Source organism: Drosophila simulans, chromosome 2R, assembly GCF_016746395.2.
Source record: "Drosophila simulans strain w501 chromosome 2R, Prin_Dsim_3.1, whole genome shotgun sequence".
In the NCBI taxonomy this organism is placed as follows: Eukaryota; Metazoa; Arthropoda; class Insecta; order Diptera; family Drosophilidae; genus Drosophila; species Drosophila simulans.
Window position 1 is genome coordinate 9,133,982 of NC_052521.2, and position 113,633 is coordinate 9,247,614.

The 113,633-nt window shown below is 44.7% G+C and overlaps 18 protein-coding genes and 1 non-coding gene across 23 annotated transcripts; 11 read left to right on the plus strand and 8 right to left on the minus strand.

Moving 5' to 3' along the window:
* The first annotated feature begins 2,222 nt into the window (after window positions 1-2,222).
* LOC6734042 (guanine nucleotide-binding protein subunit beta-like protein 1) lies at window positions 2,223-3,971 on the plus strand. The gene is made up of 3 exons (XM_002081042.4): window positions 2,223-2,467; window positions 2,783-3,296; window positions 3,358-3,971. Exons 1-3 carry the CDS (start codon window positions 2,330-2,332, stop codon window positions 3,675-3,677), a joined length of 972 nt encoding a protein of 323 aa, XP_002081078.1. The 5' UTR covers window positions 2,223-2,329; the 3' UTR covers window positions 3,678-3,971.
* Window positions 3,972-4,066: 95 nt separating this feature from the next.
* Window positions 4,067-16,399, minus strand: LOC6734043 (sine oculis-binding protein homolog). Of its 3 annotated transcripts, none has more exons than XM_002081043.4 (4): window positions 15,959-16,399; window positions 14,566-14,708; window positions 6,874-7,327; window positions 4,067-6,012 (listed from the first exon to the last, which is right to left on the minus strand). In XM_002081043.4, the coding sequence occupies exons 1-4, from the start codon at window positions 16,038-16,040 to the stop codon at window positions 4,253-4,255; spliced, it is 2,439 nt and encodes an 812-aa protein (XP_002081079.1). In that variant the 5' UTR covers window positions 16,041-16,399; the 3' UTR covers window positions 4,067-4,252. The 3 variants fall into 3 exon arrangements, with proteins under 3 accessions (XP_002081079.1, XP_039147481.1, XP_044778365.1); XM_039291547.2 differs by lacking the exon at window positions 15,959-16,399 and adding an exon at window positions 15,415-15,931; XM_044922430.1 differs by lacking the exon at window positions 15,959-16,399 and adding an exon at window positions 14,896-15,330.
* A 1,849-nt stretch (window positions 16,400-18,248) lies between these two features.
* On the plus strand, window positions 18,249-18,863 carry LOC6734044 (LYR motif-containing protein 2). The gene is made up of 2 exons (XM_002081044.3): window positions 18,249-18,447; window positions 18,547-18,863. Exons 1-2 carry the CDS (start codon window positions 18,409-18,411, stop codon window positions 18,778-18,780), a joined length of 273 nt encoding a protein of 90 aa, XP_002081080.1. The 5' UTR covers window positions 18,249-18,408; the 3' UTR covers window positions 18,781-18,863.
* Window positions 18,798-20,907, minus strand: LOC6734045 (membrane-bound transcription factor site-2 protease). The gene is made up of 3 exons (XM_016182281.3): window positions 20,572-20,907; window positions 20,084-20,521; window positions 18,798-20,016 (listed from the first exon to the last, which is right to left on the minus strand). The coding sequence occupies exons 1-3, from the start codon at window positions 20,644-20,646 to the stop codon at window positions 19,003-19,005; spliced, it is 1,527 nt and encodes a 508-aa protein (XP_016027054.1). The 5' UTR covers window positions 20,647-20,907; the 3' UTR covers window positions 18,798-19,002.
* Window positions 20,908-21,087: 180 nt separating this feature from the next.
* On the plus strand, window positions 21,088-21,719 carry LOC6734046. The gene is made up of 2 exons (XM_002081046.4): window positions 21,088-21,358; window positions 21,417-21,719. The coding sequence occupies exons 1-2, from the start codon at window positions 21,143-21,145 to the stop codon at window positions 21,606-21,608; spliced, it is 408 nt and encodes a 135-aa protein (XP_002081082.2). The 5' UTR covers window positions 21,088-21,142; the 3' UTR covers window positions 21,609-21,719.
* Window positions 21,720-22,076: 357 nt separating this feature from the next.
* On the plus strand, window positions 22,077-29,169 carry LOC6734048 (monocarboxylate transporter 12). The gene is made up of 6 exons (XM_039291563.2): window positions 22,077-22,860; window positions 25,668-26,634; window positions 26,731-27,183; window positions 27,243-27,848; window positions 27,998-28,124; window positions 28,186-29,169. The coding sequence occupies exons 1-6, from the start codon at window positions 22,828-22,830 to the stop codon at window positions 28,565-28,567; spliced, it is 2,568 nt and encodes an 855-aa protein (XP_039147497.1). The 5' UTR covers window positions 22,077-22,827; the 3' UTR covers window positions 28,568-29,169.
* A 252-nt stretch (window positions 29,170-29,421) lies between these two features.
* On the plus strand, window positions 29,422-37,853 carry LOC6734049 (nucleoprotein TPR). Its single transcript, XM_016167851.3, has 5 exons — window positions 29,422-29,763; window positions 30,229-36,361; window positions 36,416-36,744; window positions 36,803-36,936; window positions 37,089-37,853. Exons 1-5 carry the CDS (start codon window positions 29,613-29,615, stop codon window positions 37,374-37,376), a joined length of 7,035 nt encoding a protein of 2,344 aa, XP_016027056.2. The 5' UTR covers window positions 29,422-29,612; the 3' UTR covers window positions 37,377-37,853.
* A 115-nt stretch (window positions 37,854-37,968) lies between these two features.
* LOC27206985 lies at window positions 37,969-38,825 on the plus strand. Its single transcript, XM_016182750.3, has 4 exons — window positions 37,969-38,225; window positions 38,276-38,361; window positions 38,416-38,548; window positions 38,605-38,825. The coding sequence occupies exons 1-4, from the start codon at window positions 38,117-38,119 to the stop codon at window positions 38,664-38,666; spliced, it is 390 nt and encodes a 129-aa protein (XP_016027057.1). The 5' UTR covers window positions 37,969-38,116; the 3' UTR covers window positions 38,667-38,825.
* Window positions 38,826-39,232: 407 nt separating this feature from the next.
* On the minus strand, window positions 39,233-40,488 carry LOC6734050 (leucine-rich repeat extensin-like protein 5). Its single transcript, XM_002081050.4, has one exon. It carries the CDS (start codon window positions 39,898-39,900, stop codon window positions 39,304-39,306), a length of 597 nt encoding a protein of 198 aa, XP_002081086.1. The 5' UTR covers window positions 39,901-40,488; the 3' UTR covers window positions 39,233-39,303.
* A 77-nt stretch (window positions 40,489-40,565) lies between these two features.
* On the plus strand, window positions 40,566-41,806 carry LOC27207963. 2 transcript variants are annotated; one of them, XM_016183587.3, is made up of 5 exons: window positions 40,566-40,767; window positions 40,848-40,999; window positions 41,064-41,146; window positions 41,211-41,349; window positions 41,411-41,803. In XM_016183587.3, the coding sequence occupies exons 2-5, from the start codon at window positions 40,897-40,899 to the stop codon at window positions 41,488-41,490; spliced, it is 405 nt and encodes a 134-aa protein (XP_016027058.1). In that variant the 5' UTR covers window positions 40,566-40,767; window positions 40,848-40,896; the 3' UTR covers window positions 41,491-41,803. The 2 variants fall into 2 exon arrangements, 1 of the variants encoding a protein (XP_016027058.1); XR_001600640.3 differs by lacking the exon at window positions 40,566-40,767 and having other exon boundaries at window positions 40,813-40,999; window positions 41,249-41,349; window positions 41,411-41,806.
* A 78-nt stretch (window positions 41,807-41,884) lies between these two features.
* LOC6734051 (caspase-6) lies at window positions 41,885-43,161 on the minus strand. Its single transcript, XM_002081051.4, has 5 exons — window positions 43,046-43,161; window positions 42,939-42,980; window positions 42,672-42,879; window positions 42,216-42,621; window positions 41,885-42,139 (listed from the first exon to the last, which is right to left on the minus strand). Exons 1-5 carry the CDS (start codon window positions 43,076-43,078, stop codon window positions 42,070-42,072), a joined length of 759 nt encoding a protein of 252 aa, XP_002081087.1. The 5' UTR covers window positions 43,079-43,161; the 3' UTR covers window positions 41,885-42,069.
* An 892-nt stretch (window positions 43,162-44,053) lies between these two features.
* LOC6734053 (midasin) lies at window positions 44,054-61,764 on the minus strand. Its single transcript, XM_016182280.3, has 13 exons — window positions 61,461-61,764; window positions 61,183-61,403; window positions 60,162-61,125; window positions 59,940-60,103; window positions 54,704-59,882; window positions 54,480-54,639; window positions 52,612-54,428; window positions 46,160-52,546; window positions 45,972-46,098; window positions 45,441-45,912; window positions 45,278-45,383; window positions 44,536-45,219; window positions 44,054-44,479 (listed from the first exon to the last, which is right to left on the minus strand). Exons 1-13 carry the CDS (start codon window positions 61,575-61,577, stop codon window positions 44,303-44,305), a joined length of 16,575 nt encoding a protein of 5,524 aa, XP_016027061.1. The 5' UTR covers window positions 61,578-61,764; the 3' UTR covers window positions 44,054-44,302.
* On the plus strand, window positions 51,925-63,845 carry LOC6734054 (protein cutoff). 2 transcript variants are annotated; one of them, XM_044922581.1, is made up of 5 exons: window positions 51,925-52,052; window positions 62,306-62,810; window positions 62,874-63,006; window positions 63,076-63,289; window positions 63,391-63,845. In XM_044922581.1, exons 2-5 carry the CDS (start codon window positions 62,333-62,335, stop codon window positions 63,664-63,666), a joined length of 1,101 nt encoding a protein of 366 aa, XP_044778516.1. In that variant the 5' UTR covers window positions 51,925-52,052; window positions 62,306-62,332; the 3' UTR covers window positions 63,667-63,845. The 2 variants fall into 2 exon arrangements, with proteins under 2 accessions (XP_044778516.1, XP_002081090.2); XM_002081054.4 differs by lacking the exon at window positions 51,925-52,052 and having other exon boundaries at window positions 62,189-62,810.
* LOC6734055 (protein disulfide-isomerase A3) lies at window positions 63,716-67,067 on the minus strand. The gene is made up of 4 exons (XM_002081055.4): window positions 66,754-67,067; window positions 65,061-65,501; window positions 64,726-64,839; window positions 63,716-64,661 (listed from the first exon to the last, which is right to left on the minus strand). Exons 1-4 carry the CDS (start codon window positions 66,900-66,902, stop codon window positions 63,896-63,898), a joined length of 1,470 nt encoding a protein of 489 aa, XP_002081091.1. The 5' UTR covers window positions 66,903-67,067; the 3' UTR covers window positions 63,716-63,895.
* Window positions 67,068-68,419: 1,352 nt separating this feature from the next.
* LOC27206161 (elongation factor 1-alpha 1) lies at window positions 68,420-71,930 on the plus strand. The gene is made up of 2 exons (XM_016167852.3): window positions 68,420-68,570; window positions 69,939-71,930. The coding sequence occupies exon 2, from the start codon at window positions 69,959-69,961 to the stop codon at window positions 71,348-71,350; it is 1,392 nt and encodes a 463-aa protein (XP_016027062.1). The 5' UTR covers window positions 68,420-68,570; window positions 69,939-69,958; the 3' UTR covers window positions 71,351-71,930.
* Window positions 69,503-69,577, plus strand: LOC120284519. Its single transcript, XR_005543797.1, has one exon. It is a non-coding gene; the product is annotated as a small nucleolar RNA snR61/Z1/Z11 (small nucleolar RNA).
* Window positions 71,794-80,180, minus strand: LOC6734060. The gene is made up of 9 exons (XM_016182278.3): window positions 79,830-80,180; window positions 79,410-79,656; window positions 78,902-79,123; window positions 78,641-78,833; window positions 75,215-75,358; window positions 74,964-75,055; window positions 73,545-74,901; window positions 73,035-73,253; window positions 71,794-72,968 (listed from the first exon to the last, which is right to left on the minus strand). The coding sequence occupies exons 1-9, from the start codon at window positions 80,020-80,022 to the stop codon at window positions 72,558-72,560; spliced, it is 3,078 nt and encodes a 1,025-aa protein (XP_016027063.1). The 5' UTR covers window positions 80,023-80,180; the 3' UTR covers window positions 71,794-72,557.
* On the plus strand, window positions 75,784-77,693 carry LOC6734061 (zinc transporter ZIP11). Its single transcript, XM_002081060.4, has one exon. It carries the CDS (start codon window positions 76,259-76,261, stop codon window positions 77,282-77,284), a length of 1,026 nt encoding a protein of 341 aa, XP_002081096.1. The 5' UTR covers window positions 75,784-76,258; the 3' UTR covers window positions 77,285-77,693.
* Window positions 80,181-80,516: 336 nt separating the features above from the next.
* LOC6734062 lies at window positions 80,517-88,994 on the minus strand. The gene is made up of 6 exons (XM_016182277.3): window positions 88,592-88,994; window positions 82,526-82,664; window positions 82,303-82,460; window positions 81,593-82,244; window positions 81,102-81,474; window positions 80,517-81,040 (listed from the first exon to the last, which is right to left on the minus strand). Exons 2-6 carry the CDS (start codon window positions 82,631-82,633, stop codon window positions 81,036-81,038), a joined length of 1,296 nt encoding a protein of 431 aa, XP_016027065.1. The 5' UTR covers window positions 82,634-82,664; window positions 88,592-88,994; the 3' UTR covers window positions 80,517-81,035.
* Window positions 88,995-113,633: the final 24,639 nt, after the last annotated feature.

Sequence of the window (113,633 nt, forward strand, 5' to 3'; positions counted from 1 at the left end):
AAATCAAAATACCAGCACCTAGACCTCGCTTCCTTTTTCCCCATCGAGTGATTCATGGACATGGCAAAGTAATGCGAAGTAAAAACTCAACACGAGCAGCAGTTGGATGCAGATCGCAGATCCGGGGAAATCGAGCAGGAGGAGTAGAACAAATCGCGCGGTCTCCATTTCGAGTAGATGAAGCTCCATTAAGGTAGCACATAAATAAGTCGGGTAGTCATCCAAGTGTCGTCCTCTGTGGCCGGGGCCATTTAATTTCCGACTAATAATGACAACCATATAAAGTTATTGGTGGCAGGGGCCGGAGCAGACATTGTTTGTCGCGTGATAACTTCATTTCCATGGCCCGCCTCGCAAATACGCGGAATACTCGCGCAGCGGGGGACATGGTTACCGATACCCTCTGGGATACTCTCGGTTACTCTGGGATGATCACGTATGGCGTATCCTTTTCCGAGAGTGGCGGCCTACACCAGAGACCGACTCTGTCAGCATATATCAGCCTAAGCCTGATTAACTATCGGCCAAACGGACGCGTATGTGTGCCAAAACACTTGGTATACGAGTATTCTATCCCGAAATGGAATTCCTTAGAAACCTGTAGCTCAGAGAATCGGGGACTTTGGGCCATCGCAGCCCCAATGTGGCCGAGATGCCCCGAATGCGATAGCGAAAATTTATGACTTCATTAAGGTAACAAGCCAATATGTTTTCAACTTCGAACTGGGTTGGGTTGCGTTGGGTTGGTTTGGCTTATTGGAAACGTTTAAGGAGTTTTATGAGCTCGTTGTTCCCGTTGCCGTTGTTATAGCTATTGTTGTTGTAGTCGTTGACCCATTTCAAATGGATTACCCAACATGCATAAATAGTTTAAACGCCTCACTTCCACCGATTCGTGCCTTCGGTTCTGTGGCGAAAAGATTTATGGACTTGTCGTTCAGCAGCTACCTCTGCCCCCCAGCTCCTCCCTGATCCTGTGGGAGACAAAAAGAATTAACCGAGTCGAAAGCAAATGAGCTGGAATGGTCATACGGGCCTGAACCCTTTTTATGATTGCTTCGGCAGTTAAATGAACTTATAGCCGCATTTTCAACTGTTCACCAGACGAGTGCATGGCGGCCAAAAGGGTTGGCTTTTTTGGGAGGATAGGGGACAACGTGTTAACTTGTTGCATCCAAATCGAATTACGGAGTGCGTCTGGTTGTCTAGTCAACTGCGGAAAGGTGCAATCTAAATACGGAAAGTGAGTACGTGTGAAAAATATCGAGAAATTGCGACTTTGTTAGATAAGCGGTTATCTTGGCAAACAGAAATTATGTTTGGCTTAAAAATAGTCTAAAATTTACTCATTCGTATTTGTTAAAATATAATGAAGTTTAAATAGAATATAATAGATTTTTTGATCTATGTATATATTCACTACCAAGCAATTAAAATAAATCCTTGACAATCCTTGCATTTGAATATTTAGCCTCACAAAATATCTAAGCAGGCTTTAGGTATTAAGAAACATGCTTTTCAAATTCATATCTTGGGCCGCAACCGTAACTGAAAAATTTCAAATAAATTCTTGCACTCAATTAAAATATAGCGCATTTTTTTGGGACCGTAAATCATGGTGAGCCATGAGCCTGCGGCACAACAGGAGTCTCCGAATTATTGGCCGCTTGCGCTGGTGTTGGCTCGCTAAAACCACTTAAAACTGTCAACTTAGCATTGATTAACGAGCTTATGGCATGTTTATTTTGCGATCTTTGTTGCGGACAGACGGACGGTCGTCCGACCGGCAGAACAGAACAGAATGGACTTCAAATACACATGTGTATATATTTTTGGGCCCGTTTTCTTCGCTCGCAATCTGGCCAAGTGCGCGCAATCTGGCTGACAAGTCTTTTACGATTCGGGCCTTAGCGTCTAGGCCACATGAGAGGCGAGAGACCGCTGACAAAGTCCATTAAAGCCGCGTAAGCCTGCGGTGCACGTTATGTTTTTTAATAGTCCGCGCATTAAGCGACTTAATGATTTTTCGCTGTAAAATTTTAAGCTTGTTTTCTCCGCAGAGGCTACTGCTACTCAATGAAAAAGTAAGATATTCGGCATGCGTTTTGCGTTGCTGATGGCGAAAAAGACGATTGAATTTGTTTAGTGGCGCGCTCAGAGCGCCCTCTTGCGCACTTTTCAGACAACTAGTGGAGAGTACGGCAGCGCGCTCGATAACAAGTCGATAACAGTGCTGATATATTTTTAAATATTCCCACAGCGGCCACACTACCACGATACCAAACAAAAACAAACGCAAATTAGTTAATTAATTTTAGCAGATCTAAATATGGCTGTGCTACCACCAGATCCTGTATTCAGCCTGCGCTCCCCCGACATGGGAGCCGTCAACTCTCTGTGTTTCCAGGAGAGCGACCGATTGCTGGCGGGAACCATCAAAGGCAGTGTTTTCCTCTGGGATTTGCAAGTGAGAATCTTTATCACGTTATCTATGTTAATTCACAAGCCAACTTGGCATTAAATATTATGCTATAAATGTGGCTTGCAAGCTAAGATATTAAGCGAAAGTATAATATTCTTCGCGTTAAATATAAATATATATATGTATATATAGCCACAACAATAGTCCGATCTTTGATCAAACTTTCTTGCAATATTTATAGCAGTATCTCGCTGTTAGGTGCCAAGTTTTAAACACCAGATGTGAATAATGTATTCTCCCTTTTTGTACTTAATACCAACATTGTTAATATATCCTATTAACCTACAACTTGTTTCTTAGACCAACCGCTCCGCTCTGCACTTTGAGGTGGGATCCGATCCCATAACCAGCCTGCACCACACCCCGGATCGTCTGGTGACCCAGGAGAAGGGCGGCACCATCACCATGTTCTCCATTGGCGGCAGCAGCTACGTCAAGGAACGCAGTATTCCGGGCAACCACCTAGGCTTTTGCCGATCTGCCTTGCACACGAACACCAGCAAGACAAACGAGCAGCTGCTCTTCTATCCCTGCGAGGAATCATCCATCGGAGTGCTTCACGTTACGGATGCAGCGGCCCCCACGCAAATACTGGTCCCAGATGATCCCCAGCTACCCAAACTGGGCAGCGTCACCTGCTTCAAGCCCTTCGAGTGCGCCTCGCAACTGTTCCTGCTTGCTGGCTACGAATCGGGACACTTTCTCACCTGGGACATCAGCTCGAGTGTTATTTTGGATGTGCTGGAATTGGCCCAAGATGCCACGTCTGTGGACTACGACCCGGTTACGAATCGTGGCATTGTGGGTGGTCCAAGTAAGTCTGAGCTTATGTCCAAATAAATTTGACGCGACATAACAGTTCTGTTCTTCTACAGCCGACCAGCTGATTAGTTTCAGTTATCAGCGCTCATCGATGCAATTGCAGCGCGGCTCGGTGCTGTGCATCAAGAATCCTGGGGTGAATGGCGTTCGCATTCGCCCTGATCAGAAGGTGTTCGCCAGTGCCGGCTGGGACGGTCGCATTCGGATCTTCTCGTGGAAAAGCCTGCGACCGCTGGCCGTGCTTACGCAGCACAAGAATGGCGGAGTAATGGACTTGGCCTTCTCAAACCAACAGGTGGCCATGTGGCGGGCTCCCATCATGGCAGCGGCTGGCATGGACGGCCAGATATCGTTGTGGGACCTATACAACTGAACTATGACTTAGTCTTAAGTGTTACAGTGTCTGTTCCAGATTTCCTTGACTGCAACGGCTTAGCGATCCTCTTGAAATAGCTTTACTTTTTAAGTATTTTTTAATAACCTTTGGATACCTGCTTCCGTTGAGTTAATTTTTTTTAATTTGTTCAGGATATTTTTGAAGCCAATTGAAGGGCTTGGCAACATATCTACATGCCCGCAGCTATTCTTTTGTTACTAAGGTAAACTTTTACCACCCTTGAAACAGAATATTTTTTGAAGTGTATCTTATTAAAGTTTATAAAAAATATGTATAACGAATATTTGCCATCTAGGATACTTTCCGTAGCTTATGTGCCTTGGTCAGGACTACATCCACTTAATAATTAAACACATTTTATCTAATAAGTTATATTTTAGTTTATTAAGAATCAAATCTGAGTACCGCATGCACTTTGTGCCTTTCGCTGCATTTCTCGTCTCCTCTGGACTCCATTTCCGTTTCCGCTTACACAAACACACTGACACACTCACACATACATAGATAAATACATTCTACTACTTTTAAGGGGTAAATCCTAAGGTCTATGTCTACTTTTTAGCTTTAGCACTGCCACTGTTGCTGTGGCTGCCGCTCATATTGCACTCTGCTTCCGGATCCGCATCCGCCTCCTTGTTGCTGCTGCCGTTGCTCTGTTCGCCATCGTTGGCCACTTCCGGTTCCTTAAGACCCATTTTCTGGAAATCGCAGTCGATGATCCTCTTGCGCTTGCGCAGCGGTCGACTACACTCAGCCGCCGCCTCTTTGGTTTGAATGAGTGTCCGTTTGGTCTGCAGCCGTGTGATCTTCAGCTTGGGCAGCTTCTGGTTGTCCGCCTCGGGCTCGGATTGCGTAGAATCCCTGACGATGCAGTGCGTCTGTTGCGGCGAAGGCGATGATTCCTGTGAAATTGATGGCGAAGCCGCGTTGGTGTCCCCATCTGGATTTGTCTTTGGTATGGATTCCTTTTCATCCTCTTCCTGATCGTTGTCCAGCTCCTGGTGAGACTCACTTTGTTGCTCCACATCTGGTTTCTCCTCCTCCAGCTCACTTCTGCTTTTGCTGCAGTCCAGCGGCTGCGGTTGATCCTGTTCTTCTGCGTTTTCCGCCCTGCTTGGAGCAGCCCGCTGCTCATCGAAACACTTCCTCTCCTCGGGAGATAAGTGTGCCTTGTAGAAATCTATCACTGGCAGAGGAACGGGTATGGGTATGGGCAGGGGAATGATGATGGGATAGGGCACCATCACGGTCACCGGCGGCACGGCCCCCAACAGGGACCCTAGCTCAGGCATTTGAGGCGGAAGCGGTGGCCCGAAGTGCGGACCAAATCCACGGGGCATCATGCCATGCGGAGGTGGATGCATAAAGTGATGCGGAGGCGGCGGTGGGCGCCCCGCAAACGGGTGTCCCATGGGCACACCATTCGAGGGCGTGGCGAAGTAGCTGGCCGGGATGGCTGTCGGTCCCCTCGGCGGGACTTGTGTTGGTGGCACCTGAGGAGCCTGCTGCTGTTGTGGCGCCTCCTGCATGCTGGGCATGGGCGAGAGCGGAGGCAGTGGTACGCTGGATCCACCAAAGTCAGCAGTTAACGTGGGAGGTGCCTGATGTTGCTGCGGTGCCTGTTGCTGCTGGTGGTGCTGCTGCTGTTTCTGCAGCAAACTGGCCACAGTTTCCGAGCCCGAGGAAGAGGAGATACCTCGGCGCTTGCGGCGACCCAACTTTCCAGCCAAATGGCGCTGGACAGGCGGTGGCGGAGGAGGAGGAACTCCGGGTCCGGGACCCGGACACTTCTGGGCCAGCAACTTCGAGACGGGTGCCACTGAGATCAAAGGTTTGCTGGGATGATGACTAGGCGGCGAGTCCGGACAGCGACTGACAGCCGGAGCAGGCGGCGGACCCGGAGACACCGAGAGCGTGGAGGCGGGCGAGGCCGAGCGACTCCTGCAGTTGCGAAGCCACAGATCCGGCGTTATCAGCCCAGCCTCGCTGCCCGCATCCATGGCCTGATCCCGCAGGTGCGGATGCATGTCCAGGTGCGCCTGGGTTTCGTGGCAGAAGATCTGCATCTTGTACTGGTTGAGGCACTTCTCCGAGCAGAACTGTAGCTGGGAGGCGCCGTCCTGAAAGTCCACGTAGCTAACCGCGTGGCGCACATGCTTGCACCAGTCGCAGGTCTTGGCCTTCTTGAAGGATGCCCTCCGGCTCTGGGCGAAGCAGGATTCGGAGCAGTAGCGCGGTCCGTCGCAGCTGGTCAGGTAGTCCGGCGCATTCTCCGCAATCGGTCGATGGCACCAGCAGCAATTGCTGAAGTCTGTTGAAGGTACAAACATAAATACCTTTATAAGTCTAAAGAACTTAAAGAAAAGTATAAGGAAATCTCCTTAGATATTATTAAAAATTCTTATTTATTTCGAAATATTTTCTTTATTCGAAAATTCCTAGGGCTAGCTGGAACAAGTAATGAATCGAATCAAACAGACCACATTTGGGAGGCAAAAATGTTCTATTAAAAAGGAAATCGATTCCTGCCGAACTGCAAATTTGATTTCCGCAAGCATCCGTACAAACTGAGCTCCAAGTATCCTATTCCTAATATGGCCCGCTTCTTCCTGCTCGGCGCTAGCCAAAAATGTGTAAACCATATTTGGGTCTTAATGAATCTGTTATTCGATAACGCAGCATCGGCAAACTCCGGACTGAGTTGATGAAAAGTTAGCACAGTTTCGAGCCTGTCTGAGCTCCAAATGCAGGCGGGGATTGGGAGGGACTGCAACGGTCCGGGGCACAGCAGCCGAAGTTATCGAGTTCCCTTCAAACACAAAAAAAACAAAACGCACAGGCGGACGGATGATGAGTGCGTCGTGGCTAAGGGAGCGTCCTTGGGTCGGTTACGAAATTTGTGATTTTGACTTTTGCTGTCAATTTTTGGCTATGCCCGGTTGGAACTATTCATTGGGGATACCCTGTGAGCTGTGCCATCAACTTTGTTCACTTGGAGCATTGTTTAAAGATACTGTAAGGTCTCACATAAAAAGAAGAAATTGGTATCCTAATGTATTTATTCTAGTTTTTGCAATCTTTAAGCTGCTACTTCCCCAATCTCTTCATGAAAATATTTCTACATTAACAATTTATATTTTATCCTAGTAACTTCTTTGGCATACATACGCACCTATTTTCTCATCCGTGTGCGCCGCTCCCGCTGGCTTGCCGATGGAGTGCGGACTCTTGGAGTCCTCCTCCCGTGAGCTTCGCGTGTCGTGGTCCGATGGCGTGGTGGTGGTGCTGCTGCAGTTCATCAACCCGCTCTTCCGGCCACTCCCACCGCCTACGCTGCCGACTCCTCCGTTGTTCTTGTTGCTGCTGCCGTTGTTGTTGTTGTTGTTGTGGTAGGCCGCTGCCAAGGAACTGCGACTGCTGCTGCGCAGCAGACTGGCCCGCTTCCGCTCCAGATTCGGATGCGGCTCCAACTGGTGAAGCTGGTGGCTCTGCTGATTGGCCACCGCTGCCGCGGCGGCACTTTGCAGCAGGCGCGACGTTTTGGCGCTCAGGTCGAGACGATCCACGTCCACACCCTCGAATCCATACCAGCCGAGCAGCTCGTTCATGGTGTTGTGCGCGAATTCCTGGAAGGGACGGACAGAAAGAGAAAGATGAGTGGTGGCACACTGGGAATTGCTGACATCGATTCCCTGTATCCCACTTACATGGCCTTTGGGTAACCCGATATGCAGGCAGATCGCATCAGTAGTTCACTCCAAAAAGTTTCGGAATATATTCTTATTTAATTAAATGCTTCTCTGCACCATATTCATATGATAAAATTTAAAATAATTTAATTTTTGTTGTAGTGCATTGCCATTAAAGAGCAGCTGCAACCTAATTCAAAGAGTCAGGCAGGTGAAACTTTGAGGCCGACTACTGGACCTTAAATGCTTGAGGGGTAGAGTGATCAGGAGTGCAATCCACTCCGAGCGAAGGCAACTTTCACTAATTATTGATTGCCTTTGCCCGTTGACCTCTGAACCCAATGTCCAATTATGCGAGTTCTTATCTAACCGTATCAAAGCGCCTCCCCCGAGGCTGGAAAGTTGCAGTGTAATCGATAACCCTGGGGGAATCACCCACGCATCAAACACCTCACACACACACACTCCGGATTCTCCACAAACATATCAGTGCACAAACGGGTGGCAGAGAGCTTCATTACGGCCAGAGGGCCGGACTAGTTGGCTTTTTTGGTTGGCCAGAGTGGGTGGCATTTGCATACTTGCCTCGGAATGGGAGGGGGCATGGTCATGCACACCCCCCTTCCGCCCCTCTGTTTTGATTATCCCTGCTTCGATATTGATATCCAATACCTTCGGACATTCTCTGTCGTTTTACAGTGCCTCCTGCCTCATTGCTTTAAATTTAAGCCGAAAATGCAGGGGCTCACTCTAAAGTCGAAGATGCAGAAAGCATTTGCGGCTTTTGAAGCTGTTCCTTTTTTTTTGGACTGACTCCTGCATTCCCATTTCCATTCGAATCCCATGTGTGTATCATTCTGTGCTGCACATAAAAATTTCACACAAGGCTGTGAGAGGTGCACAAACTGGGGATCGGGTTACATTGAAATTCTCATATTCGACGTGGTTTTCACTGAGCAAAGTCCTTTTGCTCCAGGGTCTCTACAAATATCTGGTTAAAAGCTTAAGTCAAAAGAGAATAGGATTAAGATTCCGAATTTTCAGTCTTATTTCATTGAATCTTGGCTTTTGTTAAAAATTACTATTTTTGTTCTTGAAAGTAATCACCTAACTGCATTGCTCTGTAACCCTTTGGTTTAAATTTTCTGTTAGCTGCTTCTGCGGAATGCCGAATTGCTCATACGCCATGTGGCCGCAAGTGGTGTCCAATGCCGAGTTTCTGGGGAAAATTGGTCCGCGCAAAAGAGCCACAACCACAATTGGCCAATGCTGGCCAGATGATTCATCGCCACCATTGCATCTATCACAAGCTCCAGACAAACTGGATATCCCCGGCGTCATGCGATACTCTTCAAATTAAGCGTTGCTGCCAACTTGCTGACAAATGCAAGTCGTCTAATAAGTTGCCGTCTCCCTCTAGCCCACACTGGCCATCTCTTTCGCGGCGCGCAACACCTTTTCCATTCGCACTCCATGAACGGCGCTCACACGCTCGCTTGGTTATTTTTCCAGCAATTCGCGTATCGGTGACAATCGCATTCGCATTCGCATTCAGGTTTTACGCTGTCTGTCGCTGCGAAAAGCGAAAAGAGTATCAAGAATTCGCACGATAAAATCTCCGGAGCCGGCTGCCCGAGCCGAGCATATCAATTACACGCCTCAGGTGCGACCTCGTCCAGGTGGGATGGAATGGCATGGGGTGGTGGACAGGAGGGGGGTGTGGTGAGGTGAGGGGGGCTATGGCGACGCACGCTCGGCTCAAGTTCAGCATCTTGCAGTAAGCGTAACCGGAGGAACGGAGATACATTCGACTCCATCTCCGCTACCTCCGTCTCGCTCATTGTCGCATGCGCCGTCTCTTTCGGCAGCTCGGTTTTTAGTATCATTTGTCTGTTAATTTATGTTCGGTTTTTAATTTCTGATTTGTGCGTTCGTTCAGTTTTTCAGCTCTTTGCTGCCTGACAGTGGCTCAACGGGTTCGAGGGGGTGGGGTGGGCGGTAAAGAGGGGACATGCACTGGCAAAAATTTGGAACCACTAAGCAGAACTTTATAAATTCTAAACAAATTATATGCATTATGCATAACCTTTATGATGCAGCAACTTTTTTATAACTTTAGTGGTAGCTTATATTTTAGCTTATTTTTGGTTTCTCCTAATTAACACACTTTTTTGTTCAGTGTCCTTTCCGTCAGCGACATTAAAACTCTCGCCCATGCTTGAAACTCTACACCGAAATGCGAATAAAAATCAATTAATTAAAAACTGAAATTTTATGCCGCCTGTTGTTCTTGATGGAGTTGGGATCTGATTCGCTCTGCCCGCCCAGAAATACTTGTGTAATTCGTGTATTAAGAAAGATACAAGCACACACGTCTACCTTTACATTTCCAATCGAATTTCCTTTGCCCCCAAAACCAATCCCATGCCCAATCCCGCCCAGCAATCAGATCTGCTCGGATTTTTGGCTCGCTTTTCATTTGAATTTTTTCGTAATTATTGCCCAAGAATCCAGTGGATACATTTGCAACACTCGTTCTGTTTCTGACTCTTCAAGTTTGTTGTGTTCTCCTTCATTTTGCAAAATCTCAACTTACAAAAACATATCATATTTTCGTTTTTATTATGAATCGTAATGAACCGGCTTTACGGGTGAGAAGCGGGAACTGGGAACTCCAATCCGATAGTCAAGTTCTTTGTCTGGCATTGAGTGCACTGGGAAAAATAGTGTCTTAGATTTCATACGAAATATAAAACTGAGTAACTGAGCAAACATGGTAAGATCTTGCAAAAGATCTTAGTTAAGCTTCTGGTATTTAAATGGTTGATGAGTATCTCCACCTTTACCTGATTAAGAATACTCCCAACTATCGGGCTAAATGGATTTCGGTTTCCTGACCTACATCCATGCCCATCCGATGTCGTCCAAGGGGCTTATCCCGCTGCAGTGGAGCCGCCTGTTATGCGAGTGGCTCGCATTAAAACACGTCTTGGGTTACCGGCGAGGAAACCTAATAGAATAATGTAAAGTACCCGGCGCGGCAATGCTCGCAGTGCCAGAGCAACGAGACCCAGACTGACTGGCTCACTGGCTCACTGGGGGATGGGGAGCTAGAGGGATGGTGGGTTGGTGGGCTAGTGGGCCAGGCGGAGCGGGTGGAGCGGTAGTGGCAACCCAATACGCTTATAATAACTCACCCTGAACCTAGTAAACTGAACTGAGACTAAGGCGAACTAAAACCAAGCTGCAGTAGAACTGCTGTCCGGACCGAATCCGTATCCGAATCCGAATCCAATCCCAGGCCCCTCGAACACCACCCCCCGAAAAAGTATATGTACCAGCCGGCACGTAAGTGTATATATGGTCGGCCAGTGGAAATAACACCCAATGGCAACAAATTCTAGAATTACGCTAGTTTTCTCAGACACACGTTTGTACATGTGCTTGGGTTTTGGGTTTTGGGTTTGGGTTTGGAATTGGGATTGGGTGTTTGCGAGGCGAGCACAAAGTCGCTCGGTTTTGAGTTTGCTGTAATCGAATATCGATAGCTCAGGATTGAATGACGCGCGTCCTTCTTTTGAATTCTTACATGACATACTTGGCCTTTGCCAAGTTGTTTGTTGCTATTGCTCTGCGAATTTGAAGTTCCCACCGCCCTGCCCCTACCCTTTGGCATCGAAATATTCCATTTCATTTTAATGTACACCAGATATGGGTGGCTCGCTGCTCAGACGGAGATATATACTCGTATATATGTACATATGTATATATGATATGATATATGGGAACTCAAGGCACCGAATACGAAATCGGAAACCAAAGGGCTTGGTATTAATGTGTGTGGTAGGTCACATAGAGCACTCTTGTAAAAAATATATATATCTAGATATCACTTGCCTGGCTGAGTTTCCATTTGCATTCAAAATGTCAATGAATCAATCAACAAAAAACAATGCAACTGACACTATTTGTGGCTTTATGGCAATTAGATAAATCATCGGAAAATCAGGAAAGTGGACAGCTTTTGCTGCTCAACTTGGGGGCGTGTTGTAAAAGTTTCATCAATGGCGATTAAATTTCATTTGGCCGAATAAGAATATATTAAATGGTTAGAAAACTTGATAGCTGCTCCTGGCGAGCAACGATCCCTTCACCTGCTGCAACTCGGACCACCACCTGCCACCTGGCAGTGTCAAGGGCTTTGAGCCACCCACTCATCCACCCACCCAACCATCCACCCATCCACATGGCCTCTTGGCCACTCGGGTTCGCTTTCGTAATGCTGGGCCATCAGCAGTGGCTCGAATTAATTTAACGCTATTTTAATTCGAGCTGCTGCTGCTGCTGCTGATGCTGCGTGGCGGTGGAAGGGAGTGGATGTTGCATGTGGCAGGAAGGCAGGCGGCACAGCAGCACAGGGTGCCTCACGTTACCAGTGCACTACAGTGTGAACCCCCGAAACGCCCATCTACTGGCACCTTTGAGCTCTGGTTCCTGGTGTTTTGTGTAGAATTTATCATATTCTATTTTGTTTGTAACTCAATCTGCGTCGCTGTTATTAAAGTTCTGCTGCTGCGGCAACATTTGAGCCCAGTTGCCACCGTCGCCCCAAGCCGCCTCCACTCCGCCCGTGCTCCTGAGTGGCCGCCTGTCATTGTGTCATCGTCATAGTCATCTGGATCCGATCCACAGCCCCACACACCCGGTTGTGTGAGTGTAACCCAATCCCTGCTGCCGGAACCCTGGGTTATGTGCATAGAATGTTGCTTGGAGTCTGCCAACACTTAACTCGGAGGCGATTTGTAGGTGATGAATACTGTGTGTGCAACAGAGGCGAGGCGATAATGCATCTAATCACAAATTATGGAACCGAATTTATCACTTAATGCGGAAGCTAATGCGGTATGAAAAACCCATTAAAGGTTTCCTAAAGAAAATGTTTAAATGTCACTCCAGCATTTGCTATTTAAGAAGTCAATTGTATATTTAAAAAAATATTTGCCCAAGACACCCACTTTGTTTACCATATTTGCCGCACATTCCGCCTACAAAGAGTTATTGATTTCAGCCATCAATGGCCACCTTCACCACTTTGTCACTCTTCCTACTTCGCAGGATAATGCCTAGTGTGTGACAAAGACATCCTTTTCTGCAGATAGCTACATACATACACATATTCCTATGTACGTATATAGTGCCCAGCTTCGGCTTTGGCCTGACATCGGTCGCAAAGCGGAAACCTTGAAGGATATCGCCTTACCATTGTCCTATCAAGTTGCACCCATGAAGCGCGCTCATATTCCTCCCATCCCCTCCCCACCGCCCTTATCCTGTATCCCCTCGCCCATCATCTCAACCGATATATTGTTGTTGCTTAATTACGCTGTGTGCTTTTGCCTTTGGGCCATTAAATATAAAAATTTGTCCTGGCTGCTGTCTTTGCAGCAAATGCAGCTTGTAATTATGGCCAGGAGCTGGCGGAGAGGCCAAAATACCGAAAGCGATACCCAAACTGGGTGAGGTAAGCGAAAATAAAAGGTATGAATTACAATATTTTTAATTGATATTTTCAGTTAGCAAAGTGTGGTTGCACACTCAAAGCAGATTGGGCGACATTGAGAGCCCGATTGAAGGCGAAATTCAGCCGAACACGAAAGAGATGATTATGGTGGCTCCTATCATGGAACTAAATTACAAAAATATCAAAAAATGTATCTTATATGAGTATATCGGATTTTAAGGCATATTTGCATATCTGTAGTAAGTTTAGTAAGACTACTATCTTTAGATTCATACTATCTTTTAATTGATTGTGTCAGCATGCAGCTAAAGCCTAAGCTTTGCAATTCCATTATGAATATCATTATACAGGCATGAGTAGCCACATAGATATCCGTGCAAATATCGCACATTTACCTAGAAAAACAGTCGCCAAGCTCGGTTGGCAGTTCCCAGCGGATACCCAGTTCCCAAGCCCCTCAGCAGCCCATTCATTATAATAATTTTGGCTCGGCTTTGTTTTTGTTTTTGTGCTTGTTGTTGGTTATACCCCCCTCCCCTCATGACCGACAATAAGTATCATTGCGCCCAACTGCAAGTCGGGGGGTATGATTTCCATTCGCCGATCGGGTTACACGTGCTGCAAAAATGTTGCTCTGCGACTCTCTGTCCCTGTCTGTGGCATTAAATTAATTTCGCTCATTTGCCGGATGGAGCAGAAGCGTAAGGGACTGCGGACAGAGGGGAGCGGATGGATTCCGAATCGGAATCGGAGCCGCTCACTCGTTAAAATGATTATAAAAACTTATCAATATAAAATTACCGCCAACTCCCGCTCGACTTACGAGCTCGTCCCGTAATCGCGTAATCACAATGGCAATCGGAATCCGAATCCGAGTCTCCTCAGCTGCAGCGACCGCCAGCAACTCCTCTTTCAAATTCCGGACGCGGATTCAGATACAAAGTTGCATGGAATTTAATGCAGCACTTTTCAGCGGGGCGGGGGCGGGGGCGTGGCGTTGCATTATCATTGCTCTTGCATAAACATTTCCAAATAGCCCAACAATCAAGTGAGACGAACTGAACTGCACTGAACTGAAAGCCGAAACGATTTTTGGTTCTCTGGCCGAGGGATTTGGAGTCCGATTCTTTGATTTTAGCGCTTAGTTGGAAGTGCTCTTTGGCTGGATTCGCTGGATTCGAGCTTGTAAGTGGAAACTATGTGCAACATGCAGTTCACCAAATATTTCTGCGTTCGCTGAGGATGAAATGGAAATATCTGTTCTGCGGCAAAGGTAGTTACGTATATCATGAACACACATTTTTATAGATATTTCCATGGCAACTAAATTATCCACTGGATACGAGATCCACTTCAAAGCTACTCTAACGCAAGATATAGACGCGCAACTGGCGAGTGGGTGTTATTCACCTTTCCCCCAGCCAAACACTCGAAAACAAACAAATAATAATCATTCTGCGTATATGAAGATCGCAGCTATAGAAATATAGAAATGTTTTGCCAAGAGCAAAGAAGAACGTTCTTATTTTTAAATCCAACGCAAACTTTGTCAGCATCCTTGTTATTGAATACGCGGCGAAATAATGCGCAGACAGGGGCAATTAATTAGACGGCAAGAAAGTATCTCAAAGTGTTCATTCATACATCCACTCACCTTTATCTCATCGCTGGGCAGTTCTTTTTTGATCTGAACGGGAATGGCACTCGAGGATCCCACGTTGGCATCCCGAGAAGTGGACGATGGCGACGTCTTGGCGGACATTTCAACTGGATGCGGTATATAACTTTCGGGTGAAACTGGAACACAAGAGATACCAGGGGTCAGAGTGGAGTCACCGAGATACTTTTTAGGTTGCTTTTCAGGGGGGGATGTACATATGTATTATTAGGGTGCCGAGTCATTGATCTTGCCACTGTAAACAAATGAACTTTGGCTCCATCAATCAATGGATCCAACTGCTCGGCCCCCAAAACAATTAATTACAGCGGTTCATAGTTCTTTTTCGGATATTTCCTTGTGCCCTCCGCTTTGCAGGCCGATTCGCATCCATTGGATACGCATGCGGCAGAATCGGACTGCGATATATTTATACACCTCGCTCTGCATGTGTGTTTATCGTGTGTGTGTGTGTGTGTGAGTATCTGTGAGCGAGCGTGTTCGCTTGGCGCGCACTTTGGTGTCTTGTAATTCAATACCCCGTTCGGAACGAAACGTTACCACCTATCGCATGACACAAGACTACAAATTCAAATACAAAATATAAAGGCAGCACAACAAGAACACTGCGGATATATGCATAGTGTGGCCTGTATTTGTTGTTCTTTCGGAAGAAATCGGACAGAAAAGACGAAAATGTAGTTACACAGAAAGAAATATATCGCTATATTGATGTGGTTTCAAGCGGCGGGATTTCCAAGCACATTTCTATTACGAGCTTGCATAGCTTTAAATTAGTTTAAGAATGTAAACAGAAATATATTTCATTTGCTGCTATGAACCTACATAGAAGGAAACTATTCCGAATCCGAAGGGAATATTTTGTGTATCTAAAGTTGAGCAATGGGTATTTCCGGAAATGTTCTAAACATTCTCGCTTTAGCTATAGATCTGAATTCAATCCTTCATCGAGTCCCTTATAGATCATTAAATGTATCTCCATTGTTCATCTTAAATGCGTTCGTGCCTCGTTCTGCCAGATATATCTACCCGATCTCATTATTTTTGATTGCCCATTAAAAACATTTCACTCTGGCTGTTCTTTTGCCTTGGATTCATTTCGTTCTTCCTTTTTTTTCGTACTCTTATTTTTCTGATGGCTTTGTTTTGCTTTCGAAAGCTTTTCGAAAACGAAATGCAAGTCAAGTAAAAGCGTATATCTCGTATTTTTTAAGCATTATCATTTCTCGAGGTTTTTTGTGTATTGCTTCACTTGAGGTACAACATTTTTCAATGCAGCGTGTGGAAGAAACAAATATATATTCCAAAAATAGCCAGATATTTTCAACATTATATTTTTGGCGTGTGTGCTTTTTCAGCTCTCACTCACAATTGGCCTTTCTGCTTTCGCACGCTCTTTTCAGTTTTCTTGCGATGGATTTTCCGAAGCAACGAACGTCAAGGAAACTCATGCACCGTGCTCATTTTCATTCCTCATTCTTCAGTTTTCACTTTCACACATGCACGGATCGAGAATTCGTTTCGAATCAACCGTTTAATCCGAACAAACCGAATAAACCGATTCGCGTTCACAAACTTTTTTTCGAAGCGGTACCGCGCACATCCATCCACGTCCACACGCGTTCGCGTTTCATGAACATTTGAGCCAGCCGTCCGGTGGCATGTGGATTTTACTTGCTTTTGCTGCTTCTCTGCTGCTTTTGCTGCTTCTCTGCTGCTGAGTCGCTGCCTCGCTGGCTCGGTGTTGTTGCCTTCGTTCCTTCGTCATCGTTGTGGCGCAGCTGTGGGTCTGATGTGATGACGTAGGGCCCACCCCCCATGAGACCAAAACATCAGCCGCACAGGGAAAAATAATATACTCTCAATTACTTCCTAGATCCATGGGTTATTTCTATAGAATCTATAGAATATTTATTTATCAAGCATTTTTTTAATATGATTTGGTTATTTAAGAAAGGGTTTATTAAGCAGAGAGAATAACCAAAAAAAAGCCAAATTCATATTTATCTTGAATTCAATTATCAATATACTTATCTATGTATTAAATTCATGATTTCCTTAACCCGATTTTTCCTTCACTAAAAAATTTTCCATAACTTACGCGTATTTTCTCGCAGTGCAATGACTCAAGAGAGCGGCGCAGACGCTGGCATCTCTGGCAGATGAAAACGAAAACGAAATTGCACTCGGCTGCAGCGCGAGATTCTTTTGCATAATTTGCTATATGTAGGCGCATTGGGCAGTTAAAAATAAATCTCACCGCTTCACCTGCCTTCGTTTTGTTCTGCCTCGGATATTTATGTTATGTTCAATTTTTGTTTAATTTGCACAAAATACTTGTGCGCCGGCGGAGACAAACGCACTTGGTCAGAGATCAGAGAAACGGCTGTGGGAAATTAATGGGGAGCATCTTAAGTAATGCGAGGAGAAAATGCATTTTGACAGCCAGAAAGGTCGAAAATGGCGTGCCGAGGATAAATTAAATCGATATTGATCATCCGATTGGCTGAATTCTATGCCAAAATTAAACTTAAAACATGAAATACGTATAGTTTAATTTGTAGGATAATTCCACCTAATTTAAAGTATAAACTGTAACCCTTAGGATTCTGTTTAAACTTTAAGATACAATGTAAGATTTAAAAACAGTTTTAACCAACTATAATACAAATACAAATAAAATAAATTTTTATTCTCTTTTTTAATTCTGGACTCATAAATATTCTCCGTGTAAAAACAGACGGGTTGACTCTACTTCTATCACTTAAATGTATATTAGATATAATATCTAACCTGGTTGATTCACTTTCTTCATAGGGCCCAACTGCTGGCCAGCAGAGTTAATGGTAACTGTACGTGACCATGGCACTGGGCCTGGAAAACAGTTGGCAATTCTATCAAGAAACCCGGTACTTGGGGGAGAACTTACCACTAGCCGACGCCAAGTACCAACTATCAGGAGATAGTGCCAATCCCTTGGCGAGTATGGTACCTGATGGCAAATAGACGGAATGGTAGAAGAAACAATTGAATCGTTTAAGTAGAACATCACAATCAGAGAAGAAACAGAGGCGGAGCAGCTGGCGTGCCAATCAAACAATGTGCTCATGTAGATAAATGTGGCATTTAATGCCGAGAATTTAATTTGAATTGAACACGAGCCAGATAAATTTAGTGTTGGATGTCACTTCGTTCGTTCCCACGCCGCATCAATGCGCAAAAACATAAGTTTGTTAAGACATTACAACAATTTAGTTTATTTCTGCGACTGACTCATTAGTGGCGGTTGATGAAATGAGATTTGCTGCATAAATTGCATAAATTGCTGTTGACTTTCGCTACAGACGGTTTCCGTTTGCCCTATAATAATTGATCACCTTAAAAACAGGTGTATTGTACTACAAACAACAATAATTTCACGTAGGAAAACCAATTAAACTAGTTGAAAGTTAGTGAATTATCTTAATGAAAGGTAAAGTAATTTTTAAGAATATACAAATTAAGTTCAGACATTATAAATAAAACTCAGATTATAAATAAATAAATTGTTAATAAAATTTAATGTTATTTTTGTTAAATTTGCATTCACCAATTTTAAATTTTAGCGCATATAATCCTATCGAAATATCGATTGTTCAGTGCAAGCATTATATTAATCGGTCCTTCTCTACCATTCCAACATCTGACTATCATCAGCTGTTTTTGTTATGATTTTTTCTTGACTAATTACAAATAATTTTTAAGATGACAGAATAACTTGAAAACTTAATGAATAACTAATAACTAGAAAATATTAAGCAAAAAAACAATTAAGCAGAAATGTCCAAGTTACCGAAAGCATCACTTAGTTTGAAGCAGGTAAGTAGATTTCAAAGCGCTTTGGATACATTTTTATGGTTTTCGAAAAATATTAATTAATCAATTTAACAACAATTTAATGAATTGAATACATTGTAGTTTATGCTGCGTCAGGAAGTACTGAAGCTATACCGGGAAATATTTCGAACGATTCGTCAGGTTCCGGACAAAAACAGCCAGCTGGAGCTAAAATCCTGGGCACGGCACGACTTTCAGACGAATCGCCATCAAAGTGACGAAGTGGCCATCAAGATGCTCCTTCAGCACGGCAGACGCAGCCTTACAGAACTAAGGACCAGCCTTCAACTGAGCGGGGTGAGCGAGGGCAAATAGGATCAGTCTTGAACATCTTAGCTTAATTTGATTTTATTTTTGAGCTCGACAACCGTACGAAAATAAATACAAGTTAAGACTAAGGACTATGACAAAAAGCTATCGAATCTTTGAGGTGCTACAATTCGCTGTGTTTTTGTGTGTTTCGTGAAGGTGAATTAGCAGTCTAGCGTCTTTGCAGGGAGTTGAACTCCCAGGATCATCTCAGTTTTCCATCAGTTCTTAAAGCAGGGGTCGCAGAAAACTCAGCCAGGCCACCTTAAGCAGGGCCAGTGCAAAAAGGAGGGAACCCACACTGGTGATTATCAACGAGATGATATCCCTCTTGGCATGCTGATCCACTCTGCCCACCAAGAAGCTGTGTATCACGGTGCTGGTGATGTGGGCGCCATCGAAACCAAAGCAGGGAATGGCATTGATCAGCGCCAATCCTATGCTGAAGACCACGTTGTACTTGAGGAGCAGCAGCCAGGCATCCGGCCAGGCCGCCTTTAATAAGCTATATCTCGGCACAAAGGCGGATACCTCTACAGTTCGAGTGACATCCCATGGATGGCCCACATAGATCACCGGCGGCAGCTTCTCTCCGCGAAAATTCTGTCGCTTGAACGTCATTATGGCAGTGATATTTCGTATAAGCGGTCGCAGGCAGAATCCCTCGTTGCAGACTCCGGACGAGCAGTGCTCGGTCACCTCCTCCAAAGTGCGGCGCACATTGAGACATACATGCTGCGGCAGCTCCACCGGCACATCTCCATTTGCGTCCTCCACCACCTCGAAGCAACTCACGTTCGGATTCAGTTCATCACAGCACTGTAACTGGCCATCAATGCTATGATGTGAGATGGCGCTGCTTTCGTCGTTAAGCTGCACGAAATCCGCACTCACACAGTAGCCCGGCTTGAGCTTCAGAGAGTTTTGTAGGCATGTCACCCAACTCTCCTCGCTGTTGACTGGGCAGCCGTTTACTTGGGTTATTTGATTGTCCACCTGCAAGCCGCGCTCTCCCCTCAGCGGGGATTTCCTTGTTAGTTCGGTGACCACTACGTGTTGGTTGTAGGCGTACAATGGTGACATGGTGATTCCCACCGTTGAGATTAAGAGATAGCACACGCCGGCGAACACAAAATTATGCCAGATTCCAGCGCACAGAACACGTAGCTTGCGGAACCAACGAAGACTGTTTAAGTGGTCGTGGGAGAGTTCCGTGTATGCCAACGGCAGGCAGAAGATGAACTGAAATATTAATATATACCTAATTAGTAAGCATATTAAGTTGTAAAGTAAGCTATATCATTCTGACCTTTATTCCAAACCCGGTGACAGGCACATCCTCCATCACAGCGGCCAGGGCGTGTCCCATCTCGTGCACTACCAGGCAAAGCACAAGGGTTGTGATGTAGTATCCGATCTCCTCCAACGGCAAGTTAACGCCAGGCAGTAAAATTTCCAGCTGCACGGGGACTCCAACAGGCGAGGATACAGATGAAGAGCTGTCTTGTTCACCACTGCTGAAGATAGTGGCAATGAGCAGGATGAGACCGATCGGGAGCAGCGAAAAAGTGACTAGCACTCCCACATTGAAGCTGGTGATCATTACTCTCCGGGTGCAGCTGTTACCGGCAGATCCCCAGCGGAGGAGGCTCCTGTTAAAGGCACTCGTGTGCCAGTGGAGGCTCATGAAATTTATACTCAGTCCGGTGTTCTTGAGGAAGGCATCGTACGGGTAGTGCATGCAACTCTAAGGGATTACTTTAGTATCTGGACGTAGTTTGGCTGAATATACTACACCTTGAAGAAGCGGTCGAAAAAGTAAAGAACGCCATAAAGCGATGCCAGCACTATGAAGAACACCAAGGGATCCATGGCTGGTGAGGTCTCAAGATGTCATTGGTTGGTTGGGATTAGGATGGTGATGCGGATTCTACGGTAGGGAGTCCTCCGGTTGTTGGACGCCACTTGCGGATGCTAGTAGTCCCTTCCGGCCGGGAATCCTTCCCGAAATCGTACTCCTTCGGTCCCGACTCCTTATACTAGCAATGCTGTGTAGTCCGGACCAGAAATCTGCATTAATCACGTCTGGGAATCTTGTGCGCAAATTAACCTGCGTAAAAAATCGAAATACTAAAAGCTAATCGCAATCGATTGCAGAACTTATCGGTGGCCGCTGGATTTATCAATAATACCGATAAGCAAGCTTATGTGGGCGCGAAAGTCTTGAACATTTTTAACTATTCAATGTCAAACAAAGAAAACTGTTCCAAAAACAAAAATACAAATTTTTAATAAAAAAGTGATATATAAAGTACTGAATAAAAATTCAAATTACATAGTGTTAATTGACATAAAATACATCAAACACATGAGCGAACAGGAGTTCTCATATAAGAGACTTTTGCCGACTTGCAGGGTGATCGTCTCCATTATGGCCTGCGTATCCTGTATATCGGGCGTGGCTGCCGGCTACCTTTTTATGACCAGCTTGTCAGGCGTCTCTGAGGCGGTAAAGATTGTGTGGACCACCGGATCGGCTCTCTATGCATTATCCTCGCTCCTGTTGATTATTGCAGTTTGGAAGGTAAACCGCATGCCCAATCAGTTGAGGAAATATTCTTAAGAATCCTTTAATTTCGCAGTTCATTAAATGGCTGGCCTATCCATACATGTGCATGCTGCTCATGGCCATTGCCGTCTACACGATGATCCTGCAGTGGTTACTCAAGAACCTACCGGCTGCCGTTTTCTCATCCGTGGCCATCAGCTTTATATTCCTTGGAGTGGCGTTGAACATGACCAAAAACCTGGAAGAACTACGCACATCTCTATAAAGCAATGCAAAGTTTACACGTTTGGTTTTCCATTTATATTAAAAATTTGCCGTGCCGTAATCGCTTGACACATATGTATATACAAAAAAATTAAAAAGCAACGAATACCTACTTGGATTAATATAGGAAAATAATAGGTATATGCATTGAAAAATGTATATAAAGACTTTGTTAAACTAATATTGAGCCTCCTAGAAAATAAAATTTGTGTGTCTTTAATTCGTAAATCAATTCGTAATTCATTCATCAGCTGTTTTCAGAAATAAAAGTAGGTGGTTCTGGCAACAGGCGGCCAAAAGAGCCTAGCAAAACAAAACGGATGAAAAGCAATGGAAATGAAGAGAGGACCTCTTACTCTTGTTTTCCCTTTTTCCAAACCGAAACTCACCACCACCAAGTTCACCTTAACTGAGTTGGGTTTTTAATGGACCTCCAGAGGACATGAGTCTCATCAGTTTAGTCGTGAGCTTGAGCAGCAGCAGAACAGTCGCATCCGCCGAAAAGGGCAACAAGCGAAGAGTCCTCACGAAAAATAAAAAGGCTTTTGCAAAGGGTTTTCCCACTCAGAGAAAGTGTTCAACAGCTTAAGGCAAAGTTAGGGCGTATTTTCAACCGACTTAGCTCACTGAAAGGATCCAATTCGTTCGCGAGATTGAGTAAGCTGAGAACAAAGGACTTCAGCTGGAATCTCGCCCCATATCGATTTGTTCCAAAAACTGCATATTCGCCAGCAAGTGAGTGAGAGAGTGCGCTTGTGCTGAAAACGGATACGGAAGGGGGCGACAAGGAAGCGGAAGCGGAAACAGCTGCTGCATAAACAAGAGTAACAGGGGATACTGTGTGTCACATCAACGCATCATGACGCCAGAGCAGCAAGGATATTGCCCCTAGGAAAACCCATACAAGTTCCTCAAGGAAGCCCTCAAGGAAAAGCGAACGCAAATCACAATCGATTCGGAGGACAAACCATCAAGACGAACCCGCAAAGGATTCAGTGCCAAAGGAGCCGTTCCGGCAGAAGCAGCAGAAGCAGGAGAGTATCCAATTTGGGCCAACCGGTGAAGGCCCGCGAACGTCAGCTCTTCAGGACTTTAAGGACCCAAAGCAGAGGCAACCCAATGCATTTGGGTGCACAACAACAACGCCCCAAGCAACAACAACAACAGCGCGAGCAACAAGAGAAACATCAAAGGCGTTTCACGTTCAGTAAAGGACGGCAATGTCGTCCCTACAGCGTGACTGGCATTTACAGGTGAGTAGTACTACACAGCATCCCTTTATCCTTACTTCGGGAAGGTCAGGAACCATCCCCCTTGATTCCTCCTCGCTGCCTTTTCTGGGGAGTGGGCCAATGGCAATCGTATTGAGGTAGCTGGGGTTTGGGTTTCCCTGGTGAGCATGCGCACTGGGCCAGAGTGTGTTTTACGAGTACGTAAACATTGCAAGCGACACGAGAATGGGTCAACGTCACAAGTTGCATCCATCTTAGTCGATTTAGAAGAACGGGGACAAGAAAATAAACAATGCATGCCCCCGACTGCTGATGGAATGCAGTTTGGAGGGATTACATTCACACATCCTGACCTGCAAGACCAAAAACCCAAAGTCAAAGTTCAGTCGTGGCATGGTGTTGACCTCTCATGACACCTATTAAATCGCATAGTTGTGTTCCTTTCTGCAAATGAAAATTAACTTTTTATTATGCATAATTATTTACAACCGTTGATTTTGTAAACATGTAAGATGAGTTTTGTGCCAAATCTTTAATATTTAAGTACGTGTTTACACTAGCATATGGAAGTACAGCTAAAGCATCATACTTAAGCATCAATGTCCTGCTGATTGGGTGAACTAATTGGCCTAGGCCTGTGCAACCTAATAGCGGTTATTACAGAGGGTTAGCAATTACTGCTGGCTCAACAAGTTGTGCGTCAAGTCATCCCCACTAGATTCCCTCCCCGACTAGATTCCACCCTCGACCAGCCGACTTGAGGCCACCCCTTTCACCTTGACCGCTTATCGTTCAGGCCCACACACGAGCGCCAACTAACTTGGCCCGGGGGAAGGTTCTTCCGTTTCATTAAGCGCTGGCAAAGGCCTTGAAATGTTGGGAAATTGAAAACAACCAGCGATTGCAGAGCTGCCCCAGCGAAAGCTTCCTGACAGCTTAAGCCGGATTCCAGCTGACAGCAGAGGGTGGTCTTGGGGGTCTTGGCGTCCAGGATATCGTATACCATCGCATGCCACGGCGACTTGGGCCTTTGACATTCGACAAGGTCACTGGCTCTAGGATGCTGTGACTCATGCTCTTGAGGGGGAGTTGCCAAATGCCAAGAGTTGGCCAACGCTCATTAGTCGTGTCAGATGTGTGACTCCATATTGCACTCGTTCAAGAATATTGCATGTCTTCTATTTGGCTTATTTCTACCATCAATATGGTTGGCAGTTCATAAGCGGCATGAAAGTCGACAAATGCCATGCCACGTAAACAAAAGACAAAATTATTAAATTTACTTTCAAAGTTAGAATTATATTTAATATGTAATTGCCTATCCAATTATAATAATTTGCTTGGCTTTATTAAGCATAAGTGATGTTATTTGTTATATATACCATGCAATATTTATTCGTTATAATAATTATTGATTATTTGCTCATTAGAACTGACATACTTAGAAAGGTTACTTAAGTAAAAGCAAATAAAAAGGTTGAATAGAGCGCTTCACCTGTTATATTGCGCATAGGTTTAACCAGCGATGGGCACCAATCCTTCTTTCTAATGGGCACACGCGTCGCATACTTGATATTTGATGCCTTGCAGTGTATCATATTACGTATACGTACGTCATTGGAAATACCAAGAAATAGGTGGGAGCGGGCCAACTAAGTGCGAAATAAGAAGCTATTAGGAAATGAGTTATTACGAACTGTTGGTTATAACAATAAGATTGCTTAAAGGATTCAGGCGTTTAAAACTAGTAAGGAAATCGTTCCTTAATATGATTTACAAATATTAACATACATTTTTAAATGTATATATTTATATGTATAGTTGAGCTGTTGGCATAGCTGCAAACCCAATAATACCTTAGATCAACTTACCGAATTTCGTTTTTGACTGCTTTCCAATTGTGTCCTTTCTACGAGGGCTTGGCAAAGATTGGCGTCTTATCAGCACGGGTATTTCCTGGCATTAGCCTTCGGTTCGAACATTGCATCGTCCTTGGATTGGAGCAAACACCCACCACTCCTGCTTTGGGGCCAATCGAACCCCCCATCAATTTCCGGCAACAAAGACAGAAACTAAAAAAAAAGGACTGAAAGGCAACCGCATGCCAGACCAGCCCCACCTCGCTCTTGACCCTGAGTCGACGGAAAATGGAGGTTTCGTGGGAGGAAGTGGCAGCGGATCCCGCAGACAAATGGAAAATTCCCAGACGTCATGCCAGCCCGCAAGGCACAGCATGCACCTGCAGCCTGGCATCGATTTAACAAAGTACATATAACAAGAAAATCCGCTCGGTCCGCGGGTAATTACATAGCCCAGCGGAGCGGGAATCGGGGAAGAACTGGATGTTAACTCAATTAAACAAAACGTATTGCATACATTAGGGCGCTGCAGCGATGTCGTCTATAAGGCGGCAGATCGCGTGCGCTCCTCGCATTTCGTTTAGCAATGCAAATTGGGCTAAGTTGTTGCTTCCTTGACCCGCCTCCAGTCGATTTGTCAACAGCGCCGGATTTCTGACGGGTTAACCCATTTTTGAATGCTACGGCGGAGGCGGAATTTCGGATGCACGCCAATTTGGGACATTAACTTTTGATGTTGAGTGCCTGATAAGTAGTTTCGCAATTAAATTGGCCCATTAGCTTGGGTTGCATACTTTGTTAACTTGTTATTTAATTGTTATTTAAAAAAAACATCCCACTAGGAAACTCCATATCTTATACATATGTACTTAACTTAATAGATTAATATTAAATATTGCACTGTATAACCAAAATGCTTAACATATTTAATGTTTTATGATACAAAAATACTATTTATGTTTTTCGCAGGGTTCCCGGGGATCGGTTTACTGCGCGAGTGAACCGGACCCAACTGGTGGAGTCCAGTACGAGTCGGGAGGGCGCCTTCTCCACACGAAGACGGCTGAGGGCTCCGGCGGAGGGGCGGGCGTGGACGGGTCCGGTGGCGGAGTCGGCCTCGAATGCGGCTCCCTGTTCTCGGTGGTATCAGCGCCGCCGGCTCCACTGCCCGACATCGTTGTGCCCACCGAGCTGGATGGCAAGCACATGGAGTCCGCCGCCTTCCGCTCCGGATGCTGTTCACCCAACGCCTCGCCCATGCGACGACCCGCCACCCTCAGCCTGGACACGCAATGCTGCCCGAGGACCCTGCACGCCAGCCTGCTGGAGCATCAGATCTCCGAGCTGGAGGAGGATGACAATGAGAACCTGCTGACCGTGTCCAGCATCACGGCGCGACCGTTGATTGCCAAATCGCATGAGCTTCGCAGCAGTCGGAAGTCGGGTTCGAGTTCCGGATCGGGCTTGAATACGGCCCGGAGCAGGTGCGTCCGCCGGGCCAAGGAGCGTGAGCGAGATCGCGTGACCGTCGCCAGGCGTAGCAAGCAAGTGGTCAAGGATCGGGACTCCTCAACGACCACAACGGAGAGCGGTGGTCCGAATGTGGAGCCACCGGACGGCGGTTACGGTTGGTTCATCGTCTTCGGGGCCTTCTCCGTGCAATTCTGGGTGGCCGGACTGGTCAAGTCGTACGGCGTGCTGTATGTGGAGATTATGGAGACATTTCCGAGCTCTACGGCCACCGTGGCCTCCTGGATTCCAGCTATCCTGTCGGCTCTCTGTTTGGTCCTGGCCCCGCTGTCGAGTGCTCTTTGCCAGCGATTCTCCTGCCGAACGGTGGTCTTCGTCGGCGGCATTTTCTGCGCCATGGGCATGATACTGAGCTACTTTGCTACCAGTCTGCTGCACCTCCTCCTAACATTTGGCGTTCTCACAGGTGCATAATGTATAATCACTTTAAATTAACCCTTATCACATTAGTAATTATATTTATATTCATGATGTTAATATTTAACTATTTCTTCACGCTCAGGTATTGGTGGTGGCCTCTCGACTACTCCGGGCATAGTGATAGTGTCCCAATACTTTGACAAGCACCGTGCATTGGCCAATGGAATCTGCGTTTCGGGCACTGCCGCCGGCAGCTTCATCCTACCCGTGCTGATAAAGCACCTCGCAGAGAACTGTGGCTTCCACGGCACCATTCTGATCCTGGGCGGCTGCATGCTTCATGTGTGCGTTTCGGCAACTCTTTACCGCCCAATCAGTGCTTACACGGATCAGGACTCGGGCCAGGGACAGGAGGAGACGGCAAAGCCCCTGAACGAAGACATCAATCCGAGCACCACGGGCATTCTGACCACATCCACCTACCTAGACACCTGCGATGTGGGTGCGGGCCACGAGCTGAGCGACAAGTTTATCGAGCATCTGTTCCTGGAGGAGTCCAAGAACCACCTGAACTACTATGCCAGCAAGCAGCCAGGTGGGAGTATTATTTCATCGAGGAAAATTTCAAATAATAAGGCCCATTTGGTTACTTAGCCCAGGACAAGTCAGCGCAGGAGAGCGACGATGAGGTAAAGGATATTATTGGCGAGACCACTTTCATCAAGCCCATGAAGAAGGTGCGCAGTTCTGGATTGCTGCACTCCGTCGAAGATCTGAGCACGGACTCCACTTGGGTCTATCGCAAGCACTCCGGCACTGACTCCAATCGCGGAAGTCGTCGTCGGCGCAATGTCTTTGCCAACGACGAGGTGATCTCCAAGATCCAAGCCCACTTGGAGAAGCCTCTTTCGCCGCCGAGTGTGGTCAGTCGCGGACTCAGCAAGAGCATGGAGATACCCACTCCGGTTAGCAACCTCAGTGATCTCAAGCAGCAGCCGGTGGAGCAGGCGGAGCTCGGCATTCTAGACTCCCAGCTGGTGGAGTCCATTATCGATGGCGACTGCCACCTTGCCGCCGATGAGGATGATGACGACGACGAAGAGCAGGGACCACGCACTTGCTGCGAGCGCATCGAGATGTACCTGGACATCAGTCTGCTGCAGGACCCGAGCTTTATCCTGATGTGCCTATCCGTCACCTTGATGTCCGTCGGCTGTCCCTACATGTTGTACTATCTGCCCGCCCACGTTATTTCAATAGGTATACTATTTAAAATGTGCAAAGTATATTATTTAGGCGTACGATTTTAAATATTATATTTTCAAAAAAATAGTAATTTTTAATTTATTAATAATTTTTTCTATTATATGAGTATACATAATTACATCTTCAACTTTGTTCATCTTTAGGATACAATAAAAGTGAGGCGGGATACCTGGTGGCCATCAGCGCGGTCCTGGATTTGATTGGGCGCCTTGGACTCGGCTGGCTGTGCGACCTGCAGCTATTCGATCGCAAGAAGACCTACACCTTGTGGTAGGTACCAGCTATGGTTTATTTTTCGATCCAAACTAATGACATTTCCCTATATCGACAGCATTTTGGGCGCCGGATGTGCCGTGCTCACAATTCCCTTCGCCAAGACTCTGGTCTTAGTAGGTCTATCGGCCGCTGTCTATGGACTGTGCCTGGGTAGCTGGTATGTCCTTATGCCGGTCCTCCTTGCGGACGTCTTTGGCACGGACAGGATCAGTTCGAGCTACGGGCTGGTGAGGATGTTCCAGAGCATCGGGGCCATATCGGTGCCGCCGCTGGCAGGACTGATGCGAGATCTTTCCGGGGACTACGAGATATGCTTCTACTGCATGGGATCCTGCATGGTACTCGGGACCACTCCGCTGATCGTGTGGTCCATCCTGGAGGCCCGCAACCATCGCTTGTTTGTTCAGCGCGAGGAGGAGGAGTGCGAGGAGGCCTAGAAATGATTCGGATTCGTTGGTTGCCCCATATGTTAATAGTGTTTTAGTAGCGATCAAATACTAGTTGAGTTCCTGAGTTTCAGAGTTCAAATGCCTCACCGATATTGCTGATTCTACCAGTTACTATTACTACTATCCGTACGTTCTCATCCGCATCTTCGTATCTTAACCAATCCATGCCCACCCGCACCCAATCGCTTGTTATCCTTCCGTTGAGCAACAGCAAAAGGATGTGTGAGATGTGAGATGATGATATTCAAACGAAAAACCAAACAACCTAAACAACCAACAACTGAGCACCAAATGTTGCGCAAAAAGAACTGAGTTTAAAAGACATGAACTACAAATACCCGTATATAACTTTATAATATGATAACTACGATCAATGCCCGACTAGATGGTTATATAGGCCGACTATAGTTGTAGGTTCGCACATCCATATCGGAACGGACTTAACGTTGTGCAGGAAAAATCAAGTGGCTTTAGACAGAAGGGAGGCTTGAATGGAAACCATCACATTACATTACCCTAGAATTAAAATAGTTGTTGTGAGACATTTACCCATAAAGACAATTACCAAATAAACACAAAATCAAAAGGTATAACGCGTTTTATGGAATTAAAGGGAATGATATCGCTTGTTGTGGCTTTTGCATTTGTTTATGTTATATACAGTCGTATCATTTTTTTTATTCGCAATAAATTTTTCAACAATGGTTTGAAGATATATTTTTAAAGAATAAATATTTTGATTTCCCCAAAGAAAAACATGTTGTTTTATTAGGCTGTGAATAGGCTGTTATAACGCTGTTGAAATAGTGAGAATAATATAGTCGAACGCTGTTGAAACAGTGAGAATAATATAGTAGAATCGATAGTATATCGAGTAATATCGATTTTGTTCCATCACCACTGCATTGACAGTCAATTTTTCGCGTCCCAAAAGCGACTGAATGCAAATTTCGAAAAAAATTAAGCAGACATCGTAAACTTCGCACCGCTCATCATAAATTTCACCACTGCTTGACAAGGATCAACTGCGAACATGGATCTCAGCGGTCCACAAGCTCTGAACAACATACTTCAGCCCGACGAGTTAAAACTCGTGCCGGAAGACATCCAGCAGAAATTGTCGGCGTACATTAACAATTTCTCAGATGAGTACTGCAAGAACCGTGCGGCCGCCAATCGGTTGGGTATGTTTTTAAATTTGTATATATACTATTGTGCGCCATATTTCACATATAACTTTTATTTGCATGCGGTATGCTTGTACCTACATATGGGGCTCCAACTGTTCGGCGTTTGCCGGCTCAGATTCCGCTTCTTGTAATAAGCAAGCGCTATTGTATAGTTTCTAGCGTGCTAAACACTCTTGCGCCATTTATATATTTGTGTATAGAAATTTAAATATAAAATTCCGGTTTGTTGCTCTTAAAAATAATGTCTGCTTGCAGCAACATTATTTTCCTTATTAATTTTCACCTACCGCCGGTGTGGTAACACTTGCCGGACATTTTCCCACCAAAACAGTTAATCCAAGTTTGAAATCTCCAGGGAATTTCTGTGTTCCGTCTGCAGTCATATTCATTTTAACCCAAATACTTTGTGGTTACTTAAATCCAGTTAAGATGATTTTTCATATTTGTCCCTTTTCACAGCCGAAGCCGAGCAGAAAAAGGAAGAGCTGGAGAACAAAATGGAGGACTATCTAGTAAAATTTACCAGCTTTGAGTTAAATGTAAACGAGCTGCGCACTCATCTAGATCAGATGTCTTCGGAACGAGCTAACCTAATGGATACGATCACCAAAGGCGAGCAAACAATATCACAGTTGCGCAAGGAGAAGTCCTCGATAGTTGAGGAACGCGATTCACTGATGAAGGTAATCGAGCGCCAACAGGCGGAGCTGGAACGATTGAAGCAGGATCTGCACACCTACCAGCAGCAGCTAAGCAGCGCGATTGCCGCCAAGTGCGAAGCCATTGCTCGCGTGGACGAAATTCAAAGCAAGGAAGTGGCTCTGGAGCTCAAAGAGAACCGCATGGAAAGCGAACGCGATATGCTGCACAAGGAGATTTTGTTAATCAGCGGAGATCTCAACAAAACCAACGCCGAGTTGCAGAACATCCGACGGGAGCACACACTAAACACCATGCAGCTAGAGTCTCGCCTTAATGAAAAGACCGAATCCCTAAAGCTAATGCAGGAACAGTACGAACAGGCCGTCAAGACCATCGAGGAACTGACCCGCAAGGTTGAAACCCAAAACGACACCGCCTTCAAGCAGAACCAGGCAACGGAAGAGTATGTGGGGAAGCTTAAAAACGAACTTGATGCCAAGGAAAAGCTGTTTGAAATCTTTAAGAGCACCGAATCCGATCATCTGGTCCAGCGTGAGGAACTCCTGCAGGGCATCTCCGAACTTAAACGTTTGTTAGAGGAGGCCGAGGAGCAGTGCGCCCAGTTGGAAGAGCAAAAGGAAACCATGCAGCAAAAGCACAGCGCTGAGTTGGAGGAGCAAAATAAGAGGATTAAGGATATGGAACGGGAGCTAGCAAGTGCAAACGATTTGATAAAAGAGGTCCGGGAAAATAATTTAGAAAGCGCCATATGCCAGTTGGCCCCCAGTGCGGCTGTGGCTAGTCGCATTATGCGCTCCGATCTATCGTTTACCGAACTTTACTCCATGTACGCCAAAAACAGCGAAGAACTGGAGATACGAAATCGCGAAATTCAGCAGTTGAAGTTGCAGCTCAAGTCGATCATTGCTGAGGTCTCAGAGAGTGCCCCGCTTATGGAAAAACAGAAATCCGATTACCAAAAAATGAAGGAGACTAACAGTGAGCTCTTGCGCGAGCATGATGAATTATTAGAAAATAAGTTATACCTTGAGCGGGAATTGGAAAGGGCTTTATCTACCCTTAATCACAACCAAAATGAAAATAAGAAACTAAAACAGACGCACACCGATCTCAGCCGACAGGTGTGCATGTTGCTGGACGAATTGAACTGCATAAGGGCTGGAGTGAAACATGTACGTAACCAACCAACTCGTCAGGCAACCACCAGCGAAAGTGTGATCAACGATAACTTGGTAACCTTTAGTTCTATTGAAGAGTTGGTGGAAAGAAATACATACCTCCTGAATATGTCCCGGGACCTCACACAACTGTTGGAGGCTAGCGAAAAGAACCAAGATAAGGTCATGTTGGAGCAGTCTAAGAATCACATAAAAAAGCTCGAAGTGCGTTTTGCCGAATTGGAGGATTTATTGACGCAAAAGAACAATACGGTTACTACATTGCTATCTAAGTGCGACCGCTACAAGAAGTTATATTTCGCGGCTCAGAAGAAGCTGGGTCAAAATACTGTGGATATGGACGACTCCAATCTGGAGCCTAACGACTCTGTACTTGATACTTCAGAGCAGCCGGCAGCCAATTCTGAGGAGAACAGGAAACTGGAAATGAGGGTGCGACATCTGGAGCAACAGTTGGAAGGGGAGGTCAAGAAGTACGCCTCACTGAAAGAGAACTACGACTATTACACTAGCGAAAAGCGTAAAAACGATGCACTGGCCCAAGAACAGTTCGATTCTATGCGTAATGAGGTGCGGGAGCTAACCAGCAGTAACTGCAAGCTGATGAACACCACTGAGTTCCAGAAAGAGCAAATCGAACTGCTTCACAAACATATAGCCACCTACAAGCAGCAGGTGTCTACATTGGAAGAGCGTACCAAGAACTATGAAAAGACCATTATTAAACACGAGCAAACCGTACATTTGCTCAAGGACGAAGTGATGACCGCACACCGCAAGCACGCAGCAGCCGATGCAGAGGCTCAAAGCCTTCGCCAAGAGAATCGCATTCTAAGGGACACATCTTCTCGACTGCAGATCGAAAAGGAGACTTATCACCGCGAGCAGCAGAGCCAATCACTGCTTCTAAACAGTTTGGAATTTATAAAGACCAACCTTGAGCGATCTGAGATGGAGGGCCGTCAGCGTTTAGAGCAGCGTTTAGATGACACTGTACGGGAACTGGCTGCTCAGCGTCGTCACTTCAAGGAGGAGGAGGAGAAGTTCCGTGAATCAATTAACGAGTTTAAGCGGCAGGCGGAGACGGCCATCAAGTTGAAAGATGAAGAGAGGCAGCAGGCAGATAAGTGGCAAGCGGAGCTTATCAACGTCCGCGAAGAACTTGCTCAGAAGGTCAACAAGGTCAATGAATTAAGCAAAAAACTTCAGGAAGTTCTGACGCCCACTCTTAATGACAACCCCATCACTGCAGCCAATAAACGAGCCCGAGAGTTCGAACTTAAGCTGGACCAGGCCACGGTGGAGATTGAGTCACTCACTAAAGAGTTGGCAAAGACTCGTGAGCATGGCGAGCAGTTCTATAAGATGTCTCAAAGCGCCGAAAATGAGATCAAGCGTCTGCACGAGCTTCACGGCGAGTTGGTGGCCAAGCAGGAGGAGGAAATCAAGAAGCTTCGCAGTTCAGAGGCTGAACTGAAGACCCGTATAAGCGATTTGGAAGCGGAGGCCATGTTGTCCAATGTCACCGAGCAGAGCAAGACTGTCGACCAGTCGGGTCAATTAAAGTCAGCCCAGGACGATCTAAAGAGCTTGCTAGAGAAGCTTACGGAAGCTAATTGCACCATTCGGACGCTGCGTTCCGAAAACACGAGCCTGGTTGAATCTCTTAATGCTGTGGAGGTGAAGTATGCTAACGGAATGATACAGCATTCTGCAGATATTCAGGAGCTAACCCGTTACAAGGCCGAATTCTTCAAAGCCAACGACGAACTCAACCAATTAAAGTCAGGTCGGGAATCATTGCAAGCCGCATACGATGAACTTCTGCGTTCGAATGTCGAGGCCCAAAAGCTGCTGGACAAGGAGAGGGAGGAGTCAGAGAAGAGAGTGGCTGATTTGCATGCATTGAACTCCAACTTACATGATCAAATCGAAGCGCTGGCCTCGAAACTGGCTGTTCTGGCCAGTCAAAGCCAAAACCCGAACTCTTCCTTGAATGAGTCTGCAATGGATGCAGATCAGAGCCTAAATGCTTCTGGACTAACCGCTGCCGAGGAAGGAAGGAACAACGAACAGCTACTAAAGATCATAAAGTTTTTGCGCAAGGAGAAGGATCTGTACGCTGCCAAGCTGGACATTCTCAAGGCGGAAAATGCTCGTCTGATTTCAGAACACGCCATTCAACAAAAGAAGGTTGACGAACTAAATGGCTATCTGAACCAAGAGCGCGCAAAGAGCCAGACAGACGTGGTGTCGGCCAACAAACACGAGGAGGTGCTACGCAAGATTGAAACTCTGAATGCCATCACCGATAGCAACCGCATTTTGCGAGAGGAGCGTAACACTTTAACTGTTCGCGTCGCCGAACTCACTGATCGTATTAGCACCGTGGAAAAGGAACTGTTCCCGCTGCAGTGCAGCAACAAGGAACTGACATCGAAGATCGAGGAGATTAATGTGGAGAACACCTCGCTCCGCACCGAGGCAATCAAGTGGCGGCAGCGTGCTAATGCGCTGGTCGAGAAGAGCAATCGCAACCCAGAGGAGTTCAAGCGTCTGCAGGCTGAGCGCGAGCACCTGGCCAAGTTGCTGACTGCCGAGAAAGAGCTAAACAAGAAACAATCGGATGAGCTGACTGTGCTAAAGCAGCGCATGAATACAGAGATCCCAATGCTGAACAAACAAATGCAACTTCTAGACGAGGCGCGCAAGAAGCAAGTGGACGAATTCACCAATCTCAAGCAAAACAACACACGCCAGACGCAGGATATCATGGAATTGAAGAACCGACTACTGCAAAAGGAGGAAGAGCTGTTGAAGGCCAACGAGGAGTTGGAGACGAAGGACAAGACCATTGCAGATAAGGAAACCAAGGAGATACAGCTTCGTAAACTGGCCAAGCGCTACAAGGACTTCTATATAGGCCTTCAAGCTCAAGGTGGTGGAACCGAATCGTCAGCGGAACTGGAGAAGGTTCGCAGCGAGTTAGAGGAAGTTAATAATCAACTACGGGCGCTTAAGGATGAGCACGAAAAGGTTACCAAAGAATGTGATGAGGTCAAAAAGCGCACAGAACCAGAAACGGAAACCAGTGCCATACGACAGGAATACAAGGCCAAGTTGGACAAACTTGTAGTAGACCTTACAGTGGCTCGTACTGATTTGGTCAATCAAGAGACAACTTTTGCTGGCACCAAATCCTCATACGACGAGACAATTGCCCGTTTAGAGAAGGAGCTGCAAGAGAACATAGCCGCCAATAAGGACATCAACCTGCGCCTCACCCGCGAGAACGAATCGCTGCACATGAGAATTAACCAGCTAACCCGTCAGCTAGGATCTCAGCAGTCAACCAAGCCCTCGACCAGCTCGGTTGCCGAGAAGGGCAATATCTCGGAGAGCTCTCCACGAACTGCTAACGTGAAACCAATGTCTGGTTCGGCAACGGTGCAACAATCGGCCACCGTAACTCCCTGGCGTGGTGGGGAGACTCCTTTGGCCAGCATACGTCCTATTTCGGTGCAAAACAGCCGCACGGCCGCGATTCTACCTACGAGCCAACAGCCCCCGGCAGGATCCAGTACGTCCACCTCCTCTTCATCATCGTCTTCATCCACTTCCACAACATCCGCCGCTAGCGGCGGCAGCTCCGCGGTAGCCCAAACCGCTTTGGTGCCACCACAGCAACAGGTTCACACCACTGGAAGTGCCGCCCTGGAATCGATGGCATCCTCCTCACCCACTTCCTCACATACCGATTATATGCCGTCCACTAGCTCTGCATCCGTGGCCGTCGCTGCTATTCCGCCGATGGGCGCCTCATCTGCTGCCGAAAGTTCCCAGGAGGCGGAAAGTATCCAGCACCCGCAGCAGAACGATTCGCAGTTGTTTGTAGGCGGAGCCCAACAGCAAGTTGTGGCGCTGGTGTCGCCGCGTGTTGAAGGGTCATCTTCATCATCCAGTTCCACGTCTGTCCCGACTGCCACTGCTCCCAGTGTCCAGGATGGCGGAAGTCAGAGCCAACAGCCCAGCACTTCTGGCAGCAGCAGCAGCTCCTCCACAGTGGTGAGTAGCCACAGCAGACACACCCCGTCCAGCAGCAATGTGACGACCACCCAGGCTGGATGCTCCTCACAAGCCATTAAGCGTCCTCGTGACATTGAGGGTGACTCCTCCACCACCACTGAGGAGGGTGTCCCCGAGAAAATGTCAAAAATGACTAAGAGACTTCGCGGTCCCATGCACAGCGGAGAGCTATCGGCCGGCCACATTGGTGATTCCGGAATGGATGTCGATCAAATGCCAACCTCCTCTCAGCGCGATCAGGAGGATGACATTCAAGTTGACTCAGACGACGAGGAGGACGTTCTGGCCGATGCCGACGATGGTCCCATTGACGGAGGCGAGGCCGAACAGGAGGGCTACGAAGACTCATACGAGCAGGACAACGAGATGGATGACAACGAAGGTGGTGACGATGACAATGATATAGCTGTGGATGCCCAGGACAACAACGAGGTGGACATTGAAGTGCCGGAGCAGCACATGCAAGCTCAGGAAGAGAGTCAATCGCTGGACAACCAGGCAATTGCAACTGCATCCGCTTCCACTCAGGAGAACAACCAGAGTCAGGCCATCACCAGTGGCAGTGGAGAGTCATCGAACCCGGTGACTCTACCTCAGGCTGAGGCCTCCAACTGGAAGCAGGCAGCTGCCTCAACGTCCACAGCAGCCGCCCGACGCAACGAAAGGTAGGTTAACGATTATTCTACGATGAGCTTCACTAATTGAATTTAATCAAACAGCTCTGTGGAGATTGTAAGTTCCCCTCAAGTCTCGAATTTTTGTGAGCAACCTGCCCGCTTGGAGTCTGCTGAAGTCGATGGCACTGCCGAGGTGGCCGGCGGCGCGCCTCATGAAAGCGCCGGCCCCAGCGATGCGGGAGCTGCCTCGGCCAGTTCCCCGCAAAAACAGAGCGAAGCAGGGGAGAGCAGCGGAAGCGACGCCCTTAAAGCTGCCGACGAGGGTGATCATGCTGACGGAGCAGAAAACGCCAGCGAAGCTGATGAGGCATTCGCCGAGGAGACAATGGCTACTGGCCAAGGAGAAGACTCTCAGCCGCTAGGAAACGATAGTAAGTTACAATAAATAGTGTACATGGAACGGAAAACTAAGCAATTAATTTTATCCAGATCCAAATGTGGGCACTAGCCAATCGGAGGTGTCCCAAAACCAATCCAATCTTGGCGAGGGAAACCCCACCGAGGACAGCGAGGGAGCCGACGGCGTCTCCTCCGAGGGTGAGAAGCAGGCGGTGGGTGTTGAGGTAAGTAGTACTTGCCTTGGTGGCAAGATAGCTGTGTAGAAAAGCAGGTCGGTCCCGGTGAGACCCTGCATGGAAATACGTAACGTCGGGTGTAACCCAGACCAATCTGCACCAACTGAATCCTAAATTGATTGCTCTCCATTTCTTTTTAGGAGGAGGGTCGCGAGGCGGAGGCCACTTCGCCGTCGGAGAACACTAGATTTCGCACGCTGCGTAGTGCGGTGCCCACCCGACGAGGACATCGCGCCATGAGGGGTGGCAGTCCTAACAGCCAGAACCGGCCGCAGCGAATTGTCTGGCAGCGGGACACGTCGCCGGGAAACATTCAGCAAAACCAGATGTCAGCCAATAATAATCGCTTTGCGCAACGGGCCCGCAACCGGCGTCCCATTCGTCGTCCGTCTCCAAACAACTTCAACAACGGAGGACGATTCCCTTAGGGCGAGGAGGTCGGCGGACCCGCAGACGAAAGTCCGCTATAGGCTGACTATAAAATCATTGCGTTTACTCGGCTAGAAATAAGTCTCCTCGCATTTAAAAACACCTAGTCTAAGTTGAGCCACAAATACACACATATTACTAAACATTCTCCAGCTTGCAAGTCCTGAGTTTCTGCAGTTGACAAGACACAAAAAAAAATAGACTTTGTAATAAATATTTGTGTAATTTGGCCAATATTTGATGCACCTTTCTGGGCAAGGATTTCAAACTGGTTTTACCCCAGCACTACAAAGGGGTTTACTTCCTGAATAAATTGGCTCATTCTAGTAATGTTATAACGCATAAAGATGTAGTTTACCCGCTTTAAACCATATTTCATAGTCTTTAAAGTAATTTAAAGAAGTTCCAATGATTTTTCTGATATTCAAATGAATGTAAAACATAATTATTTATATTACAGTATTGAAACTACTCAATTAATTTAGTTTGATAATGGGGGTTCGATTAAAATCGCACTAGTTCTAATATGAAATATAGACCAACGATTGCACTGCGCTTTGGTGGCATTGACCTTAATTGGTCTAAGCTACGCAAGCCGATTAATTATGCAGTGAGCAGTGGAACATGAAACGTGATCCGAATTGAAGACTCCAACATAATTACCGGCTGTTGTAAGTCAGTTGGCCAGGCGGCTCATATCCGAAATTGCCTTAGAAACCCCAAAAGAAAAAAAACGAAAATGATCTACTCGGACAATTGCTGTTGCTGTGTGGACCTGAAGTGCGGATGCATCCTGATAGCCATCGTTGAGGTGCTAATCCGTGGACTGGATCGCTTCTTTGTTGATCGTGAGTGGTCCTGACCATAGGAATCGCTAAGATATAACTGGTTTTCATAGGTGACAGCCTGCTGGGACTTTTTTCCCTTGTGGTGAGCGGTATCTACGTTATCTGCTGCATCTTCCTACTGCTTGGAGCAGTTCTGGTAGGGATCCATAATATTTTGCTTGGCGGACGATATAAAGCTGTCTAATTTCAGGGCCTGAGATATTTTCTGTTGCCTTACCTCTCAGTTTCCTGCCTCCGGTTCTTCATTTTAGTTGCCGAGGGCGTGTTTGTGGCCACAGAAGGTATCATGAATGAATATCTAGTCTTCGATATTCTTCAATCCCGTAAGTTGCACTCATTATTTTGGCCCAATGTTCAACTTGGCCCAAACCTTTTCCAGTTCTAGGCTTGTACTTTTGGCTGGTGGTCTACTCCTATTATGATCGCTTAAAGGACGCATGAGCTTGTAAATTTTACAGTATTTTGTTAACCTTTTTTGGCAAACATATTTTATATTTGGAAATTATCTAACCATAATATCTTCAATTTCCGTCCAATTTTCACTGGATCTTAATTTCCTTTCTTTTTATGCCTCATCTTGCAATAATAATAAATATTTTTAAACGCTATACATACATTTTTTACAATTTTTAAATCATGTAAGCGAAATCCATGTTGAAATCCATTGTTAAATGCGCTTTTGCAATCTTGACCTAAGTAACCAAATAAACAAATTGAAATTTGAATAATGTATTCGACGTTAATAACGAGTAATGCATAAATTGAGCAATATAAATTATTGCTTTCCCAATTATCGGTACCCAATAACTTGCGTAGTAACCTCATTTGCATTCAATGCGTGCTCCTGGTAAATAAAACAAATATCGAGTGCCATTGTTAAGATGCACTGATTGATGATCGCATCTCAAGATTTCAGGATCCGCAACGAATGACAATAACACTTCAAGGTAGTAATATGAAATAATATCCCAAGGACTTTAAGATCCGGCTGATTTCGCATTCTCTAAACTCTCTTTAATGGCAGCGATCATAAATAATATTTACATTCATGGGCTGTGGACCTAGACGACACTACAAACTAGAACTGCTCGACGGTGCGGGGGGCAGGTGGTGCTCCGTACTCCTCGGATGGGGCGGACGGCGGTGGGCCGTACTGGGTGGCCGGCTTGGGCTGCTGCTGCTTGTACTTGATGAAGTAAACCTCCGGCTTGCTGGGCTCTGTGGGCTCTGGAGCGGGCAGGATGACGGGCTGCTGCTCTTCGGGCTTCTTGACCAGAACATACACAAGTGTCTTGTGCTCATCCTGGACCGGGGGAGGAAGCACCTGGCGCACAGGAGTCGGAGGGTTGGGCGCCTTGATGAATATGATCTTGTAGTGCTTCTTGGGAACGGCCGTCTGGATGGGCGACGAGGCCGGATAGAACTCTGGCTCCTCTGGCGGCACGTGCACGTACACGTTCTTGGTCACGAGGGCCTCCGAGGCGGCTGGTGGTCCGTAGAAGGCGGCTGGGGGTCCGTAAACGGGAAGAGGCTGTGCTGCCGGGGCCGGAGGACCGTATTCCTTTTGGGGAGCTGGCGGTGGCGGCGGTCCGTAACGCGATCTAGGTGGTTCCGGACGCGCCACACATATGGCCAGACTGGCGGCCAAGAGAAGGAGGATACACTGCGTCTGCATGCTGATGTCGATGGTTCGGCTGCGAATGAAGCTACTGCTGCAGGTCAATCGAGTGTTTTATATGAATCCGCCACCTCAGCAATGCGTAGCTCCCCCGCCCTTGCATAATATTTCCGATGGCTTCCCAATCGCGTTACGCGCAGCTCTTCAATCCCCGCCAGCAATCCGCGATGCATACAAATTAGCTGGCGCACTGTGCCCATTTCGATTTCGTTTTCGATGCCCAGTGTGGACATGGATTCCGTATCCGATTCAGATTCGTATCCGAAATTCGGCTGAAGAAAACGAAACTAAAAACTGCACAGGCAAACCAGATGGAAGGGAGGGGCCCGTCGTCGTCACGTTCTGTTTTTGGGTCTTCCCGGCCCCTTTTCGGCCAATATTTGCCAAAAGCATTCGCCTTAATGGTCGATTGCGATGTTCACTTGTAATTTATTATGTAACTCGCACGTTGCATTGGTGGGCCAGGGACGGTCATTGGGTTCCATGATCTACACTAAGGTATTTATGTGGCGCCAACTTCATAAAGAGGTTACTAACCTGCGAACAAGAAGCAACCAAATGGGAAATAATGAAAATTGGATTTATTTCTTACATGTAGAATCAAGAAGTATTCTTTTAGTAAATTCTACAGATTACCTACTAATTTTAAAGGTGACAGTTCCAAGTGATATCCGAGTAGCATAAGCACACAATGTCAATATATACGGTCTTTTAGCTTAAAATCCCCCAAATCGAAATGAAAGTCATAATGCACTGAAACCAAGGCGACTAGAATATTCGCAATTCGCTCACAATATGTTCCGTTGATACATATTCAATAGATTGCAGATAAGATTTAATAGATTGGCAAACGCAATAAGAACTGTATGTTCCCATTATTTACGTTTTTTTTTTTTAATTTAGCGGTACTATTTGCAAAATAAACTGTGGTTCTTTGACAATAGCTCCGCTTTTCTAATCAGTTTATGGAGTTGTCTAGATAAAAATTGTAAAATGGTGAAAACATGCTGTTTCTGCATTAAATTGCGCAAAGCCTGCATCATCATAGCCATCGTGGACCTCATCATTAACTTAGTGGTGCTCAACTTGGCGGGTCGTAAGTTTGGGGCTGACAGGTCCATTTAAAAGATCACCCTGGTAATGCATCCACCTTCACCCAGAGGAGTTCATCGCACACATTGAGCAGGCGGTGGCCATCTGCCATTGCATCGGCTGCACATTCCTGCTGGGCGGAGCTCTAATCGTAAGTCCAGCCACTGGGTGGCACCCACTGCAGCCGATCCCATCTCGAAACTAAACCACTATAGAGATCAACTGTTCTCCTGATGTTCTTCCTGATCACTAGCCTGACCAACTGCATGATCCTGCTCGTGTACTGCATCTACATGCTGATTAAGGAGGAGCGGTACCGGGAGATAATTGTCCCAGGATCTGCAATATATATATGTAAGTTCTTATTTTTGTGAGTTACTGAGTGAGTTACATCCTCCAAGAACATCCTTTTCAGGCTTTGGTATCTACTTCTGGATTGTCGTCTACTCGTATTATGTCGAAGTCAGAGATCCCGAAGACGTCCTGGAAGTTTAAAACCTTACGCAGAAAGAACATAATTGCCTTCTGGTCTGGATTGTTTTATCCGTTTTCCTAGGTGCTTATGATCTCAATAGTATTTAAGTTAATTGTAAAACTCATTCATGTTTTATTGGTGAGCTCAAATGAAATTGAGATTATCCCTAGCAAATCGGATTCCAAATTACATGTACATATTATAAAAAAATCGATTCTACAGTTACTTTTAGAATCAAACAGTTTCGTGTGACATGTGAGAGGTCTGCACACTCTTCAGGTGCGCTTCGTCACTAAGTTGACTGCCGTCCACAGATATATTTTGTATATTGGTAAATCAAATTTGATAAATAGCTAAGCGAGTTATAACGCTTACCCACTTATTTGCCCACTTCCTTGAACACTTAACATTATCTCGGGGTTCCGCTTCGATTGTTTTATTTCAAGATAAGATATCAACACAGTAAATTCCAGTTTGACAAAGTGTAAGTAAATATATAGATCATATATATATCATGCAGTTGATTCTGTCGTCTTACTTACACTGACCAGAAAGTAACTTGAATATATTTTAAGAAAAACTATAACTCATTGAGCGTTTTAAACATAATTTCCAAAATAAAAGGGTTCATCAAAGTTGTGCGACTCCTCAGAAGGAACTTGTTTCGAACTGAAAAACAGAGAAAAAGGAAGTACAACATATAGTTACATTCTGTTGCCAAACAGCTTATCCTAGTAAAACTTACCCTGTCTTAGTTGACCTTCTCTCGACCTCAGCCTTTACATGCTTGAAGATCGATTGAAAGTCCCTGGTAAGGCCATATTGATCCATTACCTCGCACAAGGTTTGTATGAAAACCGAACCATGATTTTCATTGCGATAGCTCAAATAGCCCTCGGAGCAGCTGTAACACTTAATATAGGGTTCGTTGTTCATTTTTTTCGCATCAGCTCTCAACGGACCCTTGCAGGCTTGAACAATTAAAATCTTTGGCTTGCCAGATAAAGTTGGATTTCTAAAGAGTGGAAAAAGGACGTCATCGTCCAAGTGGTATTCCCTGTGGTCGCACGCCAAGATTTTCTCTTTTCGGTCGCCATGGCTCAAGATAATGAGGACAAGTCCAGCGTCCTGGGTGAATCGTTTTGCAGACCCTTAAAGAAATTCGTTACTATGATAAATACCGTTTGCTCGTATTTCTTACACTCCTTAACTTTGTTTTTAACGTCCGGCAACGCTGGGTTAGAAATTACTTCAACCCGACAATTCAGGCTTTCGAATGTTTTGCGAAGAGCATTAACATCATTTGAGCTACCCTTTCGGTTCAATTGAGGATCCTGAGGGAACTGCTCATGATTCAGAATGTAAACGGCTGGCGGCTTAGGTTTTCCATTTAAATCAAGGCCTTGACCCTAAGAAAAATTCAATTTTTAGCTTGAATCTTTAATGATTTTTTTTAATTTATACTTACTGGTGCACCGTTGACCCTGTTGCTGTCATATAGTCTGTCAATCTGTAGCAGTGGATTTTGCATAAAGCCTATTAGGTTTCCTAAAATAAATATACAACAATACGTACTTTTTGATGTTCTGTTCTTTCGGGGAGATACATGTTTATTGTTCGGCGATATAACGTTAACTGAGTAATGCACAATAGCCAGTGCAATATTTGCTGTCTTATCAGTCACTATCTGGTCAGCTTTATAGCCAACATCCGGATTTGTTCATCGACAAAAACAATTACAAATTAAATTTCTATGGTTATTTCCCGATTAAAACTTCCGTTACTGACCTTTAAACTTTTTTACCCGTCACTCGTAGAGTAGACGGCAAGAAGATGTCAAATTTCTATCTCGGCTAATAAGAGTGGGTTGCTAGGAGGGCGGGTTTCAAAAAGGCTATCGGGTTTTGTACTTGGTTTCGCCTCGCCGGCAGGCTATCTTGCCGTCTTTTGTCCCATTGACTCTTTTGGGTCTCCACCGCTGATTCACTCTGTTCACTCATACAAACCTTGTGCGAGGCAATGGATCCATATGGTCTTACCACGGACTTTCAGTCGATCTTTAAGCATGTAAAGGCTGAGGTCGAACGAAGGTCAACTAAGGGTAAGTTTTACTAGGATAAGCAGTGTGGCAACAGAATGTAACTATATGTTGTACTTCCTGCTTTTCTCTGTTTTTCAGTTCGAAACAAGTTCCTTCTGAGGAGTCGCACAACTTCGATGAACCCTTTTATTTTGGAAATTATGTTTAAAACGCTTAATGAGCTATATATTAAAGTATTTCTTTAAAATATACCCAAGTTACTTTCTGGTCAGCGTTATGTAAAACGACCGATTCAATTGCATACTGCATTGTCAAACTGGAATTTACTGTTTATCTGATAGTCGGGGAACTCGACTGTACCACTCTCTCCTGTCTAATTTAAATTTATTAATTAAAATAATTAAAAACCTATCATTTACCCATTCTTCAGGTGTAACACTTACTATCGGATTATATACTCGTAGTTTGCTATCCGAAACTTTTTTTACAGCTCTTCACAACAATTATTGGAAATCAAGGCCCAGTTCGATAACGATATGTAATCAACGTTGAATCGTCTAATGTTTATATAATCTAACATTATTCTGTTTACAAAAGTTTAATTGTAAAAAATAAGAAAAGTAACAATTTCAAGTAAATTATAAGGGCATCAGTGAACACTCCGTCACATTTTCAGTTTGTACAAATTAATATTTACGTGTGCAATATAACTAAGTGGGCTAAATATTCAAGCCTATATTAATATTAATAAGTAAAAGTAACTTCTTTTTATCTTCAAGAGTCAATGCAGATTACTCGCTGTTAACCAACTCGAACCATTGTCTCATGGCTTCGCTGAGCACCAGGGGCAGCTGGTTAAGGTCCCGGACTATCACATAGTAGGGAAAAGGAAAGCTGTCCAGGTAGGAATTAATGTTCACAGATCCATCTGCGTTCACCGCCACATGTTGTATGTCCAGAATTGAGTTCTAAAGGTAGCCAAGGATTAGTTAAACTCATTGAATGTTCTTTGAAAACCCATTACCTTATTGTCTGGATTATCGATAATGATGTATACCAGGAAGATGCGCTGCAGCCGCGCCAACTTAATGGCGTTCTTTACGTTCTGTGCACCCTCGCTGAATATATTACGTCCATCGCTGAGAATGAGCAAAAGGTTTTCAAACAGACCATTGTCGCCCCCCATGCCGCTCTCTTCTGCATTTGCCGTGCGTATAAAATTTAGCAGTCCGGCGATCTTAGTCTTGTCCTGAGCGAAGTTCAGAGCATTTACCAAGCGGGGGCCGTCAAACTGCTCCGTGTGATTTAGTATGATCTGCGGCGCCTCTCCAAAGGATACAATGCTAAGGCGACCACTCTCTAGAAGGGTTAGCGCCTGCGACACAAGCGAGATTGCCTCCAGAGTCAGCGTCTTGGAGTTATTGTGGTGCATCGACTTGGAGTCATCAATGGCAATGGTGATCTTATAGTCACGCTGCGCAGGCTTGGTTCGTCGCAACCAGATCTTGTCCTTGCGGAACTGCGAGGCAATGTATGGTATAATTTTCTTCATATTAATACGTCTTCCAGTGCGGTAGTCGCCCTTTAATCGTGTGCACTTCGTGGGCTCCAAGATAAGACGCAGCTGTTCGCAAAGCTCGCGGGCATTCTGCGTCATTCTATTAGAGATGCCCTGCCATGTTTCGTAATCCTCGTGCTCCGGCTGCGCCTGTAAGTAACAAATAAGTAACAGGTACGGGCAATTTATTATGAAAAGTGCAACTTACTCCTCTGAATGTGGTCAACTGCTTTTGATACTGTTGCCTAAGCTCAATCTGTTCGGCTGAGCTCAGATCCTCCGCGTGCGAGCTCTTATCCAGAAGGATTTCGGAACTGTTGAATAAGAAAACTATTATAAAAAAAGCGGTGAACAATGATTATATTACTCACTTGCTATGCGCCGTAGTTTCCGAGCTACGAGGAACCGTCATAGTCGGCACCACCTCCCCTTCTATCTCCATTCCTTCAGGGGTCTCCAACTGTTCCTTAGACTTTTCTGTTTTAGAGGGTTTGTCGGACTTTTGCTCCGTCTTCTCGGCACCCAGTTGCTCGAGTTGAGCATCATCTTCCGGATCAACGGCTGGCTCTTCGGATTCCATTAACTCGTCAACATTTTCCGTCTCTATTTCCTCTTCGTTTGGTGGCTCATCTTCCTGATGCTGGATCTTCTTTGATTGTTCTTCGGTAGCATTGTCCAGTGTCGTTTTGTCGCTGTTTTTCGGCTCTTTTACATGCTGGTACTCCTCAGCCTCCGTCTGGTCCATGGGTTCCGGTTTCTCCTGGTCGGCATCGTCGGACTCCTTTGAGTCCTTCAGTTGATCAATTGTCTTTAGCTGTTTCAATTTGTTCTGCTCCGCCTCACCTGCAAATGTTTATTGAAAGTTAGAGAATAGGCTTTAATATTTGAAAGGTCTGTTTTACCTAGGGATCGCTCCTCATTGGTTCTTCCCTGCTTCCTCTTCTCCTGAGTTTGCCTTTCGTTTTTACGATCCTCCTGTGACACAGTTTCCTGAGTTTCCGCAACGCCCTGATGGCCGCCATCGTCGGCCTGTCATATTGGGTTAATTAATATTACATAAATGTAAAATACAAGGATAACTAAATCTTACGTCGTTTTCGGCCTGGCCGATTCCATCCTTCTCTTCACCAGTCTCTTGTTCATCAAGCTTCTGATCTTGCTTAATGTCCGGGTCCTGTGGCTGCTGCACCTGATCAGCCGAACTGCTCTGATCAGTCTCCGGCATGGACTGAACATTTTCCTCCTTGCTGGCTTTGTCTTTAGACTGTGAGTGCTCCTCTGGTTTCTCCTCGCGCTTCTCCTCCTCCTCCTTGGCATCCTCAGGACTATCTTCGGGCTTTGAATCATCTTCGTCCTCTAGCTCACCGCGTTTCTGTGTTTCTGCCTCATCTTTTTCATCTTCTGGTGTTGCCTCTTCGCCTTCGCCCTGATCTTCTTCAGCTGGTTTTGTTTCCGTACCCGTCTCATCCTCTTCAGAGTCACTGCCGTCGCTTTGCGGATCGCCTTCCTCGTTTGCATCAGGCTCGTCATCTCCGTCTGCTTCGGGTTCCTCAGCAGGTTGCATGTTTTCTTTCATGGCATCAATGTCAAAGGGATTTTCGTCTGTGGGCTGCTCCTCCTGGTCATCGTGTCCCTCGTCGACATTATTCATATCCCCCAAATCCATTTCCTCTGGTTCTGGCGGCTCTTCCAGCTCATTGTGCATTGTATTCGTTTGCTCCTCATCCATTTCGGGATCCTTCATATCGTCAATGTCCTTGGCCTGCTCCTTGCGTTTGTCCTCTCCGCTGGGTTCATTGGTGGCATCTAAGCCGTCCTTTTCGTGCTCATCTTTGCCATCTTCTTTCGCCGCATCGTTCTTTGTATCCAAATCGTTGTGCGCATCTTTTTCATCCTTGCTGCCCTTGCCCTGATCCTCCTCGTTCATATCAGGTTCTTGTTCCTCCTCCGGCTTTTCTTCCTCGTCATCGCCCCAAATTTGGTCGTCCAACTTTTCGGCACCTTCCTCCGTTTCGCCCATCTCCTTGTTTAGATCCTCCTCTTCTTCGGACTCACCGCTGTCATCCTCCTCGGGTTTCTCCACATCCTGCATCTTGGCATCAAAATCGTCACTCATCTCAATGCCTTTCTCTTCCTTCCAGTCTGGCTCCTGTTTATCACCCTCGTCTTTCCGATCCTCTGGGCGCTTTGCGTCATCAAGTTGATCCTCGGATTCAATCTTGTCGGAGGCGTCGTTCTCACCGGTTCCATCCTCTAGGCCGAAGCCCTCACCGTTCTTGGATTCCTGCTTCGACTGTCCCTCCTCATCTTGCATGAGATCCGGTGGCACACAGAAGCCCTTACTACCGATCTCCACGAAAACGGTCAGCACTATGGACAGCATCTTGGCGGAAACCTTATGGGTGGCGAGTTGTTGGAGAAGCAAATAATCCGCGAGTAATTGGTACTGCTCCAAAACAGGCAAAAGACCTATCGCTCGTCTTACGCACAGTAGCTTATCCTGGCCTTCGAAATGGGAGTGCTTCAGTACCAGGAGTACGTTGGACAGCTTGCCGAGCACACGTGGCAGGCTTAGCTGTTGCCAATCCGAAGTCAGTTCCCCAGTGAGGCACTTCTTGAGATGCTGTTCCTGCAGCGCCTCCTTGGACTCTTCATCCTGTTCTTTTGCGTCTCCATTTGGATTAACTTCATCAGTCTTAACGTGATGCTTATAAATCTTTTGCATGGACATTAGCACACTGTGGGCTATGTTGGCCAACTCTGTGTCCGCGTTGGCCAAATCTATGGCCTCTGGAGCTATTTCAGTGTGGTTCTTCAATCGCACGCTATCCAAAAGCTCAACAATTGGTTGCGCTAATGGCAAATAATCGTTTGGTCCGGTTCTGAGTAGTTCTAAGGTCTTCTTTATATTCTCTAGGATTTCCGCGTAGCTCTTCTGGTAAGTCTCACACTTTTCGCTAGATAGATACTCCAGATTTGCGTTGTTCAGCTCAATTAGCAATTCTTGGCTGCTGCTTAGGATCTGTGTACATAGACTCTGGAGTTCATTTTGGGCTAAGGTCATTTTCCGTACCAGCAAGCGGTTTTCGGATTCTTCATTGAATGAGCTTGGAGCACAACTTAACAGCAGTTTCCACTGCTTCAGGACGTAGTGAATCTGGCGAAGATTTTGCTTTATTTCCATAGCTATATCTGCACTCTTTACGAAATTGAGAGTCGACGGATTTATATCGGCCTGTGGAATAATTTCTGCCAACTTACGCAAGCTGTCCAGTGAATTCCTCAGCTCATGAAGCTCTTTGGTGGATCCAGACAGCTGCTCCCGCTGCTGTTGCACCAATAGGAACAAGTCCACAGCAAAGCCCTTGATGCGTTCGATATTGGGAGGGCCGAGTTCCGACAACGGAGTCAGCATAATGTTTTGCAGGAGCTTTAACTTGAACACACTCTTCATATAGTACAAGTCCAGGTGCTCATCCAGCTGCTGGGCAGTGGGGTGGAGTCGCGGCAACATGGATCGAATGGAATAGGGGGGAAGTTGGAAGTCCTCAAACTCGTTGCGCAAAGAAAGCTCCAGAAGGCCAGTCTTATAGTTGGCACCCAGTCGATGGAGCATCTTGAAGAGATCCGTGAGAGCCTTGCGTTTTTGCTGAAGGATCTGCTTGGCCTCCTGCTTCTGTTGAGTTCTCTCCTTCGAACGATCAACGTTCAGGGAACGTAAATGCTCACATCGCTCTAACTGATTGGCCAGCAAGTCATCCAGCTCCGTGATCAGCTCGCCGTAGGGAACCTGTCCCAACGTTTCCTTGACTACATGTCTTGCAGTTCGGAAGTGCTTGTCCAAGCGTTGGAGCAGTGTGTTATCCGACAGGAACTCCTCCTGGATGGCAAACTTCTCCAGTAGCTTCTCACTGGCCACGAATTGTTGTCGCTCGGTGTGCAGATACTTTATTTTATTGTAATTTCTTAACCCCTTGCCCTTGTCGGTGCCAAAGGTGTAGTCTTTGGCAGTGGAATCCTTTGGTTGAAATACCTCACTAATCTTCTCCTGAATCGAGAGTCGGTATTCCTTTAGGAACTTGTTCAGGTTGCGGTGTACACTGGCCACACTGTTGCGCATGCTAAAGTAGCTTAAGTCCTTGCTATAGCTCTGTATCTTCACAAACTCCTTTAGCTTCTTTTCGATGGGCGAACGACGTAATTTCGCAGAGTCTGCTATCTCGCCAGCAAACTGGGAGAAATAAAGCTGGAGATTATGTAATGCTGCAATTAGGGGAGGCAGTCCATTAATTTTTCCGGCCCTCTCGACATTGTGCAAGTACAATTCAAATCCTTGAAGAAGCTGCAGCCGAATATGGAAATCACCGTAGCAGGAGGCCTCCACAAACTGTCTTAAGATGCGCACCACCTGTGCAAGTTCCAAACGCTGGGACTCTCCCAAATCCTGAGCATCCAACAAATGATCCTGTGCAAAGCGTTGCTCGGCAAGTTTAATGTCGGTATACGAATGATCTAGTTGCTTCTGGTGTATGAATTGTTGCAGCAGGTTGTAGATGAAGAACCAGTACCGATAGGCTTGTAACTCCACTTGAGCGGCCGTTTGTCCTAGGCAATTGCGCCAGTGCTGCAGCTCCAATCTAGTCCAGCGTTGGACAAACTCGGCCACCTCGATTTCCTCCGACACCAGATTGTTGTTCCTGTGGGCCACTTCATTCCAGAGTGCCAACTTCTGTCTTAGCAGCTGGAAGCCCGTATTGAAACGAACCACAGGCGCATGAGCCGGCAGTCGACGGATGCGAGAGATGACCAGCTTGATGTCCGCAAGACCTGCGTGCTCAGGATACTGTTCCAGTTGTTCCAGCACACGCTTCTCTATCCGCTCCATGACATCCAGGCAACTTTGAATTTCACTAATATTTGAGTCTTTGTAAAAGTCGTAAGGGGAACTGGATACTCCTTCCTCCAGTTCGATATCCTTCAGCTGTTTCTGCTGCAGAGCCAGTCCAAAAGCCAATCCATTGCAGGCCCTTTCGGCTAGACTCGATCCTAGGGCTGTCTTGTAGTGACCATGTAGGTTTGCAAACACCTGGAAGCGTGCTTGATAAGGCGCGAGCAAATGGAGTTCTAATTCCTTCGATGACTTGGGTTGCTCTTTATAGTAAACCTGAGTATGGCGAGTCATCACGTCTATAAAATTGCGTGCCAGGAACGCATAATCCTCCTCAACTACAATCTGAGATTGTTTGTCCTTCACACTGGCCTTTTTGTCTAGTTTCAGGACTTGCTCTAAAGTTGGTTGAGACACGAACTCGGCAAAGTCCTCGTCCAGGTTCGTAGGGAAGTTGTGCTCGATTTCTTGCATCTCAATAAGCTCTTCACTGTCCACTCCTCCCTTGGTCTTGGTCACATACAAACTTTCTGCTTCCGCTTTCAGTTGACAGCGACGGTGCTCCTCCTGCTGCCAGGTCTGGTTGCAAATGCTTAACGCATCATCGTATGCCGCAAAGGTAGTTTCGTCTATTACTCTTCCCAGCGCGATGTAATTGCTCAGCTCGCTCAACTTGGCTTTCAGCAAACGGAAGTACTCATATTCACTATGGGGAAGCTCGGCCAATAAGCCGTAAAGCCTGCTATTCCTAATTACCAGCGGATGCTGGGATGGGAATTGAACAATATCACCGATTGTTTGCTGCATCTGCTCTGCCTGCGAAACGCTGCCAGCCTGCTGCACTCTGGTGAAGATCACTTTAAGGGACTCCAATCCAAAACGCAGCTGGTTCACAGAGCACTTGATGGGCTCCACAAAGTCTTGGTAGTATGCTGAGTACCTGGAAAGGGTGTGGTGAACGAATCTCTGAGCATTTGCTAGCCACAGGTCCAGTTTTCCCAGCACCTCAATGCTGCTCTTCAGTTGGGCACTTGTGGCGACATGAAGTCCTTGGAAGTTTTCCCATTCCGAGTGAATAAGCTGGAACAGCTTATAAAGCGACTCACAATCGCCATTCGAGTGCAGGAATTGAGTAATATCCTGGACCAGAGACGCATATAGGCACTTTTCCGGACGCAAGGCCAACTTTTGCGAAAGCTGTTGTTGCCGCTGGAGAGCAGTCCTTAATCTTACCTCCAGTTCACTGTAAATTTCCTCGCCAAAGTGACGATATTTCATCGCGATTTTCATGAAATCATAGGCGGTTGTCAAAGTGCTTAGGCAATCGATATCCTCCGCTACGTATTCGTTTTTAAGGCGATTCTTTTCCACAGGATCGATCAACGGGGTGTTCGTGAGCAAGCACAACTCAATGGCTCCCACCAGGGCATTCGTTAGCGAAACTTCAAAATCTCTTGTTATAGAGGCATTATTGTTTTCTTCTTTCTCCAATTTTTCAATAATTTTCTCGAGTTCTTTGGTACAGCTTTCAAAGCCTTGGTTAGCTTTCTGTTCCTGCTCACTTAAATTCCTCACATATTCCAGCTCTTTTAGTAAATGCCTTGCATTTTCCTTGACCTGCAAGAGATTATTGACTTCTCCACTATATCTGGAAGTCAATAGCTGAGAATTCTCCCAGATCAGGTGTCGTGTTTGCTGCAAAGCGGATCGCCATTCTAGCAGCTCGCTTAGGGGAACCGATCGCAGCTGGCCATTGGGTTGACATATCAGCGATAAAATTACGCCTGATAAAGCAGGGCCTTGATAACAAAATCGGCTTGATATATCCGTGCTACCGTCTTCTGAAGGACCTTGAACACAATCCAGACGGGTGGACAGATTTTCCAATTGGTAGCATTGAACGGAATTTCGATACTGCCTTTGATAAGAACGCAGTCCTTTGTAGCCACCACCAATCTTTTCCAGCAGCACTGCGAACTCCCCCTGATCCTGCAGCTCATTTACTTCCTTCTTGAGTGCAATCCAAGCATTAGTGATTTCGGTATGGTTAGCACTCTCAAGCGTCTTCAGGCAATGCCAAAGATTACTGTTTAAGGTAAGCAACTGATCTGCATACAGGGGGTTCACCTGCTCATCGAAGTCGTCGCGAAGAGTTCCAGTCAAGAGGCGTTCCATGAATAGTTCTCTCAATGCAGCAATTAATAGTTTCGGCGTATTATTTGGTATCCCATCTGGATGTATATAAGATCCACTTTCTTCAGTTTCCGCTTCCAAAAGTGTCTTGATGCTGTTTAAGTCTAATTCCAAGTCCATTTCATTCTCTGCACTGATTTCTTGAGCTTCCTTTAACGTTGTTTGCAGTTTTAGCAGGTGCGACTGTAGTGTCTCATTCCGCAGGGAACCACTTATTTCAAAAGACTTGGGTTGAAAACCATTTGTGTGCTTACGCAGAAAAGATCGCCACTTGTTCGCGTCATCTGTTTGAAGAAGAAGCCATCTTTTGAGCCAGGAGGACAACTCCAAGTTGCCATAGCTGGGCACCACTGACAATAATTTTTCCAATTCATCTAATTCTGTATGGCGTTGGATCTATGTTTAAGAGAAATATTAAATCATTAGAGCGATATGTAAATTGTCTGTAAAATGTAACTTACCTGTTGATCCTGGTAATACGGCTGGAACTGGGTGAACTGCTTGGAATAAATCTTGCAAGTTACGTTTAGAGGTCGTCTCGTCTCCTCGATGTATTTCTTGATTTTTAGAGTACGGTCTTGAATGGCAAGCATCCGTGCACAGCCGCTTTTGGCTGTCAATTCAATCAAAGGAACAAGGAGGTGCTTTTCAAGCCACTGGAAATGGAGAACCAATTTATGCATCAGCGGCACATGTAGCTCATTGCTGTACAGAAGCTTTTGCTGTGCAGTGGCCAAAATTCGATTGAACCAATGGAAGCGTGTAACTAAGTGTGCATACTGAGGAAGATCCAAATCAGCCGTCTCTAGATCCTCCAGCAAACTAGTATGAAGAACTTCGAGGAAGCTCGAGAAATTGGCTAGAAAATGATTGGCGTATTTTTCAGTCACTTGTTGCTTACAGAGGGCCTGTGAATACTGCAGTGCATTCATTTGCTGCACTGCAGTAACTGAACTGACGGGTATGATATCGACCACAAGGCGCGTCAAAAGCAAGGCACTCAGATTTAAAGGATTTAGTTCAGAATTCGATTCAGCTATTGAGTAATCACGAAGTCTCGGAATGAGTTTTCGATTCCAAGGTAGATTCACCAAAGTTCCTGTATCGGAGTTACTCCTTTTCTGCAAGCAATTGTAAAGACTCTGCGAAAGTTCTTGGAAAGCATTGTCTTTCGATAGCCAAGGTTGAAGGTAGAGATGTCTTAATTCCAAGTCTCCGAAGGCCGACGACTCGTAGAGCATATAAAGGAAATGACGAATGAGCTTCTGGGGATTTCGCTGGTCCAATTTAAGTTTATCCATCTCTTGGAAGAGAGAAGACAACCGCTTTTGGGAAATTCTTTGTTCTGAATACCCATCAAGCAACACCTTTAACGCCACAGCCTGACGTTTAATCAATGTCAACGAGTTGAGGTTTCCAGAATTAAGTATTACATCGCTAAGGAAATCCTCCTGGATAGCAGCACCTTCCTCAAATACTTCCGTTTGGGCCAGCACCACTTCACGTAGTTTATTTTGGTAATAAGACAACCCATATCCCATTAGGTCCGTGTTGGCTGAGTATACATAAACCTCCATGGCGGCCACATAAATAGCACGCTTAAGTTCATATCCAATTCTCCTGTAGGCAGCGCTTAAAAAGGCAAACTGTGTCAGGTGCGATATGGAGTAGTTATTGAACTCAGTCAGCTGACTTAATCCCTTATGCACTCTTAGTATACAATCTATGGCCTCCATTTCACGCACACCCTGCTCATGAACAAAGGCACGCAAATCATCTACAGAATAGGTGTCCCTAGATAGAGATAGCTCCACACATCGGTTTCGCATGGCTCGAGATAGCTCGCCATTCTTTGGATCCACGGTAAGGAAAGCACGGAAATTGGTTGATTTGTAAACCACCTCGGCACTGTCCTGTGCACTTATTCCTTTCTCAGCGATTAGTAAGCTTCCATTTGGCTCGAATACAGGATTTAGGCGATCCAGAACGGCCGAGGAGCAGAGATTAACATGCTCCAGCAAGATGTATTGGCCGCATTTCAGTGAGGTAACAATCTGAGAGTCCACCCATTCGAATGATCCTCCCGTGTTGAGGGAATCTGCCGTTTTTATGTACGCTTGAAGCAGCAAAAGCTGGGACTTGATTTCTGCCAACTGCTGAAGTGCTCTTACTTGGCAGTTCTGTGGCGTGGCCTCCAAAACCTCTATGATCTTACCTAGAGATCCCAGACGCTCTCTGAACAGTTTTAGCTCGTCTAACACACTGTGTTGATGGGGCTCTGAAAACATATGCTGTAGAAGGTTTTTAATATTTTAAAATTTACATTTACCTGTTGTTACTTTGGCAACCTTGTTGTACATGCTCCATTTGTTCCACAACTGTTCCACAAACTCCGACTGTGTCTGCAGGACAAATGCCCGTTGAACACAAGAAAAAACTAGAGTCTCAACTTTCTTGTAAATTATTTCTAGATGTCTATTTAAGTCGATCTAGTATGGGAAAAAAAAAGGGTAAGCTCCATGGAAATGTTACCAACTTATGGTAAAAACTTACCTGCTGGAAACTACCAGTTACGGAGTCGTCAATGATATCCGTATTACATAGGCGATTGGACAGCACGCATAGCGCGTCTATCAACTTGGTCTTGCCACTGTCCGTCGATCCGCACAGCAGTAGAGGCTTCTCCATGTGAACAGCCTCGACGATTTGCTTAAGCTGCTGCCTCTGACTGTCCAGCAGCAATGGTGCCTGCTCCTGTCGATTTACCAAGTCCAGAACATCCGCTTGCTTGCGGCTCAAAACCACATCGTTAAGATATACTTTATCTGCTGTCCAATAAAGAGCGACATCGTTTGAAATCTGATTTAGGTGTTCAGCATCGCATAGGAAAACGGTTGAAAAGACATTTCGAATGTACGATTTATCTTGATCGCAGCGCATCCTTTGGTAATAGACCAACTGCATCCTTTCGTAAAGGGTGAGCAGGAAATCCTTGAAAGCGGCTTGAAATGATGAAGGTGAAGATCCCAAAATGTATCCAGTTTGCGGGTTGTGGAGCAGATCACACCAGCGGAGAATATCTCGCAGATTGAACTCGTAGGGACCGCCCTTGTAGCCAAACTCCATGGATGCCACCCCCCGATCGAGTTGTTCAGAAAAGCGCACCAAACGAGCACCCAAATCAAATGAATCCGATTTGGATGAACCTTCCATTCCTGAGTATATCTCAAAAAGATTGCCTTCAGCTTTCTGATCTAACAGTTCCAAAAAATATGCATTCAACTGATCAAAGTACTTTCCGTACTTCTCAGTTACCACATGTAGCAGATCCTCAGTGGAGAGCTTGCGCAGATAAACTTTGGTAAAACGATTAAGGAAGGATTGGGGTAATCCCTTACGGCCGCCGCCTTGCTTTAAAGGATTCTGGCAGGCAAAAATGCGAGTCGAGCCAGCTAAATGGAAACTCTTGTTTAGCTCCGGAATGTAGACTTCTCCGCGATGATCCAGCACCGCATTAAGACCCTCCAGCACAGATTGAGGAGCTAAATTCAGTTCGTCCAGCAAAATCCATGTGTTCTTTGCCTTAAGGGCAGCCAAAAGCGGTCCATCGCGCCACACAAAGCTGCCTATTTGACGCTCCGTAGCTGCTGTATTTGATTCTAGCAAGTTATCCTCAGCAGGTAGGTCGGTTCCAAACAAATCAGCCAAGTCCGTGTGCTCGCACAGATTAATGCGCACAATTTGGTACCCAATGGCAGATCCTATGCTCTCCACAATGGATGTTTTGCCCACACCAGGTGGTCCTTCCAAGAGCACTGGCTTTTGAAGGGAAAGCGCGGATAACAGACGGAATAAGTTCTGCTTGGTAGTGGGCGCATCGAATAAGAAATCCTCTTTGGCCGACGTCAAGCGCTCCTGATTAACGTCTATGAAAAATGGTCGAATGCCAAACCGACATTCATTCAGCTCGACTTCGGTTCCTCGCTTCTCGCTGAGTTCCTCCAGGGTAAACTTTTCTTGCAGAATAAGACTCGCTTGTTTGATGGCCTGTTTAACTATATTGGATTTTAGCAGCTCCACCTGTTCCTGGGATTCATGGGGAAGCATTTCCAAGGCATCTAGGAAAATTGTTTCCAAGCCGAATATTGCCTGCTCTGCAAAACTAAGCTTTGCATTGCTAACCATGTAATTAGCCCAGGCCAAGATGTCACGTACTGAAAACTTGAACTTGTCGTTGGTATCGCGGATGTGGAGCACGACATCCACCAGGTACTCAGCAACTTTGTGGGTGTTGATCGCTTGGGTTTCTAGCTCATTTTGCCGTCGCATGCAGTTGTAGGCAATCTCAATGAGGTCCTCCTTGTTGTCTGAGGGCAAGCACCAGACCTCAGTGAATCGATTTCTTAAGGCAGGCGATAACTCCTTTTTACCGAAGTCCCCGCCGGGATTCATGGTGGCAAGGAACTGAAAGCCGGACTTGGCCTGCACCACAAAGTCGGGACTTGCATCCAACTCGGAAATGCCACCCTTCTCAGCCAGCAATACGGTACGTTCTGGTTCTAGTATGCAGTTCAGCCGCTCCAAAACGGAATCCTCAGCAAGTGATATCTCATCGGCCATAAAATACGAGCCCTCTTGCATAGCGTAAATCAATGGGCCATCGGCCCACTCGAAGAGTTGTGTTGATTCCTTTCCTCGACAAGGACGCAATCCTCCCAGAAAATCTGCTCCTTCCGTATGCATGTGGCAGTTGAGAATGCGCAGCTGGACATCAGCGATGCTAGCAAGAAGTTGGCACACGGTGGTCTTGCCACAGCCCGTTGGGCCAACCAATAAAACAGGCTCGTCGAACTCCAAGGCCTTGGCAGTGACCACGGCCATGCGTGTCATATTCCGAGTCCAAACGATGTCGTCGCGCAGCTTAAAGTTTCTTATGGCGTCAAGAATTTTTCTACTTACCATAGAGGAGTTTTCCCTCTCGGTTTGAATATCAAACAGCGTCTGGAGATCAAGCTTTTTGCGGAAGTTGGCGAAAAGAGTCTTCTCTATCAGCTCGTGTTCCTCCTGTGAACGGACTTTTGAGGATAGTACCAGGTAGCCTTCCTCAACGAGATGCTGGTTCCAGTCGTATCTGTTGTCATCGTGCAGAGACTTATCCGCATGGGTGTATCGATTGCCCCACCGGAAAAGATCGCGCAGGGTGAAGACCTGCTTGGAGGTATTTTTGCGATGTTGCTGCAATTGGGTCATGCATTGGACCATCTTGCGGGCATATGTCGGTGGAATAAAGCAACGCTTTTCGAGAATGGTTTCCAACTCTCCGCGTGGTATGTCAGCGAAGTGAAGCTCTATAAAACGATTTTTGAAGGCACGAGACAGCGTTTTCCTTCCTCCATAAAGACCTGGAGGATTCTGTGTGGCAAACAACATAAAGTTGGGATGAGCTTTCACCAAAGTCTGCGTCTCTGCAATATACAGCTCCCTGTTGTCATCCAACACTCGATTTAGGGCCTCCAAAATATCTGTAGACGCAAGATTGAGTTCGTCCAGTATAATCCAGAAGCCATGGCGCATGGCTTGCACCAGTACTCCCTCCCTGAATGTCAGCTTTCCATCCAAATCTGCTGCGTACGTTCCAATATACTCCTGAAGATCCGTGTGCTCGTGGTTGTTAATGCGCAGACATCGATTTCCGCTCCTTCTAGCCACGTAGTCAATCAAACTGGTTTTACCCGCACTGGTGGGTCCCTGAAGCAGAATCGGTAGTTTTCCAATCGAGATGATTCGAGCCAGATCCTTCAGATTCTTCTTTACACTCTCCGTAAGAATATAGTGGGTACACGGCTGAGGCTCCAGATTGCCCGGCTGGATCCAGTATCCCTCGAAGTCCAGATAATTCTCTCCCAATTGTGGCAACTGCTTACTTAATATAGCTTTGACATTCGAAAGGAGCGCATTCTGGATGAGAAGAAGCACCACGTGGTGCGAGTCCGGATCCAATTGGGTGAGAAAACTCAAACAGAAACTCTCGTACAAGTTTCGCTCGATAGAGCCGCACAGATTTCTGGCGCAGATACGCAAACTACGACACAGTGTACGCAGGGAATACACCGGCCGATTCCCAAGACCATCGTTTAGCTGCAGCTCGGAAAGTTTCCGCAGAGACTTGTATAGCTGAACGATGCTGTGTACGGACTTCCTCTGGATGCCTGTGTTTGCCAAATAATCGCTCACCAACAAACTCAAATCTGCATCCGTTGTAAGTTCATCTACAAAGAATTCCGTGAAGCGATTACGTATGCCCACAGGCAAATCCTTCTTGCCAATGTCCGTATTGGGATTCATACACGCAAAGATGCGGAAATCTGGATGCCGTTTTACTGGAGTGAAATCACCACGTTCCAAGAGAACCACTGAACCCTCCGGTTCTAGGATGGTTGAGAGACATTCTAACGTCTCGGCTGAGGCCAAATTAATTTCATCCAACAAAACCCAGTCTCCGTTGCTGATGCAGTTTACCAAAGAGCCGGGTATAAAGGCGAAGGAGATGTTGATGCTCTTATCCAGTTGCATTTGAAGCTTCTGTAACTTTTCTCTCAGCGTCTGCCAGCGGGGAAGCAACTTATTCGCCTTCAGTTCCGGATTCTTGGCCACCTGCAGGCAAATATTGATCATGGTGCGAATGATCACAGCATGACGACCACTGTTGTAGTGTGTGGCGAACAAGCGCAGAAACTGCAAGTTCTTCTCTTGATTGAAGGTGTCGCACAAAAGGTACTCGAATTCATTTCGCAGTGGTGCCAGTACGTAGTTGAGTTCCACGGGCTTAAAGCCGCCTACCAAATCCGACACATCTGATTGGTTGTTCATATTGACCACCACCAATTTATGCTCCGTCCGCTCGGCAAGGTATTGTACTGAAGATGTCTTGCCCACTCCGGTTTCGCCCACCAAAAGAACTGGCTCAGAATGGGTGACGCACACAGCAATCCGTTCCAAGATGCAGCTGGCGAGCCGAGTGAACGAAAAGGTGGTTCTCTTGTTGCTGACTTTACCAATTGCTCTTCTTGTTTGTTGTGATAACTTTTGGCGCTTCAGGTCATGCTCCGAAATATCTTCATTCTCACTATTATTTAAATCCGATTTGGCCAAAAGGCTCGCTCTTCCAATTTTTATGTGCTCCAGTCCAAATTCCACATCTGGCTTGTATTCGTTTGCAAAATGTTCGCAACGAGAACGGATGATCCCCAGTTTGGCTCCTATGCTCGTGATCAAGGTAACCTTTTCTTTGCTCTGCGGTAGATAAGAACAAAATACGTCTACTGCGTTTTGGAAAACGAAATAGGCACATTCCGAGCTAGTCACTGAAAACTGTGGGTTGGAGCGGTGGCACAGCTTTACCAAATCACGGGTCGACACCAATCTGCCAGAATTGGGGCTCGAGGTAAGAGGCACTTGCTCGAAGGGAAGGGCCACATATTGCTCTGTGTTGTCTGCCTTGTCGCCCGATTCCTGCTGCCTCAAGTTATCCGCGGATGTGTGATTACCACTGGAGAAGGTGAGGAATACATCCACAATCCTATTGGCCACTGTCGACAGTTTGGGATAGTTGATACTGACCATTTTGCATAGCTCATTCCGGGACAGAGGAAGTATATTGATGGTATATAGATATTTGTCCAAAAGTGAATAAAGCGATTTTTGGCTTGAGTTGCTGGCTGATTTGTTCGTACTAAGAGATAAAAGTAGTTATTAAACACATTCATATAAACGTTTTTAATTTTCTTACCGCACTGTGACAAACAACTGAAACCCGGGCTCTATTTTCACGGAATCACGAAATCCGGGAACACTAAGGCATTGACGCTCTAAAAGGCTACTAAGAATGGTGTAGGTGTCTTGCGTTGCAGCATCCAAATCCTCCAGCAACAACCAATAACCATGCATAACGGCCTACAATTATAAATATGTGGTAAAAAAAATACTTATAAAAATTGACTTATTAACTAACCTGTGTCAAAACACCTGGCAACCAAACAAACTCTCCAGGCACATCAGTGCAGCGATATTGGCCTAGTAGCATCTTGCTATCGGTCTGATCTCCAAGCTGAATACGTAAAAATCCACTCTTTTTGGTAGTCTCGCCCAGGTCCAGTAATTCTTCCAGAGGCAACTCCTCCAGCTTGCGCTTGCTTCCTGTTGTCTTTGCCTTCTTTTTCGGTGTCAATAATTGTTCCTCCTCTTCAGCTTTCTTTAAAGCCTTCTCCCTACTTTCAATCTCATTTGGCTTGGGACAAATGCGTCCAGTTTTACGGGCCAGGTACTCAATAAGCGTGGTTTTGCCACAACCCACGGGTCCAGAGAGACAGATGGGCTTGGCAGCTGCTACTCCTAGGGCAATGCTCCGCAAATTAACCACAGTTGAATCCACCTTTACAATGCGATCGTAGCATCCATCGGTGCTTGCATAGAACTCTAGGTTCTCCTTATTAAATGTGGGCAGTAAAACACCCTCGATATTTGTCACGGATTGATTGATTCCCTGCAAATGCAGGTTCAGTAGTTGGTCGGAAGCATCTGGTGTATAGCTGCAGAGGTTGTTTCTGGCTGTGTTCCATGCCTGCTCCCTTTCCTGATCGAACTCCAGACGTGTTTTAGTCGATATTTTCTCGTTCAAAGAATTTAGCTGAGGGGCACTCATGTTGGTCAGCATAGCCACGATGTAGTTGCAATAAAGCTGTGTCTTCGGGCTGGATGAATTGTGTGTATATGTTGCTATAAAGCTGGACCAGTCCCACAGCTCGCGGAAATAGGGCGTATCACTTTTCAGCAATTGAAAGCAGCATTTGATGAGCTCCAAATCTTCTAGATTATCAGCGTGATTGCCATTTTTAGACTTTTTACTAGGCAGACTGCCATTACTCTGTTGTTTCTCAAAAGGAGCTGGCTTGTCGTGAAAGTAGCTTTTGGCAAATCTGAAAGATACGTGTTTAAATGTTTATGGTAAGAAATGTTTAATCATAAAAACCTACCTTTGCGCATCGAGCGAGAAATTCATGAGCTTGGACAGCGCCACGCACTCCAGCTGATACGTATGAAATCTTTGGCTAGCGGAGTCCCATCGGAGCGCCATGGAGAGCAGCAGAAGAAGCTGCTCCTCAAAACTAGCGGCAATCGGCACCGTGTAAGCAGGCAGAGGCAGTTGCTCACTGAGCGACCGGAATAGTCGCTCCACATCCTGAGGCACGTATTTCTAAAGCATGAACAAGAAATAAGCCTTATACTCTGCAATACATCAAAGCTAACTCACCTGCTTCTTGATAAACTTCTGTAAACTTTGTGAAAACACGTTGTCTTCAGATTCGTTCGCAGTAAGTTCCAGCAACCGCTGGGCGCCTAGCCGCAGCTTGCTGACGTTCACCTCCATTTCAACAGGATCCACTCAACTGATTTTTAAGGGCTATTTCTATTATATTTAACCTTTTCCAGCTCAAATTGCAGCACTATGTCCCGGAATGAATGGCAAAACACACGCGAATTTAAAACACGTGCAACAAACACAACCAGTGGTACCACCCTGTTCGTTGTCGACCATATGATCGGAACATAGTGGCAGGGCTCCCTGTTTGTTTACCTTTTTGCCGGCACGCCACTGTAGTCTGGCAACGCTAAATGGGTGTTTTGCTTGGTGCTTGTTGTTGTGGCTTATGTTTACATTTAAGCGACAGTGTTCACTCAATAGAGCGAACCGAAGGATACTGTTAACAGAATATTATTATCAAACATTTTAAAAATATCAGTGGATTTAAATCAAGTCAAGATTTTTATTTATTTTTATCTATTATTATTTTATACACATATATATTTATTTTTATTTATTTTAGTTAAATATATTTATTGGACTTATAGTTAGGGACCAATTTGATTTCTTTAAGAATAGTCGGAAATTTTTTTATTGTATCATCTAAGAATATTAAATCTTTTGTTTTTGATAATTCATGGAATATAAATGGAGACTCATTTGGCGTTGCCATATGCCCAAGGCAACTGTTCGTTTTCCTAGCGCGAGCCAAAGTTTAACATCCGTCTTTACCAGAAAATCTTACCAGAATCGTTTTTAAGATGAATTCTAATTATAAAATATTGAACATCCAGGCTCACTCCTGGGTGGATAAGCCCAAGATGGTATTTCCAACTATTACCAAGCCCGTTTCGATTGGCTGTTTCGTCTGGTCGCCAAACGGGCAATTTAAACCGAATTCTCAAAAAGTGCCCTGTCTAGTGGTACCGCCAACCATCAAATTTCCCATTTCTCTACGGTACGAAGATTCAACGCCGAAGCTGGAAAAGAAGCCCAAAATTTTTCTGGACAATATGCTCCAGTTTATAGAATCTTCGTCGCACATGTACGTTATGGCAGGAAACAACCGGCAGGCACGGCTAAATGCCAATATAGTGTGCACCAGCGAAGTTCTGGAGCTGATGATGTGTGCTCCCTACGAAAAGAAGACTGGATGGTCTCTGGGTGTTACCCGGTATCGCAACACAATGTACATCTGCCGCATTGATGTCGAACGACCCGACCCCTTTACTGAAGACAATCTGAAGAGGGTCATGCACGAATTATGGCTTAGGAAGCTTCGAACCCATTGTGTATTTGGTACGCAGTCTCATGAAACATCCATCAACCTTCAAATTGCTAACGTATTTTGTATTCTTTTAGAGAACGGCATTGAGATGCACCATCAATCTTCTGAAGAACATTTACGCTTTCATGGTGTCTTTTCCTTTAATTTGAATGGTGTCCGAGTGATATTTGATTCGCCAGTACTAGCCGAGAATCCAAGCACAACATTGTAAGTCTTTGCCAAAGCTTCCCAGGCTTACAAGCTGCATTGCTAAACCATTCAGTTTCCGATTTTAAGGAATGGGTCTGCTCCAAGCTGGGTGGACCTGCAGATACGCCCTATGTGCATGAGTCGACTGGATTGGTCAGTGCACAATCGCACAGAGGCCCTTAAGTGGTGGGTCAAGTGTTTTCTGCTGGGAATCGACAGCCTCTATATAGCCCACCGCGATGAAAACGCCCATGTGCACAACATCGAAAAGACTTTGGTGGGGGATTTATGGAAGTCTTGCGTTAGTATACTTAAATGAAGCATTTTATGCAAGTTTATTGCTCAGTTTTGTAACATCCGAGCAACATTTCCTGTTCTAGTAACTCAATTTTTCATTTACAGGAAAAAGATTGGTCGACCACAGTGTGCGCCAACTTCATGGTTCACCTACTCACTTGTATTTCCCAAGTTATGGCGCCGATCGACTGTCCCAGCACCGTATACCTATTTCAGTTCGACGCGCGCCAAGGAACAGTATCATACGAGAGCTTACGCGGGCGCAGTCAGTACACGTTCGTTTCGGACTGGTTCCGGATGATGCTGGACGATCATACGACCGATATGTGGATGACACCGAATTTGGAAACCATGTCTTCCACAGTTTACCAAAAACAATGAGCAATTACAAAGATATGTGAATACCTTAATAACAGAACGACAAAAGTGGTTAACTAATTAAATGAAGATTTAAGTTTATTGCGACATAATCATCAAATTGTGTTCGTACGCGTTTCATCACTATCAAATAATTTAATACATTTTTTCGCTCAAGTATTGTGGAGAATGCATTCGATTTTACAAAAATATGGAAATGCTAGTTGGCGGCCAGTTCAACCCGGCGTGCAGCTTAGAGCTCGGTCTTCTTGGGCTTGCCGCTGCGGTCGAAGCCCTTCAGTTCTGTGGTCGCCTCCTTGGCGATGTACTTAAGGAAGTCATCTACCTCGCGACCTCCGTTGTAGCTGACTGGCTTGTTCTTGGCGTCCTTGGGCAGCCAGAAGAGGGTGGGGAAGCCGCGCACGTTGAACTCCGGCGGCACGTCGTTGGCGGTGGCGTCCATCTTGACGATGGCCACATCTTCGTCCTGCAGCTTCTCGGCCAGCTCCTCGTAGATGGGAGTCAGCTTCTTGCAGTGGCCGCACCATGGGGCGTAGAACTCAATCAGCGTGTCTTTGCCGTTGTTGATAACCAGATCGTCGAAGTTCTTGGCGACGGCCACCTTGACGGGAGCGTCGTTCGACTCGGGAATAGGCTCACTCTTAATGTACGGCTCCAGCTCATTCGCCAGCAGCTTCTCGACAAAGTCCTGCAGATTCTCCACTGAGAACTCGTCCTTTAGGGCGTATTTGAGATTCTTTTCGTCGCGAGCCAATACCACTGGCTTGTCACCAACGAAATCGTAGCCATACTCGTTCAACTCGTGCTGGAAGTCATCCTTGGAGGCGATCGCAAAGTTGATTTGACCGACAAACTCCTTGGCCACCTTGAGCACACGGTTGCGCCAGTAGTTCGTTCCCTTGGGGTTCTTCTGGTAGTCCACGCTGTAGTAGGCAGTGATCAAGGGGTTCTGGAAGTCCTTGACCGAATCCTGAGTGCGGTGTCCCACAAGACCATGGCTGGAGTAGAGAGCAATAATAGAGCACATGCACCAGAAGGTAACAACATTTCCAAACTACTTACTAGTTCTCCTTGACAAAGGTAGACAGATCGGACTCGGAGCTACCCTCGAACTTAATAGAAGATGACTCGAACTTGTTGCTCAAATGGGGCGCACGAATAAGCACAATCTTGTCGCTGGAAGGGATTGAAAAGCATCACAGATATTTTAATTAAATTTTAACATAAAAACCTTGGAGCAAGTTAAATGAACAATGAAGTAGATGAACCTTTCATTACATTTAAACAAATATGAAAATCCCAATTAGGCTCTAGTTTATTAACACTTATAAAATATAAAAAACGAAAAAACACATAATAGACGGATGTATGAGTCTTGATTAGAGCCTCCCACTTACGTTTCGCCCTGCTTTTCGAGGACTTCCTTTTCGCTGGAATGTCCAAAGCGGTACTTCTCGCGGTTCTTATCGGCGAACTTCAGGAAAATCTTGGCCAGCTTGGAGTCGCTGTCGCTGAAGTAGCCGAACAGCGTGGTGTCCTTGGTGTCCAGGAACTTCTTCAGCTCGGCAACGGTGCGCACGGTCTTTGAGGCGGGTCCCACTTGGGCGCGCATGTACTTGGCAATGCCGCTGGCTTCGCGTGGTCCATTGTAGTCCTGCGACACCTCATCCTGACGGAAGATCTTCAGCGTTGGGTAGCCGCTGACGGAGTACTTGCTGCACGTTTCCTTTCCAGCTTCCGTACAGTCAACCTTGGCCAGTTTGATTGGCGGGTCATCGTCTTTCACGATCTCCGCCGCCTTGGCGTACTCGGGCTTCAATCGCTTGCAGTGGCCGCACCTTAAACAGGAAAAAACACTCTGTTAGGACACGTCACTTAAACATTATGTTGTTAAAAATACTATCTAATTCATCATTTGTTATCAAGGCAACGGGAAGACAAGTTCCCAAAAAAAACTAGCTTGTAATTAAAGTTAGGCTGCTGGAATTATCAACTGCCTTATCACACAAGTACAAGTGCCCATTAGGAGTACAGAGAGAAAAACGACTTGGTACTTATATTAAAAAGCAGAGAATAGTCTTTATAGTCTGTTCTTTAGCAGTGCAGATAATAATTCATTTTTGATAAAGATAAGTGGTGCCCTAAGTTAATTATGTTATAATGAAAAGAGCGGTTTTATTGCAGTATACAACTTTTTCAACTTCCTCCCTATGTATTTAGGCTTGAATGCTGATAAGGTTCGTCATGAGGGCATCAAGTTTCCATGCCAAGTAGTTCAACAGCTCTTTGGGGATTTCGAATGCCGGCCGGCAAAAAAAAAAGCTAATAATTTACCTAGTTCATTGTCCCAAGTGTGAGTTTATAGTTTACCCCTGATAATGGGCAAACAAATGGCTCAAAAGAGAGTAAATAGGCACAGTAAATATGTGTTATGTACTGAGCAAAAATATATTAAAAGGTTATTGTGTTCAGTGTGTGGATTACGATAGAAGTTTAAAATGTGTCCACTAAAATTAGAAATTTATGGCACAATCAGCATAATTTTCTGAGTAGGCAGGCAATTATAAAATTGAAGTTTTAATGGGAAATTACATTTGTATGCGAACTGTGAGTGTTTCAGACTATGATAACCAGTTTCAAGAAAAATCTGACCCTTAGAATTACACATTCCTGGGATTATGGGTATAATGCATAGGCATAAGAAACTCTAATAAAAGATACGCAATGTACACTGGGCCCTATGCCTGCTCACTATCATTAGCCAGTGGACAAGTGGAGCAGCAATTGCACGGAGATTGTACCAACTTGGCACTTTGGCACCCCGCGCTCTAAAATGGCCGACGGCACCAATACTGGCATGTCATCATTGCCCCTCTCTTTGCGTCTCGTTTCGTTCCGCCACTCGTTCCTTCTTTATTTGCCGGCAAAGCAAAGCAAACGCTGACGTGTACTTTGCGCTTGCGATGGCCGGAAAATCGGGCAGCGGGAATCGAATTAAGTTGCGGACGCAACAAGCGGATTAGACGCGAATCGCACACGCAATGCATTTGGCGTAGGATGGCGCCCGGCCACGCCCACTCACTAACTCACCAGGGGGCATAGAACATGACCAGCGTCGTCTCGTGTTGTTTCAGGGTGGTGGCGAAGTCGTCGTCCCCCAGTTCCAGGACATCCTGCTCCGCTCCGGACGAGATGGCGATGAAGCCCAGTAGGAGCACTCCAGCGAGGCGCCACATCATTATTGGAGTTCACTTGAAGCGATATTGGTGAATAATTCAAGTTCAACTAGGCCGTCGACCGCCTACTTCTACAACAAAAAACTGAGTACCGGACCGGTTCGGTATTTTTCAACGATTGAATTCGCTTTGTGCCTCTTTCGCCACGTCGCTTCTTATTCTGTTTCGTCGGAGTGTGGCCAGGTGTGGCTAGGCCGAAAATGCCTGAAGTCGGAAAAAGCTCTCAGTTGTGAGCTTTCCTGATATAAACAATAAATAAAGATAGTTCATCATTTATTTATGACTAATGACTATATGTGTGGATTTTAAATGCTTTAGTTATACTTCTTACCAGTCACACAGAAAAGGTGTGATCTATATTTAAATTAATTTAAATGATAGCGATTTATGATAAAATATTGTCAAATTATCATTTCATAAAAGATGGTAATTGTATTTATTGATAACTGATTTCGCAAGCATAATAATAATCATATTATTAATTACTAATTAATTTATTTCACAAAATTAGGAAAACACTTAAAAGCTTTTAATTGGGTCCTATATAAGGGGCATGTTGACTACTTATATTCTATTCACAATGAAAAAAATTTATTGAGTACAAGTGAAAAGTGAGTGAAAAAATAGTCTAACAAAATATATTAAGCAGTAAGTTACAAATTCAATTAAATATATCGATTCTGATGAATTCCAAAACAAAAAATTTTTAAGCGTGAAATCTTAAGTTTTAAATTTTATACAATATTGTATAAATTGATACAATACCAAATAATTTATGTTTAGTTGAAGCAACCGACCGAAGCTTAAACCTTTTTTTCATAAATTTAAATGATCTCAAGTTTTTAATATTATCTTAACTTGTCCGGTAGCTAAATAAAGCAAATGCGATAAGCCGTATGAATATAACAATTTTACATCAAATCTTAAGTTTTAAATTTTATACAATATTATATAAATAAAATAAATTGATACAATACCAAATTATTTATATTTAGTTGTAGCAACGGACGCCAAAAAAACGTATAAATAAATGATACGTATTACAAGCTTAAACCTTTTATTTCATCAATTTGAACGATCTCAAGGTTATATTAATATTTTAACTTGTCCGGTAGCTAAAAAAATCAAATGTGATTAGCCGTATGAAAATAACATTTGTACCTCAATTAGGGTTCACATACAAATTAAAGTGGCAGGTTTTAGTCTAAGACATTCGTTCATAATGCGGACTACTTATGCAATTGTTCTTGTTTTTACAAATTAAGAATATTACTTATAGAAATTATAGACATCGATTTGTAGAATATATTTTTGGAATCACTGATTCATTGGTTGCAATTCAATTGAGAATCTTTTTATTTAATTTCTTATACAAAAACAATGCTGAGCAAACAATGTTTTTTTACATCCCTCAATCGTTGGGTTATTGTATTATGTCACTTTCATCACTGTTTAGTTTCCTTAAATTTCGATAAAGTGAAGTGCTTCTTTCAGGCGTAGTGGAAACACCGTAGTGGGAACAGTGTTTCTGCTCGTTTGACAGTTGAGCAGCTTCGGTCACACCAATTGTCAAACGAGGCTTCCTGTGCTGAGCTCAACCGAACGCTCGTTCACTTTGTTCGAATCCGTCGCCGCTTAGACTTCGTGATTTCTCATTCAGCTTATTCGAGAGTAAGTTTTACCTGTGAGGCTATAATTAAGTGATTTCTGCAACGGGACTGCAGCCAAAAAACAATTTATAAACAAATATGCAGCTGAGACGCCGAATTTGTGCATATTTCCAGTGTTTTTCCTTTGTGTGTGTGATAAACCCGAAGATAACCTCTAACTGCGGTTTTCCAAAGTGAAAGGTGGCCATAGAAGCAAACACGTGGCAAGTCTGCAAAGTCGAAAAACTGGCGTGAACGCTTTTAGCAAGTATTTTCGCATTTGCTAAATTATTTTCCGGCTTTTTCGGCCGCATTTTCGCCCTGCAATATGGTGCAAGTAGTGTGTAATTACTTTGCCACGCCCACGCGGACACAGAGGTCATCCACCAGATGTGCTCATTAGCCCGAGAAGAAAAACGTGCTTTCTCCCTTGCCTTTGTCATGGCCTATAGATATTCCTTGTTCTATCTTTTTGCGGCATGGAATTTTAAAATGGCGACCCAGTGGCGTGAGTCAAGTGGGCGTAAAAAATTCACCTGGCAACAAGCGAAAAAATGTGCTTTTTCGGGTTTCCAGCCCATTAGCATATCTGGTGAAATGGCACTCGCATCAGCTATTTCGCCATTTCCAACCACCTCCATAATTGGTTTTGGTAAAATGGCTGCCGCTGCACTACGTTCTTGATTAATTCGTTGTGTGCCCCTCTCTTTTCCATTTCTTTCCAATTACCAATTGTGCCACCGCGGCGAGATCGCTTGCATTTGTACAAGTCACACACGCACACTAATGCACATCCGCCATTTTGGTCTCTCTCTCTCTTCCTCTCTTACTTTTCCTCCGGCCGGCAACAGCGTCACACACATCCACAGGCATAGATATACACACGAATAGGCAGATAAGCACATGTGTATTTGCGAATTAAATTTGCTGGAATTTTCCTCTGGACTCTTCGATTTTACATGATGATGATTTTTCAGTTCTGCTACTGAAGACAGTTGACGAAAGCAAAAATACCAAAATCACTGAAACAAAATCGAGTTTCCATATGGAATTTTATTTGCACGCTCATTTCTGTAGTTGCGCCCCAATCGTTTTACCCACACCCATACATGCGGGCACTGAACCTAACCTCAAAAAACACGTTTTGTACGGCTGCCAGAGTTTGAGGTTAGGTTGTGCTCGGGCATGCAAACAGAAGTCGAACGTACGCTAGGAAAATGAGAAAATGTTATACCCACTAATAATTGTAGTTGTAATCCCACCGAATGCTAACGAATTGTTTTACCCTTTGTTTATTCCAACCTCTCTTGCTCGCCAACCCGCCGAACCCTGCAACCTTCCAATGTTCCAACGTTCCGTTCCGTCCAACACACTCGAATACACACAACAGCCATCGTGTAATCATCCAACATGGGCAAGGAAAAGATTCACATCAACATTGTCGTGATCGGACACGTCGATTCCGGTAAGTCGACCACCACCGGACACTTGATCTACAAGTGCGGTGGTATCGACAAGCGTACCATCGAGAAGTTCGAGAAGGAGGCCCAGGAGATGGGAAAGGGATCCTTCAAGTACGCCTGGGTTTTGGATAAGTTGAAGGCTGAGCGCGAGCGTGGTATCACCATCGATATCGCCCTGTGGAAGTTCGAGACTGCCAAGTACTACGTGACCATCATTGATGCCCCCGGACACAGGGATTTCATCAAGAACATGATCACTGGTACCTCGCAGGCCGATTGCGCCGTGCTGATTGTCGCCGCCGGAACCGGAGAATTCGAGGCCGGTATCTCGAAGAACGGCCAGACCCGCGAGCACGCCCTGCTCGCCTTCACCCTGGGTGTGAAGCAGCTGATCGTTGGTGTGAACAAGATGGACTCGTCCGAGCCCCCATACAGCGAGGCCCGTTATGAGGAAATCAAGAAGGAAGTGTCCTCTTACATCAAGAAGATCGGCTACAACCCAGCCGCCGTTGCCTTCGTGCCCATTTCCGGATGGCACGGCGACAACATGTTGGAACCCTCTACCAACATGCCCTGGTTCAAGGGATGGAAGGTGGAGCGCAAGGAGGGTAACGCTGACGGCAAGACCCTGATCGATGCCCTCGATGCCATCCTTCCCCCAGCCCGTCCCACCGACAAGGCCCTGCGTCTGCCCCTGCAGGATGTGTACAAAATTGGCGGTATTGGAACAGTACCCGTGGGCCGTGTGGAGACTGGTGTGCTGAAGCCCGGTACTGTTGTGGTCTTCGCCCCTGCTAACATCACCACTGAGGTCAAGTCCGTGGAGATGCACCACGAGGCCCTGCAGGAGGCCGTTCCCGGAGACAACGTTGGCTTCAACGTCAAGAACGTGTCCGTGAAGGAGCTGCGTCGTGGCTACGTTGCCGGTGACTCCAAGGCTAACCCCCCCAAGGGAGCCGCCGACTTTACCGCCCAGGTCATCGTGCTGAACCACCCCGGTCAGATCGCCAACGGCTACACCCCCGTGTTGGATTGCCACACCGCTCACATTGCTTGCAAGTTCGCTGAGATCAAGGAGAAGGTCGACCGTCGTTCCGGCAAGACCACCGAGGAGAACCCCAAGTTCATCAAGTCTGGCGATGCTGCCATCGTCAACCTGGTGCCCTCCAAGCCCCTGTGCGTGGAGGCCTTCCAGGAGTTCCCCCCTCTGGGTCGCTTCGCTGTGCGTGACATGAGGCAGACCGTGGCTGTCGGTGTCATCAAGGCTGTCAACTTCAAGGATGCCTCCGGTGGCAAGGTCACCAAGGCCGCCGAGAAGGCCACCAAGGGCAAGAAGTAGCTGGTTTGCTTCCACTCAACAACAACAACAACACGCGATAGTAGCAGCAACAACAAGCATATAACCAACATCATAATGCAGCCAACAACACCACTCAATAATACCAGCAACAGCAGCAGCGAACACAATAGTAGTATAACACCAACACCTGTCCTGCGCATGATGACCGATAAGATGATGTTCCAGCAGAAGCATAAGTTTAATTTCTTCCATCGAAAGGAGTTTCGACGGATACGAATGCTAAATGCAGACGAGGCCGCCTAAATTGGGAAACGGTGGATCCCAAGGATAAGAGTGCACACTGGGAAAAACACTTGCATTTATGCATCCACTCCTCATCCACTTCCCCGTCGATCTTTAGTTTACTACATATGATATGATGCACGGAGTTGACTTCGGTATCATATCATATATAGGAATCCTCTGTAGCATTTATGATATCGTTTAAATTAACCTTTATACTTTGATATGTATCATTTATCTTACCCTACTTTTGCACACACTACTTTGTACACAAGAAAAGAACCAGAATAGAAGCGATAACTATATTTACAAAAAAAATAAAAACCCTATTTTTGTATTTCTTTTGTTTTTACCACCCAGCCCGTAAAAGAGCACTCTCTTTTTGGTTGTTGCCTCCCGATTTTCAGCGCCATGATCGATCGTCCCCAACTCCAAGTTCACTTATCGTCGATGCCACAAAGTACAAACAAGAGCTAGTCGAAGAGTACAACAATTGAATCTGACAACAAATACCTCAATCGTTTAAATAAAGCGAGCAATTGCATCTGAAGAAAGAATAATGAGTACTTTTTATTGCGTTTGGGGCTCATATTTCTCATCGCAAATAGAGAAATATGCATGGATCTAATTTGCATTTGGAGAAATAACGAAGTTTATGCGTACTTGGAACAGTAATATAGTAAAGACAAGTGTTTTTTTTACAATTTGTTTTCTTTAATATTTAAGTAATGGGATATATTCTTGCCTTTGTAAAATCCAATAAAAAAAAATTAAAAAGTGCCCTAGAAAATAAACAAAGATGAGGGGACGTAAGATCGTAAAATATATATATATGGATTTAAATATAACTATATTTACATTGGAGTAATTTGCACAAAAGGGTGAAACAGTGTGGGAAAATGGTACTCGGTGTGTGTTCTAGCTACAATATTTAGTAAAGTGAAGTGGATGCACCCGCTGATCTCTATTTGTCCAGCACAAACGGCGGATCGACGAAGTCGTGAAGGTGCCTTCTCTGTGAATTGTCCTCCTCGTCGCGCTCCCTAGGATCCTCGTACCGGATCCCACTGGCCGAGATAATGGCGCTCTTCATAAGGTATTTGCCAAAGCGCTGTATTTGCATATTCGTGATGCTGTCCAGCACCCAGTACGGATCGAGATAGACGCGATCGTCTTCGGCGCGCCGCTTGTCCCCGATGATGTACTTGGCCTTGAAGCGGTTCTCGGTCAGGGTGGCGCCGCCCAGCATTAGCAGCTCCTTCATATTGTTGAACTGCACCGGTCGGCAGAGGGAGGACACATAGAAGGGCTCCATAAAGCGAAACAACTCACAATGATAGTGGACGCCAAAGGCCTGCCTTTCTGTACGACAAATCTGAAGGAATAGAAACGGAATTGAGTTAGTAAGTAGCTACTGGTGGGCATAGAGCATAGAGCTTACCTCGATTGCACGTGAAAACCTGGTCAGCTCATAGGGCTCTTCATCGATCCACTTGCCTGCCCGAATGGAGGCCAACACCCACTGGTAGCTAACGATCCAGACTCCGCGCATCAAGCCGCGCAGGAGATTCAGGGTACGACGCGGCTCCAGGCTAACCAGGTGGGTGGTGCGTTGGGTGACGGTGGGATCCAGCCGCATGCCGCGTAACTTGCGCAGGGCCTGGGATTGAAGGCGGTTTTCGATTAGGATTTATAACCGCCACGGATATTGTTTATTCAACTGTGCGGGAGGCTTTACAAATGAGGGACTGCGCTACCAATCTACCGAGTGTTGTTTATGCTTAATCAATAATTAATATGGGCCATTAACAACTTGTGAAAATGCTAATTTACAAACTAGTACGGTTTACTACTAACTAATCCATTAGTGGAGTTGCAAAACTGGCTATACAACGGTTACAATCAGAGGGAGATGTGGATGGTGTATTGGTCATTCCGTCGTATTACCAACCTTGCGGATGACGTTGATCTGCTCCTGGTGCATGTTGGTGTGGACTAGCGTGCGAATCCGTATACGTGATTTGCCCTTCGGCTTCTCATTCTCTTCTCCTGCGTTTGACATAGATTCCTCCACTTCCGGAACGACATTCAACGAAGCCTCAGATGTCTCTGTATTGCTCTTGGACTTTTCTGCCTCCTTGGTTGTGACGGCTTTGGAAAGAGGAGTCGTGGCACACAACTCTGATGATGAAGATTTTGCGGGAGTGGCTAGCGAGCGTCGACGCTTCTGCACGGAGCTCGATGATCCGGTTATGCTCAAACGACTCTTTCTGTTGCTCATCGCTGGCGAAATGACCACCTCGTCGTTTGGATTGAAAAGGCGCCGCCTTTTGGGCTCTTGCGATGGGACTGGTTCCGCTTGCGGTGGCTCTTGTTCGGTGACTTGGCGAGACTCGCCCAGCTCCGCCGTATTGGCCAAGGCTAGGGACATTCGATGTGACTGGTTCATTCTGTCGATGCTCTCGTTGATCACGTCCATGTCCATGTTAAAAATAGTTCGCCTGCGATTTCCCGTGGACTGTCCTGTGGGCAGTCGTGTGGAGCTGAATAGCGGCGTCACTTGCTGCTCAACAACCGAAAAGGACGTCTGAGTAGTCACGTCGCTGAGCGACTGCCTGGCCCTCGGAGCCAAGTTGTCCTGCCTCAGCTCGGAGCTGGCCACGCTGCGCCGACGAGGAGAACTTATGTCCATCCATTCTGAGGCATAGAGCGTTCCACGTCTATCCGCTTTAAAAGATGCTTCTGCCTCCACGGCAGTTATCTCAATGGATTGCTCAATACAATCGGTATTGTTGATTATATTGGTCTCGGCCATAATTATAGAATTCCTGTTCTCTTCAACGGGAGCCAGCTCCTCCGTTATGGTTTCAATGGTTTGCCTTTGGGCGGTTTCTTCTGCTTGTTTGGCAATCCCTAGCAATGAGCTCCTGCGACGAGTCATTCTGGGTTCTGCAACTGCGGTTTGAGTTGGATCAGCCTCGTGAATAACCGTGGAAGTGAGTAGCGAACTTCTGCAGCGGGTCATTCTCGTATCCGTTGCGGCGGGACTGCTGATTTCAGCTACGCAGCTGCGTCGGCGAGTGGTGCGCACTGTTGGAGTCATTACCGGCGGCGGATCCACTGTGCTACGCCGTGGGCGTGAAGTGCTCGATGGTTTTGCCTGGGGGGTATTGCTGTCCGTCTGCTCTCCAAATTGCAAATTCTTTTGGGCCTGCACCTTTTGGACCACCGCATCTCCACTGCCATTGGTTCCCATCAGCTGAGGAGTGGTCCCTGCTGGCAAAGGAGTGTAGCAGCCACTGCTTATCCTAAGGTTAAAGAATTATTTGTTTAGCAGACAAGATTTTTGTACAGGCATACAGGTACACACCTGTTGAGTAGTTTGGTGGCTGGCGACTCAATTGCCTCATCATCCGATGGCTTATTGTGGTTAATGGCTCTAAAAAAGCGGCTGATGTCATTCTGAAAATGGAAAAAAATTTAATACTTGAATCAAAAGAAACATTCTAATGTATCTTATATACAAAGCTTAAAAAATAACTATGCTTTTTAAACCTACAAAGTTTAAATATCTAAATTTCATAATACATATTTGTAATATTTATTACTGAGCTCAATTACCTTTGGGGTGGTGGTTGTTGGAGTTCCGGTCTGGGCTCGTTTGTTAGTCGATCCCGACTCGTTGTCCTTGGAGGATGTAGGTGTTCCTTGGCGTTTGCGGGGTCGCTGATTCAACTCGGAGTCCGGTTGCATGAACTTAACGCGCTGCGAATTAAGGGATTTAAAAATTAGTTAAGGCTGCGTAGGTGCAACTACGGTGAGCAGCTCATGCCCTTTGGTGTTATTGTTGATGCTGCGGATGCTGCCGACTTTTTGCCCGACTCTGTCAGTCATGTTGACTAGAAAACACTGTTTTATTTGTTCATAACTACGTGATATCTGGCCCGTTGTTTAAATAGAAAACTTTCTTATCTACAATGAGACCATCTCGCTGCCCGAGAGGATGGTTCCGTCAAGTCGCAATCGATAGTACTCGCTAATGCGTTAAATAAATTTCAAATGATATTTATTAAAATTACAAGTCAAATTCGGAGTGAGCAATGACTTAGTAGCAGTTCGGTTACGAATTTTGAATAAAGGCGCCTTGCGAGTGCCATCTCTAGCGACCGCCGTGTATCGATAGATGCCAGCGATAACACTACTATCGATTGCCGCGGCACACAGCCAGCGGCCCTATAAAAATTGCTTTTTGTGGGGCTGTCACCTCAGTCAGCGGCTCATTCATCACTTTCCGACGCGCTCTAGTAGAGCTAGTAGACCTTTTTATCAACCCGTCAGTATTACGCGTCCCCCCGAAATTGCCCCGCCGCCCGAAACGCAATAGCATTCCGCAAAAACAATACGATAAGCAGCAACAAGTGTTCCAGAGATTCCCTTGAAACATACAGAATCTAAAACTCCATTGAAATTGGTTCTCAGTTGTTTTGTTTACCCAGCAATCAGTGCCCAAGAACGTGGCATATTTCCAACTGTGGGTGTAAACAATCGCTGCGCAACAATTAAGAAAACTTGTTCGCCCTGTCTGTGTGCACGCGAACAAATCTCGGCAGTACAATTCCATACCAGCCGGTGACGAGCACGGAAGAGCAGCTCTAACTGTGCAACATGATTCCAGGCTATGGACCCGTCACGCAGGCTCTGCTGGGCACCCTGCTTACCTGGGGACTGACCGCCGCTGGCGCCGCCCTAGTGATCTTCGTCCGAGGTAACCAGCGGAGGTCTCTGGACGCCGCCCTGGGATTCGCAGCTGGCGTGATGATAGCAGCCTCCTTTTGGTCACTCCTCAAGCCGGCCATCGAAATGGCCGAGAGTTCCCATTTGTACGGAGTATACGCCTTTCTGCCCGTCGCTGGAGGCTTCCTCTTGGGATCGATCTTCGTTTACGGATGCGACAAACTGATGTCATACCTGGGCCTTAACAGCACCAACATGATGATCCAGATGACGCAGTCAAAAGCCAAGGCGGACATAGCCATCGAGGACTCTAAACGCAATGGATTAGCTTCCGATAGGTTGGCCTCCAAGAGTCTGGACAGCTTCTCCGATTGTCTTAGCGTGCAGCACAGCGGCGAATCGAGGCGCCGAAAGAAGGGAGCTAGCATCAACGAGATGGAGCAGTGCACCTACACCACGCCTGAGGAGCAGCAGCGCGCCGAGGAGGCCCTGTCCCAGTGGAAGAGGATTATGCTGTTGGTCGTGGCCATCACGGTCCACAATATTCCCGAAGGACTGGCTGTGGGCGTAAGCTTTGGCGCCATTGGTTCCACGAACTCATCGACATTTGAGAGCGCGCGCAATTTGGCCATTGGCATTGGCATTCAGAACTTCCCCGAGGGATTGGCCGTCAGCTTGCCACTGCATGCCGCAGGATTCAGCGTGAAGCGGGCTCTGTGGTACGGACAGCTGTCCGGAATGGTGGAGCCCATTTTCGGAGTGCTGGGCGCCGTGGCGGTGACCTTTGCCAACCTGATCCTGCCCTACGCCTTGTCTTTTGCGGCCGGAGCCATGATTTACATTGTGTCGGATGATATACTGCCGGAGGCCCATGCCAGCGGAAATGGAACGATCGCCACGTGGGGCACTGTGTCCGGCTTCCTAATCATGATGTGTCTGGAGGTGGCGCTGTCGTGAGGAGCCAACGGCTCGCCTTCGTCCGCCTCGCAGATTTCATAAGCTAGTGCTAAACTCAAAGATTCCACTGTACTTAACGCAAAACTCTGCTGGCTTGTAAATAGAAGCATGCTGTGTACAAATCTCAGAACCAGCCCCAAACGAGAATCTAATAATCTAGCGTAGAGTGTAAGTTTTATAGAAAGAAGCTTGACAACCAGCGATGCCGCGACGACATACGTGCAATTGTGTATCTGTGCACACGTATCTGTACAGCATTCCCAGCGAGTTATGTAAATGAACTGTTCTAGGAAAATTTGTAAACAAACGTGCATGTGAATTAGGTTTTAAGTTGTCACCGGCGTCCAGTAGCTTGTGTCTTTTTTAACCGTCTAATGTCTAAGTAATAAACTAAACGAATTCAAATGAACATCTCTTAGTTGCACCCACTAGCTTTTTTCCCTCACAAATGTAGCTGTCTCCGTCCGGACAACTTCCTGGCCGTTTCTTTGGCCGTACGATAGCTGATAAGAGCAAGTAAATTCAATTAGATAACCCGGAGGGCCAACAACACAGCTGGTTGACTCGCTGTCAGCCAGTGATAAGTGATAAGAATCTGTCCGACACGAAGAGTTCCCAATATTGCGCGTATTCCGTGTTTGAGATACGTGCAGTTTCAGACGGCCCGCGGCCCTGCGTTTCTGTTCGGCCATTTTCTGGATTAACTAATCATTTCAGATATGTATGTATGTACTCGCACAAGTGCCGTTGGCCACAGTCCACCCACTGTGATCGTGGTCATCAGGAAAAGTGGGGTCGATAAGACCTCTTGGCTGCTATCTATTGTACAATTTCCATATAGTTCTTTATGTGCGCCATAAAACCATAAACGCGGCCTGAATGGCCCATTAGTTGGGGGCATATCTCAAGTGGAGTTAATGCTTCTGTGTCCGCAATGCCATAAATTGATAGTGTCAACGATTAGACTAATTAAAAGACTATTTCTTTAGTAAACTAAGTGTAAGTTGTAAGCTATTTCCAACCAGAATCTAATGCAGAGTTGATGAACTCGAAGAAGTTCATTGTTGTCTTAGATCTGATAAAGCTTTTGAGAAGTTGTTAGGCCTAACAAATAATGATTTGATAAGAATATTAAAAGTTGTATGAACACCTTGATAAGTCAACTTCCAGTATCTACATACATGCACGCCTTTTTTTGGCAAAGTATTATTGGGTATTTTGCAGTGAGCTATGTATTATGAGAAGGCAAGGTAAATTATAAAGTCGAATGGTGACAATTAAAAGTAACCTTCTTAAACCCCATTTATCTACATTTGAATATGTAAACAAAATCGATGGTAATTAGTAATCACTTACCGGCATTTTACCGAAGAGCTCGGGATACTCGTACATGCGTATATTGCTGATTGGAAATTGCTTGGGATCGCATATTTTGAGCTGCACCTTGCAAGCTTCAATCCACAGAATGGATACGACTGGTATATTCCATTCAGTGGCCCTTTTATAGGTGGAGAGCAGTCCATCCTTGAAGACGACGTGTGTGGTGGTTCTACGAGCCAAACGAAAAATGTTTTAATAGATTATTTTAAGTCAATCAATTGTAATCCCTTAGCTTACCGCGTTAGGCGATCTTTGACCTGGGCTCCCATCTTGGCAATGATTGATTTCACGCCCTCAGAGCGATTGTCGTTTCCAGTTCGCACCTCCACATATACGACTATGTCCTTGAGCAGCTCGGGGAGTGAGGGCGGCTCCTGGGGATTGCGTTCTTCCATCGTGATGATGCTTTGTTCGGCTAAAGGCACATCGAAGGTATTGTATGCCGACTTGGTGGGGCTTCTGAAAATGTGAACAATGTTAAAGCGAATGCATTTCTTTCATTATAATCAGTTTCTTTTGCTTTGCAAAACAATAATTAATAATAATAATCAATACTTGGCTTTGGCATAGTATTTAAACTTGGCTTGTTAATTTAATAGTTATTGATATATATGGAATTATTATGGATCGCAAGTAAAGGATCTAACTTTACAAAAGTAGCGATAAAATGACTTTAAAAGGAGCTAATCTGTTGTTACTATTTAACACTTAGGTTGTATAAATAATAGCCACATGTGGTCCTTACTTTAATGCACGAATGGCGCGCAGTCGGAGTGCAGCATTGGGGCTGTTGAGATCTTGCTGCAGTCGGGCCCAGTGTCCTTCCTGCCTGGTTGGCGTGGTTGCTGCGATGGGTGGAGCTGATGTTGCTGCAGATCCTTCTGCTCCCGCCTCGTTCTCGTCCTGGTGAAACTCGGAGCGGTGCTGGCTGATTGCTTTGGAGACGGCCAATGCCGGCTTGAGCATCAGCCGATCCCTGGCCACCTGGTCATCTAGCAAGAGGGAACGCAGCTTGTTAGTAATGCTCGGTTCGTTTGTCGACATGGTTATCTGCTATTTTTTGGTTTTTTTTTCTGAATACTACGAATTTTGGGTGAGCTACGTATCCGGAACTGAAACTACTGGGTTGGGTGTTCAAAATCTAAAATAGGCATGCACAGCCAACCTGCCGGGGCCTGGGATAGAGATTTGGGGAACGGTGCCGCTGCTTTGGACCTGACGTCGCCCAGATTTGAATCCTGCAACGGTCGGCGGATCGATGACGCCGCTGTTTTCTTGGCGGCTGCGGCGGAACTGGCCACGACCGATCCGTACGTCTTCGTCTTCCACGTGGGATTGCGCAGCAGAAACTTGTCCATGGTCACGGGCTATGTGCTCCGCACTCTGGTGCTCCTTATTGCACTGAAGTCGGTCGCAAAACTCTGCAAAAGACGCGCCAATAGTTTTCTAATCCAAACCTCACAAAAAGTGCAACACAATGTGAGAGTGTGACCGGGTTTCTTTAGTGCAAGATCACACACTGGAAATCGCTATCGATCTAAAAAATCGATTGGTTTTAAGATGGTCCGCGATTTTAGTACATGTAAGGTTTTAGATCGATAACAAATTTGGCGGTATTTTATTTTGTATTTCAATTAGGAGACATAAGAATCTTGTGATAGCGCAGATGCACTTTTCACCTAAAATGTTTTTCTTACAAAAAGGCAAAGCAGTTTGATAAATTTCGGATGCAGATAAATAAACACAATAAGTAATATAACACAATGAAACAACATAAATTAATATATAATACATATTTATTATTCAGTTTGAGCAGCGTAGATTGTAACCCGTTTAAAGAAAAACACTCATCTTGACTTTTATAACTCTCTTTTAATGCGTACTAATATCGATTACATGTTTTTAATTTGAACTTATTTACATATGAAGTGTATGTACAGAAAAATAATAAGAAAACAATAAATCGAACTTGCCTAAAGTAGCAATTAATTTGCATATGACATTATCTGCCCCCATCCTGAATCTCCGCCAAACTCTCCGTGCGCTTATCGTGGGCTCTAGGACATTCTTTCAGTCTTAAACGATTTAAGAAACTATGGCAAAATTTTAATTACTCATTACAAATTGCATAATCATTAAATCTCTCTGCTTGACTTAAAGTCAACTGCGGTTAATTAAAGTTAGTGCGTATTAAGTGGTGTACGCTAAATGGCTACATTTCGCTGCATTTATCACAAAACTGAGCGAAATGCACTCCACAGTGATCCAGTGAACCGATGATCCTCCACTGACCAAACTTAATCGTAGGCTTTGACTAAATAAGTGTAGAATTAACGCTAGACGATGAATAAATTAGGGCCAGCCAAAGTGATCATTCTGCAAAGACGAAATGTTCTGATTAAAATGGATACACTTAACGAATTAAGTGGTCACTTACCATGTGCGCTGATCAGACTACGTGCATCCCAGAGGGACATTTGCGACTGGGAGAGACGGTGCTGCGGTGGATACAGTTTGTAGGGGAAGTACGAGTGGTGGAAGGTGGCAATGGGAATGGGTTGCGCCGGCTGCAGGAACTGCTGTTGCTGGTGCTGTGCCGAGATCTTCCGCGAGATCTTTGGCTCCTTCTTGGGCTTGCTGGCTCCTCCGGGGCACGGTTGCTTCGAGGACTTGATAAAGTTGGGAATCCGCGCCAGGAGGCCGCAGTAGTACGGATCGTCCTGCTTCTTACGCTGCTGCGACCCGCTGCTCTTCTGTCGCTTCTTGTCCGCATAGATGGGCGTCAACGATCCGCCAGATTCGTAGTCGGGCTGCAAAGCGTATAAAGCAACCAAATATTATTAAGCTGAGTCTTTTCCCAAAATAGGTTAAAAAGTTTGAAGTCCCAAATCAATCAGGTTGAATGTAATTAGAAAAGTTAGAACCCACCTTGGGCACATATGGACCCTCGTTGAGAAAGGCGGCACTGAAGATGCTGCGCCGTCCCTTGCTGGAGTTGCTCGAGTGCTGGGAGTTCTGGGAATCATCCGAGGCGGCGGGCGTGGGATAGATTAATCCCACCTGGCTTTCGATGGTGGAGTAGGGATCCTCGCTGCTGTTCGTCAGCGGCACTCGCATGCCCATCGCATCCAGTGACTTGGGAATCGTTTGGAGGCGACTCCTCAGCATGTCCATGGCCACTACATTGACCACGAGTATCCAGACCGGAGAATTGATTAGATTATTGTTCGACTTGACCAGCGATACGGCGGACAGGCACTGCCGTTCCAGCCTTCCGCGTTCCGGATAAGTGCGCGCAAACTCGCGGTTTATGTTCGTCTGGAACTTCTTCATATCGAAGAGTCGAGCGGAGGTGCCTGCGGTGAGGGACATCTGCGGCATTTGGATTATGTCGCCGCCAATCACCGTCTCCTCGTTGCCCTGCGATGTGCTATTCACGTAGATGCTGCTCTTGCCATACCGCTTGATGAATATGTTGCCGGTGTCGTCCATTTTGATCTTGAATCCATCGCCGATGGACTTTTTGATTACCTTCGTCTCGGCATCGCGCATGGGATTATCGAAGCCATTCAGTCCAATGCTGCGGATTGAGCAATATTAAATAAGTTGGTCTTAATAGTGAAATATGTAAAACTCACCGCACTCCATCGAATCCATTCTTAGATCCATTTATGGTTATCACAGAGGAGCGGGCGTAGGCCTTGGCCACGCGCCGGTTCTTCTCGAAGACAATTATCTTGGCCCAGATCTCGTCGTCGATTTGCTCCCACTTGGACAGAACCTCGTTGATGTGATCCTGCGTGTGGTATGGATAATGGTTGAGCTAGAGATCAAATGAGTTATAATGGGCAGGAAACGCACCCTGAAGAGCTTTTCGCGATCGTGCCAGACGTCTTCCTCCTGCTCTTCCTGCCCGATGGCATCCAAATTGTCCAGGGAGCGCGATATGATCTTGCGGCGAGAAATCATCTTGTCGGTCTGCTCGCTTGATTCGTTTCCTCTGCAACGGTAGAACATTTTCCGAAATTATTATAAATAATTATGAGGCAATTAACCTGCGCCACCACCAGCGGGTGCGAATGGTTTGGTTGGATCTGGCTAGCAGTCGAAATTAAATCCCCGTCGAATGGGACACGCACTGAAAAGATTATTAGGCAATCAGTCCAATCAATCTGCAAGCCAATGAACTCTGCGCACGGATGGCAACAATGGGTGTTTTTGGGCTTGGACTTTTTGTGAGATAGCTCGCTCCTTAGGTCGATCCATCGAATCACCAATGTCACCGCCTCTAATTGAACGACGGCGATGCCTTGACAATTGTTTGGTGTTAAACACTTTGTCGAACACTACTCGCATTTTTGCATTTATATTGTTGTTGTTGCTTTTGTGTTCGGGTCAAGCCAACTGGCCTGGCATTTCAATTGGCCATTTGGGGTTTTCCTTCAAAGTCAGTGTGATTTGCTTATGCATCGCACTGCCGTCAGCGTTTTGTGACAAAATCCAGTAGTGGCAGCCACTGTCAGGTGGATTGGCGGTCAGCCACGTGATTGGCATTAATTGCGGGCCAAATGCGATTTACCAATAAATGAGTGTCACATATTCCCGCGGCCAGTGGCAATGAAAGTGAGTCTGTCTTGTGGAACATAGCTTCCCATTCCCAATCCAAAAATATGTGACATTTCTAAGCGTGGTCGAATTAAGGGCACTACATGCCCTGCATTTTCCACGACAATCCAATCCCATTCGTGCCCCAATTTAAATGTTTTTCAAATTACCCAGAACTGCAGTGTGTGCGCTTTAATAGCCAACGAGCGAGTTTCCCATCGAGAATTGACAAACATGGATTCCGATCCATTGAAGCCGCCGACTTGGGCTTTCTATTTGGGCAAGCGTTGGCGTTGGTTCTTTAATTAACGAACAGAATGGCCATAAAACCTGATAAGTGTCACGCACTTCGCTGTCTCCAAAAACTTTGTTCTCGAAGATCCGTTTTGGCCAGAAGAAATTTCAAATTATAACTGGTTTTCTTTTTGGCAAACGTTAAGATTAATGGCGAATAATATTTTGGAAGACACGCCCACGGCCCGACGATTTTGACACTTTTTGGCACTGAGAAATCTATGAGAAATTTAGGGAAAAGTTCTAAGAAAGATTGAGTTACTTACAACAAGAGATTCAATCTAATTACAAACACACTCCGTAACCTTTTGAGGCCTCATGAATTCCTATGAATTGACCAACATTTGGCTTAATTAGAACCCACCCCACATTCATTCATGAATCAGGGGCCCTGCTGTTAATGATGGCCAAATATCGCAAAGATATCATTGCCTAGCCACGACTTGACCTCTTCGCGACTGGAAGTCAAAACCCCAAGAGCAACATTCAGTTGGGTCTGTTTCATCTTCTATTTTAGAGCGATATGATTAAGTTCTTGGGGTTCCTACGTCAATGGGGTTCTGGTTTTTTCTGTTTTGTCTTCCCTCCGCCAGATTGTTTTATATTGTATAATATATACGCATAACATTTCATTCTTTTCTCCATCGCCGGCGATGTTCAGCTCGTCTTGGTTCGGCGTTTTTTTGCTAATAAGTATATAAAATCTTTTTGTGTGCCGAACGTGATGTTGATTTTTTGGCGATGATCGCATTCGGCAACAAGAACAACACTCACCCGAAACATCTGTATACGAGTATAAAGACAGGGGTATGAAATTTAATTATCTAGCTGGCCTTTGGTTATGAAAAGTTTAAACTGCATTAAATAATTAAAGCTTCTTACATGGCCAGCAGATGATTTATCTTGTTTGCTGATTTATTAATCCGCAAACTCGGTATGCTTGTTTGGTTTTTGGGAGCTAGTTGAAATAATAAACAAAGCGGTGTCTTAAAAGTCGAGCTGCCCTTTTGGGAGCTGCAGCAAGTGCTCAGCGGGTTCGTACCTAGAGTCTTTCGATGTGCGCGTCAAGTTCGTGCCTTGAGTCTTTCGATTCAGCACACTTTCCGCATACCGCAAGCAGCTTGCAATTAATTATGTAAGCCCGTCAAGGTCGATGCGAGTGTATTTTTAGCAACGGCGGCAACTGTTCTGTGCGTGAGTACGCAGTTTATCAGTTTATAGAACCATACTACATATAGCCCCGTACCAGTTCCCCAAGGCCGTGGCGCAGAAGGAAGTCTTTCGTCGCGAGCTCCGGACTCCTTTGTCCGCTGGCTAAGCCGCTTAGCACTCGGTTAATTGGCAGCTATGGACACTATGAGTCAGTTGCAATTGCGCAATTGTGTGGCTTGTGCCATGCAATTCTAGGGGCCGTTGCCTTTCAAATGGGAGCGCGTGTGGCAGAGACTTGTCATCTAGAGACCCACACCCAAATCTGAGGCACCCAAAGACAAACATAGCTGCAGCTCGCCTTTCAGCTGCTGCTGCTGCTGCTGTTACGGTTTCTGCAAGTTCTTGACGCCCCAGCCAACCTTGAAAGTGAACCGAACCGAACTGAACTGAACTGAAACTGGAGTTCGCATACTTGTCCCATGCATTTACAAGTCCGGCAGGAACACGTTTTGGGGATTTTATGCGAGCATTTATCATCGAAAGCAATATTTCTGCTCTTACTTTCGCAACTGGAAGGGAACTGTAATAAAATGTGTATTTCGGATTTAAATCAGTGCAAGTTATGAGCACTCAGCGACCAATCAAAAGTGAAACATTTTAATTTAGCATTTCTTTTAATTCGCCACCGCCCGAGATTGTCTTTTAATGGCATAATGATTTAAATGCAAAACAAACAAGAAATCGTACAAAATAGTATGAACTGTTTGCACAATGTCGCGGGCGGCTGTGCACTTGTTACTTTTTCGAAGCAACGCAACAAAAGTCAGTCAACAAACAACACCATTAACAACAAAAACAGCGCGGGCATCTGTGGCTTACATTATTATGAGTTGGCACTTTATGGAGACGGAGACGAACTCCATGTGAGCAAGGCGACAAAACAAAACAAAACAAGCACCACCAGCAACAGCAGCGAGAAAATGAAAATTAAATCGCATATTGTTACTGAGGAAGATGATGATGATGAAAAAATATGTTATATATATAAGTATATATACATATACAAGTATGTATGGAGGCGCACGCAACATGCAAGAAAATCCGAGTCAGGAACTCATGGATGAAGAGTAGTCTGTCTTGGTCGCCCGAGACGCTGGGCACGTGTGAGTGTCATAATCATCAAGGGGTCTTCACATATATGTAGCTTATATTAGCAAAGTGGGGTATGCCTTGGTTATTACGAGATCTGTTAGTATTACTCTTATTCTATTCAAATTTATTTGCTTTGACATAATTTTTATTATATTTTTTAAAACCCTTTATAATCTTTATATTTGTATATATTTATATAAATCACTTTAAAAGTCTTACTACAATTTTCTGTTATATTATCATGATCTATCCCTTAGCTGTGCTCATTAATAAAATTATTCTTTCACAGGTTGATAAATTAAAGTTTTCTACTTTCATCCGATAGACAATTATATAAAAACAGACTGTAAATGTGCCATTTTTCTCTGCAATCTTTGTATCTCAGCCCATCTGTCAAAGGTTTCTTTCAGAACTCATCTTTCAGATCGCACAACCTGAAGAAGTTAAATGCTAATATCTAAGTGGCTCGGCACCTATCTTCTTCGCATCTGAACCCGTTCGCTGGATTTATGGATGGAAAGTTAGGGCATTGGGACGGCGCCATTGTGTCGACCTGCTCACTTGCTCCAATTCTGGCTCCGATTTGGATTCGTATTCAGACCGAGATGCGGAGATGCTCCGCTGGCGGGCCAGCAACTCCCCAGTCGGCTTTCATCTTTGTGGTGCTCTGCACAATGCGGCGTATGCGCAATGTCTGCTCTGTCACTCGATGTGCATGTCAAGCCGATGATTGCATCACCATTGCAGCAAATGCTGCCGCAGCAGCAGCAGCAGCAAAAGTGGCAGTGGCAGCTGCTCGGGGCAGCGTTTTTGCGGTTGGAAAATCGGCACACGAAAATTATAAATTCCGATTTTCACTTGCCTCGGCGCCTTTCATAATATTTTCACTTATTTCTCTCCCATTGCAGTGCTGAGAATTTGCAATTCTCACCAAAGTATTTCGTGCCAGGAAGGCGTCCAAAAAGTTATAATAAAAGAAAAGACAAAAAAAAGGAGCGTAAAACTAAAGAAATCAAACTGTTGCACAGCACTTTCGTGTGGCTTTGACTTCCGCTTTTGTTGCTGTTGCCATTGAGTGATTATTATAGCCCGACATTGTTTTTAATGTTCAAATTACTTGCAAAAATTCGGCTTTTATGTGGCCAAGCACGTTTTGGGCCTTGGCAGCGGTCTATTCTTAGGCCTGAACAAGTGGCGCACAAAATTCTTGCCTCCAAAGAAAATAGTGCCATGTTGAAGATGACTTGCCGTGTCGTTTTCGGCTAATTTAAATCTGACTTGTTATGTTCTCTGGCACTCGTTCGCTTTGATTAGTCATCGATTTGATTTGTTTATGCTAATACCTTTGGCAGTCCGCACTGCAATTGGTAATTGACAGTCGCTCATGATTCATGACAAGCAGTCAGCACCGAATTACATCATGGAAATGAAAACTCTTCAAACCGATTTATGCCAATCAATAGAGTCGTCGGCGACTACAATGCAGACGAAATACAATTAAAGAGCAGGAAAAGACTCCACTCGTAAGCACTTCAACAAAGGCCGTTCGTATTTCTTGTATTTTTATTTCCCATACATATATATTTTTCACCCCGCTTAATTAGAGTTCATTAATTTCGGCTCCCAATTGAAATTGAGCCGTCCCGTCGCCGGGGCACAATCAAATGCGTAATTAACAATTGCGTGGATAATTGGGTGTAAAATTCTAGCTAAAGTGGACATAATTCAGGGGCGGCCAAGCGACTTGAGTGCTTTGGCCATATGGCCCTCGAATGTGGGCCAGGCCAAAAGAAGCGTCGACTGTCCTAATTAGTCTTTTGGTTTGGCATGCAAATAAGTCTTTCTGTTTACATAGATCTCCAGATGCGGGAATAGCGAATCCATAACAAAAGCCGAGCAAAAATAAACGGCGAATAGGCCAAAGACCCCCGGAAGATGGAGGAGATGCTATACTATATAGTTGGCTGAATCACTTGACGAGATCGCGAAGATTTCGGCCTTCCCTGTTTTCGGGAATTTTGTATGCATTGAATGCTTCGGCCGAAGTGGAGATTACATCGCTCATAAATTCTGGCCAAGGCAAGCGGCCAAAACCGCACTGGGCTGACATTTTTCGGTTAATAAAAATATGAAATTATATCAACGTTAATGCTAATCTTCGTGTAAATTAAGCACACGCATTTCGAATGCGAACGGGTTTTCCCAGGGCCAGTGAAGGTTGTTGAACAGTTTTCCAGTGCAGTGCCGACTTCGGTTTTGACTTGGTTTCCATTCCATGTCCGAGCCATAGAACCTTTTGTGCAGCCCAAACAAAAGACTCAGGCAACGAACTTGATTTTGTAATTTACATGCTAACACACATTTGGCCCAGTATGTACTATATAGCACGGTTTTAGCTTTGCTTAGCTTATAGCTTTTATTTCACACTCATGGACAGCGTGTTTCAGTGGCCTTTGGCGTTTAGCACATCCACCATAAAACCATGTTTATTTATAAGACACTGCAGAATGCTAATTAAAAACTGTGCCTCGGCGCTAGTCGGTCTGAAAATCTTGTCTTGAACAATTTTGCAGCCAGATGATTGTACAACACAATTTAAGTGCCAATCAAACGATCTTCTCTGCTTTGCGATCGATCGATCGTGCATTCATTTCAATTAGCAACGAACGACAAAATCAATTCCTTCAAATGTCAAGGTCACAAAGAGGGGATGGGATCACTTACCCTGCTTCCAAGTGCAATACGTCGTTTGGGTATCCGTAAGTTCCCTGATAGGTGCTGGATTTATTCCCGAGAGCAAATCAGAATGGTACTTGTAACGCCTACACTCGATCAATCAGCCAGGTTTCTTCACAATTATGTACTGTTTTTTATTCTTTAAATATTATATCATTTGTCTTTCAATCTCTATGGGCACAACACTCTCAGAACTCTGCGTTCGCGACGATTTTAACGATTTCGATGCGATAACGACTTCTACTGAGCTTCTGCTGTGGGTTAGTAGCTGCTCGCTGTTAAAGAGTTAGGTAGTTAGGCGGTTTGGAAGCGCGCGCAAGAACCGCTCGCCTCAAGCTGCGTGTTTCGACTGCTCGGCTAACGGTGAGCCCCACAGCAAGACAGCCCCAACTTGTTGGCCAAAACTGGCCCGAAGTTTCCCCAGCCGAAGGCCCAACCGAAGCTCGCTCGCTGAGCAAACGCCGCTGCAGTCACGATTGCGAAGAGGGAACTCTGAAATCCCGCTTTTCTCAGCGCTCGCAGACGCCTGTCGACTGCCAAAGAAGAAGGTTCACAGAGATTCTTAGAACGATTCTTTGGGTAGCTTCTCAAAAAGAAAGAAGCGATGATTCTGAGTCTGAAAAAGCTTCTTTGCAAAACAAGATCTGAATTTTATAATTCTGGTTCAATTTAAATAACTTGTTTTTCAAATGTCTCATTGTACTTAACAGTTCATATATCAGAGTTGAATATATTCAAATCGGGAATGTCTACAAAATTAAATGCCATGTTGCTTAATATAAACGTGAAAGTTAATTATTCGATTTTATAACTTGTGACTGTAGAAGCATATAAATGAAAAATTCACTTGTAAATGTTCTGTTACAAATTATAATACATTCTGAAAATTTACATACTTTTGTATAATTTTAAATACGAGAAATAAATATAAAACAATACAATTGGAAATGTTTTAGATTTAAATTTAATTTAGTTTTGAATCAAAGAACTCGTTCTACTTCTTCAGTGCTTTGAAATTAACATTTCGGTATTTCTTTATTATTTTCGCATGTTGAGCGTGTGAATTACTTTTGATTTGTTTGGTTCGCTCCCGTCGCGGATGTATCTGCCTCAATTCCCCTGGGTAATTCCCCCGAACAGCCAGCTACTCTATTTGGCTCTGGGTTTTTGTTTTTTGACTAACCCGACCAGCGACATAATTCAGACCGAGATTCGTCCGTTTATGGCAGTTGGATTATTTGGCTGGGCAGCATTAAATGCAATTTATGTGCTTAAAGTTGTGAATCATGGCATCATGGAGAAGGGTGTGGCGGTCACTTAGCATAGAATGGTCATGGTTCCATCCTAGAGCAGTGCTGAATTTCCCTTTCACAAGTCAATTATCGGGCTCTGCCAAATTGACGTTGAGCTGAGCTCACACAGATGGAATGCCCAGAGATCGGGGTGCTTTAAATAGAACTCCTCGAGTGTCCGGCTGTCATAATCACAATGCTCTTGGCTATTCAATCACCGGCTGAATACGTATCGAAAGGCTGCGTTGTGCGGCAATAATTGCCCAAGAATTTCATATACTCAATGTACAAGGTACGATATATTCGCAGCTCTGCTGACCGTGTTGTAATCCAAATATAATTTTTAGCCACTGCCTTGTTACTGTTTTTTTTTTTTTTTGTTTTTGCTATTCGCTATTTCAATTAAAAGCCAACGCCAAACGGCAAATGGCAACAGCTACGGCAACAGGTACAGTAAACAATGGCAGTTGTGGGCCAGGTGAAGGGGAGGGCTCTGTTTGGAGCATGCCAAGCAGGTCGTTGTTTTAATAATCATTACAAATTGCTTTTGGCGTCGCGGACCAACGAACGACCTTGCTACATTAAAAACGGAAAATAAAACGAAACCAAAAAAAAAATCAAGAAAAAAAACAGAAACGTTGGTTGGGAGAAAATGGCTAGGCAAATACATAGGGTTTTTTATTTTTGGCAACAAATTGAGAAATTTGCAGGCACTCCATATTTGCTAATTGAAATCAAGGTTGTTGTTTAGCCAGAGATACGGTTTCAATTTCTGATTTTAAGCAGTGTTTTATGCACAATTATTTGGCTGCTCATCGCGTTAAAATAACAATAATACTAACAATAATAGTAATGAATTGTTTGGACGCCTTTGTTTTAGCCATGTTGTACAAACAATTTCCGCATCGTGTTGTTTGTTTTGGCTTCTTGGTGCGATTTAAATCGCCAGCGTTAATTCGTGCTGACACACAAAGAAAAAGAGCTGGCTAAAAATAATGGCAAATTCTTGATCTCGCGCCTCGAGTGACTTGGTGAATTGCGTGGGCTGATGGCGCTCAACGTGGCGTATGATTGATAAGCAAGTGGTTCTAGCCCACGGCTGGATCAAGCATACGCCATGGTGGCCGCCCTTTGCCCGATCGCAGTCAATCGATCAGTGGAAATCCTTCGCAGAACGGAACTATGATTCAGCTGAGAAACAGCTGTGACGTAACCCGAATTATAGCTAATTCATTAACTTGATACGAAAACCAGGTGTCAACGACTCGAAGAAACCAAAAGTTAAGGTCACTGTTGCAACCTTCAGACTGTAATTTCACAAGATTGCGACTCTTTTTGGCATGCAGCAGACGCTGTGCAATTTAAGAGCTTTTTAACGCCCGGCGAACACCGATCGAATTCGATACGCAAAAAGAAGAAAAACCGACACAGATCCAACAAGCGAAACACGAAGCCAACATCAAAATCAAAATCAAAACAGTGGGAAAAGGTTTCGCTCTGGGTGTGTTAATTGAACCGCCAGCAATTTCCGCATACGCAGCCTTGAAGCCTGGGAAACTGCTCGGCAAACCCATTTGGCCACCTCATGTAAGTAAATTTCTGGCCATAATTTGGCACTCAATCCGTTCGAGGCGTTAACAATTATGTTAAGAACTTGCTGGCGCGATGACGCGGTCCAAATCTGAAAGTCTCTTAAAATAGCTGCCCTGAGTGTGGCCAATTTTGTGGCTAATTGCCATAGCGGTAATTGGTTTTGGGAACAGGCGAACTTCTACAACTGAGTCTTGTGTTATTTAAAAATCCATTATTGTACAAATAAATAATAATAATCTTATCTATAAATGTAAACTATACTTACTATTAAAAATATGCCTTCTTTAGAGAACAAAAGTTCTTAAATATTATTCAAAGATCTTGTGTAAAGTTGATATGATATTTTGGAATTTCAGTTTCGATTGTTCGGTGGCCTTGTCCGCGTCAACCTGAGTTTCCTCCACGCTGGTGACTCAGATGAAGACTTTTCACATGTCAAGAAACGAAATGCTGAAATACGATGGCTATCGCAGGGTCTCGAATCGGGGGAGAGATGCGTATACTGCTAGCTTGTTCGATGCTATCGGAAACATGCGCCATTCATTTCACACGCTGCAACGTGCCGAGGTGCAGGTACGAGCTGCATCTGTACAGTGTACGCCATGACTGTATCGCCGCTAGGATCGGCAACACGCTGACTTGCAACACGGCCAACAAGGTGTAATTAACTGCCAGCACCGGCTGAATCCGAGAGGCGCCATTAGAAAGAAGCCATCGAGTGGCAAGTGGCACAATTCCCTAATCGCAGCCGGCAACTTGCACTTTTCTTGGCCAGCCATTAGAAGTGGTGTTGAGTGTTGGTGCTCAGAACTCGAATCCGAAACAGAACGATCAAAAGAACACTCCAGTTCTTGGAGCACGAGCACGACAACTGCGAAGAGTAATTGTGCACATAATTCATGGCTCAAGGCCATGTCGCAGCAAATGAATTTCGTTTTCAGCACCTCGCTCGCAGGATGGGTGCCTCCGTTCTCCGTGAGATGGGGGGCTTCTTTGTCCCGAAGATGGATGGACTGGCCTGGCGGCTGCTGTTCTGTGATAGCTGCGTTATGGCAGCTTATTTATCAACTGGCTAGGCGAAATTAGCACAAGCAACTGAAACTGAAAGCTGAAAGACCAAAAGACAACCAGTTTGTGGTGGCGAACGACGTCTGCAATAGGCGATGTAAGTTTAATTATAATAAATGTCAGCTTTAAATATGCAATTAAGGCAAATGTAGAATGCTGCCAGCGATGCGGGTATTTTATGAGAGAGCCAGAGACACTTGTAAATTAAATTAATTTAAATCTCTCAGGCAATCAAATAAATCGTACTCTTATCTGCGTTAAATTGCTTAAAATGTGTTAAGTGAGAATCATTCAAGTATAAGACAGTTAAGAGTAAAGAAAACAAAAGATAATAAAGATAATACAATGTTTACATAGCAATAAACATATATGTTTTGATTAAAATATTTATTATGGTTGCAATAAGATAAATAAAAATAAAATATCTTAAAAGGTACCAAGAATACTCTATGAACGTTTAAAGCTCCAGTTACAATTGATTTTAAATTTTAATATAATATTGAATTAAAGCTAGTTGTTTAGAGCTAATATTATTGCAAGTACTCGTAGTATCTGATAAAGTGTCAAAAAGTGTATTTGCAATACTCAGACCCACTTCTTATTTAGCTTTATAAATCACCTGCCTATAAATAAGTCTAACTTAATGGAATAACCAAATGCGAGTGGCAGAAGTCCCGGCGATAACGCGCCACAATCACTCACCCAACTATTTATAGAGCTGCATTTTGAGAAATGGAAAGACTGGGTATTCCCCGATCATAATTCTCGAGGACCAAAAGGGATCGGGATATGGCCAACGCAAGAGGTTTTGGCCCTGTTGATGCTGCATATTTATCGCCTGCTACTTGTAATTGGCACAAATTGTATGACGTTTTTATGCCATTTGCCTGCTGGGCCATGAATAATTGATTTACACGGTGTTTGTGTATTTGGCCCGGCTTTCTCGTAAATCTATTCGCCAGTAGCCAGTAGCCATCGCCATCGGCATCCTTATCGTTTTCGCTTTCTGGCCTCCAAGTGGGCCCATTAATCAGAGGCCCCCACATAGGGGGCATATATCACATGGGCAGGCGCCCACGCTTTGGGATCCAACTGGGGGATGCACTCTAATGATTTTATGGCAATCTTCGCCATAAATCATCCCAGTCGAACTGGAAGATCTCACTCCCGCGACATCGATGGCAATCGCGACACGCGTTGAAACTGCAATTAGCACAATCTTGCGGCTTAATCTTAGAACATTAATTAGTTTATTTAAAGCGACTCGAAGTTGAGGCGAACTCGACGTCTATTGCATATGGACGACAACTTAATTGCGGTAATTATGCATTAGTTCACATCGGAATTATACGACTGTAGCTGCTTAAGAGATAACCTTGTCGAGAGCCTATCGATCGCGCAGACTTTTACATATATATCTGTAACTCGCTTCTATTAGTAATATACCCGATTGCTCATTATGAAATAATTTGTTTATTATTGTGATGTGTAGTAACATTTTGTATAGAAGTCACATTAAAATTTAAAATTTTGCTCAGCTGTATTTCGATGCTTAATTCTAGGCAATTCCAAAGCAGTTAATGTCAACATTTGCGTTCTTACTTCTTATACTATTTCTTTTTGGAACCAATCCTCTCAGGATGCATATGGGTGGCTGTCAGGACTGGATGCTTTTTAGGATCGTTCTCTTTCTGCTGGATGGCATATATATATGTATATATATACTGATAATTATTTTATATAAAAAAAACTATTGTTTATGTGTCCAGAAAGAAGAATGTGTATAATATCCCCATGAATATATAACAAGTTTTCCCGACTATCTTTTCAAAGTAGTATCACGCGATCAACGAGCATATTCTTGGCCCAATCTGCATACTGGTAGCTAAATCCGATCTATAAGACATACTAAGCCCGACTAACTACACATACATAAGGTGTAAGTCGGACTAAGCCGCCATATGAGTATGCAAATGCTGCGGCTGTCCTTGAATAATCATCGCTGAGACATTTGATACAATACAAACTCAGAGACAAACTGCTGTATTTTATGACATCCAGCAGCCGAAAATCACTTGGCTGGGTTCTATTGTAACCTGTTTTCGGAATTAATTCACATTTCGGCTTGCGTCAAGAGCAGAATCGGCTATATCTAACATCGGGTGGTGATATCAATCTTTATAGTTCAGACAAAGTTAGTTGGCCCGCCCGCAGAAAGAAACCGAAAGGCTAAGCCAACTCTTGGTTTCAATGGATCCCCAGACCAAGCCTCGACATCATCATCTGGGGATCGGTTCGGTTAAAATTAAGTATTTTTTTTAATGCCTTCCAGCTGCGTGTGTAGTTGGCAACTGAAAATAAGAGTGATTCGTTACCAGCTTTAATCGGTGTGTGTAGTTTCATGTGTAGTTTGTTTTTACTATTCCGATGGCACTGCCATATCATCGGCTTAAACTCGTTTGGCGCGTCTGATGAATGCCCAACTGCTGCCGCCTTAATTGTTATTAATCTGTTACTCTTTAATGGCATAATTAAATAAAAATAAAACGCCAATATGTAAAGCAGGCCCACGCCTCCCAGTTGCGAGTTGAGGCGCAGACATGCTCATGACCACTGTCCATCAAAACCGCAATCTACATACAATGATCGATCTGCAGATCGAAAAAGTGAGGTGGGCGTGGGCGCTGGGAACCTAGTTTGTTGAAACAAAATATATATATTTTGGAAATCCAAGCAACATCGGGTAGAATAGCCGAATACACTTTATAAAAAAACCTATCTTTTCAGCAAAAGGTGTTTGCACTTCTATAGAGTCAAGCAAATAAAACATTGAGCTTAATATTGTTAATGAATTTAAAGTATTTTTAGATATCACGAAGTCTTTTATTTTATACTACACCATCTTTTCAACATTAACTAATGTTTTGTTACCAATTTACTGTAATTTATGATTTCCCTAATGCCAACCAATAAATTAAGTATAACGCGGCAAAAACATATTGGATGCAAAGCAATTAGTGCGATTTCCTATTTGGTTAATTTGCAAAAAATTAAAACGGGTGTGCTATGGCATTCTGGCATTTGATTCCGTTTATTGGTTTGAGCGGCTTGTGCCCAGCCAAATCGGGCAGAAACCACAAATGGCCAAATGGCCAACTGGCAAAATGCCATTTTGCAAACGCAAAACGGAAGATTAATGAAACTCGAGTACACAGAAATCGACGAATCTGCAGCTATATGGCAGGCAAATCCAATGTTAATGGCGCTCAAACCCGCCCAAGCCGATGTCAAAAATGGCTCGATTCTCCTGCAGTTGGTAGTTGGTTTTGTTTTTTTTTGTTTGTTGCCAAACTTTTACTTCCGCCAGCGAGGAATATACATACATCTTTTGTGTGTTCTCTGAATGGTTTAATTGATTTTCTGCACAACGCACTCGAGGCGACATTAATTGCTCGTCGTAGGCCCGAACAAGTAGCTTTTGATGTCTGTGGAAATATGTAGCGTATTTGTGGCCATAAATTGCTGGCGAGTGAAACAAGAGTTTTAAATAACGCATAATTGAACAAAGGAGCCACACAAAGAACGCAACAAATGGATTTGGCGCCCAGGGCGAAGTTAGAACGCCATGTTAATTGAATTAACCGAATGGATTATGCTGCATTTAGCAAAATTAATTTCCATAAATGCTCAATCGATCATTATTATCGTTAAGCGATTCTCGGCGAGTGAATTTCACTTTTTGGTTTCACTTTTATTATTATTATCTGCGCAAACGTGTTCCCAGCCTTATGACATAATACTCCGTCTAGTGAGTGAGTTACCCTAACCCAACCCCCATATATCCGGTTCAGTTCTGGCATTTGAAAACGGTTTAAAACGGCGAAAAACAAAAACTGGCACTTATAATTATTAAGTTTTATGCCCGCTGCCCCCGAGTGCTTAGTGTTTTATTTATTCTACCAGGGGGAGGGGAAGGGGAGTAAACTAGTTTTTCGTGAATTATGATATGTCCGTAAAACAGACGACGAAATTTTCACAGTTTAGTAGGTGCTAGATGTACGGGTAGCTGGCTTTATCAATCCCAAAAGCTGTCGCCGTCGTTCTTTAATATCTCATTTTATTAACTTGATGGGAGTTCAAAAGTTGGAGCTCCAACACAAGCCACTCTGATATCCAGAGTTCAACAAACGATGAGCCGCCAGAAATCATGTTACCAAACTTATTCGTTCAAGTTTAGACCATCTGTTTGATCGGCTCGAGTGTTTGCTTTTCTCTATTCGAGTATTTGTAAATATATATTTATGCCACTAAATGCCTGAATATATTCACTTACTTTTTGGCAACTTGTAAACTGGTTCGTTTCAATTCGAGAATTTGCATAAAGTATTTAACATTTACCGTTATGCATTCATAATGAAATAAATCGAGAGAAATTGAAAAAGTCCACAGGCAAAACTCTTAACTGAAAATGAAAACAAGTTAAACCAGAACAAGTCAATTAATATCGATATACAAATACATATGTAGATCTCTAGCCAAAAAAAAAAGTTGCTTTAAGCTTGCTCGTCACTTGGCAACCGCAAGTGCAATAAAACCCGATCGAATATTTTTTTATATATTTTTTATACCCCTATGAGATGTGGCTTTCTGTTCTTTTTTACAGGAATTTCCGCTGAATGGCAATGCCAAGTAATGACCTTGCCGTGGCATTGCTACTACACAGTAACAAAACACATATTTTTGAATTGTAAGAGTCTTAATACAAATATAAAGTTTAAAAAGCAAAACATTATACATACTTTAGTTTATAAAACTTTTCTCTAAAAAAGGTAGGTACACTTTGTTGGAAAGAAAACATATTTTAAACTTTGAAAACATATATTATCCGTTGCTGTTTTCTGAATTTAAATCACAGAATACGTTCTGGAACTGAATACCTTAAAAAATGTTAATTTTCTTGAAACATGATTGTTTCAAGGTAAACTACACATTCTTGTTGCATTATTTCTTTCAGTGTGATGATGCTGCTTCCGTGACGTCACTCTTAATGGTAACAATATATCAAAATCATAAGAGAGTGGGATTTTCGGCCACGTATTACCTGTTCTTCAGCATGCGCGCCTCTCATCTCGCCGGATGATGATGATGATTCACACCAAATCATTGGTTCCGTCCAATAATGATGGGGCTTTTCCAAGGACTTCCCACTCGCTGGAACGCCCAAACGCTTCTTGGACTCGCGCCGGTCGTTTAAGTTGTTTATGGGCCTGGTCAGAACCGAAGCCTGGAAGGTCTGGACCATGGCTCGTTTACATTGTTGATGGGCTGGATGGCCGCGAGTTGGCGTTTTTCTTGGCCGCCTTGTTAACATGATGGGCAGCAGGCAGCAGTCGCCAGTCGCCGAAAGTGAAACTGAAATCGAAAACTATTTGCGAAAATAGAGCAATAAGTTGGTAAGGCATTGGGTCCAGGTCTACTCCATGTCCTAGCCATTTGCGTTCGCCTCCTCCTCCTGCGGCCGAGATGCGTCCACCACGATAGGCGGACAAAGTTATTAAGGACTGACTGACTGGCGAGCGTGAGTCTGGCAACACGGGGACAACGTGGCGCATTATTTTATTTCGGATTTAATGATGGCCAGAACAGAACAGAACTGAAAAGAACAGAGGAGAACCTCTGTCGCCGTCTGATTGGAACGACGACGTCCAACAAATTTGAGCCTGTCTAGTGGTCTATTGTCGTGTTGCCCACTGCATTTCTTGGGGGTGTTGCTGTTGTCTGTTTGTCGCCGATGTTGCTGCTGTCAGTTGCGTGATGCTGTTGCTGGTTGCTTCGGCTGCTGCGGCTGCTTGATGACGTCGTAGACGGAGGCGTTGCCGCCCAATCACCAAAAGTGATCGCGATTGTGCCGCAAGTCTGAGGCCCAAAAAGAAAACGATACATATATATGCTCGAGCAACTAACAAGGTTGCAAACTAAGTTGAAGGTCAGCACGTACGTGTGTGTGTGTGCAGCTCCGTCCATATGGGTCTGTCTATACTATATAGTCACATATGCACGAGTACATATATATCTGGGCGAGTGTGACTGATCGGCGGGGCTTAGCGTATCGATATCGGTCGAAGTTGCAGTCGCAGTCGCCGTCTCTTTACATGTAATAAGTAACAAATGCCGCACGACATTCGACAGTTTTATGCCAAGACATTTGGGTGGGCGGGGGTGCTGGCTGTGGTACCGCCTTATCTTGGTAATTGAAGCAGTTGCTTTGTCCATAAATTCCTGGCCAACTACGTGGGCTGTCCACTGGATGCGGCCGCTTTGGACTTGGCTTACGCAGAACTATGCGGCGTGTAATTAAAAGGCGGCCGAAGGAATTCTAATGTGTGTATGACACTGGGCTTCCCAAATGGAAAGAGGCATTTCATTCAAAGTTGTCCTTTAGCACTAAACAAGTTTTAATTTTAACAATACACTATACTATACTAGTGTATTAGCAAGAATTTTCTACTAATTTTTATTTTTGAAGTATTTTATATGACTTTATATTAAAGACAATTGATTGATTGCCTAGAAAAATATTAATAATATATTTATATGTAAGATGTTTTTTCTTAAATTAAGGAATAATCTTATCTTAGATAATCTATTAAGCCTAGATATTAAGACTGTTTTCTTACCCCTTGAAAAGCTACTGTGCCGCATGGACCCAATGAAGAGTGTAAGTCTCCCAACTTTGGCCCAACCCGCTGGCCGGAAAAGGCCAACAAATCAAGCCTGGAACACTGACAACGACAGCCACTAATGACCAAGTCAAAGTCAGAGTTAGAACCATACTCAAGCTCAAAGTCAAAGTCAGAGCCTGTCTAACATCAAACAAATGCAGTTGTTCCTGCTGCCCGTCGAGCCGCATGGAAATGGAAATGGAAATGGATATGGACAATGACGGGGGAAAATGCAGATGGCTACTGCTGATGTGAAATTTACTTGCACTTAAGTGAAAACACTGATTGCCCTGGCATTGGCTTAATTAACCAACTGAAACTGAAGCCGCCCGGCTGCCATTGACAATGAAATGGAAAACTATCAGTGCTATCAGCGCCTTCTGCTCCTAATCCTCCTGCGTCCATGGCTCCCCCATGGAACACTTTCAGCGATGGAACTCGTTACCCGGCCAAATCCGACCATCCGCCTATCGTCACGCATGGATCGCAAATTTATTTGTCAATCAGGCAAAAGTATGAAGCCAGCCGGAGCATAAAATACACATAATTGCATTTGGCCTCCGCCTGCGCCTGCGCCCATCTGCTCTGCTCAGCTCAGCTCCCAGGGATCAGTGCCTCCGATAAGCCTGGTTCTTAATTCCCAGCCAAACCCCGACTCCAACTCCAACTGCAACTCAACTTCAACCTTGCCTGTGAGTTTGAAATGCTCTCGTAATAAATTGAATTCACCTTTTGTGTCCGTTTGTGTTTGCTTTAAAATAACAACGGCAGAAACACGGCCCTTTCTTGATCCCTACACGAAAAGAAAATTCTTTTTGAGAATATGGATAGCTAATTAAGCTCAAAAGGCGAAAAGGTGTCAGATTTCAGCAGGTAAATATCTCAATTGATAAGTAAGGGACTTGAAATGGTTTGTGGCATTTTAATTCTTGGAATAAGAGGGTTACTTCTTTGAAGTGTTCTACTTTGAATCCTCCAATAAGGACATTTTATAATACTATTACAAATTAATTGTCATAACACTAGACTCCTCCTTTTTTTTCTCTGTACAACCCTAGCTCCAATCCAGACCAATCCCAATCCCATTTCCACTTCCATTTCCATGACCATCTACATCTACTGGCACTTCTAAGACCCACACACGCATGTACCACTGGCCAGCAATTGGCATAAATATCACTTTGCTCCCTTGAGCGTGTGGCATCTGGAGGCAGGCAGGAGGTAGGAGTTCAGAGGAGCTGGCTGGATGGGGAGACCCACGTCCAAGTTCAGAACCCTTTGCCCAGCCCAAAGTAGCTGCGGATGGAGTGGAACGGCAGCAGCGGCAGCTTGATAAATTTTATACAAGTTATTCTAACATTTTTACTATTCGCCGGCCGACACCCGAGCGCAGGGCCCTTGACCACTCCGTGATTGAGTTAACTTCATTTGCTTGACTTGGCCAAGACAAGACGCGTGCTGCCTGCTTGGAACTTGGACCTTCTCCTCTCTAGCCCGATCCTCGGGAATTTATTTTATGGCTCCCTGGCCAAACATGTCAGTTATGCCCGCGAAAGTACATATCATCAGAGGCACTGGACATGCGTGTAGGTTTCCAGCTTAGATCCAGCCTCCAAGGCGACGCGGATCAGAAATGCTGGCCTCGGATATATTCTGAGAAAAGAAATCGTAATCTTGTAGATTATATTTAACATTGTTTAAAAATAGGAAACCAACTTAAAAAATGTAATTTATTCATTTAACTTTTACTTCTTGTTTGACTAATCTTACTCTTATCTGTTAGAAAATTTCATTTTTAAACTTGGTCTAAAATCAATTTCAAATATTGGCATCACTATTGGCTAGAATGCAGTTGGGAAAAATCTGTAGGAACTGGAGGAAAAGGGTGTTTTTGAGGAAAAGGTGGAGTCGAAGGTGGACTTGGATGAAATGGAAGTGGTGTCGGAGGAGGAGGAGAATTCCGGGCCAAAGACACAACAAAAGCGGCGCGCTAACAAATTTATGGCAAATTTTTATAGTAAAATCTCGGAAGTGTCGAAATTGTACGAGAACGAGAACCAAACTAGCAGCCAAGTTGTCTTCCCGGCCAATTGAAACCCCCGCCATTTTCCATTCCCCGCTCCCACCGTCCGTTCGTGGCTTTTACTTCTGTGGGGGGTCAAAACCTGGACCTGCCCATGTACCATGCCACGGCAATCGTGCCGCCCTGGGTTTCGTGGCATCGACATGGGCCTCTTGGTCGGCAGTTGGACCTCCTTGTACTTGATAATGTGGTAATTTAGGGCCCCACTGCACGCCTCCCATTTCAGTGGTTTCACCAAGACCGAGTGGCGCAGGCAATAGAATATCGCTGTTTAGCTGCGTTTTTTTTTTTTTAGATTTTATTCGATGAAATTAAATTTGAATTTATGCCTGTTTCAGCTTAAAGTAAAATGGTATATTAAAAGTAGGTGGAAGAAACCCTATAAAGAGAGTATATCCTTGATAAAGATCACTAGCAAAGTCGATCTGGCCAGTTCCACGATGTATAATAATGATTTTTTGGTGTCAGTTTTCTCGACGTTTAAACATCGATATAATCGGGTTATTTGATTGTGATTTATATATTTAAATATTAAAATATTTCAAATCATCAAAATGAAACACATGCCACCACCGCAGTTTCATTATGTTTTTCATTATTTGAGACATCTGTATTTTAGCCAACACCAAAGAATTCCCTCGCAAATTTTCAGATCGTTTAGCATTGTGTGCACAACGGGCTCATAATTTAGCACCTTGGTTTCTTCACACATTTGGTCAACTGCATGGGGTCCATAGCTTCTGGTTCTGGCTCGGAGTCCGAACTCGATTCCGGAACACGGAGCTCGTGCCGAGGCTGTCAAAGCTTGTCGAATGACTCGGCGGGTCCTCCTCCACAGATTCGCTTTATTGTTTGCATATTCGCACATATCGGGCGAACAATTGACGTCTGTGACAGAGGTGACCCAGTTCCGCAAGAGAACACTCTGGGCGGCTTAAGTACTTTGGCCAAGTTTCTCCGCCAAGGATTTGGAGCAGTCTGCTCCACCACGAGGGAGTGGCGCTGGTGATATTGAACTTTGCTTGGTCAAGTCGCCGTCACAGTTGCAGATGGAGTTGCAGATGCAGATGCAGATGCTAATTGCAATTGCAGCCGCTAACGCTTATCGTCATGTGTCGCTGGCATGTGGATGCCGGGATGTGGGCGGAGTGTGGGCGGAATGTGGGCGTGGGTGGAAGCGGTCGGTCGGCTGTCACAATTTTGATTTTGAGCGGGACTGACAGGTGGAACGGCGACTAGGCAGCGGCATTAATTACGCTGCATTTGCTGACCAAGCATTCTAATTCGCATTCACATTTGCTAGCACAATGCGGATATCTGTTCCCTTCTAAGCCATCAAAAAATAAGAAAACACATTCAGAAACTTGGAAAAGTTAAATAAATGTGTAAGATAAAATAAATTCGTATTAAACTTACTTATTAGCAAGTTAATAGAAAAGTAAATGGACTAACTAAAAACAACTTAAAGGTAATGCCATACATAGGTACAGAGATTTTAACTGCTCAATAATTCTTTAAAATATATACTATATATAATATTCGACAGAGTTCCTATTTATTAGTTTCCGTCCGATGTCTAGTGTTCTTGGGCCATAAAATTGGCTGAGTGCAACAGTAGAAGTTGCCGCAGTTGAAGCGGCAGTTGCATTCCCTTATCTTGTGTAATATTTTCATGTACGTGCCAGAGATTCACCTGAGACTGAGGCAGGTTACACGTGTTACCCCGCCCCAGGAATCCCCCCCCCCCCCCCCCCCCCCCCCCCGAGACGTGTACTGCGGGCACACGTTGTTGTGTCCTTAGATTGCACTTAACATCGATGTAGACACTTCCTGGCTGGAGGCGGGCCACGATAGACTCCAGGTCCAGGAGGCAGGTGCCCGAGGAGTAATGCAGATTCGCGGGAAACGCCGATCGCAACTTGAGTAGCCAAGGGTTTAATTGATTTATTAAAATGCCAGCCATCGGACACATATTTATGATGGGAACTGCGGTTCGGAAGGCTTCGATTTCGAGCTGCTGTGGCTAGGATCCTTGATCTGCAGTCTGCACTCCTCGCTGATTGGTATTGAAATGGAAAAATTAGAACAAGTGCCACTCGAAGCGGCTGGCAAAATCAACAATGAAAACATTCCCCATCCCCCGCCAGCTTTCGTAGTCGCAATCGGCGTCAGCAATAAATTAAAGGCAATTTTGGCCAAATAAAATGTTAACGGTCTCCTCTCGGCCGGTGGACACAGTGAACCATCTGTACAGCGGCCACGGTCGGCATGGCATGGCTTGCCCTTTTTCAACTCGGGCTCTGTGCACCGACCCAAGCGGACCTGATATGATGGACAATGTTGTTGCCGGAGCTGCTAACACAAACATTTGGCCAGGCTTAGAGCACTGCGAAGAAAATCGGAGACTCGAATTTTGGGGATATACACTTTAGTTATATGCATTCTGTAAATATAGTTAAACGTTTAAATCATAAAACATATTCTAAAAACATATTCATTTTAAAAATACTTCTTTGAAGTTTCGCTTTTATTTCTCAGTGCACATGCAGACGACTTCGCATAGCTTTTGGTATTTGTCACGTTCATCCATTTTGAGAGGACCACGTACATGCTGAGGCATTGTTAATAACTTTATTCGTCGACGTCGTTGTCCTACTTGTTGCTGTTACCGCCACTGCCAACTGCGAGGGCTTCTTTTGGGGATGATTGAGGTGGAACCGCAGGCAGGGCCAGAAGTGGAGGCGGAGCTAGGATGGATCCGATGTGGCGGAGAGATGGGGGACACACAACACCACCGTTATTTATGAGGCACGCTCAATTATTGGCAGTGACTCGGGCCTCGTGGCGCCCGCATCCGTGGATTCAGCTCCATGTTCGCCCAGTTGACTTCAGCATAATCAGGCGAATCAGCTGAGTCTGGACCGGAGCGAACCAAACTTGAGCTTGAACCTCCCAAATCGCTTGGCGGCGGCGGCGGCCGGCAATTAAGTCACCGTTTTGCCGTTATGCAAATAGCAACAAGGTCAGACAGCCAACAGGTATTGGGTGGATTTGGGGGCATGTGGGGGATGTGGGGTCTGTGGAACCTGGACTCGGAATGCGCTGCATCATCCATCGCCACGGCCCAATGGGGTTTCCTGTTTTGTACTGGCTAAGCGCGGAATTAGAACAAATTGTCCATGATCAATGCGGGGTCATTGTTGTTGGGGGTTCGCCAAAAGTGTTCGCCATTATGCCATCCGATTCGACCTGATTATGGGCCAGATTCCGACAAGGCAGCAGCCCTGGGAAGTCCGCCGAGTGTAGTCATTGGGTTCTCTAACCGCACAGTTTTGTAGGCCGTGAATACCCATTTAATTATGAGTTACTTTGCGAACTGAATCACCAGTGTGGTTCGGCTGCGGTGAAAGTTCTGGCAAATATTTATCTGGCGATAAAAGAACTTACGGTTGGGGAATCTCTGAACAAGGTTCTCGAATGCAAAAGATGTCGCGGGGGTTTCCAGAAAGCGACATATAGGTGGGTGATTTGAGTTATGAGATAAAAGATTGTTACGAAATAACAAAAGCTATTTAAGTACTGAGATCATTGTTGTGTATCCATTGAAGTATGAATTCTAAAAATAAATCTTCTTCACCCACAACTCAAGAATATTTTTAAAGAGAACAATCTTCCCTTAGTGAATGTATCTTATCGCAAACTAAAGGATGTTCATTGAATGACACAATGGCACCTTTCAGCCAAGGGAACCACTCTGTCATAACTAAAAAGTGCTTAAGGTATATTTATGACACAAATTTCTTATTTTATCCTTATTATATTTAAGGGTTGCCGGAATTTCGAATGATTTTCAGCCTTCGGAGGTCGATTGTCAGCAGAAATCGCGGCAAATGAGCCGTGGAACATAAGATATAATATGTATATATCTGAGTCTGACGCATTGACGCGATCGGGCGACTGCAAAAAAATAATAACAAATAACTTCGACTTGGACAAGCTGTTGTCTTTGGTACAAGTGCAGCACAAAAGCGAGCAACTTAAGCAGTAATTATTATTATTTTGATATATATGTATATAGTGTTTTGCCAAGCTATTCCATTATTTCGCGCATGACTAACCAAATGCAATTCGAGATTCCATTCTTTTTCGGTTTTTCCTTTTTCTTTTCCACCTCACTGTGCCATTGAATTCCTTTTGTTCCACTTGGTGGCTGTTGCAATAAAACTGGCGTTCAAAAACTGGCCAAAACGAAAACAAAACTAACAAAAAATCGACAGTAATCGTAAATTTGTAAATCAGTTGCAAGAACATGTGTTTACACAGGCAGTGGGCCCCATCGACTCGGATCATCTCGGATGCAGGTCATGAGCTAATTGAAACGTTCCTAAGTGCCCTCTGTTTTTAAAAATAATCTGACACACTTCCCAGTTTACTGATCTTTAGATTTCTTGTCGCCTTTCGCCCTCGGTGATATTCTTAACAGATTTTGAATCTTGGATATGCAGATCGCAGCGAAGCATCGAAAGCGAAATGGAGGGCAGCTCCGGCTCGTTTGAGGTGGATGAGTCCGATTCGGAGGATGAAACTGAGTCTGAGAAGTGATTCCAGGCCGATCGACCTGCAGCAACAGGTCGTAAGAAATAATCATTAATTTATCGTGAGAGAAATCGACTCAAGTTGGTTCTGCTTAAAAAGGAATCAAGTTGTTCTCGACTGGCATATCCACCACAAAGATCAAGGTCGTAAAAGTCATTTCTTATAATCAAAGCAAAACGATTTTTGTTAAATAGAATATTTGTGCAAGCTAATAACTTTTACGAGTACCACTTTTTAAATTGATATATATTCTCTTTTATTAGATTCAAATACAAAATACTATAATATTAAAGGGTTTTAAGTGCTTCCGCAACAATTGTTATTTACTTAAAAATAATGGACAAAGCAAAACTGGCCAATATTATAACATGATTGAAAATAATATGTTTAAGCTCAATTGTTTCTAGTAATTTTTGTGATTCTCTAAAACGATTATTTCCTTAATTTATTTTTTGTATCTATTATTTTATCTCATTGGAGTTATTAATACTTGTTCCCGAACTTAAAAGTTTTTTCTTCAGTCAAAATTAAATGCCGCCTAAAACTATGCAACGCATGGCCAATAAAACCAAGCCACAACAGTTAATTTTAAATGCAGCAATTAAGAAAAATTTACACACGAACTATGCAAGCGATCGGAAACTTAAGAGAAAAAAGCTCAACCACTCTCACTTTTGCAGACTGGCTAATGCAAATGGTACGGCATAAGACATAGAGACTTGAAGAGTCCAAGATAGGGGGCAATTGAGCTTTGGCTTTACGTTCGAAGCTTTTTTTTCCCGTTGGCTCTTCGCTCTAGTAAAACTCCACTATGCGCCAAGAGCAGCGAACGGATCGACTTAGCAGCTCGTTTTACCTGTTTGCGTTTTCTGCTCTGGGCCTTAACATTATCGATTTGATATTAATTTGTTCGTTTTACTCGCCTTTTTTGCCATTTCATGTTTGCGATTTTGCAATGCACATGCCAGCGCAACCAAGTCGGCCAAGAATTTATACGCGGTGCAATTTCGCCCCGGCTGAGATCGCTAATTAAATGCCAAAACAAAGGCGAGTGCAACGATTAATTGCCGCCCCGAGATTATAGCGTTGTCGCTGCCACAAAGATATGCAGATTGTAGTCCGCCGATTATATAGACATCGCCATGGTTTCAGCACCGATTGATATGCCTTGAACTTAGCTACGATTTGTGGGGCTCTGAGCCAGTTTCCCTCGAAGGTTTGCACCTCGTTTTTATTTAATCGTCTGTTCGGTTTGGGATTTTATGATAAATCTGTTTCAAGAACTAGCGGAAAAATATGCGCTCACATTTAACAATTTATGTAATCAATTAATTCTCTACCGTTAAGTTTAGTCATCAAATTTAATGATTGTCCGCGAAGGACAGTTTTAAATTAATATATCCAAAAAAAAAAAAAAAAAAAAAAAACATTTTGAGCTCAGAAATGAGATCATATATTTGATTTTTGTCTTATAATATGTGATTGTAATTAGTTTGGTTTTGTGGTAACACGAAATTCAATTATAAATGTCATTCAACGTAAATTCAGCTTAGCTGCAAGCTCCATGCCTTTGTATCAGTTGACCATTAGAAGGAACTAGTTCCATTTCCACATCATATACACAGATCCAATGCAGCCCGACCAGTGTTCCATTCATTGGACAGGGGTTGACATGGGCTGACAGCTCGACGGGGAATCAGCGAGTGTGTTGTGACTCGCTGGCCACATCCGATTGACGTCCATTGATGCTGGCAGGTCATGACGATGATAAAGTCGGCCCACGCTTATTGTTGCCTTCTGCCCAATCTCCATACCCTCGACGAATTACCGGTAGCTGAATGCATCGGAAACTGACCACGTCGGTGGCTTCAGATGAGTTTGACATTAGCGAGCGATTAATCAAGCCCGAAAGGTACAATCAAATTCCTGGGAAGTTCCTCAGGACTCTGTCAGCCAACAGAGATATTGCCGAGTTGTCCCAAGGTCATCCCTGCGGTGATTTATGAGCCAAGCGGCACATGCAAACTGGTTTGCCAGACTGCAGGTTCTCCGCAATCTTTTATCTTCACTCTTCATTTGGCTTTCGGTTTCGGCAGCGACGACCCGTTTATCGCCAATAATTAAGCTTGTATACACGGACTTGATTAATTCCAAATAGCAACTAGCTAATTCACCATTTATCTTCATTAGGACCCTGGACTGTGGCCATGTGCATCCAAACAAATGGCGAAGCGTGCTGCAAGTCGCTCTAATTAGTTAATTTGCTCGCTTAAAAACAAAAGACTTAAGCAGCTAACTTGCTTCCAAAAACAAAAGACTTAGGCAGCGAACTTGACTATCCGACACGGGTTAAATAGGCAGAAATGTGATCACTCTCTTCAATTCAGAGCATCCATCAAGTTGTGTGAAATGAACACATCAATGGCCTTTTTCGGACCAAGCTCTGATGAGTCGGCCTAAAAGTCACACCGAACAAGACCTTAAACCGGACGGCACAAATTTATGCCCCGGCTGCGAACGCATTTCTGTGCGGCAAATTCACAAATTCACATGCCCCGATTACGCAATCCCCCACATAAATTAGGCGACTATTTAGCTCGGATCTAAGCAAACCCGTCCGGTCCAAGCCTAATCAGAGCCGAAATCAAGCGTGGCAAATTGGAGCAGACACAAGTGCCGATCGCTGTTAACCAGCCACCAGATACCACCAACCAGTAACCAGTAACCAGCAACCGCCGAAAAGACAGATAAAACCGCCAAGACAGCAGTTAGCTTTTAGAAGCGAAAGCAAAAGTTTTTGCAGCAGTTTTGCACCGCAGAAGAAACCGCAGGAAGGTGGGGAACGGGGTAGGGCATACTAACCGCCAGCTGCCGGACAACTTTTGCACATGCTTTTTGTGTCTCTTTAAGGGGGCTATAATTGCGCAAAAATAACTGAACAAGGCGATCGCCAGCACATTATATAGACCAGCCAGCCAGTCCCGCTCTTGCTAAACCGAACTGGACTCGACCGAACCCCCGATCAGCAATCAATTCAATTCGCCATAACCATTTCTGGGGGCCACACAATAGAGTGGATATCCAAAAATAGTTTAAAAATTTGTTCGGATATTAGGATCGATGTTGGGAATACACTTGCCTATCCACAAATCCTTTGATCCATGCTTAATTTCTAAAGAAATTCTATATAGAGAGTATTGGAGTTGTCCATGTAAGCGTTTAATATTTTATATATATTTAGAAACTTAAATGTACTTGCTAATATAATTATTACCTACAAAGACTATATATGTATTATAGGACGATTAAAGCCAGTACTGCCAACAAATACCATTCAAATGAAGTCTACAATTACGAATACCCTCTGCAAGGGCATGCAAAGAGTTTCCAACTTGATTGAGCAAAATTTGTTTGACTTTGGGGCTTTGAACCGACGGTTCACTGGGGTCAGCGGGTTAAATTCGATATGAATTGATTGTTGGTGGGGGAAACGGAAAAGTCGACACTAAGGTCATCCATAACCATGTGGATTTACTTTCTAATTACTGGTAAACTTGCGCACTTAGGAGCTGGGAGTTTTTGCGGCTGGCTAATTTACGGCACGTCCGCCGAATCCAAAGTGCCCGAAAATAAGTCGGGGCAGCTGCCCCACAGCCAACTCAATTTCAAATTAAATTTGTATTCAAATAGACCGCAGACGGCAGACGGCTGCCGTTGGATGGAGCTGCAAAGGTGCTACAGTGGTGCCATTGGTGGTGCTATTGGTGGTGCTGCTCAACCACTCAACTGGGCAATGACAAGCAAATTAACCGCAACTGCCGCCACCGCCTGCCGCTGGATGTTGCACCATCGCACTCCGTCCGACAATCAGCAAACTGTCGGACTGACTCCTACTGCTCACTGATCCCCCAATCTAAGTCCCAATCCCCGTCTGCTTCTGGTGCCCCTGCTGTTTCCACTGCTGCTGGTTAACTACTTCTCTCGCCCAACCCAACTTCTGCTTGCCGCTGTCCAGGCATATAATTTTCCACACATAACCTTGAGCAAAAAGAAAAATACGTGGCAGCTAAGAAACAGATTCAAATGAATTTATCAGCGCTTGGCTGGTCTTTTGTCTTCGAATTAGTTTGTGTAAATGTATCACAAGTGGCAGTACAGTGAAGCCTGACACAGCAGGCAGATAAATACGTTTATAAGTCTAGTTTAAAGTATACTGAATGAAAGGTTATTAAGAAATATTTTTTAACTCACAGAACTTTTAGCATAAAACATTTTTAAAAAGCAATTCAAAATAATAATCCTTTTATTCTTGTGTTTAGAAGAACAGCATCTTCAACTTAAATAACTCCATTTTAATGCTACCTAATTGCTATTGCCATTTTGCATTTTTATGTTTTTTTTAGATGATTAGAACATTAAATTATGAGTTATAAATACTCAAAGACTGATTGGTGAAGAGCAGACGATTTAATGAGAATTAAATTTGGCACTTGGCACCTATACATTTACTAATTATTTTTAAATGTTTACAGAACCTTTAAATTCAATTGAAGGCTAGAAAATCGAAGCCCTCCTTGAACATGAATATTCAATCGAGCTGGGCCTGTAATTACATTGATAAAACTTCAATTACCGCCCCTTGATCCATTCACCTGCTGCTGGGGCATCTAATGAGTTTCGTTTTCCTTTCCAGCGCAATTGGGGCTGCATAATTATTATTAAAAGCCATATTTGGTCGATTACGGGCAAATTAATTGGCTTCGAAATTGGAGCGCAAAATGCAGCTGCAGTTGGCCATTGTCCGTTGGGTTTTGTATATTTATGTTTCTGTTGGCCTGTGCGGCACCCGCACAAACGTTGGCTCCCCCCAATAACAATTTGTAGAGTAGTCTGAATTTTTTTCCTTGTGGCGAGTGCCCGAGTTATTTCCCCCGGATTTCGTAATGGCCACAGCCGAGAGTCGCCTTTCACTACCACCAAGCAGACAAAAGGCAGCAGCAGCCGACTCATTTCGGCCGTAATTTATTTGTATATGCCATAGAAATTAGTTCACCACAGGAAAAAAAGGCGAAGTAATTCACGCCCACTGCCAAAATGTGAGTGCCAGCACTTGACTCTCGGGCTTTTAGGTATCCAAACTCCCCCTTCGATCCCCTGGTCCAGAAGTTATGCAACAATTAGTGCAGCAGACAGCGAATGCAGGTGAAAGGCTGCTGGCCAAAAGCTATTCGGTTCAAATTCCATTCGAACCCAACAAATCCTGGCCAAAAACACGCGCGATATATATATAACCCTCCCATTCCAAACCAACCGAACCCCTTCGATATAGCGGCTTAAATCTATTGAATATCACTTAACAAGGCGCAGCTGTCAGCGGTTACCATAATGAATTGTTTACGGCACATTGTCTCAAATTACATGATATCATTCCCCAAACGCAGTTCCACAAAATCCCACAACCGGCTGCTGCACGTGACACAGCTTCGATCAGATAGGAATGTACTCCATATGTACATTGTTCATATGGAGATATAACCATCGCTTATAGGGTCAAGCTCTGCTGTTTTCGGCTGCTGTCCAAAATCAGTAGCCGCCGAGCAGGAACTGAACTCGTTAGATTATCGTGCAAACACTTTCGGGTGCCCAGTGCTCAGTATTCAGTACCCGGTAGCCGGAGATCTGGAGATCGGTTGTGACTAGGCAAAAGTCATGGGGAAGTGGACATTCAAATTTATGACATTAAAATGCTTGTATGACTATAATGCCAAGGCAATGCCAACACATCTTGGCCAAAGTCTTCTTGTTGTCTTCAAAATTCCTCGGCTTTAATAGTACACTGAAATAGTTTCAGTTTTCTGGGCCAAAGTACTGATGAAAAGCAAAGATTAGGGTAAAATGAAATAGCAATTAAATTCACGATAGCGAAGAAAGTATCGCTGCAATTAAAGAAATAATAAAACGTTAAATGCCAGGTAGGAACAAAAAGAAAATTAAATTCAACGATTGTTAAACCAGCGACACCATTTAATTTAAAAAAGTGAAATTAAAAGAAACCGAATCGGCAACGATAAAGTATTGCATGTTTTGCGATTTTAATTCCATCATAGTTTAATTGTCTGAATCCTTTCCTTATTTGTAAACTTATGAAATGATGATTTTGTACATAAAATATAATAATATAGAATTTAATATACAAAAAAAGTAGAATTTAGAATTTTCACACTGATTTGTGTATGTATATTTATATCCTTCATAATAGTCTAATTATTAAAAATACTTTAAAACTATCAAGAATTATTTATTGATAATTTAGACATAGCATATAAATATTTTAAAAAAAGCTTTAAGGGTAGATAATAGCTAACACAAACATTCTATGTTGTGAATTCACCAATTTGGTTAAAAATATGATGTACTCTTTATTGATAGCGCCAAAAATTCTCTTAAATCAGTAATACTCTTCTGCTACGAATGGTGCCCCAAGTTGCACATACTTGTCAAAGGTCGCGGCAAGCGAAAGTGACTTTGTGCGTCCCCTGTTTTCAGGTTTCCTTTTTTATAGACTGTTTTTTGCGATTGGCCAAACCCGTTTCCTGCGGTTGCGGCATGCCACAACTCAGAAATCAGCTGCAGCCGAGAGAAAGAAAGAGAAAGAGTTGCGGTGGCATCGCACTGACCTACATCCTCGTTGAGCCTCCGAGGCACTGATAGCTCCAACTCGCAGTTCCAGGTTGCGCAATCCGAGCAAGGAGTATAAAAAAGCACTTAGTGCTAACCTTCGCACTGGAGTTTCGTTGGAGAAGAGGGAGAGCCAATGACATGGGCTACAAAATAGCGCACAATCATTTCGTTAAATGATTTAATTAAGCTAAACAGTTGAACAACATTTGTCCAATCCCAGAAACGAAAAATACCATAGCACAGCCATTCGCTTTGATTCGGCACTCGATGCTTTTCAAGTGTGTGACACATTGGCGTCAAGTTCATAATTCACAATTTATATTACTCCGATTGCGGACAAAAGGCGACCAAGTGGCGCTGATCGGGCGACATTGATTGCGATGATCTGGAGCCGAGAGACTTATGGCCGTAAACGTGAAAGAACCCAGCTCCACGGCCGATCTTGGCCCAATCGATTCTGCAGAACTGGTCTATTCCATTGGCTTCCATTGCGGAGTGTTTCCGTTTTGTTTCTCAAGTTTTTTGTTTGTTTTGGCCCAAAAGCATAAAGGAATTTTTTGCCAATTGAATGATTATGGCAAGTCGGGCTTGAATGGCCAGCGAATGAGTCAACAATTGCTGGGGCGTGTGTTTTCTAAAGCCCAGGGGATACCCAGTTTTTCAACAATTCTGGACAATAGTTTGTTATTCCTTTGTATTGAGAGTGAGAATTATAATCACTTGACTATCAATGGAATAGAAACATTTTCTGTGAAAACACATTTATTCAGAACAGAATTTGGGTGTCTAATTCAAACAACTTTCATGGCTCGTTTTAAATATAATAATTACCGTTTCACTTTGGCAGCTTGACCACAAACTATTCAAAATATTAAACCTTACAAATAAACAAATATTTCATTCCTATTGTAATAAGCAATCCATTTAATTTAAGTCTTTAAGTTCAATAATGATGAAGAAATGGGTTTAAAAACACTACTATAACATTACCAATT

Excerpts from the sequence above, each read along its gene's own strand:
- LOC6734042 (XM_002081042.4), top strand. The coding sequence starts at position 2,330 with ATGGCTGTGCTACCACCAGATCCTGTATTCAGCCTGCGCTCCCCCGAC. Across the intron at positions 2,468-2,782 it reads TTTTCCTCTGGGATTTGCAA|ACCAACCGCTCCGCTCTGCA; the intron begins GTGAGAATCTTT and ends CTTGTTTCTTAG. Across the intron at positions 3,297-3,357 it reads TGGCATTGTGGGTGGTCCAA|CCGACCAGCTGATTAGTTTC; the intron begins GTAAGTCTGAGC and ends GTTCTTCTACAG.
- LOC6734043 (XM_002081043.4), bottom strand. The coding sequence starts at position 16,040 with ATGAGTTTCCTTGACGTTCGTTGCTTCGGAAAATCCATCGCAAGAAAA. Across the intron at positions 14,709-15,958 it reads CGAAAGCAGAAAGGCCAATT|TTTCACCCGAAAGTTATATA; the intron begins GTGAGTGAGAGC and ends CTTGTGTTCCAG. Across the intron at positions 7,328-14,565 it reads TGCCCAGCGATGAGATAAAG|GAATTCGCGCACAACACCAT; the intron begins GTGAGTGGATGT and ends CGTCCCTTCCAG.
- LOC6734044 (XM_002081044.3), top strand. The coding sequence starts at position 18,409 with ATGTCCAAGTTACCGAAAGCATCACTTAGTTTGAAGCAG. Across the intron at positions 18,448-18,546 it reads CATCACTTAGTTTGAAGCAG|TTTATGCTGCGTCAGGAAGT; the intron begins GTAAGTAGATTT and ends AATACATTGTAG.
- LOC6734045 (XM_016182281.3), bottom strand. The coding sequence starts at position 20,646 with ATGGATCCCTTGGTGTTCTTCATAGTGCTGGCATCGCTTTATGGCGTT. Across the intron at positions 20,522-20,571 it reads TTTTCGACCGCTTCTTCAAG|AGTTGCATGCACTACCCGTA; the intron begins GTGTAGTATATT and ends GTAATCCCTTAG. Across the intron at positions 20,017-20,083 it reads TCACCGGGTTTGGAATAAAG|TTCATCTTCTGCCTGCCGTT; the intron begins GTCAGAATGATA and ends TTAATATTTCAG.
- LOC6734046 (XM_002081046.4), top strand. The coding sequence starts at position 21,143 with ATGAGCGAACAGGAGTTCTCATATAAGAGACTTTTGCCGACTTGCAGG. Across the intron at positions 21,359-21,416 it reads TGATTATTGCAGTTTGGAAG|TTCATTAAATGGCTGGCCTA; the intron begins GTAAACCGCATG and ends TTAATTTCGCAG.
- LOC6734048 (XM_039291563.2), top strand. The coding sequence starts at position 22,828 with ATGTCGTCCCTACAGCGTGACTGGCATTTACAG. Across the intron at positions 26,635-26,730 it reads AACATTTGGCGTTCTCACAG|GTATTGGTGGTGGCCTCTCG; the intron begins GTGCATAATGTA and ends CTTCACGCTCAG. Across the intron at positions 28,125-28,185 it reads AAGAAGACCTACACCTTGTG|CATTTTGGGCGCCGGATGTG; the intron begins GTAGGTACCAGC and ends CTATATCGACAG.
- LOC6734049 (XM_016167851.3), top strand. The coding sequence starts at position 29,613 with ATGGATCTCAGCGGTCCACAAGCTCTGAACAACATACTTCAGCCCGAC. Across the intron at positions 36,362-36,415 it reads GCCGCCCGACGCAACGAAAG|CTCTGTGGAGATTGTAAGTT; the intron begins GTAGGTTAACGA and ends TTAATCAAACAG. Across the intron at positions 36,937-37,088 it reads AGCAGGCGGTGGGTGTTGAG|GAGGAGGGTCGCGAGGCGGA; the intron begins GTAAGTAGTACT and ends ATTTCTTTTTAG.
- LOC27206985 (XM_016182750.3), top strand. The coding sequence starts at position 38,117 with ATGATCTACTCGGACAATTGCTGTTGCTGTGTGGACCTGAAGTGCGGA. Across the intron at positions 38,362-38,415 it reads TACTGCTTGGAGCAGTTCTG|GGCCTGAGATATTTTCTGTT; the intron begins GTAGGGATCCAT and ends GTCTAATTTCAG. Across the intron at positions 38,549-38,604 it reads CTTCGATATTCTTCAATCCC|TTCTAGGCTTGTACTTTTGG; the intron begins GTAAGTTGCACT and ends AACCTTTTCCAG.
- LOC6734050 (XM_002081050.4), bottom strand. The coding sequence starts at position 39,900 with ATGCAGACGCAGTGTATCCTCCTTCTCTTGGCCGCCAGTCTGGCCATA.
- LOC27207963 (XM_016183587.3), top strand. The coding sequence starts at position 40,897 with ATGGTGAAAACATGCTGTTTCTGCATTAAATTGCGCAAAGCCTGCATC. Across the intron at positions 41,000-41,063 it reads GGTGCTCAACTTGGCGGGTC|AGGAGTTCATCGCACACATT; the intron begins GTAAGTTTGGGG and ends ACCTTCACCCAG. Across the intron at positions 41,350-41,410 it reads AGGATCTGCAATATATATAT|GCTTTGGTATCTACTTCTGG; the intron begins GTAAGTTCTTAT and ends CATCCTTTTCAG.
- LOC6734051 (XM_002081051.4), bottom strand. The coding sequence starts at position 43,078 with ATGTATCTCCCCGAAAGAACAGAACATCAAAAA. Across the intron at positions 42,880-42,938 it reads ACAGGGTCAACGGTGCACCA|GGTCAAGGCCTTGATTTAAA; the intron begins GTAAGTATAAAT and ends AATTTTTCTTAG. Across the intron at positions 42,140-42,215 it reads AGAAGGTCAACTAAGACAGG|TTCGAAACAAGTTCCTTCTG; the intron begins GTAAGTTTTACT and ends TCTGTTTTTCAG.
- LOC6734053 (XM_016182280.3), bottom strand. The coding sequence starts at position 61,577 with ATGGAGGTGAACGTCAGCAAGCTGCGGCTAGGCGCCCAGCGGTTGCTG. Across the intron at positions 61,404-61,460 it reads AGAAGTTTATCAAGAAGCAG|AAATACGTGCCTCAGGATGT; the intron begins GTGAGTTAGCTT and ends TTCATGCTTTAG. Across the intron at positions 45,384-45,440 it reads GAAACTACGGCGCATAGCAA|TTCCGAAATCCTTCTGGATA; the intron begins GTGAGTAATATA and ends CTTATTCAACAG.
- LOC6734054 (XM_002081054.4), top strand. The coding sequence starts at position 62,273 with ATGAATTCTAATTATAAAATATTGAACATCCAGGCTCACTCCTGGGTG. Across the intron at positions 62,811-62,873 it reads TCGAACCCATTGTGTATTTG|AGAACGGCATTGAGATGCAC; the intron begins GTACGCAGTCTC and ends GTATTCTTTTAG. Across the intron at positions 63,007-63,075 it reads GAGAATCCAAGCACAACATT|GAATGGGTCTGCTCCAAGCT; the intron begins GTAAGTCTTTGC and ends TCCGATTTTAAG.
- LOC6734055 (XM_002081055.4), bottom strand. The coding sequence starts at position 66,902 with ATGATGTGGCGCCTCGCTGGAGTGCTCCTACTGGGCTTCATCGCCATC. Across the intron at positions 64,840-65,060 it reads CTCGAAAAGCAGGGCGAAAC|CGACAAGATTGTGCTTATTC; the intron begins GTAAGTGGGAGG and ends AATCCCTTCCAG. Across the intron at positions 64,662-64,725 it reads ACCTTTGTCAAGGAGAACTA|CCATGGTCTTGTGGGACACC; the intron begins GTAAGTAGTTTG and ends TCTCTACTCCAG.
- LOC27206161 (XM_016167852.3), top strand. The coding sequence starts at position 69,959 with ATGGGCAAGGAAAAGATTCACATCAACATTGTCGTGATCGGACACGTC.
- LOC6734061 (XM_002081060.4), top strand. The coding sequence starts at position 76,259 with ATGATTCCAGGCTATGGACCCGTCACGCAGGCTCTGCTGGGCACCCTG.
- LOC6734060 (XM_016182278.3), bottom strand. The coding sequence starts at position 80,022 with ATGGACAAGTTTCTGCTGCGCAATCCCACGTGGAAGACGAAGACGTAC. Across the intron at positions 79,657-79,829 it reads TCTATCCCAGGCCCCGGCAG|ATGACCAGGTGGCCAGGGAT; the intron begins GTTGGCTGTGCA and ends CCCTCTTGCTAG. Across the intron at positions 74,902-74,963 it reads GCCACCAAACTACTCAACAG|GATAAGCAGTGGCTGCTACA; the intron begins GTGTGTACCTGT and ends CTTTAACCTTAG.
- LOC6734062 (XM_016182277.3), bottom strand. The coding sequence starts at position 82,633 with ATGATTTCTCGCCGCAAGATCATATCGCGCTCCCTGGACAATTTGGAT. Across the intron at positions 82,461-82,525 it reads ATCGCGAAAAGCTCTTCAGG|GATCACATCAACGAGGTTCT; the intron begins GTGCGTTTCCTG and ends TACCACACGCAG. Across the intron at positions 82,245-82,302 it reads AATGGATTCGATGGAGTGCG|CATTGGACTGAATGGCTTCG; the intron begins GTGAGTTTTACA and ends CTCAATCCGCAG.